At 42.7% G+C, this 133772-nt stretch overlaps 4 protein-coding genes across 7 annotated transcripts; 2 read left to right on the top strand and 2 right to left on the bottom strand.

Moving 5' to 3' along the window:
- Positions 1–12092: 12092 nt before the first annotated feature.
- Positions 12093–68154, bottom strand: LOC139456060 (uncharacterized). Its single transcript, XM_071237567.1, has 5 exons — positions 68062–68154; positions 66375–66446; positions 13337–13549; positions 12533–12796; positions 12093–12410 (listed from the first exon to the last, which is right to left on the bottom strand). The coding sequence occupies exons 1-5, from the start codon at positions 68152–68154 to the stop codon at positions 12093–12095; spliced, it is 960 nt and encodes a 319-aa protein (XP_071093668.1).
- Positions 34021–86828, top strand: LOC139455331 (uncharacterized). Of its 4 annotated transcripts, none has more exons than XM_071236884.1 (3): positions 34021–34055; positions 68105–68167; positions 84651–86828. In XM_071236884.1, the coding sequence occupies exon 3, from the start codon at positions 84686–84688 to the stop codon at positions 86147–86149; it is 1464 nt and encodes a 487-aa protein (XP_071092985.1). In that variant the 5' UTR covers positions 34021–34055; positions 68105–68167; positions 84651–84685; the 3' UTR covers positions 86150–86828. The 4 variants fall into 4 exon arrangements, with proteins under 4 accessions (XP_071092985.1, XP_071092982.1, XP_071092984.1 ...); XM_071236881.1 differs by lacking the exon at positions 34021–34055 and adding an exon at positions 38420–38644; XM_071236883.1 differs by lacking the exon at positions 34021–34055 and adding an exon at positions 49049–49126.
- Positions 86829–103501: 16673 nt separating this feature from the next.
- LOC139456163 (uncharacterized) lies at positions 103502–108505 on the top strand. Its single transcript, XM_071237717.1, has one exon. It carries the CDS (start codon positions 104008–104010, stop codon positions 105850–105852), a length of 1845 nt encoding a protein of 614 aa, XP_071093818.1. The 5' UTR covers positions 103502–104007; the 3' UTR covers positions 105853–108505.
- Positions 107535–117008, bottom strand: LOC139456059 (uncharacterized). The gene is made up of 3 exons (XM_071237566.1): positions 116756–117008; positions 108533–109402; positions 107535–107551 (listed from the first exon to the last, which is right to left on the bottom strand). Exons 1-3 carry the CDS (start codon positions 117006–117008, stop codon positions 107535–107537), a joined length of 1140 nt encoding a protein of 379 aa, XP_071093667.1.
- Between the last annotated feature and the right edge of the window lie 16764 nt (positions 117009–133772).

Raw genomic sequence — 133772 nt, 5'->3', positions numbered from 1 at the left:
AGCAATATCACGGCGGGGGACATCAGAAATGGGCTTCATACATTGTACCCATGTCGGGAATCGAACCCGGGTCTTCGGCGTGACGAGCGAACGCTTTAACCACTAGGCTACCCAAGCGCCCCTCGTCTTGTTTATATATGCAGATAAATTCTGTAGTTTGCTATGAGGTTTTCTATGAATATTTAGAACTGGGTTGAAAAACAGAGAAAAATAAACATGAGGTATGTTGATATAGTCCTACCTGCTGTTGCTTCCCCTCAGCAGTTAGTTTTTTTTCAGCGCCTGATTCAGAGTGTGTGGCCCGAGGTTAAAGCCAGGTGTCTTTTCCAAAGAGAAACCCAGGATATCACGCAGAGGTCATTTTCATCATCATTGTTTGGTGTACGAAATATATTTGTTATCTGATTCATGAATATATCATGTTTGAATAATGCATTGTTTGTCGTTCGAGTGTTGCTGCATTTAAGAACATTTGAAACCACCTTTACACATGAGTGTCTTACTCCATCACGTGTGTGGTTGATCTGTCACGATATCACATCTGTGGCAAATCTTGGGGCATTTGTGATCCATCTTTTCTTTGTTGATTAACGCCACAATGGAGCCTGTCAATAATGGAGCCTTGGTCTTGTAATATTGTACACAATCACAGGAAGTCATTGGTTCTGACTCTTCTTAGCCTCGGTGTTACAGAAACTTATGTTTTGTCAGAACGATGTTTTGCCTTCTGTATTTCCACATCGTTTGGGATGAACTATAACAGAACAATAAGTTTGTTTGTTGTGGCACAAAGGTTTACACCAATGAAATTCAACGCTTGTCATAATGGTTCCTTTTCAAAGAATAAGTGAGGGAATTGAATTTATCACGGCTGACAGTTTGTCGCGTACGTCACGACATCCACGACTGGTGTAGCAGACGAGACGGGTATGGTTGCTTGTTTGTTTGTTGTTTAACGCCGCACTCAGCAATATTTCAGCTATATGGCGGCAGTCTGTAAATAATCGAGTATGGACCAGACAATCCAGATCGACACCATGAGCATCGAGCCACGCAACTGGGATACGATGACATGCATCAACCAAGTCAGCGAGCCTGACCACCCGATCCCGTTTTTCGCCTCTTACGACAAGCATAGTTGCCTTTTACGGGGTTGCTGAAGACCTATTCTATCCCGGATCTTCACGGGTGATGCTATAATGGCGCTGAAGAACCAATGATCATTATCGTGACGAATTCAGATTCAACCCAACGGTCTTCTGATCCTGCGTCTTGCAGTATGTACATTGGAATGGTGAGTGAGTGAGTGAGTTGGGGTTAACGCCGCTTTTAACAGTATTCCAGTCATATCACCGCATTTCAACTTAATGTGGGAGGAAAGCCCGAAGTGATGCAGGTCTCAGACGTTTACCACACACACACACACACACACACACACACACACACACGTTCGATAAATCCCAGTTTACCTCACCTCACCTATTATTCATGTGGACCGCCTACGTGGTCTAGTGGTAGAGCGTCCGCCCGGTGAGACATACCAAAAGCGTTAAAAAATGGTACTTGTTGTTACCCTGCCTGGCGCTCGGCATTAAGGGGCTAAAACAAGGACTGGCGGGCTCGGAGTCAGTATACTGTGTCTGAGTGGGGTATTCATAATAAACTGCAGCATTGAATCTCAGTGGGCTAGCACTATAAAAGTGGCATCAGTCCGGACTAGTACAAGCAGCCACACAAACACGTGCATGCACGCCGTTATATGTGTACACGAATCATGAACGCGACGTTAAATCCTAGCTTACCTAACCTCACCTCTTCTTAAAGTACACATAAACATCACAAAGCAATCCCATGACCAGTGTTCATTCGATATACCGACCATTGTAAACGAAGGTGGTCATAATACACTCCGCTCCAGATTAACGTCTGATCCCATTTACCCGATCGCAAGAAGGTGGTCGTCTTTGACCTTTCGCCAAATCTATTTAATGAAATGTCCCCCAGGCTCCCAGCCGAACGAATCTGTAGTCCCAGGACATAATGCATCGGAGGTCTTAAAGATATGTTTATTAGCACTCTACAATGTGTTTGTGGGTTTATGGCATGCCGTAGATCTAAAGGAGAAAGTGGCCCATTCACACGACACTCACTTGGGGGGACATGGACAATGCCTTCGCGAATGACTGACGGGAATAGATCTTTGGTGCTGAATACATCTCCCTTGCCTACGTCCAATTTACATTAACTTTATACTGTGTTTGTTTATCAGCCGAAATCAAACATCAGTTTCAATTATTCAAGGACTTTGTATGGTGAGATGTCATTGTGTAGTATGAATGCCTGCCAAGTTATGTTATAGACTCTGGCCAATTGCTGTCAGTCAACAGCCCGAGTTCATATCCCTCGCTGGACCGGGGGTACATATCTTTTATAAGACCGTCTAGACGGCGGAACATTTTATGAATTCGAATAATATTAAGTAACCAAGATTCCGTCAGTGATTGCATTTTGAATATTTTAATCTTTATATTGTGTCCGCCTGCTTGCATCTCACTCAATTAGGCATACATGTTATTTGGTGTATTTTTTTAACTGTAGACCTGTGGCTTCCTGTGGCTAAAGATTGTTTATAGACACAGGCACACACACACGGACAGACACCCATAAAAAAACAGTGTGTTTGTTTGTTGTTTAACGCCGCACTCAGCAATATTCCAGTTATATGAAGGCGGTCTGTAAATACTAAATAATCGGGTCTGGACCAGACAATCCAATGATTGACATCATGAGCATCGATCTACGCAATTGGGATACGATGCACCAATCAAGTCAGCGAGCCTGACTACCCGATCCCGTTAGTCGCCTCTTACGGCAAGCATGGGTTGCTGAACACCTATCCTATCCAGATTCTCGCAGACCGACAGACCCAGACAGACAGATAATATATATTATTGATATCATTATCATTATCATAGGAATGTTCTTCTTATACAAGATGTAAATACAGTATTGCATTCCGTGATGCTTGTCACGACCTGTTTGCTCGGGCAATTACACAACAGCTGCAATGGGTGACTTGACGCGGATAAAATATTCCCTACCAGCTCTCCGCGTGTGCGGCTGCAGTATCCGCCTAACTGACTGCAGAATGTGCAGCCTTAAAAAGCTTGCATTTGACTCATGCAGCCAACACACGTCAGGGGTCGATGACACCAGCCAACCACCCACAGAAAAATGCATCGTGGTACACGTTGTACAAACACGTGTGGCTGCACGTGCTAGTGCATCATATTAGTACTGCACGTGCTGCACGTGCCGATGTGTCATCCGAGTTGCACGTGATGGTGTACCACCGAACCTGCATGAGCAAGTGTGTCATGCGAGCTGCACGTGGTGTATCATAAAATTACACGTGTTTGTGTATCTCCAAATCTGCACGAGCTAGTGTGTCAAGCGAGCCGCACATGCTAGTGTGGAATGCACGTTACAGATGTGGCAGTATTGCACGAGATGTGCGTGAAAGAGTATGCGCGAACATGTGGTTGCGTATCACACGAGCTGCGCGTTGTGTGTATTTTTGGAGCTGCACGTGATTGTGTGGCACACAAGATTTACGCGCCTGTGCATAAATTCGATTCAGTCTGTTCAAAATATCATGTCTGCTCGATGCTTCGAGGTGCAAGAAGGTGACACCTGTTGTCTGTATTGTAGGCGGTAGTGATTAGCTGAACTATTTGAAAGATGGCGTGAGAACCCAGACTTGCACTTTGTTGTGTCATGCATTGCAAGAAGACGGAGCCTGTTTTTGTAAGGTACAATGTATTTAGCACCGCGGGATGCACAAGGAGCACACAGATGCGCCAGACAAACGACTGCATCGTCGCCAGTAATAGTTTCACACTTCGTGATCTCCTTGATACATAGAGGGTGGTTTTATACCCCAGTGACTAAAACAGCCGTACCCCTGGCGGTGATTGACAGTGCCTGTTCCGTCACTACATGCGGCTAAACACTGAGGTACAGTAACATCAAGCAACGTCAAGATATTCTATAGCTTGTTCCCACCTGACTAAACTATCTCAAAATCAGCATTTCTTGAAAAAAGAATTAAAGGGTCATAAACAGCAGTAATTGTGCTTCGCATTCTTCAGCATTACTGTTGCATATGCCATTAGTCCGACTATATGCTTGGTAGGATAAGGACATTCATATTTCAAGTCTGAAAGGCATTCAGATGGTATTCACGTGAGGAAGATAATTTATGGATGTCAACTTCTATATGATGAGGAACATATGCATCGTTTCGGAGTATATGTTTCCTCCATCAGGTGATGAAGGAGAAAGCATATATATAAAGAAGTTGACATCCATAAAGTCTTCTCCTTATTCACATTTAAACAGAGGGCGCGAGTGGCCCAGTCGTATAAGGTGCCACAATTCGCTGTGCGGAGTTGCGTCCCTTGGGCACGCCAGAAACCTATGGTTGTGGGTTCGAATCCCGGTTCGCACCGATTATGTTTCTAGGTTTGTCAGCACCATACCCGTGCCCTTGGGTTTCATCAAAGTGGTAAACGTCTGAGACCTGCATCACTCCGGGTTTTCCTCCCACATTAAGCAGACACGCTGTGATATAACTGGAATACTGTAATAAGCGGCGTTAAACCAACCTCACTCACTCACTCACATTTCAACACATGAAAATTAACCTCTTCAAGTCGAACTCCATACAGTTGATATAAAGCTTAAGACGATTTGACCGATAAAATCCTAACTGACAGTATCGACTCTCCGCTTGTCTCGAACAACGAACCACTCGATATAGTCTATACAAGGCTGTACTGTATAATTATTGTTACCCGATTTTGAAAGGGTTTCGTATCGCTTTATCATTATATTCCACCAGAGAGGGTTTTGAAAGCTTGATGGTATTTATCGATACAATACGGGTTATACACATCCCTAATGAAACCAGTAATATATTTACACGGTTCAGTTTTACTTGTCAGAGAGTGAGTGAGTTGTGTTTAACGCCGCCCTTATCAGTATTCCAGTTATGTCGCGGCGTGTCAGCTTAATGTGGGAGGAAAGCCCGAAATCATGCAGGTCTCAGACGTTTACCACTTCAGTGAAACCCACGAGCACGGGTATGGTGCTGACAAACTTAGATACATAATCGGGGCGTCACTTTTCAGACCTAACCCTCAAAGATCCGGGATAGAAAAGGTCTTCAGCAACCAATGCTTGCCGTAAAAGGCGACTATGCTTGTCGTAAGAGGCGACTAGCGGGATCTGGTGGTCAGTCTCGCTGACTTGGTTGATGCATGTCATCGTATCCCAATTGTGTGGATCGATGCTCATGATATCCATCACTGGACTGTCTGGTCCAGACTCGATTATTTACAGACCGTCGTCATATAGCTGGAATAACAGCAACATAACAGCACGTCTTAAGCATGATGCAAGGATTATTTGAAAATAGTTAGCATTGTATAAACATCATGATTTAATCCGGTTAAGTGAAATTTTCAAGAACAATAGGCGGCATTACTGTTTTCCTTCTCTGATAATATAATACCTTCAAACATTATAATATTACTTGTATAACACTTGTTAACTATTTTGTATTTAGTTCCGTTATCCCTTATGTCTTGCATTGACAGAATCCTTTCCCAACTGTTGGGAATAACATCTGCTGAGATAATAAGGGATTATCGAGGACTTCGATTCACGGTGAGTATGGTATGATTTTCAATGAGGATCCGCTAGTCGTGAGTTCGAATCCCAGATCGCTCCGACTATGATCCTTGGTCGGCCAGCTCCACACCCATGCTTGTTAGTTTAACACTGGGTCTCATCACTATTTCATAAACACATGTTTATGATATAGCCGGAATCGTCCAATGGATTCTGCTAACAGCAGAGATTTCTAAAAGATGCGTTTTGGACTATTCCATCAATATCATGGCGGGGGGCACAGCGGGTGGGTTTACTCCTACCGAGTCTTCAACGTGACAAGAGACAGCTTTATTAATCCGGGTATTTTCACCATGTTTGTTGCAGCAGGCTCTAGGATTTCAATTTTAATTTTTAATTTTCACAGTGATTGAGTTAAAACTTAACGTGGCATCGGGATTGTTTTAGTTATATAGCGACGAGTTAATTCTTACAAACAAACGTCGCTTTTAGTAACATTCCTGCAATATCACGGCGGGGGACACCAGAAATGGTCTTCACACATTGTACCCATGTCGGGAATCGAACCCGGGTCTTCTGCGGGACGAGCGAACGCTTTAACCACTAGGCTACCTGACCGCCCCTTATAGACGCGTTGAGATAACAAGTGTACACATTCTTGAAGACACAGGATGATGGACATTCTTGAGGAGATTGCACATTCAGATGATACAGGACTCAGTGACCTGGTCAGTCCTTATTTGCGTTGGAGATAAATGGTATTTACTCTTTGTTGCCATGGTGATGATGAACATCTGTGTCTGGTGTAGATATATCGTAGAATTATATACTCAACAACAAAAGTTCCTGTGACACCAATATTTTAGTGTGTTTTTCAAACAAGTAAAGTTTGGTTTTCAATATTGTAGTACATGTATGGAATCAAGTCACAAAAACGCAACTGCTACAGAAAAGCATGCATTCCATGCAAAAGTTGACTTTTATGCAATCCCCATGCATTTCACGACCCAAGTATGAGCGTCTGCGAGCCATTGGAATGCTTGAAGCAGGATCGAGTCAACGTGATGTTGCAAGACAATTTAAGGTCCACAGAAACACCAATTGGTGTTTATGGCAACGTTGGCAACAGACGAATGCAGTCAGAAACCATCCTCGGAGTGGCAGGCCACGCGTAATCAATAATCGACAAGACCACTGGATTCGAACAACACACCTACGAAATCGATTCCAGCCAGCAGCAGTGACTGCAAGAAGAATCCCTGGCCTTCGACGAATATCTTGGCAACTAACGGGATCGGGTGGTCAGGCTCACTGACTTGGTTGATGCATGTCATCGTATCCCAATTGCGTGGATCGATGCTCATGATATCAATCACTGGATTGTCTGGTGAAGACTCGATTATTTACAAACCGCCGTCATATAGCTGGAATAATTCTGAGTGCGGCGTTAAACACCACAGAAAGAAAGAAACTTTCAGCAACATTAACCTTTCTGTGATACCCGGTGTTCCGCTGCCATGACAACTTAAGGCAGTTGTGAAACTCATTCCTCAACACACAGCTTCACAGCTTGGATTTCTCATTTCAAATACGTGTCTTACTTAAGTATGTAATTAATAGGTTAACCTGAATGTATTATGGAGCTTGTAGGAGCTAATCCCCTCGCTAATACGCCGTCCCCACAGCTCGAGTTACCCATGTGATTGTTGGGTGGTCGGGGAGCTGATGTAAGACAAGGAGAGTGACGTCAAACAGAGGGTCTGGCAAACAACGTGAGCCTGGTGGTGTGTGGGGGACGTGGCTTATGTACGTCGCTATACAAGTGCAGTAGTCTTGAACGTGACGATATACACGTGTGCGTGCGTACGTGCGTGCGTATGTGCGTACGTGCGTACGTGCGTTCGTGCGTCCGTGGACTACTGTCGACTGAATAGTGTTTGTTTGTTTCTTTATTGTTTAACGCCGCACTCAGCAATATTCCAGCTGTTTGACGGCGGTCTAGAAATAATCGAGCCTGGACCAGACAATCCAATGATTGACATCATGAGAATTGATTCAAACACTGAGATACCCTGCTGCAGTTTAACACGTGTATCCCACTCAGTATACTGATTCCGAGCCGACCAGTCCTTGTTTTATACCCTCAATGCCGAGCACCAGGCAGGGTAACGACAAGTAGCGTCTTTTAATGCCTTCCAGAATGACGCGGTCGAGGATCGAACCACCGAGGTCCGCTCCTCGGACGCTTTACCCACTACGTCACTGTCTTCTGTCCCCTTCCCTTAAGTCTCTGAGAGGTCGCAGTCTGTCTTTTCGGAAGCCAGGCCCATTTTTGCAACTCATGTGTGTGAATAGGCTAGGGTCACAAAGATGTATGGTACTTTAGATTTTAGTTTTGGTAAGATTTCTGTTTGCTGAGAGTTCTCTTGTACTGACAGGGGGCGGTCGGGTAGCCTAGTGGTTAAAGCGTTCGCTCGTCACGCCGAAGAACCGGGTTCGATTCCCGACATGGGTACAATGTGTGAAACCCATTTCTGGTGTCCCCCGCCGTGATATTGCTGGAATATTGCTAAAAGGGGCATAAAACCATACTCACTCACTCACTCACTGACAGGTAGGTTGGCTTTCGTTACTGCATTTCTCATTCGAGAACTCTCCATGAACAATGAGTTTTATGTTGTTTATTTGTTGTAATATTTTTGTATATTTTGTTGCATATGGGTGGTGGAGGGAACTATGCGTGGGGTGGGGTTTAGGGAAAAGGGGAGTGTATGTAATTATTCATTTGTTCTGACGGAATATCAATCATTGGATATTTTTTGGTTTTAGATTTTAATCTTTTTAGTATTGTGTTTCAATATCTTCGCAGAAAATTCTTTTTGGTCTCTGTTATTTCTTCTGAGTCTATTTGTCAGCTTTTAGGGGAAGTTAATTTAAAAGCTTAACATGGGAAGTCATCACTTTTTCTTTATTAAAAAAGTGTTGTGTTTTTCCTCACCAAAACACACCTGTTGTTTACCAAACTGCGGTCTTGCAGTCCACATACACTTTACTTTACACAATATAAGGATATGTGTATGAGAGAGGGCGGTCGGGTGGCCTAGTGGTTAAAGCGTTCGCTCGTCACGCCGAAGACCCGGGTTCGATTCCCGACATGGGTACAGTGTGTGATGCCCATTTTGGTGTCCCCCGCCGTGATATTGCTGGAATATTGCTAAAAGCGGCGAAAACCGAACTTACTCACTGTTTGAGAGAAATCTGAGAATAAAACGTAAGTGTATACCCCCCTATATGTACAAAACATATATACTACTCAAAAGAAGTTGAAACACCCGATTCTTTCATAAATAATACGGGTAGCCTAACGGTTAACGCGTTCGCTCGTCACACCGAAGACCCGGGTTCGATTCCCGACATGGGTACAATTGTGAAGCCCATTTTGGTGTCCCCCGCCGTGATATTGCTGGAATATTGCTAAAAGCGGCATAAAACCATACTCACTCTCACTCATTCACATATAGTACATGTTTAGTTAATCTGTCATGGACGCCGCGATATAACTGGAATACTGTTAAAGCGGCGTTAAACCCAACTCACTCACTTAATCTGTCATGGGTACTACTCAAAAGAAGTGAACACCCGCCAGATTTCTATGAAAGAATCGGGTGTTCTTAAACTTCTTTCAGAAGTATATTAGGCCAACAACGTACATTTACTTTGTAATTTCGGTCGAAATGTAAAAATCTTCCTATCACGTAGAACAGACCACAAAACGTCTCTAGTTGAACCACGACGGGTTGTGGAACCTCTCCGCCCTATTTCAGGGTAATACTTGTGACATAGTATCGCCACTTACTGGCGAATTGGAGATCAATAACACGGGCAATTCACCCCGACAGTGGTCGAGTGGGCAGTAAAATCCCTATATCTGTCGTGAACGTGTCTCGAGTCATTGACTTCGAGTAGCAGTGGCCCCTTGAAGTGATGTACAGCGATTACAAAACACAGCGTTGTAAATCACGTAAACCCTTTGTAGTGCCGTGAGTGACGTAGTAGTATGAGCTACTACAGGTCATAGGTCAAGGTGACTTGGGTCAGGGTGACGTGCATGTGCTAATGAAAGATGTAAGGTGATTGCTTGTGACACGGTCCAACTGATAAAACATTAATAATTATTGAAACTTAAAGTGTTTTTACTTGAAAGACGCCTCGAGGGCGTGAAAATTAAGAGATGCCCGACGTGATCACGTGATGGAGGGGTGCGTGTCGACAGGGAAGTTAGGATGGTGTGTGTGTGTGTGTGTGTGTGTGTGTGTGTGTGTGTGTGTTAATGTGTGCGTGTGTTTGTTATGGTGTGTGGGGGGGGGGGGGGGGGGGGTGTTAGTGTGTGTGTGTGTGTGTGTGTGTGTGATGGTGGGTGGGTTTGGGATGGGTGGGTGGGATGGGGTCGGGTGGTGTGTGTTTGGGTGGCGGGTATGTGGTGGGGTATGTGGTGGGGTGTGTGGTGGGGTGTGGGTTGTGTTGGTTCGGTGGGGGTGGGGGTGGGGGTGGGGTGGTGTGTGTGTGTGTGGTGGGTGGGTGGTGGGATGTGTGGTCGGGTGGGGTTTGTGTGTGGGTTGTGTTGGTTCGGTGGGGATGGGGTGGAGTGTGTGGGGGTGGGGGTGGGGGTGTGCGGGGTGGGAGAGTGGTTGTGTCTGGGTGAGTGTCAGATTTGGAAGGAGGAGCGTGGAACTGGTATCATGTCGCCTCCACTCCACTTTGCCAACAGGTTTGTGGAGGGTCCCTTAACAAATAACTATAGATATTAGTGATGTTCGTTATAACAGATTTTCTTGCGATATGATTTAAGAGGACGGTTTTGTCCCAACAGGCAAATGTTCGGGTACCCTGACAGACATCTGTAGGGGAGGATCACGTCTTCTACATTCAAGGATCTTCCATGATCGGATCTTCCCGACTCTGTGCTTCACTCAACATTTACATTACGACCACAACTTCAAGTTGATGTCACGAAACGACTGGACGGAGAGTCTACCCGGAAAATGGAAGGTCGGTGGTTCGATCTCCTGCCGCATCATACTAAAAGACGTAAAATGATGGTACTTGTTGTTACCCTGCCTTAACCTGCATCAAGGGAATAAAACAAGGTCTGATCGGCTCGGCGTCAGGATGCTCTGTCTGAGTGGGCGCGCACACGCATGACGCATACACACGCACGCACGCACGCACGCAAGCACACAAAACATACACACACAACACACATACAGTTTTACGTGGGACTGAAAGTGATTTCTCTTTGTTAAAACGTGATTTTGCTGACTCGATCTCTTTCTGTATCGGGGTTGGTCGGGTAGCCTGGTGGTTAAAGCGTTAGCTCGTCACGCCGAAGAACCGGGTTCGATTCCCGACATGGGTACAATGTGTGAAGCCCATTTCTGGTGTCCCCCGCCGTGATATTGCTGGAATATTGCTACAAGCGGGGTAAAAGCATACTCACTCACTCACTCAGTGAAGATCCGGGGTATTATTCATCCTCAGCAACCCATGCTTGTCGTAAGAGGCGACTGACGGTATCGGGTCGTCAGGCTCGCTGCCGTGTTTGATGCATACAATCGTATCCCAGTTGCGTAGATCACTGCTCATGATGTATATCACTGGATTGTCTGATCCAGACTCGACTATTTCCAGACCGCCGTCTTATAAATGTAGCTGGAATATTGCTATGTGCGGCGTTAAACCAACAAATAAACACATTCCGTCCAATCATCATCATTTCAGTCGACCCAAAGACATGTATGGGGTACTAGGCACATATTCGACCCCGGGATATCCACGAGGTGCACGACCATGCACGCGAAGCTGGACTGACGTCATATTCTCTCTGTTGATACAGCGAAATGTATTTAATCCGTTTCCATTCAAATTTTCCAAGATTGCATGCCAGTCATTCCAGCGACGGTTTTACCAGACTGCCGGTGTACGGATTAAAGGGGTTGTGTTATATATGTTAAAAGTCTTTCAACCTTTATGTAATTCCCCTGAGACATGCTGCTGGTGTGATTTGCATGTTGCAATTCACGTGGACAAGATTAGCTCATGAGGTTACAGTTACCTCCCTTGTATTAACTTGGATCTATGGGGTGACGACCCTGCACCATTAGATAGCGTCTAAGTACAACCTGACCACCACGTGATGTTGATGGTACACACCGTTGCTGTTTAATGTAATGATTAATCAGACGCAGGTTGTCAGTAAGATAGTTGTTGATATAGTGTTGGTGTACTATTGTAGGCACGGGCTCAGATGTCTTTTCTTGCATATTTTAATTGAATTTTATACGTGCATCAGACGGTAACGAAGTGGTGATACTGATAATGTTGAGTTGCTGCCGCAGCTGCTAGTGTTGAGTTGTTGCTGCAGCTGCTGGTGTTGAGTTGTTGCTGCAGCTGATAATGTTGAGTTGTTGCTGCAGCTGCTGGTGTTGAGTTGTTGCTGCAGCTGCTAGTGTTGAGTTGTTGCTGCAGCTGCTAGTGTTGAGCTGCAGCTGCAGCTGATAATGTTGAGTTGTTGCTGCAGCTGCTGGTGTTGAGCCGCTGCTGTAGCTTATAATGTTAAGTTGTTGCTGCAGCTGATAATGTTGAGTTGTTGCTGCAGCTGCTAGTGTTGAGTTGTTGCTGCAGCTGCAGCTGATAGTGTTGAGCTGCTGCTGCAGCTGCTAGTGTTGAGTTGTTGCTGCGGCTGATAATGTTGAGTTGTTGCTGCAGCTGCTAGTGTTGAGTTGTTGCTGTAGCTCCTGGTGTTGAGTTGTTGCTGCAGCTGCTAGTGTTGAGTTGTTGCTGCAGCTGCTGGTGTTGAGTTGTTGCTGCAGCTGCTAGTGTTGAGTTGTTGCTGCAGCTGATAGTGTTGAGTTGTTGCTGCAGCTGCTAGTGTTGAGTTGTTGCTGCAGCTGCTGGTGTTGAGTTGTTGCTGCAGCTGATAGTGTTGAGCTGCTGCTGCAGCTGCTAGTGTTGAGTTGTTGCTGCAGCTGCTAGTGTTGAGTGGTGCTGTAGCTGCTAGTGTTGAGTTGTTGCTGCAGCTGCTGGTGTTGAGTTGTTGCTGCAGCTGCTAGTGTTGAGTTGTTGCTGTAGCTCCTGGTGTTGAGTTGTTGCTGCAGCTGCTAGTGTTGAGTTGTTGCTGCAGCTGCTGGTGTTGAGTTGTTGCTGCAGCTGATAGTGTTGAGTTGTTGCCGCAGCTGCTAGTGTTGAGTTGTTGCTGCAGCTGCTAGTGTTGAGTTGTTGCTGCAGCTGATAGTGTTGAGTTGTTGCTGCAGCTGCTAGTGTTGAGCTGCTGCTGCAGCTGCTAGTGTTGAGTTGTTGCTGCAGCTGCTAGTGTTGAGTGGTGCTGTAGCTGCTAGTGTTGAGTTGTTGCTGCAGCTGCTGGTGTTGAGTTGTTGCTGTAGCTGCTAGTGTTGAGTTGTTGCTGCAGCTGATAATGTTGAGTTGTTGCTGCAGCTGATAATGTTGAGTTGTTGCTGCTGCTGCTGGTGTTGAGTTGTTGCTGCAGCTGATAATGTTGAGTTGTTGCTGCAGCTGCTGGTGTTGAGTTGTTGCTGCAGCTGCTAGTGTTGAGTTGTTGCTGCAGCTGCTAGTGTTGAGTTGTTGCTGCAGCTGCTAGTGTTGAGTTGTTGCTGCAGCTGCTAGTGTTGAGTTGTTGCTGCAGCTGATAGTGTTGAATTGTTGCTGCAGCTGCTAGTGTTGAGTTGTTGCTGCAGCTGCCGGTGTTGAGTTGTTGCTGCAGCTGCCGGTGTTGAGTTGTTGCTGCAGCTGATAATGTTGAGTTGTTGCTGCAGCTGATAATGTTGAGTTGTTGCTGCAGCTGATAGTGTTGAGTTGTTGCTGTAGCTGCTAGTGTTGAGTTGTTGCTGCAGCTGCTAGTGTTGAGTTATTGCTGCAGATGATAGTGTTGAGTTGCTGCTGCAGCTGATAATGCTGAGTCTTATGATGCTGAAGGTCGACTTCAGGTATAAAGTATGGTGTGTGAACTAAGATGATAACATACCCGCTTGCTTGAAAATGTCACGCCACTTCTCTAGATGCATCTGGCGACTATACTTACCACTTAAAGTCCAGATAATGCCCTTGGCTATTTCACCCAGGTGGAGACCACGCGCTGGAACCCTACCCGACAACACGTGAAGGAAATGTACGTAGGAGATGGTATCAGCAACCTCTATCACCACCTTCCTTTTATCTTCTTAGAAGTAGACATCCCGTCTAAAAGCTTCGTCACTGCTTCATGAATACTGAGTGATCCATCGCACGTACAGTCTATCTAGCGGTTATACAACCCCTGTGGTGCTTCACGTGACTGCTTGACTGCCCGGATGGGTGCCAGTGCGCGTGCCTGGGACGTGCCATCGGATGGTGTGTGGTCAAGGTGCCTGTATAATTTTTTGTGTCCATACTCCATATGTGTTCGATATTTCACTTGGGGCACGGGTGGCCCGTTTTCCAAGGTGTCGCCACTCGTCGTGCAGAATAACCGCCTCTTATGCGCGCCATAACCAATGGTCGTGGGTTCGAATCCCGGTTCGTCTAATTATGTTTCTAGGTTTGTCAGCACCATACCCGTGCTCGTGGGTTTCACCACCAAAATGACAAACATCTGAAACCTGCATCAGATCGGGCTTTTCTTCCACATGCAGTGATACAACGGCGGCGTTGAACCAAACTCATTCACTGGTTATTTTGATCCGGGTAGAATAGGTCTTCAGTAACCCATGCTTGTAGTAAAAGGCGACCATGCTTGTCGTAAGAGGCGACTAACGGGATCGGGTGGTCAGGCTCGCTTACTTGGTTGATGTATGTCATCGTATCCCATCTGCGTAGATCGATGCTCATGATGTCAATCACTGGATTGTCTGGTCAAGACTCGATTATTTACAGACCGTCGTCATATAGCTGGAAACAACAAAGGAAGAAAGAAACACTGGTTATTTCGTATTATGTGATTTCACACACATGGATATATGGCAAACATGAGGTCGAAAATACAAAGAGTCTCCAAATGAGCATTCCCTTATATCATCTCCGTACTGAGACCCTCATCAGCTTTGGTCCACTTGATTTGAATACAGAGTTGTCTTTCTTAGGCGTGCTAGGATCCTATGCTGGAGGGTTCGAATCCCAAAAGAACCCTGATTCTCCTTGCTTTATACCACAATACCTGTGCTCGTTGGTTTCAAGACCTGCATCGTATCGGGCCTTTCTCACGTTTTAAGCTCACACGCCGTATTAAACTAAAATATTGTTCCAAACGGCGTTAAACAACCAAGTATTACAAAAAGGAAAATTTAAACCGAAATCACGGTGGACATAGTCGTCACTGCAAAACGGGGTCACGGGTGGCCCAGTCGTCTAAGGTGCCGCGATTCGCTGTGCAGAGTTGCGTCCCTGCGGCACGCCAGAAATCTGTGGTTGTTGGTTCGAATCCCGGTTCACCCCGATTATGTTTCTAGGTTTGTCAGCACCATACCCGTGCTCTTGAGTTTCACCGAAGTGGTAAACGTCTGAGACCTGCATCATTTCGGGCTTTCCTCCCTCATTAAGCTGACACGCCGCGATATAACTGGAATACTTTTAAAAGCGGCGTTAAACCCAACTCACTCACTCGTCACTGCATTATTGTATACTAAAAGAATAATAAATAAATAAGCTCAAAAATGAATAACAACGCGTCTTCCTTGGCCTATTTAAGGTTTCTCTGTATTCGAATACTGAAACATCTCTATCTTTAACTCAGATCGAGAATTCATAGTTGGAGGCAAGATAAAAGAAATATAAAAAATAATTTATACACAGTGACGCAGGTTGTAGCGGGAACCTTTAATCACTGAGTGAACATGCATACTTCTGTTTTTAATGAAATACACTTCCAGATGTCTGCATGAGCAGATATACATGTATAAGAGTACAAAAACAAACCATATTCCCTTTCAGCGCAAAGGAATTTGTCGTTTAGTTTCGTGGGTGTTGGGTAAAAGAATGTTCATGAGAGGCGAGACTCTTCAACCGTGTTGGGGGTCGAGGTGTAGCTACGAACAGCTCAACACCTCACTCGCAGGTCGGGCTATTGTGTCTCCGGGCGTGATGAAGAAGGACACCGTCTGATGGTTGAGTGTAAACACGACTCCATGTGATTCTGTCATCTCGGGAGTGATTTAAAATACAAAGTTACTAAATTATCATATTGCTGATATCCCGGCACATCAACGGAGACATTATATGTCTTATCTACAACCCCCTGGCGGTTTTCCTACGATATCAAATACAGATCACATTCATCACCAAATTCAAACGCATAAAGATCACGAAGGGAGACAACTCTGAATTTTTAATTTATTTACAAAATATTCAAATTTCTAAAACCCAAATGAAACAAGGACCATATGGTAACAAACAAGTGAATAACTGTTGCAAAATAGGAGATGGCGAGTTTGTCGTCGTTTCCAAATTAATGTGCTTCTGAAAGTATTTTTTCTTGTACTTCGAGGATCTTTGACTTATTCTGGGATAAACGGTTCTATGACCTTGACCCTTATCCCTACAGCGCAACCCGCTAAGAAAGAACACCTGATGTCAAAACTGTTACATTACAAAGGGAGAATAGATTCTTGAATTGCCCCTTTTTTCTTTTTTTTTGTCCGTTTTGTTGTGATAGAGGAGGATGAAGTGAAGTGAGTTTCAACGTCCCCTTGAAGATTATTGCACTCAAATAGCGATGTGCATGCACGTGTGTGTGGCTGCTTGTACTAATGCTAGCTCACTGAGAAACCATGCCGCAGTTTAACATGAATACCCAACTCAGACACAGTATACTGACTCCCAGCCGACCAGTCCTTGTTTTAGCCCTTTAATGTCGAGCACCAGACAGGGTAACAACAAGTACCATCTTTTAACGTCTTTTGGTATGACACGGCCGGGGATCGAAACATCGACTTTCCGTCCTCCGGGCACGAGCTCTATCCACTAGACCACGGAGACTGTTTTCAGAAATATGAATTCAAGTAAGACATTAATATTGACGTTGGCTTGTTATGGGAAACTACTATGACGTCATCAGACGTTGTATCCCACACAACCGTGTTACAGAGACCCAAGTAACCTATTTTGGGTCACGTGGTCAGGATCAGGTTATTGCGTGTCATCGCACCCCAACAGCTTGGACGTTGCTCATCACATCAATCCCTGGTTTGTCTGGTCCAGACTTGATGCGTCACAGGAGTGGTGAGGTAGCCTAGTGGATAAAGCGTTCGCTTGTCACGCCGAAGGCCCGGGTTTGATTCCCAAATACAATGTGCAAACTCCATTGCTAGTGTTCCAAACAAACACGTCGACGTCCTGTCCATACGGGGTGGTTAAAGCGTTCGCTCGTCACACCGAAGACCCAGGTTCGATTCTCGACATGGGTACACTGTGTGAAGCCCATTTTCTGGTGTCCCCCGCCGTGATACTGCTGGAATATTGCTAAAAGCGGCGTAAAACCATACTCACTCACTCAATTATTTACAGGCCGCATTGATATAGCTTGACTATTTTTATTTCGGGTTTAACCACAAACAAGTACAACGTGATTGGGTCACTGTGGGTTAAGGCAGCTGGAGAACAACAAATATAAACAATTCACTCGGAACACAACATTCTCAAGCTAGTCTTGTCGTATGTCCTGCTAAGGCGTACATGACATGTAGGATCTTGAAATAGCACAGGATGAGGTGGACCTTTTTTCTTGCATCTATATTTGGATCAGATCCCATGCACGAACCTGTCACCTGAGAGTTTTGTTCTGTTAAGGAAACAGATATTGTTACAGTATCTGTTCTAAATTTAATTGTTCATCAGAGCAGAACCGGTTTTTATCAGTTCGTATTTTATTCATTGAGTGAACGCCACATTCAAGTCTGTATGAAAGGATTCATGAAGCAGATGATAGATTCTGGATGATGCTCGGATGAATCATACGATATGTAGAGATTACTACACGAGCGTCTGTCAGATAAAGATTTGAAACGTTTTGAAACAACGAGTTGTAAGATAAGTGGTATCTCGCAGGCACGAGTGCAGTAATCTGTTTTGTCCACACCCTAAAATCGCACCATTTTAGCATCGAATCGATGCATATGTTATCTATTCTTATAATCTCGGAGCGCATTAATACATAATAACAAAAAGGTCATTTGTGTCGTCATCCGGCTTACCACCGTGTGACCCTCCACAATAAAAGATTCCGCCATACCTGTGGATTATCAAGGCGATTATGAAAATGCAAACTCGACTGAAGCACGAGGTACCTACCAATGAATCACAATCAGGAATGTAGTCCGTTATAATTTGAACTTAGGTCATCACCATGGAGTAGCCAATCACGGGCCTGGAATTCGATCTCACACATGTTTGATACCAGTTATCTCAAATGGGTTCTAACCCATAGGTATTTAAGAAAAGCATACATTTTTTTTATCCATATATGTTAAGTGTATTGAAATGTCCAGGGTTCCATGATCGGATCCTCCTTGTCATGACCTTGCACGTGCTCGTGAGTTTAAAAAAATGGAGTTATTCCGGCATCAACATTTTGTTGAACCCTGATACTGCTGACTTACCCCTTCCTCAGTACCATTCTGTTATCCTCATGACGCGCCGAAACTATACCCATCAGCTGATTTTATCATATTTCGATTTTCAATTGAGTGAGTGAGTATGGTTTTACGCCACTTTTAGCAATATTCGAGCAATATCACGGCGGGGGACACCAGAAATGGGCTTCACACATTGTACCCATGTCGGGAATCGAACCTGGGTCTTCGGCGTGATGAGCGAACGCTTCAACCACTAGGCTACCCGACCGCCCCGCTTTTCAATTGAAAATATGTTATGTTGGCGAAATTATATCAAAACATTGAACTGTACTGGCGCTTTGTCAGCATTCTAAGAATACTTCTACATGGTTTTATTTAAAAAAAATTGTTTGATTTAAAACTTTTAAAAATTAAAAAGACATGTTTTTCGCATTATACTCAACCACAGATCTTATGTCATGTCAGATCTTATCTTTCAAAATCAATACATTTGCTTTTTGGGGAAAAATGTAGAGTATTTCAAACATAATAGTGGTCAAGTGGTTAAAATTCATTTCTTACCCCAGTTGTCAGTGAAACAATTATATTTTTACACAAAATAACCATGCAACACATTACCTTTTACAAACTTATGCGGGAATGAATGATTGTTAAATAATTACATATAATCAGAATAAACAACAGTTCTTTCAATTTTCAATTACATAGAAAAAACAATCTTGGTATACATACTTTTGTCCCTCAGTGTATATAGAACGAGTTTTGAGTAGTGATCTTTTTCTGTTCGACATAAATGGTCAGCATCGAGTATACAGACGAGTAGGTGAACGGTCAGCGATAATTTCAACCATTTGGAGGCGGTAGCGTCATGGTCTGGGGAGGATCTTCGCCGATGTCAAAACGAGCGTTATTATTCACGGAAGCCTGAATGCCCAACAGCCACGTGGTATTGTCTTCAGCAAGACAATGAGAGACCGCATACGACAATGCTCATACAGAACTTTCTGAACCTCGGGAACATTCACGTTTTACCCTTACGGGCATGTGCTCCTGGTATGAACCCCATCGAACAGGCAATGGGATCATCTTGACCGACAGATCAAAAGACGACAAGCGGCACCAGTCAGCCGTCAAGAATTGGAACAATGTCTCCTTGAGGAATGGCCGCGGATTACCCAAAACGTCATCCGGCGTTTGACGTCACCCTTGCGACGTCGTGTTCAGGTTCGCATTAATGCACAAGGTGGACATACTCGGTATTAAGTTGATTTTAAATGTACTTTCGGAGATTTTAATGTCATGTTGAACAAGTGTTGTGACAGTGATATTAATCAAGTGTTGTGACAGTGATATTGAACAAGTGTTGTGACAGTGATATTGAACAAGTGTTGTGACAGTGATATTGAACAAGTGTTGTGACAGCGATATTGAACAAGTGTTGTGACAGTGATATTAAACAAGTGTTGTGACAGTGATATTGAACAAGTGTTGTGACAGCGATATTGAACAAGTGTTGTGACAGTGATATTAAACAAGTGTTGTGACAGTGATATTGAACAAGTGTTGTGACAGCGATATTAAACAAGTGTTGTGACAGTGATATTGAACAAGTGTTGTGACAGTGATATTGAACAAGTGTTGTGACAGCGATATTGGGACACTCATTTTATAACCCCATGTGTTTTTGGGTCTGAGTCAGTCGTTCAATTTTTGTTTGGATAATATGAGCAGTTTTACACATATAGAATACTAAACGAGCTCCCGTGTAATACCAAGTTTATAAAACGAGTGAATAGTTCTGGTATTTGACAAGCGAAAGCAAGTCAGATACCAGAACCATTCACGATTTTCATAAAATTGCTATTACACTGGAGTTCGTTTAGTATTTTATTCATTACTTGCCATTTATAACTATTTTTAGAATTTCACTGTCGTGTATGAATAGGCAGATACCTACACGATCCACAACGTAGTTCAATTGAGTTTAACAGAATAATACTTCAAACACGCAAAACGTTGACGGATTAATTTTAGACTTTACAACCGCCCACCTTAAGAATTCAGACGTCCGTTCCACAAAGTTATCGTAGCGCTGAGGTTATCGTAACAGAAACCTATGATTGTGGGTTGGAATCCCGGTTCGCCCCCATTATGTTTCTATGTTAGTCGGCACCACACCCGTGCTCGTGGGTTTCACCGAAGTGGTAAACGTCTGAGACCTGCATCACTTCGGGCTTTCCTCCCACATTAAGTTGACACGCCGCGATATAACTGGAATACTGTTAAAAGCGGCGTTAAACCCAACACACTCACTCATTGGTATACTTTCTTTTGGACGTTAGTGTATTTCCAAATTAAGCCTGTCAGCAATGACTGATATCTGTAATGGCGTTGTTGATTCATAATGGGAAACACCACAGGACGCGATCAAATCCCACCCCTCAGGTGTGGGGGTCCAAACTGGAGATAGTGTTGGTATGTGTGTAGCGGTAATCCTTGTGTATACCGTCCACAACAGAGGTCATACGGGTAGATAACGGGTGGTCAGCAGTGCTGCTGATCCTTATTTCAGGGTACAGGTATATGCTGCTGGCAGATGAAATGACCGACTTATGAATAATTCTTGAAATGATCTTTTCTTGAAAAAGTACGTGTGAAGTATTTATACGTGGAGTTTCACTTTTATAAATTACCATCATATTGATGGGGAAAAACAAGGAAGCAATAAAATGAATAATTGTTACATGAATGAAAACGACAAAACCACATCATAAAAAATAATCTCTGCTAAAAGCAGAGGCCATTGTACATGTGTTTAAGAATCACTATCAAATAGTGATGAGGGGGCACGGGTGGCCCAGTCGAAAAAGGCGCTGTGCAGAGTTGCGTCCCTTGGGCACGCCAGAAACCTATGATTATGGGTTCGAATCCCGGTTCGCCCCGATTATGTTTCTAGGTTTGTCAGCACCATACCCGTGCTCTTGGGTTTCACCGAAGTGGAAAACGTCTGAGACCTGCATCACTTCGGGCTTTCCACCCACATTAAGCTGACACGCCGCGATATAACTGGAATACTGTTAAAAGCGGCATTAAACCAAACTCACTCACACTCAAATAGTGATGATACCAGATGTTAGCGAAAAGGTGAACCTTAACTACCCTACCGATGGCACCTGCTACAAATACACGCAACGGCAAGTCATCTGCAGCTGTTCACCTGAACAAGCACGGGAACATATGGTACATATCTCAACTCAAAATGCGGAATTGCATCGTACAATATTTATTTTAACTGATGCGTCAAATTTGGAAACGTCCTCCAAATGTCTACCATCTCTTTGAAAGCTTTACTGTTTGTTTGATTGGTTGTTGTTTTACGCCGCACTCAGCAATATTCCAGCTATATGTCGGTGGTCTGTAAATAATCGAGGCGGCCAAATAGATCGGGTGGTCAGGCTCGATGAGTTGGTTGATGACATCTCAACGTATCCCCACGTGGAGGATCGTTGTTCACAATATCGATCATTGGTTTGTGTGGTGCAGACTAGATTATTTACAGACCGCAATCATTGTGCTGGAATATTGCCGATGCGGCGTTAAACAACATTTTGTTAGTTGGGTTTTTGTTTAACGCCACACTCACCAATATTCCAGCTATATGACCGCGGTATGTAAATAATCGAGTCTGGCCCAGACAATCCAGTGATTGACATCATAAGCATCGTTCCACGCAATTGGGAAATGATGACATGCATCAACCAAGTCAGCAAGCCTGACCACTCGATCCCGTGAGTCTTACGACAAGCATAGTCGCCTCTGAAAACAGGATTTCAGATGGGACATAACATTCGTCTTGAGGTAATATAACCCCAGGCTATGAAGAGGGTTCACGACAAGATGTAAGTTCAGCCGAAGCCTGTTAGTGTCCTCAGCAACTTATGGGTCATAATGACCCCCAAGTTGCTCAAGGGTGTTACATTACTGAGTAAAACTACCTCTAAACATATCCCACAGTCAACTCTTACACGGCTCACTGAGATATATTTAAGTTGTTTACGCTATAGTTTTCTTTGGATGTCAGAAGTAAACTGACCCTAAATGCTTTCATCTGCGTTATCTTTTATCGAAGGTCATGTGACACCGGTCAGACAGGTGAGTATTGTGTTGGGCTCTAATGGCCAGCTAATCCCACATACGATCCAGCTCTGTCCCTCACGTCAATGCCAAGTGTAGCCGGTGATATCAATACCCCGCAATCTAAAACCTGTCCCCCCACCCACCTATATTTCATTTTATCTTCTTCTGTACCTGGATACGACTGTGTATCCCTTCAACACACTTCCTCGTCGCTCCCCGTCCTAAAAATCTCCCACTTAATTTATATCAAATCCATCTTACAACTTCACCCATCTTTATCTGCACTCTCCTCATCTTTCAACCTGGCTCCAGTCTCTAATGCCACCTCTTACCTCTGATGTCTTGACCAGCACCGGAACTCTCTCCCCACCCCTATTTCACCCCACCCCGTCTCTCATACCATCCTTCACCTCATGTCTTGACCAGCACTACATCTCTCCCCACCCCTATTTCACCCCACACCGTCTCTCATACCATCCTTCACCTCATGTCTTGACCAGCACCACATCTCTCCCCACCCCTATTTCACCCCACACCGTCTCTCATACCATCCTTCACCTCATGTCTTGACCAGCACCACATCTCTCCCCACCCCTATTTCACCCCACACCGTCTCTCACACCATCCTTCACCTCATGTCTTGACCAGCACCACATCTCTCCCCACCCCTATTTCACCCCACACCGTCTCTCATACCATCCTTCACCTCATGTCTTGACCAGTACCGGAACTCTCTCCCCCAGCCCCATTTCACCCCACCCCGTCTCTCATACCATCCTTCACCTCATGTCTTGACCAGCACCGGAACTCTCTCCCCCAGCCCTATTTCACCCCACCCCGTCTCTCATACCACCCTTCACCTCTTGTTTTGACAAACACCACATCTCTCCCCCAGCCCTATTTCACCTACTTTGTCTCTCACACCACCCTTGACCCGTCATCGTTTGACCCCCATTTCAACTGACCGCGCAATGAATACTGGTCACCAAACACCTGCCGCAGATGCTAGTCACGTGACCTGCCGGCGTCGTTCCTTCTCATGTTGTCATAGTTACGATATGTAGAAGGTTTTCTGAATTTCTCTGTCGTCTGACATCACATATATTGTAAACAAAGCAGTTTATTTCACATACAATTTCTCTAGATGACGTAATCGTTCTCTTCTTCTCTATGACTCTAATCCTGTCACCCATATTCTGGACCCCCTGCACAATCCGGGATAGATTTTGTCTTCAGCAACTCAGGGGCGACTACCGAGATCTGGTGGTATCCCAATTGTGTAGATCGATGCTCATGATGTCAATCAGTGGAATATGTCTGTTCCAATCTCGATTATTTACAGTCCGCCTTCATACAGTAGAATAATGCTGAATGTGGCGTTAACAAACCAACCAACAAACAAACAAACAAACATCTTCTGCACGAATAGGGTGAAATTCCGAAACATAGCAGTATATGAAACGTTACTCTGTCATTTAGCCAGAACACACGCTTTCCCGTATATTGAATCAATCCCTGTTTCTCATAACAATATACAAAATAATACACACATCCGAGATATATGTTCTCTTGCCCAGGTGTATTCCGAATGCATAACAAGCCTCTTTGTAACATTGGTTCACGATGTTATATTTGGTTAGCTTGTTAAACATTATTTACATTTTATTTAACAATAATTGTAGACTGTCCGGTCTAGTTTCTCCTGCGCCATTATAACTATTTAAATAACATAATACGATCTTTGTGTTTCGCGGGTGACTCTATCAAACATCACCGGAACTAACATGATGATTGTGAATGGATATTTGATGATCTTGTACGCCGTTCATCCCGTCGTCTCGCTCCAATGGGCAAACTTAACTCTCAGTTCAACGACCATAGCGGCCTTTGTATGCCATAATTGTATTTGCAAATGTATGTTATTAACATTTTGAGTCTCTGAATCTTGTTGTGGGCACGGGTGGCCCAGTCGTCTAAGGCGCCGCGATTCGCTGTGCAGTGTTGCGTCCCTTGGGCATGCCAGAAACCTATGTTTGTGGGTTCGAATCCTGGTTCGCCCCAATTATGTTTTTAGGTTTGTCAGCACCATACCCGTGCTCTTGGGTTTCACCGAAGTGGTAAGCTTGTAAAATCCGTGTCACTGAGTGAGTGAGTGAGTGAGTTGGGTTTAAAAACATAATTGGGGCGAACCAGGATTCGAACCCACAATCATAGGTTTCTGGCGTGCCCAAGGGACGCAACTCTGCACAGCGAATCGCAGCACCCGTGCGCCCCGCGTGTCTTTGAACCCAAGCGGAGTGAAGCGTTGTCATGATGTCAATCACTGGATAGTCTGGCCAAGACCCCATTATTTACAAATATTGCTGAGACCGTAAAAAATAATAATAAAAAAATGATGTATGTACTCGAAAAGTTTGAGATTTGAGATTAGAAAATGTGTGCTACATGGAGCCGTCAAAACGTTGACAGTAAGTGGAAAATATTTAGCTAGTTCTTTATAATACATTCATTTATTTTGATTAAATAATATGTAAACTGTTAAGTTCATCCGCTGTGAACAATGGCTAATACCAGACAACACTCGGCGGTAACTTATTCGAAAATGGACAATACATTAAAAACAATTAACTGAATTTTTGTCACAACATTTTCAAATTTATTTATCAACCAAGAATTCCATGAAATATGTACCGACAAAACCTCAAACACCCGTCGACAGGAGACCGTCCACATCCAGTGTCTAGACAGGGACACTACGTCCACCCTTGACCCTCAACTACAGGGAGTTCAGACTCTGAGCTGAAACAGAGAACAGAGCCTGCGCTGTGAACAGGTGTCGGGACAGGTGGCTATTAATTCGGTGTTATGTTAATGCATCACTGGTCGTACAGTTCCAAAGACGTGCTGCCCTTGACCTAACAATACAAAAAGTAACCGGATTAGTTTTTTTTAATATCTTTCTCGTCCTCTGGGAAAATTACAAATTGGATACATGAGGAATTTCAATACCCTATAATCCGGATAATGGTTACATTATGTTTGATGTTATCATCGCTCGTGATGTTATCGTATGCTTGGGAAGATCTGGTTTGCGAGTGTGAGTGATGTATTCGAGTTTTGATAAAAACAATTTTGTATTGGAAAAACGCGACTAGAGTACATTAGACACCGATAGAAGATTCTTGCTTTTGCTAAGAAGAGGGTGTGATCCTTGCCTTTTGGCATGAAGCGGTTGCATTAATATAAGTCTAAGTTTCTACACTTTGCAATATGCAATGTCAAGCCTTATGCAGGTAACATCTTTGACATGGGAAGGTTGAAGGTCACAGATGAGGTCACAGATGAGGTCAGTGAGTCGACAAGCATCATTGACCATTCTTCAAATAAGAGCGAAACATGCTTGTGTCACATAAGCCGTACACGACATACGTATACATTTACAATATTGTAATATCCGTCAGCCCATGTGTCGTGCAATATTGAGGCCATAAATCAATCTGTTATATAAGCGTTTAACAAATTGGTTAATTGATTAGAAATCGACCAGCTGATGTAATTTTTCAAGGACGAAGTCATGCGTGTCGTATTAACTGTTTCATTATGTTGCCACTCAATATGACTTTTGACCCCGATGACCAAATGGTGTCGGGAATAGGTCGAGAGAGAGAGAGAGAGAAAGAGAGAGAGAGAGAGGGAGAGAGAGAGAGAGAGAGAGCCAGAAAGAGAGAGAGAGAGGCAGAGAGAGAGAGGCAGAGAGAGAGAGGCAGAGAGAGAGAGAGACCAGAGAGAGAGAGAGAGGCAGAGAGAGAGAGGCAGAGAGAGAGACCCGAGAGAGAGAGACCAGAGAGAGAGAGAGAGGCAGAGAGAGAGGCAGAGAGAGAGAGAGAGAGGCACACAGAGAGAGACCAGAGAGAGAGAGAGAGAGACCAGAGAGAGAGAGAGAGAGAGAGAGACCACAGAGACCAGAGAGAGACATTGCAAATTACGGAGGGTGTATGAGGGAGTGTGGTGGGTGTTAGACGGAGGGTGTGTGGGGGAGTGTGGTGAGTGTTAGACGGAGGGGGTATGGGGGAGTGTGGTGAGTGTTAGACTGAGGATGTATGGGGGAGAGTGTAGGATGTTAGACGGAGGGTGTATGGGGGAGTGTGGTGAGTGTTAGACGGAGGGGGTATGGGGGAGTGTGGTGAGTGTTAGACTGAGGATGTATGGGGGAGAGTGTAGGATGTTAGACGAAGGGTGTATGGGGGAGCGTGGTGAGTGTTAGACGGAGGGGGTATGGGGGAGTGTGGTGGGTGTTAGACGGAGGATGTATGGGGGAGAGTGTAGGATGTTAGACGGAGGATGTATGGGGGAGTGTGGTGAGTGTTAGACGGAGGGGGTATGGGGGAGTGTGGTGGGTGTTAGACTGAGGATGTATGGGGGAGAGTGTAGGATGTTATACGGAGGGTGTATGGGGGAGTGTGGTGAGTGTTAGACGGAGGATGTATGGGGGAGTATGGTGGGTGTTAGACTGAGGGGGTATGGGGGAGTATGGTGGGTGTTAGACGGTGGGTGTAAGGGGGAGAGTGGTGGATGTTAGATGGAGGGTGTATGGGGGAGTGTGGTGGGTGTTAGACGGAGGGGGTATGGGGGAGAGTGGTGGATGTTAGACGGAGGGTGTATGGGGGAGAGTGGTGGATGTTAGACGGAGGATGTATGGGGGAGAGTGGTGGATGTTAGACGGAGGGGGTATGGGGGAGAGTGGTGGATGTTAGACGGAGGGTGTATGGGGGAGAGTGGTGGATGTTAGACGGAGGATGTATGGGGGAGAGTGGTGGATGTTAGACGGAGGGGGTATGGGGGAGAGTGGTGGATGTTAGACGGAGGGTGTATGGGGGAGAGTGGTGGGTGTTAGACGGAGGGGGTATGGGGAAGAGTGGTGGATGTTAGACGGAGGGTGTATGGGGGAGAGTGGTGGATGTTTGATGGAGGGGGTATGGGGGAGTGTGGTGGGTGTGAACGGTGGGTGTATGGGGGAGCGTGGTGGGTGTTAGACGGTGGGTGTATGGGGGAGAGTGGTGGATGTTAGACGGAGGGTGTATGGGGGAGAGTGGTGGGTGTTAGACGGAAGGTGTATGGGGGTGTGGTGTGGATGGCTAGGTGAACGTGTAGGGGATGAATGTTACTGGGGTTTAACTTCTGAGAGTTAGACAGATGTGTCATTGGATTGGGGGTTGGAGGAGGGATGAGGCAGCGGAGGGATGTGGTATGTGGAGAGGGGTTTGAGGGTGCATGAGGGGGGTCAAGGAGGGTTGTGCCGGGGGTAAAGGGGATTTTGTAAGGGGAAGGTTGAGAGAGAACAAAAGCGTAGAGTAAGAGGCCATGGTGAAAGTATTTTAACAGAGGAGTCTGGAGTCTACATGCATCAATCTCTTGTCCCGTTCCGTCGGCTTCTCGCTGGGTGAGCCGTGCTGGACTTCTTTGTATAGCTGTTCATGAAGCATAAACACCTTGCCCACTCAGCAGCCATCAGTCATCTCTCCTCGCATCACTACACTGCAGTTCTAAAGCACACGCTACCATTAACAACAGCTGTGCCAATTTGTCACGAAATGAGGAACACTCTCATCTCTGTGCAAAGATATTTTCTATGTTGTTCTTGTCGTGTAGGTGACCAGTGGAGGACATTTCCAAATTTTGACGCATCAGTGACAAAAAGGATGTCCCATGCAATTCCTTAGTTTGACGTGTGTCATATTTCCCGTACTGTAAAGCACGGGAAAATATGATACAGGTCCAAGTAGGGAATGGGACATAATTTGTGTCACTGATGCGTCAAATTTGGAAATTTCCTCCACTGACATTTTTTTGCCCTTGCATGTGTTTATGACGGTGCAGGATACGCTCACCTTTTCGCGAACTCCTGGTATCATCACTATTTGATAGTGATTCATTAAGAAATGCTCGTCCTATTCGAGATTTCTTTTAGTAAGAAAAGATTTTATAAGAGATTTCTAATGATCACGGAAGGGTTTTGTGGCTTCATATATCTGAACAATGAATACTATAACGTCAGAACACGAGAGGTCAGAGTAGGGTAATTAAAAATATTTTGACTCGAGGATGTAGGTTTTCATGATGACGAATAAACATTTAGTTATCAGAATTATGCATAATCCGTGAAGAAATTTGCGCTTCGTAGTGTTGTTATTTTATGTTTGTGAGTGAGTGACGGCGGTTTAACGCCGCTTTGAACACGGCGTAATGTGGGAGGTATGGTGCTGACAAACCTAGAAAGAAATGGGATTCGAACCCACAGTCATAGGTCTTAGACCTCTGGGCTACCCGTGCACCCGTTTTTATATTGTACACATTATACCACATAAGAAAGTTATTGTGTCGTAATACACTTACGCCTAGTATAGCATATTGAACTTCCAAATTTAAAAATCTTTACTGAACATGCTTCAAAATGACTGTGACTTGATGTGACTATATTATTATTAGTTCTATATTCTATAGTTCGTTGGACCGCCTCCTTGGTGTATTGGATAGAGCGTCAGTGCGGAGAGCGGAAGGTCTGGGGTTCGATCCCCGGGCCGCGTCATAACAAAAGACATTAAAAGATGGTACTTGTTGTTACCCTGACTGGAACTAACCATAAATAGGCTAAAACACGGACTGGTCGGCTCGGAGTCAGTATACTGTGTCTGAGTGGGGTATTCATGTTACACTGCGGCATGGTATCTCAGTGTGCTGGCACTATTAAATCGAAATTGGTCGGACTAGTACAAGCAGTCACGCACACGCACACACACGTGCATGCACGTCGCTATGTAAGTGCAGTAATCTGGAACGGGACGTTAAACCCAATTTCACTTCCCCTCGCCACCAATAAAAGTGGGTTACGTTACCTTGATTATGTTCATTCTAGTCATGAAGCGTGGAGACAACATGAACCTTCATAATTCTATATGACATGAAACCCCCTTTCATTGTGTTGACACTTCATTTTGTCTTCTGAAATCTAGTCTCGTTCTGGTTACCTAGCCTCGCTCTGGTTCAGGGACCACATGCAATACTCTGCCACAGTCTATGAGCACCTTCCGGAGTGATGCAGACAAGCGAAGGGGGTTTGATTCAACAAGTTTGATTAATGTGACTACAAGATATTTGGTGGACATGCAAGAGAACATTAGCTGAATGAACCTAAAACGTATATTTTTTACATTATCAGGCATGTTCAGTGGTATAGCCTACCTTGTGGCTCAATTCGAACAATACGGTAAAACTCCTAAATCCCGACGACACCGTTCCTTGTCACTCTTCCGGATTGACACATTACCGGATAAATTTAAAAAAAATAATACTCGTCATTCGGACATTCCAGATTTATCCATCATTGGCACCTAGCAATATCATTTTATTTACTAATATTACGACGTAAGCGATGTCCATGCCAAACCGGAAGTTCACCAAACAAAGGTTGCACGTTGTGCTATGATACAAATCTTAGTGAGTATGGTTTTACACCGCTTTTAGCTATACTCTAGCAATATCACGGCGGGGGACACCAGAAATGGGCTTCACACATTGTACCCATGTCGGGAATCGAACCCGGGTCTTCGGCGTGAAGAGTGAACGCTTTAATCACTAGGCTACCCGAACGCCCCGATACAAATCTTAAAAATCCTGACGCAAAATTCGCAGTTATGAATTAGAAATGCCGTTTTCACGCTGACAATCGCCTTATTGAATGTAAAGATACAAATATCGAACTTATTATCGAGTGTTGTATACAAATACTATAACAATTATGGTCCGGAACCTCTTTTGTGCATGATATGTTCGATTTAGTTAAAAAAAGCAGAAAAATGCTTGCTGTAAAAGGGGACTATGCTTGTCGTAAGAGGCGACTAACGGGATCGGGTGGTCAGGCTCGCTGATTTGGTTGATGTATGTCATCGTATCCCAGTGGCGTGGATCGATGCTCATTATAAGAATCACCGGATTGTCTGGTCCAGTCTAGATTATTTACAGACCGCCGGAATATTGCTGAGCGCGGGGTTAAACAACAAACAAACAAACAAACAAACAAACAAACAAACAAAAACCAGGTGTCAACGAAAAGGGTAAGCGTACCTTGCCCTATCGGTAGCACCGGTCACTCAAAATTTGCAATTTGCAAAGTACATCGTGTCTGCAATTTAAATTCAGGTACCACTACAGGGGGTATATTTACTGTTACACTTGGCATATTTACTGTTACACTTGGCATATTTACTGTTACACTTGGTATATTTACTGTTACACTAGGTATATTTACTGTTACACTAGGTATATTTACTGTTACACTTGGCATATTTACTGTTACACTTGGTATATTTACTGTTACACTTGGCATATTTACTGTTACACTTGTCATATTTACTGTTACACTTGGCATATTTACTGTTACACTAGGTATATTTACTGTTACACTAGGCATATTTACTGTTACACTAGGTATATTTACTGTTACATTAGGCATATTTACTGTTACACTTGGTATATTTACTGTTACACTTGGTATATTTACTGTTACACTAGGCATATTTACTGTTACACTAGGTATATTTACTGTTACACTAGGCATATTTACTGTTACACTAGGTATATTTACTGTTACACTTGTCATATTTACTGTTACACTTGGCATATTTACTGTTACACTTGGTATATTTACTGTTACACTTGGCATATTTACTGTTACACTTGTCATATTTACTGTTACACTTGGCATATTTACTGTTACACTAGGTATATTTACTGTTACACTAGGCATATTTACTGTTCCACTAGGTATATTTACTGTTACATTAGGCATATTTACTGTTACACTTGGTATATTTACTGTTACACTTGGTATATTTACTGTTACACTAGGCATATTTACTGTTACACTAGGTATATTTACTGTTACACTAGGCATATTTACTGTTACACTAGGTATATTTACTGTTACATTAGGCATATTTACTGTTACACTAGGCATATTTACTGTTACACAAGGTATATTTACTGTTACACTTGGTATATTTACTGGTACACTGGGCATATTTACTGTTACACTAGGTATATTTACTGTTACACTAGGCATATTTACTGGTACACAATGTATATTCACTGTTACACTAGGCATATTTACTGTTACACAAGGTATATTTACTGTTACACTAGGCATATTTACTGGTATACAAGGTATATTTACTGTTACATTTGGTATATTTACTGACACTTGGTATATTTACTGTTACACTTGGTATATTTACTGTTACACTAGGCATATTTACTGTTACACTAGGTATATTAACTGTTACATTAGGCATATTTACTGTTACACTAGGCATATTTACTGTTACACTTGGCATATTTACTGTTACACAAGGTATATTTACTGTTACACTTGGTATATTTACTGGTACACTGGGCATATTTACTGTTACACTAGGTATATTTACTGTTACACTAGGCATATTTACTGGTACACAATGTATATTCACTGTTACACTAGGCATATTTACTGGTACACAAGGTATATTTACTGTTACACTAGGCATATTTACTGGTATACAAGGTATATTTACTGGTACACAAGGTATATTTACTGTTACACTAGGCATATTTACTGGTACACAAGGTATATTTACTGCTACACAAGGTATATTTACTGGTACACAAGGTATATCTACTGTTATCCTAGGTATATTTACTGTTACACTAGGTATATTTGCTGTTACAGTAGTTACATATTTGAATGGAAAATACATTTTTCACTAAAAAACAGTGAGTGAGTGAGTTAATATTTAGCGTCGTATCGACAATATCTCAAAACAATTACCATTATATTCTCTCCATGTGGCTTAGAATGTTTCCGAGACGTTTTTAGACATGAAACATAAAAAAAACGCAGTTGCTATAAATGTAAGGTTTTCTGATATATGATGTACCCCAAAGAACAAAGAAACCCTCCGAGAATATAAAGACAGCTTTACACCTTTCAGGAACAAATACCTTGTGTTAAGCAGGATATTATAGCGTCCTATAAAAGCCGAGGGTTAAGAATATGTGCGGGGAGCCACAGTGTACGCCCCCGTACATTCTTGTGGTTCCAACCTCCCCGGGATTGTTCACAAACCTTGCGCAATGCGACACACCCGTCCCGTCTCAATTCACCCGAAACACCCGGGTATGTAGCCAGCGACATGTTACAGTTCTCACAATACGTCAGCTACTTTATTTTAACGAAAATTTTAATGTCGAAATTATACCCGACCATTTGAAAATTAAACTTTATGTGCTGGTACAACATTCCAATATAGGTTTAGGGTTTGGAGTGAGTGAGTATAGTTTTACGCCGCTTTTAGCCATATCCTAGCAAAATCACGGCAGGTGACGTCAGAAATTGGCTTCACATATTGTACCCACGAAGGGAATCTAACTCGGGTCTTCTGGGTGACGAGTGAAACTTTAACCACTAAGCTACCCCACAGACCCGTTTGGGTTTAGATTAAATGACACGATGAATGAGTGAGAAGTTTGAGTTCTATGCCCCGTTTAGCAATATCCGGGTCATACTGCGGCATTGAACACCATTATTTCTTCGAACCCCGGCATTCAGCGTGATGAGGGACGGTGGGGTAGCCTTGTGGTTAAAGCGTTTGCCCGTTACGCCGAAGGCTCGGGTTTGATTTCCCACAGGGTTAAAATATTTGAAGCCCATGGCATCCCGTTGTGGTATTTCTGTGACATTGCTAAAGCGTCTTAAAACAATACTCACTCACTTTGTATCGTGATGCGCTACGCTTGTAAATACGAGGCTACCCACCCCCTAACTCGCACAACCCATACTCCCAACCACGCCCATATACTTTCAGTGGCTTTGGGGGTAGGGTAGTTAGTTAGGTCAACTTGTAAGACAGCAGTCGGGTTTCGTATCCTAATTTGTATATCCATTCTTGGCCAAACCGTCAGGATAAAGTTGCAAATTTATCGAAAGCACTATTCCCTCCCTGATTCAGGGCGCAGGAGTAGCCAAGTGGTCAAAGTGTTCGCCCGTCACGACGAAAGCACGGGTTCGATTCCCCACATGGGTTATATGTGTGAAGCCCATTTCCGGTGTCCCCCGCTGTGATATTGCTGGAATATTGCTAAAGGCGGCGTAAAACCATACTCACTCAATATCTGATTCATAGCCAGTTCAGACCCGTGAAGGTCCGGGGTAGAATAGATCTTCAGCAACCCATGCTTGCTGTAAAAGGCGACTATGCTTGTGGTAAAAGGCGACTAACGGGATCGGGTGGTCAGGCTCGCTGACTTGGTTGATACATGCCATCGATCCCAATTGCGTGGATCGATGTTCATGATGTCAATTACTGGATTGTCTGGTCCAGACTCGATTATTTACAGACCGCCGTCATATAGCTGGAATATTGCTGAGTGCGGCGTTAAACAATAAGCAAACAAACAAATCATAGCCAGTTCAGGTGTTGATTGTCATACGTGTATTACTACCCTCGCTAAACTTCGGCATCTCTTTGAATTCCAGGACAAGTGTACCCGTCATACACCCGGAATGTCTTTATGAAGGTGATTGCCCTTACATATGTTTCGTATTGAAAGTATATGCTTAGCTCTTGTTGTACATATAGTCGTCGGATGCCGGTCGGTGTTTAAACAAACTGCACGTTGTATGGGTATATTGTGAAGGACGAGAAGATGGAGGACGAGGACAGAGGGTAGAAAAAGGCAGCGGCTGTGTCGTCTGCTGTATGTGGGTGCCCGCTAGACTGACACCCGCACTGGTGGGCGGTAAGAGTACTAACCTGTTAGTAGATACAGACAGACAGGCAGACAGACAGACAGACAGACAGACATAGTTTATTAAAGTGTCACATGGCATGAAACAATGACAATACATCATATTCAATTTATCATAGCATCCAGCCTAGCTAGGCTAATGAGACACTATTTTAAAACAGATATACACTAGTAAGATCATACCTAATAGAAACATAAAATAGATTAAAATGTATTAAAATATACAGATATCAATCGACTAAGACATATATTATGTAAAACGCTGTCTCCTGTTAAACATTTCATTAATAGTTGATACTAAAAGTTTGATTAACGAGGCGTCAGAGCTTGACATGACGTCAGTTAACACAGTAAAAGTCTTATCAGTTAACATAATAAAAGTCTTATCAGATGATTTAAAATCTAAAAGATTAACAAGTTCAAACCTAAGATCATCATAAAAGCTACAATAGAAAAGAAAATGAAGTTCAGATTCTAGATACAGCAGCACCTCATTGTGTCCAACTCGGATGTGTCGAATTCTCGATCTCGAACTCAGGCTGAAAAAAATTCAGGGTAAAAAATAAATAAATCTGGTTCTGTAGCCGTAATCTAATTTCGAGAATTCATTTTGAAAGATGTACATAGAAATATTACAAACATATGGTCAACAATTGTATTTGGGGTCACTTACTGACTCGCATTTAGATTTTTATTTGAAGTTCTAAAAATCTGCCTTTTCACATTTTGAAAGCCATGTCAGAAGGCCACCAAGGAGGGGTAAAGTTAAGCGGTAGGCCAATTCATCATGTGTGGTCATGTTTATAAAGTTTTCAGCAACTTTAAAATTTGACATTTCCAGTAGGTAAAGTGGGCCCTTACTCGCCCCTCCTTTATATCTTGAAATGACAAGTATGTCGTGTTTTTTAAGAATTTGACTGCGAGATTCCAGTGCAAGCGTATATTCCGTAATCTGCCCCCCCTCCCCCCCTCACACAATACACACTTACAGAAGGGAATGACTAGACACAATGACACAATGAGAGGAAACGGATACCTCACCCAACATGTTGAGGAAATGTCAGACAAACACATCACAGGTGCATCTGAAGCTTGCGTGGGATAGTCCAGTAAAAGTGGGCGCATCAAGTTTGCATAGTGTCACTTTAGATCACTTCTTGAACACATACAGATTATGAATACATGACACTTTTTAATGGATAACAACTTCTTTTGTTCTTTGTAACGACGTTTCAGAGCCTCTTCTTGTCCCTTCATGAGATGCATTCATGTTCTTCCTCGTTATCCAGGAGTTGTCCTTAACAAGTGTCAGGTAACGTTCCTCCAGCATCTAAATGTCTGTCAAAGACTTCACACACAGATAACATGCACAGGCCATCAACACAGTTTACATGCACATGTAATACATACAGGTTACATGCACAGGTAATACATACATGTTACATGCACAGGTAATACATACAGATTACATGCACAGGTAATACATACAGATTACATGCACAGGTAATACATACAGATTACATGCACAGGTAATACATACAGATTACATGCACAGGTAATACATACAGGTTACATGCACAGGTAATACATACAGATTACATGCACAGGTAATACATACAGATTACATGCACAGGTAATACATACAGGTTACATGCGCGGGTAATACATACAGATTACATGCACAGGTAATACATACAGGTTACATGCACAGGTAATACATACAGGTTACATGCACAGGTAATACATACAGGTTACATGCACAGGTAATACATACAGATTACATGCACGGGTAATACATACAGATTACATGCACAGGTAATACATACAGATTACATGCACAGGTAATACATACAGGTTACATGCACAGGTAATACATACAGGTTACATGCACAGGTAATACATACAGGTTACATGCACAGGTAATACATACAGATTACATGCACAGGTAATACATTCAGGTTACATGCACAGGTAATACATACAGGTTACATGCACAGGTAATACACACAGGTTACATGCACAGGCCATCAACACAGATTACATGCACAGGTAATACATTCAGGGTACATGCACAGGTAATACATTCAGGTTACATGCACAGGTAATCAACACAGATTACATGCACAGGTAATCCATACAGGTTACATGCACATGTAATACACACAGGTTACATGCACAGGTAACACACAGAGGCTACATGCACAGGTAATACATACAGGTTACATGCAAAGGGAAACAACTACAGGCTATATGCACAGGAAATCAACACATGTTACATGCACAGGTAATACTTACAGGTTACATGCAGAGGTAACACACACACATACCCAGTTTACATTCTCTGGTTACAAACACACGTTACATACACAGGTAAAGCACACATATTGCATGGTCAGGTAACAAACACATGTGACATGCACAGGTAACACACACAGGTTTCATGCTCGGGTAACAAACACAGGTTACATGCACAGGTAACACACATAGGCTACATGCACAGGTAACATACATAGGCTACATGCACAGTTAACACACAGAGGCTACATGCACAGTTAACACACAGAGGCTACATGCACAGGTAACACACAGAGGCTACATGCACAGATAACACACAGAGGCTACATGAACAGGTAACACACAGAGGCTACATGCACAGGTAACATACATAGGCTACATGCACAGTTAACACACAGAGGCTACATGCACAGATAACACACAGAGGCTACATGAACAGGTAACACACAGAGGCTACATGCACAGTTAACACACATAGGCTACATGCACAGTTAACACACAGAGGCTACATGCACAGTTAACACACAGAGACTACATGCACAGGTAGTACACAGAGACTACATGCACAGGTAGTACACAGCGGCTACATGCACAGGTAGTACACAGAGACTACATGCACAGTTAACACACATAGACTACATGCACAGGTAACACACAGAGGCTACATGCACAGTTAACACACAGAGACTACATGCACAGTTAACACACATAGACTACATGCACAGATAACACACAGAGACTACATGCACAGTTAACACACAGAGACTACATGCACAGATAACACACAGAGGCTACATGCACAGTTAACACACAGAGACTACATGCACAGGTAACACACAGAGACTTCATGCACAGTTAACACACAGAGGCTACATGCACAGTTAACACACATAGGCTACATGCACAGGTAATGCACAGAGGTTACAAGCACAGGTAACATACCCAGGTTATAGGTAGCACGTGCAGGAAGAATTAATAACATATTCACAGGTAAAGATGGATCGACAACTTCATCTGGCAGGATAGTGAGTGAGTGAGTATGGTTTTACGCCGCTTATAGCAATATTACAGCAATATCACGGCGGGGGACACGAGAAATGGGCTTCACACATTGTAATCATGTCGGGAATCGAACTCGGGTCTTCGGCGTGACGAACTAACGCTTTAACCACTAGGCTACCCGACCGCACCCCGGGCAGGATAGATGAATGAAACAAACAGTTAAGACTCACATGCAAAGATAGGTATCACAGAGGTTAAGGGGTTAGAGAGGTTAAATGGGTTGAAGGGTTTCCTCGTCATGTGACCCGTTTCGATGCAATGGCTACATGGTGTTAAGTACAATGTTATTGTTTTCAGTCGTGATAGAGCTGTAATAAGCAGCGTTAAACCAGACTCACTCACTCACTCACTCACTCACTCTACACAACAAGCAGGTTAGATCATGTTAAGTCGGTGCAAACTTGACAGTTCGACTCAGACACTTCAGTGTACACACTACGAACTACACCACAATAGCGGGTTTGACGAAACATCAGGACTTTGTTTACTGAATCAAAATAGTTAGGCGACTGGTAGTGCAGGTTTTGCTATGACGGGTTGTGTGCTCTTATGTATAACTCTTAGTCAATTTCTTCCTCATCCATAAACCTCACTGCCATTCATCAAAGTTAAAAATATAGTTTGTGGATTTCCAGCTCAATTATTTTGTCACGAGGGCACGTCCTTAAACAGAAAAAAACTCCTCGTCTGAACAGGTTCTCCGAGCAGTCTGGCCTTGTATTTCAGCGCATAGACACTGAACAATAACGTGTCGGCGAGTGAAAGAGAGAGCGTATTGAAAATGGCCGCTTCTACAAGCAGCGAGCTGTGACGAGGTGAACGTTTCTCTGCCGTGTTCATTGAAGAGCTCTTCGCGCTGGCAGACGCAGTTGGACACTGGGAAACTCGCGTGGAGGTTACACGGCTGTATCTTCTGTGACTGTTCCCGACATCGGCGCCAGTGCCACCCTAGAACTTGATCTACCCGTGCCTTGATCAGCTACCATATTCTTGTCGTACAGGTAAGGAGAAGTGTAGTCTTGCCAGGTGTTGTGTTCAGTGTCCGTGACATTGGGATTATGTTGGCGGCGTACAGCAGTTATGGCTGTGTTATGAACGTGGTCGGTCTCAGCAAAACCGGGGCTTGGTTGAGATTTCTTATGACTTACATGTTTCCGCGGGGTGTGATTCTGTGAATGACGTGATTCTGTGTTATACTGAACCCTCTTTTACTATCATTACAGTAAAGGGACATGACATCAGCTATTTTTTAAATAATAATAATAATAACAACAACAACAACAACGACGACGACAACAACAACGATGATGATAATGATAATGATAATGATAAGTTGTCCGACTCCCCATTGTTCTCGGTGCCTTAGGTTTGGTACCTCCCAATCTGTTGACTGACATCGGGAGAGTACCCGGGTTTGCTACCAGGAATACAGCTATTCTGACAATCTGGGTAATGCAGAAAGGCTGCAGTGTTTGGGAGTCCTCACATTCTCCGAAAAGTTCTCGCTTCGTTTGACTAGGAAGCGCTTCCTGGGAGAAGTCCCATTCGCTGTCTGGGCTGCGTGTAGAGGGGGCAAGGGCCCTGAGCTGATGATGAGCCTAACCAGCCTCACTGTGTCAGGATCACCCAAACCCTCTTTGCTGCATGTTTTATTTTAATTTGTAAATACTACTTCTACTACTACTACGACTACTATTACTACTACTACTACTACTACTACTACTACTACTACTACTTCTACTACTTCTACTGCTACTTCTACTACTACTACTTCTACTACTACTACTACTACTACTACCACTACTTCTACTACTACTACTGCTACTACTACTACTTCTACTTCTACTTCTACTACTACTACTACTACTACTACTGCTACTACTACTACTACTGCTACTACTACTACTACTACTGCTACTACTACTACTGCTACTACTACTACTACTTCTACTACCACTAATTGCAATATACAATATGCAATGTCACGCACTATGCCGGTAGCACCTTTAACTTTCGAAGGTTAAAGGTTACAAATAAGGTCACAGATGAGGTCAGGGAATCGACAAGCATCATATACCATTCTTTTTAATAAATGCTTAACATGCCTGTGTCACATAAGCCTTACACGACACACGTATACATTTGCATACGTAAGGGATTGATGCACATACAAGAACGTATATCCGGAATACAATACTATAATATCCGTCAGCCCATGTGTCGTGCAATATTGAAGCCATAAATCAATATGTTATGTCTGCTTTAAATAAAATTGATTAGAAATCGACCAGCTGGTGTAGTGATTTCATGGACGAAGCCATGCGCGTCTTATTAACTGTTTTCGTTACGCTGTCAGTCAATATGACATTTGACCCCGGTGACCTGAGGGTGTCGGGAATAGGTCAGACAAGTTTTGTCAAAATAGGCTTCGGAGTGAATGAAACTATGGAAGCTTAAAAAATATGGCTGAACGAGAGAGAGAGAGAGAGAGAGAGAGAGAGAGAGAGAGAGAGAGAGAGAGAGAGAGAGAAAGTGTGTGAGAGAGTGTGAGAGAGAATGAGAGATAAAGAGAGAGAGAAGAAGAGAGGGAAAGAGAGTGAAAGAAAGAGAGAGTGAGAGAAAGTGAATGAGAGAGGGGAGAAATAGAGGGAGAAAATGAGAGAAAAAGAGAGAGAAAGAAAGAGAGAAAGAGGAAGAGAGAAAGAAAGAGAGAGTGAGAGAGAGAGGAAGAGAGAGAGAGAAAGAGAGAGTGAGAGAGAGAGGGGAAGAGAGAGAGAAAGAAAGAGAGAGACACACACAGAGAGAGGATTACACGCTTATTTTCACGCAGAAAACAACAAATACCCAGGTCATTTGAGAGAGAGAGAGAGAGAGAGTAAAGTTACCTGACAATCCCTTATTTACCGTATGCACGACTGACCAAAAGATCAGGGTTCTTGGTATTAAAAGTGTTTTGATTTAAAAACATGTGATAATAAAATGCATGTGTCCCCGATAGAACAGTTCATAGTTCCCAGAGGGTTCAGCAACGAGAAGGAGGTTTCCGTGTCGTCTCAGACTGAATGTTTATACATTGACAACTGTAAGGTTGAGCTTGTAATAGCAGTGTTTATGCTTCGTGTGGACTGAACCGTTACCTATGTGTTCAGTGAAGCGAAACAGTCACCCAGGTCGTGAGATTCCCATAGGCTGCCTTGTGTGAACAAATGTATCATATTATAGCAATAGATGTGTCATAAGATCAATGCTTAATCTGTTTCTAATCTGTCAGTATAGAACGTATACACAACCATTGCTGGTTATGTATGTTCAAGTCGACGACCCTCATGTCGACATTGGGTGTTCAACGTCCCCTCAACACAGGATGAACAGGCAATAAATTCTTTTTGCCTGGGTTATATGAAACACATTGGAATATACTTCATATTTTGCTCGTATATTGGCATATAAGTCACAGTGGCACATGTACTTCACACCAAGACATATACAAGTGTGCAGCGTATAGTTGCATATGCTTGTCACAAGTAGTTTTCACAGTGGCATATATTTGACGTATGTTTATTTCACATAGTGGCATATATTTGACGTATGTTTATTTCACATAGTGGCATATATTTGACGTATGCATATTCCACATAGGGGCATATATTTGACGTATGTTTATTTCACATAGTGGCATATATTTGACGTATGTTTATTTCACATAGTGGCATATCTTGGACGTATGCATATTCCACATAGGGGCATATATTTGACGTATGTTTATTTCACATAGTGGCATAGTCGTCCTCTATTGGCGACAGTGCACAGTATGAGTGTGAAACAATATAAGTGGTATTTTGCCCTTAACGCTGAATGTAATCTGGTTTGGCGTTTAACCAAAACTGGCTGTTCTCCTCCATCGACGTTTCATATTTGCATAGACGTTTCAGTCAAGTTATTGTTTTTATCCCTTCTTTATCAAACGAAAATATAATTTTTATATTTATTCCCTTTTCTGTCCTTTGATGTTGAAAGAAATGTTTGATATTGATTGCAATGAACTAGAGAAGGGGGGTCAACTATGACTGTAAACTATAACTGACCAAAATTTTCCTTAATGATAAAAAAATATATTTGCTAAAAGTAGAGTCCATTGTATGATTCTGACTGTTTCATGAGCATGTGTTTATGAAGCACTGTCAAATAATGATACCAGGTGTTCGCGAAAAGGTGAGTGTATCCTGCCCCACCGTTGGCAGCTGTCACAAACACATGCAAAGGCAAGTCAAATGTTCACCTGAAAAACAAGCACGAAAACATATGGTACAAGTCAAAATAGGGAATTATATCAAGCACCATTTGGCCACTGATGCATTACATTAGGATATGTTATTTGGTTTGGTTGACTGCCTGTGTTCGATATCCTGGTGGGCTGATGTGTTTTTATATCTGGATATATATGAATGATGACCTTAAAACTGTCAGCTGGACCCAAGATGGACATAGTTATGGCCGTCAAAATGATAAACACATGTCCAAAGATGACCGTTGTTTTCGCCATGACCCCAGACCTGCTGTGACCCTGATCCAGCCATTTACACCGCCGCCCTATCAGTAGCGATGCAGCCATACAGGACTGTGTTCTGATGTAGATGTAAGCTGTAGTGGTGGATCATGGTTTTGTAAACAACGTAACGAGGCCAACAACGACTACAACAGCCCCCCACATAATTACGTTAATACAGGTGTACAAACCTTTACATATTTACGTTAAATACAAACCTTGACATGTTTAGGTTAAATACAAACCTTGACATGTTTAGGTTAAATACAAACCTTGACATGTTTAGGTTAAATACAAACCTTGACATGTTTAGGTTTATTATACATCTATATATAGAATACTAAACGAGCTCCCGTGTAATACCAATTTTATGAAACGAGTGAATAGTTCTGGTATCTGACGAGCGAAAGCGAGTCAGATACCACAACTATTCACGAGTTTCATAAAATTGTTTTTACACGAGAGCGAGTTTAGTATTTTATTTATTACTTGTCATTTATAATGTTTTTAGAATTATACTGTTGAGAGTAAATAGGCTGACACCTACACGATCCATGGCATAATCCAATTGAGTTTAACAGAATAATACTTCAAACACGTCAAAAGTTGAAACGTATGAATTTAATATCATACAATGGTCCACCTTTAGAATTCAGGCGTTCGTCCCACAAAATTATCGTAGTGCTAAGGCTATCACAACTCACATAATTTAACTTAGACTAAAGACTCTCGTTGCGCTAGAGTATGATCGCCTTGTGGAACGGGGCCTTGCAGCTCAAAGTTTACATTGACGTCACAATAACCGATGACGTAATTTCTGGAATTTTGTTGCAAGATCCATCGGCGAGTCAAAGCAATGTGACGTCAGCCTAGCAACAAGGTTGCTGAGGTCATCGAGTGTGCATAAGCTCCTCCCAGTGATCTATCATCTCCACACACAATGTCGTTGAATACGCCAAGGGATGTTGAGAGCTTTCAATATCTGTTCGTGAAACGTGTTCGGAGAGTACATAAGCACGCGTTTTGGTATTACACAATGTGTAATAAAGCTGTATGTTTATTAAACGGGTGATCTCTTCACGGGCAAGTAATAAACATATTTACGTTATTGCACCTTTACATATTGAGGTTTATTATGCACCTTTACATATTTACGTTATTACATACCTTTACATATTTAGGTTTATTATACACCTTTACATATTTACGTTATTTTATACCTTTACTTATTTACGTTATTAATACCTTTACATATTTAGGTTCATTATACACCTTTACATATTTAGGTTTATTATTCACCTTTACATGTCTACATTATTGCACACCTTTACATATTTACGCTATTACATACCTTTACATATTTAGGTTTATTATATACCTTTACATATTTACGTTATTACATACCTTTACATATTTAGGTTTATTATACACCTTTACATATTTAGGTTAATATACACCTTTACATGTCTACGTTATTGCACACCTTTACATATTTACGTTATTTTATACCTTTACTTATTTACGTTATTAATACCTTTACATATTTAGGTTCATTATACACCTTTACATATTTAGGTTTATTATTCACCTTTACATGTCTACATTATTGCACACCTTTACATATTTACGCTATTACATACCTTTACATATTTAGGTTTATTATATACCTTTACATATTTACGTTATTACATACCTTTACATATTTAGGTTTATTATACACCTTTACATGTCGACGTTATTACATACCTTTACATATTTAGGTTTATTATGCACGTTTACACATTTAGGTTTAGTATACACCTTTACATATTTACGTTTCATACAAACCTTGACATGTTTAGGTTAATTACATACTTTACCTATTTACTTTTATTACATCCCTTTACATGTTTACGTTTGCCAAAGCGAGAACCTGCATGTGAGACACCAGGTGTTCTCATGAAACACGCATTTATGTCGCAATATCTAGTGTCACTGTCATTTAAAATATTTGAAGTGTTGTGAACAATCATACAATGTCCGTGTCAAGCAGCTTTACAATGAACATGAAACTCCACCAGCGGGCAACCATCTTCGCCCCTTGAGCCTTGCAGATGCCACTGGAAGTTTCCACCCGGACAGCGGAAGGTCGGTGGTTCGATAACTGGCCGCGTCATATCAGAGACGTTAGGAAATGGAACTTGTTGTTACCCTGCCTGGCGCTCGGCATAAAGGGGAAAACAAGGACTGGATGCCTCGGAGTGAGTAAACTGTGTCTCAGTCGTAATCCCCGTTAAACTGCAAAATGGTATCTCAGTGGGCAAGCGCTATAAAACCGACACACTAGTACAAGCAGCCACACACACATGCATGCACGTTGCCATAAAAGTGAAATATTCTTGAATGCCTCGTTAAACCTCTTTTCACTTCACCCCAATTCTCTCCTACCTCTCCAGACTTGCAATGTGAACAGCATTATATGATATACCGCCATACGTGTCTTTAATACTTTGATGTTTAATGGATACTGTCAGGCAATATTGCTTCTGGGTGGAACAGCTCTTTCGGTCGGAATTCTTACATAATTGCGTGTCGTGTTCGTTACCTGAACCGTGTTTGATCTTTGGCTATAAAGGCTCCTAAGGTATTTTGTCGTTGTGACGATAACCCTGGCAAAGCATGTAAAATGTTTCCAAGTGATTAAAGAGCTTGGCCTAAATTCCATTGACATATTTATGAGGAAAATGACAAATAAGGAGACCTTATATTTCTGCTGTTGATTTATTCTATTTTTATCACTCAATCAAAGGAAACAAGTATAAACAATACATTTTTCATTACGCTTGGGTTTGGGAAAATGTTACTTAAAAAAATTATCAGTACACAGATAGCTGTCAGATTTGTTTGAACAGTGCCCCTCGGCGGGTTGATCTTTTTTTCGGATTTACTTGAAGTGCATCATAATATTGCACATCGATTGGCTAATTGCTTTTCCAAGTTCACTGTTTGAGGTTAGACAAGACACAGGTGACAGTGAAATAGCTTCCACGTCTTGAGTCAACATTGCAATATGATATGTGTGCACAGCCTGAAACTGACAACCTCGCCATGGCAATACCCCGCCTGACCACACCCACCTGGGGTATTGTGTGGCTGATGTGGGGCAGATAAGGGTACTTAATAACATACCACGCTGTGGAGAGTGAGCATGCTGTCAGCACAGGCTCTCACATGGCTCTCACATGGCTCTCACTGGCACTCACTGGCTCTCACTGGCTGGGCTCTTACAATGGATGTGTTTTTAGCATTGCCTATTTTTTTCCCTTTCAAAACAAGACCATCGCTTGTTGTGCATATATTCATATAGCCCTCAACAAAGACATGTGTGTACACTCTTGTCAAGCATATGTATATACCCCCTTGCCACGTGCATGCATATATCCTTTGAAGAAATATGTATGTGACATCCCTGATCAGTTCTAAGGGGCACAGTGTCCTAGGTAGTTCTGACATGCCTGATCAGTTCCAAGGGGGACTGTGTCCTTGGTAGTTCTGACATCCCTGATCAGTTCCAAGGGGCACAGTGACCTAGGTAGTTCTGACATCCCTGATCAGTTCCAAAGAACACAGTGACCTAGGTAGTTCTGACATCCCTGATCAGTTCCACGGGGGACTGTGTCCTTGGTAGTTCTGACATCCCTGATCAGTTCCGAGTCTCACTGTGTCCTTGGTAGTTCTGACATCCCTGGAACTTTTTCCAAGTGGCACAGTGTCCTCGGTAGTTCTGACATCCCTGATCAGTTCCAAGGGGGACTGTGTCCTTGGTAGTTCTGACATCCCTGATCAGTTCCAAGTGGCACTGTGTCCTCGGTAGTTCTGACATCCCTGATCAGTTCCAAGGGGCACTGTGACCAAGAAAGTTCTGACATCCCTGATCAGTTCCAAGGGGCACTGTGTCCTAGGTAGTTCTGACATCCCTGATCAGTTCCAAGGGGCACAGTGTCCTAGGTAGTTCTGACATCCCTGATCAGTTCCAAGGGGGACTGTGTCCTAGGTAGTTCTGACATCCCCGATGAGTTCCAAGGGGGTCTGTGTTCTTGGTAGTTCTGACATCCCTGATAAGTTCTAGGGATCACAGTGTCCTCGGTAGTTCTGACATCCTTGATCAGTTCCAAGGGGCACTGTGTCCTAGGTAGTTCTGACATCCCTGATCAGTTCCAAGGGGCACTGTGTCCTTGGTAGTTCTGACATCCCTGATCAGTTCCAAGTGGAACATTGTCCTAGAAAGTTCTGACATCCCTGATCAGTTCCATGGGGCACTGTGTCCTAGATAGTTCTGACATCCCTGGTCAGTTCCAAGGGGCACTGTGTCCTAGGTAGGGATAAGTTCTAGGGGGTACAGTGTCCTTGGTAGTTCTGACATCCTTGATCAGTTCCAAGTGGCACAGTGTCCTCGGTAGTTCTGACATCCCTGATCAGTTCCAAGAGGCACTGTGTCCTAGGTAGGGATAAGATCTAATGGGGTACAGTGTCCTTGGTAGTTCTGACATCCCTGATCAGTTCCAAGGGGCACAGTGTCCTAGGTAGTGCTGACATCCCTGATCAGTTCCAAGGGGGACTGTGTCCTAGGTAGTTCTGACATCCCTGATGAGTTCCAAGGGGGTCTGTGTTCTTGGTAGTTCTGACATCCCTGATAAGTTCTAGGGATCACAGTGTCCTCGGTAGTTCTGACATCCCTGATCAGTTCCAAGGGGCACTGTGTCCTAGGTAGTTCTGACATCCCTGATCAGTTCCAAGGGGCACTGTGTCCTTGGTAGTTCTGACATCCCTGATCAGTTCCAAGTGGAACATTGTCCTAGAAAGTTCTGACATCCCTGATCAGTTCCATGGGGCACTGTGTCCTAGATAGTTCTGACATCCCTGGTCAGTTCCAAGGGGCACTGTGTCCTAGGTAGGGATAAGTTCTAGGGGGTACAGTGTCCTTGGTAGTTCTGACATCCTTGATCAGTTCCAAGTGGCACAGTGTCCTCGGTAGTTCTGACATCCCTGATCAGTTCCAAGAGGCACTGTGTCCTAGGTAGGGATAAGTTCTAGGGGGTACAGTGTCCTTGGTAGTTCTGACATCCTTGATCAGTTCCAAGTGGCACAGTGTCCTCGGTAGTTCTGACATCCCTGATCAGTTCCAAGAGGCACTGTGTGCTAGGTAGGGATAAGTTCTAGGGGGTACAGTGTCCTTGGTAGTTCTGACATCCTTGATCAGTTCCAAGTGGCACAGTGTCCTCGGTAGTTCTGACATCCCTGATCAGTTCCAAGAGGCACTGTGTCCTTGGTAATTCTGACATCCCTGATCAGTTCCAAGTGGCACAGTGACCTAGGTAGTTCTGACATCCCTGATCAGTTCCAAGAGGCACTGTGTCCTTGGTAATTCTGACATCCCTGATCAGTTCCAAGTGGCACAGTGACCTAGGTAGTTCTGACATCCCTGATCAGTTCCAAGAGGCACTGTGTCCTTGGTAATTCTGACATTCCTGATCAGTTCCAAGTGGCACAGTGACCTAGGTAGTTCTGACATCCCTGATCAGTTCCAAGAGGCACTGTGTCCTTGGTAATTCTGACATCCCTGATCAGTTCCAAGTGGCACAGTGGCCTAGGTAGTTCTGACATCCCTGATGAGTTCCAAGAGTCACAGTGACCCAGGTGAGTGAGTGAGTGAGTATGGTTTTACGCCGCTTTTAGCAATATTCCAGCAATATCACGGCTGGGGACACCAGAAATGGGCTTCACACATTGTACCCATGTCGGGAATCGAACCCGGGTCTTCGGCGTGCCGAGCGAACGCTTTAACCACTAGGCTACCCGACCGCCCCCAGTGACCTAGGTAGTTCTGACATCCCTGATGAGTTCCTAGAGGCAAAGTGGCCTATAGAGTTCTGATATATCTGATCAGTTCCAAGGATCCACGTTTTTACCATATCCCCTGACCATACTGTCTGACCATACCCTCTGACCATACACCCTGACCATACCCTCTGACCATACCCTCTTACCATACACCTTGACCATACCCTCTGACCATACCCTCTGACCATACACCCTGACCATACACCCTGACCATACCCTCTGACCATACACCCTGACCATACCCTCTGACCATACACCCTGACCATACACCCTGACCATACTCTCTGACCATACACCAATCTACCTAAAGCAATTTTACAGTATAATTCAGGAACAGTCAACTAGTTGCATTGTATATCCACATCGTTATCACATCCAGTCGTTATACACAAGTCATCAAAGTTTAAAATAATTAATGTATTTTCCTTACAAATGTTTCGCAAATTGTTAATATTAATATTTATCTAAAACGGATTTTCACAAAAATACAAACCTTATTCTGCATATATTATTTACCATCCATAACAAACATTAATTCATCATAGACGCAACGTTTATACAATAATAAGCCCCATTATGCATATTTCCATGAGAATGTAACACGACAAAATAAGGTTTAAACTACGACATAATATTCGGAGTATTTTGCCTGAGCAATTCCTACAATATATCATTGTCAGGGCTTCATCAACACAACGGCTTGACATTAGTTTCGTTAACTGTCACAAGGGGGCCACGCTTAATATTGTACCTCTATTTATTTTCCATAAGCACCTATTCTAAATTATAAGGTAAGCCAGCTGTAGATATCCTCTCCTTCGGTCGCCGTTAGTGATCGTGCAATCTGGTCTGACTGGAATATAATATCTCACATTTCACCATATCTGACCAAAACAGTCTCCTCTATCGGACTGGCATAGTTTCCTCGCCTACAAGTTTATTTCCAAACCTGTTTGGCAGCCATACGAGACCGACCACGGGCCTAGACACTGACTCCTCTGTTTGCTAACTATTGTAATATCGAGTGATCAACGGCAAGGCTTGTGGACACGTACATGTAAGTACGTTTCTGTAAATCGGGACATTTTTCTGACAGGCCATGCTAAAGGGCCTGATGTTTATGTTCATAGATTACGTTCTAATTGGAATGGTCATATGTCATATATATATTGCATAACAGTAATATCACAGAAGACTAGAATATGAACATGATTATGGAGTATAGAGCTACCTAGATGGGCCTCGTTCTCAAAGGTATGAAATACTGTGAGGAACGTTCTCGCGATCTCGCATTCTCGCGATCTCGACCTTTGCCAAAAACACGAGAATGTGAGATCGCGAGAATGTCTCTTACAGTATTCCATACAAATGCGATGTTTGCGTTGGGTAAGGTATTTGTCAGCGTATAGCATGGAAGCTACGACTGTCGTAGTGTTACGATTGGTAGGCCCACATGCACAAAGGTGTCTTAGTGTGATACGACAATCACAACTCAAGTACATCACCGTACATCTGACATAATAGATGGTTTAGTGCACATGTCCTTAGAGGTGTTATTATATAATGGGCCACGAGTGACCCAGTTATCTAAGCGCCAGCAACCTTCCATACAGATGTGTATCCTGAAGTGAGTCAGAACAGGATCGGGAGATACATCTGAGATTGGCCTCCATGATGGTTTTTGGTCTGTCGGCTCCACACTTATATATTTGGTTTCACTAATGTGATATAGGCTCAGACCTGCATAACTCCGATCTCTACCAACCCCCACTCCCCACGCCGTCATACTTACTCTTACTACCGCTATTTTTAGTTCGTTATATCCGTAGTTCGTAATAAGCATTTCGACTGTCAGCCATCTTGGATCAAGTCACGTGACCACATAATGGTACTCGATAAATAAGAACGTGCACTCTTTATGTACTATGTTTATTCATCTAATAAATGATATAGATACATAACATAAACAAATACATGTCATAAATATATTTTTGTGAGAGACTAACTAACGAACGAAATTTGCGACAGAGGAATTAATTACCTTGAGACAGTAATGGCGGTATTTGTGTAATCAAGGTGCTGGGAACTACTTTCATCAATGGTAAATGACAAAAAAACATACAGTGATATCTTTGACTCGACATCCTGAAGACTGTCGAGTTATTCGTAGTTCGAGATAGGCGAAGTGACGATGTAAGACCAGTACCCCCTTTTGGTCCTTGTCGCAATACCATAGTTTGAGTTAATACTAGTAAGCTGTAGTTATCCGTGATACTCGACTATTAATTCTGTTTTTGAAGGCAATACTTACCTCATCTTAATGGGCAGTGGGGTGGCCAAGTGGTTAAAGCGTTCACTCGTTACTTTGAAGACCCGGGTTCGATTCCCCACATGGGTACCATGTTTGAAGCCCATTTCTGGTGTCCCCCGCGTGATCTTGTTTGCAACTTGCTAAATGAGGCGTAAGACCTATATTAAACTCTTTAATATTAATATTATTATTATTACATTATTATTTTCTTTCCTTGAATCGATGTTTTTTAAATATTTTTTACAAACTTATTCCTTATTTCATTTCGTCCAGCTAAAAGCTTAACGTATCCACGTATGTGACCACCCATGAGATGAGGGACCTTATGGGTGAAGAACAAACAATTTAATATTTCATTATAATTATTTTAAAACTATCGTCGGAACACAAAAATGCAGTTTACAAGCTTTAATTTATATTTATTACAAAGATACATGACATCACACATGGTGATCTACACTGACGTAAGTTAACGTCAAACGTCTTTATAACGTCATTGCACAATTTAGGTATCCTAGCACCCAAAAAGGTCCCCTTTCTCTTGGTGGGACACATACGTCTTTTTGGCGATGTATGCGGGGGCTGATGGAGGTAAGGCGATACACGTGTCACGACAGATTCGAGACAGAAAACATGGCTAGAATACTACAGCGACAATAACCCACATAAACCCCTCAGCACCCAGTGACCCCCAGTCCCCGCTTTGTCCTGTCAAAACAATATGGTAATGTAATGTGTGGTATTCTGCCTGCAGGTTATGACTCAATACGTGAATATGTCAAAGTCTGTGACAAAAATGTGTGTATGAAAACTCCTTTCGGACAGGGCACTACAAGGTAACTTATAATCAAAATATGAGTCAAAATCATAGTTCATTGTAACGAGTTGCAAAGGTATTAAAAAAGTAGTGTATATTTCATATTGATCCATATTCATCAATAGTTTCTTTTAGAAATCAAAGGCTTATATCGTCGCGAGTTAAATAATTGAATAAAGTAATATGCATGTTTTACTCAATGAAACTGATACAGTAGATGATAAAAGTAAAAGTCCTCTTTATGATTATGCTGTTGCTGCTGCTGCTGCTACTACTACTACTACTACTACTACTACTACTACTACTACTACTACTACTTAAGGCACAAATATTTATGGTATACCCGTCTCTATCGTGTTCTTTTTGTGTTGTTGATTTGAAGAAACAAGAAATTCAGGGTACCGACACCATCACACAAAGAATCATGTCAGACAATAGATCCCACCACCCTCGCTCTTCCCCCAATCGCATATATAATGGGAGGGCGTGGTTTGATTAACGTGGAGGTGCTTTGTGATAGAATTGTATTGGGCACTTTTGCACACATATATTTGTCTGATGATCATCTTGTGAAGCATGTTAAGCGTTATGATGAAAACAAGGCATTCCACAGTTTTCGTAAACAAGCCAAGAATGTGGGACATAATCTCAATGTCAATGTTGATTTTATCGATAGTTCTGTACTGCTGTCAAACAAGCGAAGTGCCATTTCAAATCGGCCCAGACTCAGTTTTTCAGGGAGAGGCTATCTTAACGACCTCTGCATCGAATATATGTGCAGTGTGTTGAGTAAATAAGCAACCCTGCAGAGTCCTCGGTTGGACGAGTTCGGCTGGCCTGAAAAGTGAAACAGAAGGCTTTCTGTTTGCTGCTCAGGACCAGTCACTTCCCCTCGAAATAGTCAATGTGTGATTTTGCATTAAAATGTAAAATATGAAATGTAGATTATGCAATGAATATAATGAGTCTGCCTGACACATTGTCAGTGGACGCCCAGCTTTGGCACAAATACATTATCTTAAGGACATGATGTAGTGGCTCGATCGTTTTATTACCGTTGTTGCCATGTTTGTGTTTTTTTAGGTCCATCCATGGTACAACCAAGAATATGTACAGGGCGTCATGGAAAATGAGAAATATAAAATTCTTTGGAATACGCCCGAATACCGCCTCAGACATATACAGGCCAACAAAATTGCCCTTTTTGATAAATCAAATGAAATCATTTATATCATTTAATTTTCTGTTCCTTTTGACAATAATGTGATTGACAACAATCGTTAAAAACATGGCAAATATGCGGAACTCGCTTCCGAAATGTCACGCTTGCATTCCAAGTACAATGTTGTCTGACTCCCCATTGTTCTCGGTGCCTTAGGCTTGGTACCTCCCAATCTGTTGACTGACATTGGTAGAGTACCCGGGTTTGCTGCCAGGAATACAGCCTTTCTGACAATCTGGGTAATGCAGAAAGGCTGCAATGTTGGAGGGTCTTCATATTCTCCTAACCGTCCTGGGTAGGTTCGACAGGGAGAAGGCAGCGCTTCCTGGGAGAAGTCCCATTCGCTGTCTGGGCTGCGTGTAGAGGGGGCGAGGACCCTGAGCTGATGATGAGATGAGGCTAACCAGTCTGATTGTGCTAGGATCATCCAAACCCTCTTTGCTGCATTTTTTTATTTTAGTCCATAAATCATCTTAATAATATTGTTTAGAAGTAGAGAACTAAAAGTCTACTTTGAATCTGGTGTGGGGTATTCTTAGGAGTGTGACAAGATTTAACACTAACACAGTGACAGTAAGCGCACACATAACTTGTTCAGAGTATAAATCCGCATCGGAAGCCATTTCACTCAAATCTAGCCCCTAACCCTACCTTTAAGGCACCTGATATAAACATGGCGATTTAACTTGCATGAACATGATATGAATGGATCACTGAGAACCTTCACTTAGACCCCTAACCCCACCTTTAAGGCACCTGATATAAACATGGCAAGTTAACTTGCATGAACGTGATTCGAATAAAGCCGAAGATAATTTCTTAAAAAGTTGTTTGAAATGTAAATTTATATTTTGTTCGGATATGTTCCGTGAGCTAAAATATGGGTATATATTCCTCCGTGAATACATACCACTCCTATATTACTATATAGTTAATCCGTCATGCCATAATAGAATCGTGTGTTCATTAACTTCTTTTGAGTAGTATTTATAGCTTGTCAAATGATTTATGCATGTTGAATGAAAATCAAATGAGAGAACAAATATTGTTAGAGATGCATGAATGAAAACAACAATTTGTGCCTCATCATCTGTAACATAGAAACAAGCATCTTGGCGTCGTTTCACCACCTGTGCTTTCACCACGTCATATATTCGCCATGTACTGGATAGTTCTCACGTCTGGCGGAAATGAAAATAAGTATTCAAGGCTACCTGAACATTAAAACTTCGTTGACAAGCGGTTCTGCCTGTGGGTGTGAGAGATTTATATGTCCCTGATAAGAACACGTGTAGTATATTCGTGTGGTACACACACTTGCGATTATTATAACTGATCGGTATAGTTGTGTATTTACCATGTCAATGCTAGACCGGTGCACCAGACTTAACGTGAAAGAGATCATACATCATTATCGGCTAAATAGGTATTGTTGTGTTTATCATGTCAATGCTAAACCGGTGCACCAGACTTAAACTGAAAGAGAAGAGATCTCACATCATTATCAGCCAGATAGGTATAATTGTGTATTTACCATGGCAATGCCAAATCTGTACGCCCGACTTAACGTGAAAGAGATCTCACATCATTATCAGCCAGATAGGTATAGTTGTGTATTTACCATGGCAATGCCAAATCTGTACGCCCGACTTAACGTGAAAGAGATCTCACATCATTATCAGCCAGATAGGTATAGTTGTGTATTTACCATGGCAATGCCAAATCTGTACACCAGACTTAACGTGAATGAGATCTCACATCATTATCAGCCAGATAGGTATAGTTGTGTAATTACCATGTCAATGCCAAATCTGTACGCCCGACATAACGTGAAAGAGATCACACATCATTATCAGCCAGATAGGTATGTGTGTATTTTCCATGTCAATGCCAAATCTGTACGCCCGACATAACGTGAAAGAGATCTCACATCATTATCAGCCAGATAGGTATGTGTGTATTTTCCATGCCAATGCCAAATCAGTGCACCAGGCTTAATGTAAAAGAGATCTCACATCTTTATCAGTTTGATTGGTGTGGTAGTGGTTGTCACGTCAATGTCAGATCTGTACCAGAGGCTTAATGTGAATGAGATCTCACATAGTATCTTCTACAGATGTCCGGGTACATTTACCTTGTCCGTGCCAGATTTGTTCTCCAGGCGTAATGTTCCACTGTGCTTATTTTACTATCAGTTAGGTCGGTTTTGATATATTTACCATGTCCATATCAGATATATGCACCAGGCTTAATGTGAAGCAGATCACATATTGTTATCAGTCTGATGTGTATTGCAGTCTTTAACATGTCCATATCAGATATATGAACCAGACTTAATGTGAAAGAGATCTCACATCGTCATCAGTTTGATAGGTATGGCTGTCTTTACCATGTCAATATCAGATGTGTCCACCAGGCTTAATGTGAAAGAGATCTAGCATCCTTGTCACCAAGATAGGTATTGCTGTCTTTTAACATGCTGTCAATGAGGCTTCTCCACATCGCCCCAGGACAGGCTTACATGCTATATATATATCTTGTACTATGTATTAAATATAGGAATGTTCAAGACACACCGGTTGGATATATACACAGACATAGTAAGTCGTACTCAAGTCAGCAGCAACACGAAGTCAATACGCTTTAAAGACCCAGGAAGATCCGGGGTAGAATAGGTTTTCAACAACCCATGCTTGCCGTGCAAGGCGACTATGCTTGTCGTAACAGGCGACTAAAGGGATCGGTGGTCAGGCTCGCTGACTCGGTTGACGCATGTCATCGTATCCTAATTGCGTGGATCGATGCTCATGATTGCAAGGACTGGATTGTCTGGTCCAGACTGGATTATTTATAGACCGCCGTCATATAGCTGGAATATTGCTTGGTGTGGCGTTAAACAACAAACATGCTTAATGACGCTAAAGAATAAATCATGTCATAAAATTGATATAGCTTCATGCACTGCAGGGGTACAATCGACAGAAAATCCTATTTCTCTAATATTTATACAGATCATCCAGCTATTAGCAGTGTGTACCCACAGCGTAATGGCCCCTCTCAGCTCAGTGAGATATTTGCCTGCTATTATATAACAATACATATCTCCCATATATTAAACGTCTAATGGAGACGCTGTGGGATATGGACGTTTACGTGTAAAACTCTACTTGTGTTTATTCTACGATAAAACAAACACTGAGAAGAATGGGTAAATATTTGAGCCATTACAACCGGTGAGATTTGAGTAGGTATGCGAGGGTAGCCAGTGTTACCTGACACTGTTGACTGTGTACTTGTTTCGGTGCCAGATACTAGTTAGAGCTCCACACAGTATTAATTGAGTACATTTCCTACTTTAATTTGACACAGTGCCAATGTCGTGTAGGTAATTCTCTAATAGTCCCTCAGCTCCACACAGTGCTAACAGAGTACATTACCTACAAAAGTTGACAGCGTGCCAGAGGTAATAGTTCCAGAGCTCCTTACGCCAACAATGGTCTATCTATGCCTTACACTCAATGACACGTTCTGTAACTTGCGTTTGGTGGCAGAATCAAAGACATACTTTCTGAAGAGTTTACCTGGCTCGTTATTTTAGATAATTGCTAAGGGATAAGTTTCCATACAACTTCTAAATTGCAGGTTTGTCAAGGGTCGTTTCGTGAATTTTCTTTATTTTCTGCCACGTGATACTTCATGACTCGAAAACAAAATATTTTTTAAGATATACATTCATGCGGTTGCTGATACTACTGTTGTGTGATAATAACAAAATTGTATCACTCCGTGTATCACATTCTAATCCTGCCAGCATCCATATTCTGAGGGGCGGTCGGGTAGCCTCGTGGTTAAAGCGTTCGCCCGTCACGCCGAAGACCCGGGTTCGATTCCCGACATGGGTACAATGTGTGAAGCCCATTTCTGGTGTCCCCCGCCGTGATATTGCTGGAATATTGCTAAAAGCGGCGTAAAACCATCCTCACTCACTCACTCCATATTCTGATCTGTATCATTAAAATTCAAACCACTTTAAATCTTTGTATGCATAGGTATTGGTGAATTTATGCCAATAAATTCACTTTAGAATGGAAAATATTATAATACCTATGTTCAAAAACATAATATGCGCCAAAGGCCATTTTGTCTATACACTCATATGTTTTATAGTGTCAATCGTTCAATCATATCCAGTATGAATAAGACATTGGACAATGATTAGCGGCCATCGTTTCCTTGAGGTAAATATGAAGCAGTATTATGTCCTAGTATTGAAAACCACAAGCTCGCCTCGTGGGAAGCTAAACAAGCTAGTTATGCGTGGAGCAAATATTAAAACCATTTTGTGTGCTCTCATGCGTGTGGCGGGTGTCACGTGGCTTGCTTAGAGTTCTTCTCAGAGGAAGGGCATGTGAGACGGCCGGGCACATATATACTTATATCTGTACCTATCTCACCTGTGTGGACACCGTGCTTAACAGGTAGGCCTCTTCTGTAATATTACCTGTGAAATAAGGCAGGTTATGCTGGGGTACCTGGGGCGAATACTCACCTGCCTCTACCAATGTTCAATTGTTACGCCTGAGTTTGTGGCACACAGGTATCTTGTGTGTAATCATGTGTGAAAGGTGTCTGTCACCCGTGTACTATTTCACCTTGAGTTATACTCAGCTATAAAAGTCCCGCTGGGTTCCTCGTAGTTGTCTCTTATTAAAATAATAGATGTCATGTTTGAAACTGTCATGGGTGATAGGTATTAATTCATGTCTTGTTTATTATCAACAACGTGTTATATAACTGAGATTCCAAAGCGGCGTTTAGGCACATGCATTTTATTGTCGGTATATCAAAACACTTTCAATAAGTTGCTGTAAGAAACCTGATCTTTTGGTTCATATAAATATCGAAATATAAATACAGATTAACAATGGTCAGTCGTACATACTGTAGATAAGTGATAGGTAACTATAACACGGTCATTCCCGAATGTGTGATACGCAATTTCATCTGCAATGTCTCTCTGTCTCTGTCTGTCTGTCTCTGTCTGTCTGTCTGTCTGTCTTTCTGTCTCTCTCTCTCTCTCTCTCTCTCTCTCTCTCTCTCTCTCTCTCTCTCTCTCACACACACCTATTTTTATTGCAGTTTATTTGATTCCATTCTCTACGAAGCCTATGTTGACAATACTTGTCTGACCTATTCCCAACACCATTTTGTCAGCAGTGTCAAATGTCATATATATTGATTGACCACATAATGAAAACAGTTAATAAGACACGCATGACTTCGTCCTTGAAATCACTACACCAGCTGGTCGATTTCTAATCAATTAATCAATGTTTTTAATGCTTATATAACAGATTGATTTATGGCCTCAATATTGCACGACACATGGGCTGACGGATATTACAATATTGTAAATGTATAGTTACGTATGTCGTGTACGGCTGATGTGACACAAGCATGTTTCGCTCTTATTAGAAGAATGGTCAATGATGCTTGTCGACTCACTGACCTCATCTGTGACCTCATCTGTGACCTTCAACCTTCCCATGTCAAAGATGTTACCTGCATAAGGCTTGACATTGCATATTGCAAAGTGTAGAAACTTAGACTTATATTAATGCAACCGCTTCATGCCAAAAGGCAAGGATCACTCCCTCTTCTTACCAAAAGCAAGAATCTTCCATCGGTGTCTAATGTACTCTAGTCGCGTTTTTCCAATACAAAATTGTTTACAAATTATCAAAACTCGAATACATCACTCATACTCGCAAACCAAGCATACAACATTCGCTCTCTCTCTCTCCCACTCTCTCTTTCTCTCTCTCTCTCTCTCTCTCTGTCTCTCTCTCTCTCCCACTCTCTCTTTCTCTTTCTCTCACTCTCTTTCTCTCACCCTCTTTCTCTCTCTCTCTTTATCTCCCTCTCTTTCTATCTCCCCTCTACCTCACTCTCCCACTCTCACTCTCTTTCTCTCACCCTCTTTCTCTCTTTCTCTCTCTCTTTCTCTCTCCTCTCTCTTTCTCTCTCTCTTTCTCTCTCCCCTCTCTTTCTCTCTCTCTTTCTCTCTCCCCTCTCTCTCTCTAGCTCTCCCTCTCTATATATAGATGTACATACACACATGAAGAGATTATTGTTTCTTACAATGTTAGTATGACTTTATCACCCGAATGATGAGTATGTTACAGGTCTATGTATGTATCTATGAATGTTTCTAATGCAGGCCGGCGGTACTAACCAGCGTTCTTTACATAAACTCCCATGCTGTATTGTATATTAACACGTTATGCAATGACACGCAATCCTAATCATTCACCCGATACTATTATTTGACCATTTGCGTATAGCCCCTGTAATCTAGCCTATTAATCTGTCATCATCAAGTCAACCAGTTCAAATGAACAAACATGCCAAGCGCATGCACCCACTTGCTCCTTGTCTAGAAATGAAACCACCACGCGATGTTCACAATATAAAACCCCAGAATGACGCGTAACCGTTCACCTGTAACATGATGAATACTAAAGTATGACTATGTAGTCAATAATAGTATAGAATAAGTGCCGATTACAAGTCACATCTAGTTGTCCATACGTGTATAGGGGGCACGGGTGGCCCAATCGTCTTAGGCGCCGCAATTCACTGTGCAGAGTTGCGTTCCTTAGCCAAGCCAGAAACCTATCATTGTTGGTTCGAATCCCGGTTCGCCCCGATTATGTTTCTAGGGTTGTCAGTACCATACCCGTGCTCGTGGGTTTCACCGAAGTAGTAAACGTCTAAGACCTGCATCACTTCGGGCTTTCCTCCCACATTAAGCTAACACGCCGTGATATAACTGTAATACTGTTAAAAGCGGCGTTAAACCCAACTCACTCACTCACTCACTATACGTGTATACGGGCCTGGCACGTGTTATTCGTTTCCATGGCTAAATGGTGTACTTATTATCAACATAATTTCTAGGACTTCCCCGTCTGTATTTCTGTTTAACATAATTGATGGTTAAATGTTTGAACCTATCTCATTACACCTTTCTGATATCATATATGACTGTCAGTCTTTAGTTTATTTTCACCCATGCAAAGCAAAGAGCAGCAATTGAGCGCCGAGATTTTCAGTGACCCATTAATATAATTTTTAACTCTAATTTGCTCTATTATTTGGATTTGACGTTTTGACGAAACTCTGAAGGTCTAATTGGGACATTTTAGACCACAGTCATCCGTCCACCCCTTCCTTATTGCGAACACCTGGTGTCATCACCATTGGATAGTGATTCATAAACGTGTGTTTCTGAAAAAGACGAATCGTACATCGGACTTTCATATGTTTATTGAAACACTTTTGTGTTTTAATTTTTTTTTTTTAAAATGAACTCAGGACCGCCTCCGTGGTCTAATGGTAGAGCGTCCACCCGGATAGTGGAAGGTCCGGGGTTCGATCTCCAGCCGCGTCATACCAAAAGACGTTAAAAGATGGTACTTGTTGTTACCCTGTCTGGCGTTCGGCATTAAGGGGCTAAAACAAGGACTGTTCTGCTCGGAGTCAGTATACTGTGTCTGAGTGGGGTATTCATGTTAAACTGCGGCATGGTATCTCTGTGTGCTAGCACTATAAATCGGCAGCAGCCACACACACACACATACACGTCGCTATATAAGTGCAATAATCTTGGACGCGACGTTAAACCCCATTTCACCTCACCTTAAATGAACCCAGTTCAAAACAGGTTGAAATAAAGTATTTCTATGTGTAATGTTAGGATGTTTGAGTGTCAAAACACACTCAATCGAGACTGGAATATCAGAAATACCTGTATCACCTAGATACAACAATGAACCCTGTCTCTACAGGCCTGTCCCCGGTACTGACCGCACACAATCCAACACTTCCACTTCCAGCTTATGCTAAAAGCAGGACTTGGATCTCTGATAAAGGTTAATTAATTCACATTTCACGATAGCCTCTCTGACAGGTACGTTTAGACTGGACGCTGGTGACACAGGTGCAAATCCAGGTAAATTATACAACTTAAACTAAAACGATGTTGGGTTATATTAAAAATATCTTTAATGAGTATATTAAGTGTGGACATTTCAGTCTTCGCAACATTTCTTAGCCAGTGATTACCTTAAAACAGTTCTTAGCCGAGACATTAAAACCGCCCCGTACTGTGTCGCAAAACGAACATATTTTTTAACGTTTTTCTTTACTCTGCACTTGTAGACAGCAGACGTAATTAAAAAATAACATATCGTTTTTATTTGTTTCAACAAAATCAGTAAATGCATTATCGTGTCACTAGATTTTCTGGTTCGTCAAAGGGGGGGGGGGGGGGGGGGGGGGGGGGGGGATGTAGCCTTGTGGTTAAAGCGTTAGCTCGTCACGCCGAAGACCTGGGTTCGATTCCCGACATGGGTATAATGTGTGAAGCCCATTTCTGGTGTCCCCCGCCGTGACATTGCTGGAATATTGCTAAAAGCGGCGTAAAACCATACTCACTCACTCTGGTTCGTCGATCACTTGATTGTCTGGTTTGTTTACAGGCCTCTGATGTCCGGCGTCAGGCAATAAAAACTTACTTTTTTGTGCAAATTGTATGAATGGTGCTACCGGAAGGGCAGGGCATGATGACCTTTTGGTGTCATCACTGATTTTCAGTGGTCCATTCATATAAGGTTCACAGCTACAGTAAACTACGGTTATAACGAACTCAAAGGGACCACTAATTTTAGTTCGTTATAACCGTAGTCCGTTATAAGCATATATACAGCATAACTACAGCAAATAGTCGGGACAAAAAAAGTAAGTTCGTTATATCCGTCAGTTCGTTATAAGCGTGTTCGTTATAAACGTAGTTTACGGTATTTTGCCCTTACGCCAAATGGAATCTGTTTCAGCGGATAATCAAAACTGGTTAATCTTTTGTTTTCACATTTTGTTTTTTGTATACATACTTAATGCTGTACATATATACATAGTACATATAGTTTGTGGATCAGGCAACTCTCGCGGTGTTGGATGATTCTGATGTATTTTTTTTCAACATGCCAGTAACGCTGGCAAAATAATGTCATTTGGCAACACGGTGAAAGTAATGTTCTTTTTGTGTTTGAGGAAGACATACTGCCTTATACAGAATGCCATCGTATCCCAATTGAGTAGATCGATGCTTATGATGTCAGTCATGGGATTATAGGCTCCAAACTCGCTTATTTACAGACTGACGTCATATAACAGGAATAAGACTGAGCGTGGCGTTAAACAAATAATAGACAATGAACGTGTCATGTACTCGGGGATTTCATTGCCGAATAAACACACATACGTACCTGTGCAAATACGGCACCATGTAAGAGGATAGACAAACGATGGACGTTCAAAAAATTCCGTCATAGATCTAGAAGACATATTACGTTGCTCTTGCTTGTAAAATGCGGTATTTCGCTTTTGCATTTCAGTGATAAGAATGCGAAGATACTTGAAGACAATCTTAGAGATATGTGGCAGTATTTTGTGTAGGGCCTTCGTGTTTGACAGGATATATGTCGGTAATTCAAACTAAGAATTGTTTTTTCTCTGAATGGGGAGCCGAACAATTTCATATTTATTCATATTTCATTTTCACCGACATCCAACATGTCCAATGAACGATTTTATTAAGAATAACATGAATGGGACCATGTCTGACCCCGATTCCCCACGAAGACCGTAAAGTGAAGTTTACGGCAATGATGGCTAAATCATGAAGCTCAACAGGAAATTATCAAATTGATTATATTTGTGTTATTTATACTAAAATAGGGGGTGTCATTTGCAGCTCACTGATTTTCAGTGATCCATTTATAAATTTTTCACCGCTATTTTGCCTTTAGCGTCTAAGGAATAATGGCGGATAATCGAGACTGGTTCTTCTATGGCATTGAAATTGTATATTTAAGGGCATACATATATTTTTAGGACTTTAAATGATTGATCATGTTCCTGAACAAATCGTTTTGGGTACTCCCGCAGAGAATGTCTTTACGGCACAATTCCCCGCATCAGTTGCCATAGTTACAAAGTTAAATACCCTCCCGGAACTCAGTGACCTAAATAAATGGTCTTTTCAGCACATTGTACTTTGATAAGAGACTTCAGCTTGGTGGTTTCTATAACACAACCCTAGGCTACCAAATCATGGCGAGACGGTCAGTGTACACAATACACGCTTCGTGTTATAGTTGGTCAAGTGTTGATGTCAGCCGATTATTTGGCCTAATGACCACCATCGAGATGACCAACATTCTCTGTCCCAGTCGGAGTGACCGTTATGGAGCTGTCACGCTCGGACATCAATAGGCCTGCATAACAATAGTGGAGGTCATTGTAACATTGCCGCATCAGCCTTCGTGGCTGCGACTCAGCACGGCACGATAAGAAAGGTAACGCGATTGTCCCTTGTGTTGTAAGAGGAATCGATTTAACGTGTGATAGTTGGACGTGTGCGGACAAAACTGGTTCCTGAAGCGGATCGATCATTCATGAGGGTATCTTTATATTTATATCATTGTTAGAGGTCAAATTATGATATTACCGTGAGGTGTTCATGATGTCAAGAATGTTTTCTCTGAAATCAAATCCGAGTAGGGAATAGAATACGTTCCTAGCACTCTTTTGCTGATCGTGAGGTGACTTAAATGGATCGGGTGGTCAGGCTCGGTGACTTGGTTTATTGTGTGTCATCGTACCCCGACGGCGTGGGTCGTTGCTCATGATGTCATCCACTGGTTTATCTGGTCCAGTTACATTGGCCGGCATTATGAAGCTGGACTGCTGACTGCGGCGTAAAACAACACTACAACGTTGTACGAAAACATCCAGCGTCCAAGATGTGCTGACACTAAGTGTTCTCTGATAACTCCGAATGTTTGCAGATGTATGACACCTCTGTACTGACTATAATATGTGTCAGACAATTTTGACTGACATACATATTAAGTATATGATAAATAAATAATAAATATATATTATTTTGACTGTCATAATAAATAAATAAATGAATAAATAAATAAATAAATAAATATCCATGATTGACTTGTTATCAAAGATTGTAGAACTTATTTGCAAAAAAAATAGCACGGAGGACAAAAAAGTAAAAGAAATCACTATGGTGAAATAGAATATTGTCTAATAACTTATTTTCTTTATCCATCCGTAGAGTCTGCATCAATATTAAAAAACACATTTTGCAATACTAGATCACCAAAAATATGGAATTGAAAAGATACTCTATTTGTTATTTTGTTTGTTGGTTGCCTAAGGTTATTTGTTTGTGTTTACATGTTGCACTTACAAATTCCAAAACCACATCACAGAGCTGAATCCATTCGTGCGCTTCAGTTAACAGGTATTTATCAGTAAGCAAGGAATGTTTGCTAGGTGCTTCCAATAATCGTTTAATGTTCACTGAATACGAAAACATAGACTATACCAATCATTCCACGTGAATGGGCCCTGTAAAGATTAAAATATGTCCTCAGATGAACACAACCTAAGACGGTTAACGACGGAGTTTAAATGGTTGTTATTCCGATTTGATTGTTCGTGCAAAACGCGAAAGCCTTTTCTGTTTGAGATGATCGGTAATTAAAGGTTTCTGTGCCTTCATTCCTGTAGGAGATCACTGAGAAACTGTACAGCAGGTTTAATCAGCCGTTGGCGATAGATCAGTCCGTATTGTTGGAGGATTGCTAACCACAGCGACACTCACAGTAGGGGAGGTTGTCATTGTTGCTACTTCTATAATCCAACAGATACAAGCCTTTGACACGAGACCCGTGAAGATCCGGATAGAATAGGTCTTCAGGAACCCATGCTTGCCGTAAAAGGCGACTATGCTTGTCGTAAGAGGCGACTAACGAGATCGCGTGGTCATGCCCGCTGACTTGGTTGAAGCATGTCATTGATCCCAATTGCATAGATCGATGTTCATGATGTCAATCACTGGATTGTTTAGTACAGAATCGATTATTTACAGACCGCCGTCATATAGCTGGAATATTGGTGAGTGCGGCGTTGAACAACAAACAAACAAGCAAACAAACTTTGACACGAAGTAGGACGATACAGCCTTCATGAACCCTATGTCAAAGCCAGGAACACAAAGCGATCTTAGTGTTAAGTTGGTCGTAACTCCCATTCTTTGTCATAGGCCTATGATCAACCTAGCACTAAGATCGCTTTATGGAACGGGGCCCTGGTCTAGTTGGGGAATATATGATAGGCGCTTGTTGATATTAAAATGAAACCTTTAGTATGATTTCTACGTGGAAACAACCAGCATGTTGTTTATGTATGTTTATCACGAAGTCTCATATTGCGAAATGTCGGTCTTTAAGTGATCAATTCCTAATAATAATGTGATAATAAATGAATTCATTTGCCAGTTTCTTTGGGTGATGCCTTGAACAGTATTTCAGAAAAATCCCTGTCTGTCAACATGATGTTAAGTGAAAGTCACATTTATTATTTTGGTAAATATCACGAGTGTGGGTCGGACCATTTCAAAATATAATCAGTGCGAATATGGGATTCGAACCAACGAGTATGGGTATCTAGCTTGAGTAAGGGACGCAACTCTGCACAGCTAATTGTGGCGCCCTAGTTGAATACATGGATTTTATGAGACAATAGGTTGAATTCTGGTAAATTTCGTCAGGAGGTCATGTAATCGGTTTATCGAAATATTTCTGGTGCTTATCGTTAGAGTCATTATTTGTACCAGGTGACTCTCTTTCCAGTGTGTTTACATGTACAGTTCATCTAAACAAACAAACACTTATCAAATCATAAAGTGTTTATGTCCCTATAAGCCCACGAACAATGCCTTTTATGTTCCAAGCGGTTAATGGATCATAAAGAATCATAAAACTCATGTTGGATATTTTGAAGCTGACCAACGGTTCGTAAGCATCGCTGAACCCCGTATTGTCACCCTGTTTGTAGAACCGTGTGATGTTCCTATCAGACCAGACTGAAATCCACACCAACACACAGACCCCGACACGTTTGAAGTCGGTGTCAGGGGCGGCCTGTCGGACGTCGTGTGTACAATAGCGACAGTGATTGAGCGATGTTAGATGTGTGGTCTGTGCCAAGGCGAAGGTTTTAAACCGGAGTTATTGCATCGAGTGAATAGAAGCGACGATATGGTGTTCGTGGCACGCCAACAGGGTCCAAGATTATTCTTCTAATGCCTTGGAAAACGCATCTCTGTGATTTTAACTGTATTATGTTTGTATTGTCGCGTTCATTTAATTAATTAACTTGTTTGCTTCGCAATGTTGGGATACACCAAGCCACACGTCCAATCTTTATCTAGTGTGAAAGCTATTTAAAACTTGAATTTGTCTGTCTTTGTCTAGGAAGGATGGGCAGAGGTGGTTGATTATACAGGACAAATCTCGACACGCTGACAACGTGTGTTTTGGGGGGCAGGTTCTGTATTCCGGTTTGTTATTTTTCATCGACTTTTGAGGAAAGTTTCATAAATGATCGTCATTAAATCTGTCCTCTGGTCGATTACTCTCCATATGTAATCAAATGATATTACTTGGCACTTAATATTTGTTAATCAGGGTTTGGAAATTATGGTGACATAAACCATTTCCACAATCATATGAAATCTCAAGCATTGAACATAGAATGTTTATTTTGGCCTGTTTTGAACGGGTATCATTTCAAAATGAATATAAAAACAAAAACATGTCATATTCGATAATCATACGAGTATATTGTACGATTCCGACTATATCATAAGCATGTGTTTATGAATCACCTTTCAAATAGTGATGACACCGCATGTCCGAGGAAAGGTGAGCGTGTCCCGCACCATTAGTGGCACCCGTCACAAACACATGCAAAGGCAACTCAATTGTTCACCTGAAAGAAAAGCCCGATGATTTCATTTGGATTACCAGAGTTTCACTGTAGTCAAAGTTAGTAGACAGTGTTGATGTGCACAAGAAGGTGAATCCTTTCACCAAAACCTGAAAAAGAACCATTGTTACATTGTATCCTGTCTGTGACATCTTCGTGAATACATGTACATCATCACTGTTGTCGCTACAGTATGCTATTTATGTTGGAGAATTCAGGCTTGAATACCTTTACGCTTTATTTCAAAACAGGACACAGTAAATGTCATGCGTTACCTCAGTGTAGATGTGGACACGTAGGCGTGAAGTAGACAAACAGGAATATGATAAGCAAGTCTCGAGGTTTGGTGACACTCTGCTCTTCTTCATAAGTAAAACGTCCTTGACGTTCATATGTCGACCTCGGTCATGGCCATGTTATAATATTTTTATGAGAAAATAATTGCAAATCAATATCTGTCAATCTTCAATTATCGCTTATTGCCTCTGTCTCGACCTTATCACACAGCCATCTGACAATATCAATACTGCACTGACTGAAACAGTTCATCAGAAACATCTATCAATAGATTTCATATCTGATTATTTGCAGCTGCCACTGCCTGTCTTCGATCGTTAATTTGTTCATTCATTATTTTTGTTCAAATACAATCGATTTGATTGATTGCGTGGTTGAGTGGTTGAGTGAGTGATTGGTTGAGAGAGTGAGAGGGTGGGTGATTGAGTGAGTGGGTTGGTGGGTGGTTGAGTGAATGGCTGAGTGGGTGGGTGGGTGGGTGGTTGAGTGAGTGGGTGGGTAAGTGGTTGAGTGGCTGAGTAAGTGTTTGAGTGGTTGAGGGAGTGAGAGGGTGGGTGATTGAGTGAGTGGGTTGGTGGGTGGTTGAGTAAATGGTTGAGTGAGTGGGTGGGTAGGTGGGTGAGTGAGTGAGTGAGTGAGTGGGTGGGTAGGTAGGTGGGTGAGTGGTTGAGTGGATGAGTAAGTGGTTGAGTGGTTGAGTGAGTGAGTGATTGAGGGAGTGAAAGGATGGGTGATTGAGTGAGTGGGGAAGTGGTTGAGTGGTTGAGTGGGTGAGTAAGTGGTTGAATGGTTGAGGGAGTGAGAGGGTGGGTGGTTGAGTGAGTGGGTGGGTAGGTAGGTGAGTGGTTGAGTGGTTGAGTGGGTGGGTGGGTAGGTGGTTGAGTGGTTGAGTGGGTGGGTGGGTAGGTGGTTGAGAAAGTGGGTGGGTAGGTGGATGAGTGAGTGAGTGAGTGAGTGGGTGAGTAGGTGAGTGAGTGAGTGAGTATTCCAGCTGGACAAAGAATGATCTTCACACATTGTGCCCACATAGGAAATATAACTTTTGATGTGACAAGGAAACACTTTAATGAAACGGCGTGGATCGTTGCAATCACTGGATTATCTAGTCCAGACTCGATTATTAACAGACCGCCGTCATACACCTGGAATACTGCTGGTCGCGGCTTTAAACAAACAAACAAACTGATGTGTCGTGACCATGACGTTGTGAACATCTACAGCCCCAGTCTACTGAAATACAAGACAACATTGTCAATTAGGATGCATTCATAGAGCACCTCACACAAATTATATCTAGTTAAACCACACAATGTCCAACATTCCTGTCTTCGGTAGAACGACCTGATAGTATGGTTACTCATGCCATAATGTGTTGTTAAAGAATTTGAGCCAGCAATTTGACCAGCAACGTGGAATTTGATGACTCACGCTTTCAAAGTTCCTCGCTACAATGGTTCTCTTCTGTTGACAGATCCAGCCGTCATGCATTCGTGTCGTCACTGCCAGCGCTGATTGCAACATCGTCGACACCCAGGTAAAATACTTATACTAATAGAAATGTACTCAGTCTGTCATATTAGATATATCGATAGTCGGATGATACATACAGTAAACTACGTTTATAACCAACACGCTTATAACGAACTTGTGGATATAACGAACTGTTTTTCTGTCCTGGGCATTTGCTGTGTATATGTTGCATATATGCTTATAACGAACAACGGTTATAACGAACTAAATTTAGTGGTCCCTTTGAGTTCGTTATAGCCGTAGTTTACTGTATATCGTTAACATTCCAAACTTCGAGGTAGGATGTTTTGAGATGGGTAGCTACAGTGACGCGGAACTGTAGCAGGACTGTAGCAATCGTACACTACGTAAGTGTTGCGTACAATGCATGTAGGATATTGAGACGGGAAGAACGTCCATATATCAACAGGGTGTGTCCGACGTCTGTGGTCATGTTTCAAATGTTCTGCAGGTTTTACAGTCTACATTGTATGTCGTTTGAAGTTCGGAAACTTTAGCGCAATAACGCTTGTATTGATTCCGAATGGAAGTTACCCCGGCGGTTCGCGTTACTCAGTTACAGTGATAAAACTTACTTAATACATGCATTGTTACCGTCGATTATGGGATAAAACAAGGACTAAGCGGCGTGGAGTATTAATGTGAAACTGAGGCATGATATGTTAGTGGACTGGCGCTGTAATGCACACACACACGCACGCATCCACGCACACACACACGCACACGCACAATACAAGTGCAATTATCTTGAACGCGACCTTAAACCCCATTTCACCTCACCTAACATACCATGTAAGCACAATCCTCGGACCAAACAGTCGGATTTCTTAAATACCGATTAATAATAAACATTTAAGACATGCCCTCAATATGAGGAGTTCCAAATATCAATAACAAGACTGACATTTGAAGGGACATTTTCGTAATAAACAAGAGCGGACCACACAAACCAGTGGCCGATATTGTGAGCACAGATCGGAAGTGATGCCACACTTGCAGATTACAGTTGCAACCTCGCGTTCATGTACCGTTCCCAATTAGCAGGGGGCACGGGTGGCCCAGTCGTCTAAGGCGCCGCGATTCGCTGTGCAGAGTTGCGTTCCTTAGGCACGCCAGAAACCTATGATTGTGGGTTCGAATCCCGGTTCACCCCGATTATGGTTCTAGGTTTGCCAGCACCATACCCGTGCTCGTTGGTTTCACCGAAGTGGTAAATGTCTGAGACCTACATCACTTCGGGCTTTCCTCCACATTAAGATGACACGCCGTGATATAACTGTAATACTGTTAAAAGCGGCGTTAAATCCAACTCACTCACTCACTCCTAATTAGCAGCCATTGTGACCAGCTGATCCCCATTATAATCTCCCCTTGCACGCGTTACGTACTAAGGGGTTACTCCGATCCTGGACCTCGCGGGGTTCTTCCTTCAAACCTTACCATGACCTTCAAGTTAATCGTTCACCCTCATTATTATTGGACGAGGCGTTCGACGTGAGTGTGATGTAATGCGGCTACCAACTCTGAGTCGGCTACTTATTTACAGTGCCAAGTAAATCAGTCCCGACCCCAATACCTGTGACAAGTGTCAGGAAACAGTGGGAAAACTCAACCAGGCGGAAAATACTCTGATAGTCGTGCCATTGTGAGCGTTAGATGTATGTAGACAGGACAAACCACGTCAATTAAGCCCACCCTCTGTCCTGAGGCGTGCGAATCCACCCACAGCACGAATTATGGTTGACACGACAAAAACTAAACGCGTTGTCATCCAGAGTTCGTGAATCGACCTTGTTGCTCCAATTTTCACACTAAGAAAACTGACAATGGCGGATATTTAGCATGATCTGTACAGAAATAGTCCATGAAAGCTTAGAAAAATCTCAGTGACTGTGTATACATTTGTCAACCAGTCATTACAATTATTATTATTATTATTATTATTATTATTATTATTATTATTGACCCGTGAAGACCCGGGGTAGAATAGGTCTTCATCAACCCATGCTTATCGTAAGAGGCGACTAACAGGATCGGGTGGTCAGACTCGCTGACTTGTTTTGATGCATGTCATCGTATCCCAATTGGGTGGATCGATGCTCATGATGTCAATCACCGGATTGTCTGGTCCAGACTCGATTATTTACAGACTGCTGTCATATTAGCTGGAATATTGCTGAGTGCGTCGTTAAACAACAAACAAACAAATAATATTATTATTATTTCGCAACACACACGCACCTGAAATAGCTCCGCACAGGTCGCTAGGTAGTGTTCCATGTTCATATTGAGAAAACAATATTAATAATTGGCTAAGGTATGAACATTCAATATTTCATAATTGAATTCCTCGCCGAACTACCCGGTTGTGTTCGATGGCTGTCATTGATCTGATAAACAGGTCAGCGCATGGCAAATACGCTGCACCTCTCAGTGTCATAGCGTCGTTCATTTGATGTGACCATATGAACATGATTATATAACTGTGTATCTATGTACAGAGTTAACACTATCTTCTAAGGGATTCTGGGAGGGGAGTATGATACCATTTATATTGCGCCATTAGGTGCCCATGTTTGCACACAGAAAGACTACATGGCGTTAATCTGACAGTGTGGGAGTGCGGGAGGTGGGATTAGGTGAAATAGGGTTCAATCTCGCGTTCAGGAGGGCTGCACCTGCACAGCGACGTACATGCACGTGTGTATGGCTGATTGTACTAGTCCGGACTTGCTAGTCCGAGCCCAAGAGACACCGTGCCGAGTAGTCTCCCCTTAATGCCAAGCGCCAGGTAGGGTACCAAGTTCCATCTTTTAACGTATTTTGGTATGACGCGGCCGGGTTTAACGTCGCTCTTAACAGTATTACAGTTATATCACGGCGTGTCAGCTTAATGTGGGAGGAAAGCCCCAAGTGATGCAGGTTTCAGACGTTTACCACTTCGGTGAAACCTAAGAGCACAGGTATAGTGCTGACAAACCTAGAAACCTAATCGGGGCGAACCGGGATTCGAACCCACAATCATAGGTTTCTGTGGTGCCCAAATTACGCAACTCTGCACAGCGAATCGCGGCGCCTTAGACGACTGGGCCACCCGTGCCCCCCCTTCCGCTCTCGAAACAGACGCTCTATCCACGAGACCACAGAGGTGTTCTCGAAGTGTGAGAGGGCGAATGGTACAAAGAAACGCTCGTAGGTGACTACATTTGTAATTTCGACCTGATTTGTAAAGTGACCTTGACCTGACCTGACCTTGTAATTACGAAATTGTAAAGTGACCTTGACCTTCACCCAGGATCATGCAAACTTCCTTGCGGTACCTTGTGATGAAAATCTGTTTGAGTGAAAGTTTTGTCTTGGTGTGCTCCGTGATTGCCTAGCTCTGTGTCTGATGCTGAAGCAGATGATGCAGATACGACTGTGAATACAGATGGTTAGACAATACAGGGGAAAATACACTCACGGACAAAATCAGCTGTACCCTACTTGACATTAACAGTGGTGTTTGTTTTACTACTCCTATCAACTATAGTCATGTGAATATATCGGGTGTTCCTTAACTTCTTTTGAGTAGTATATGTTGACTATATGGTTTAAAGGATGGATACTTGCGACTAAACGTGTTTCTCTCTCAGACTGCTGGAGTGAGTGAGTTAATGAGTTTGGTTGTACGCCGCTTTCAGCAATATTCCAGCAATATCACGATGGGGGACACCAGAAATGGGCTTCACACATTGTACCCATGTCGGGAATCGAAACCGGGTCTTCGGCTTGACCAGAGAACGCTTTAACCACTAGGCTACCCGACCGACCCTCAAACTGCTTGAAGTAGGAACAATCAGAAATTGAATCAGACACACCAACATTGTTACGCGGCATGTAAAGTTAAAACTTGAAATTTAATTAAATTCAAATTAAATTTCTAAATATGTATGAGGTAAATTTCCAGCCCGCCTTGACACCATAACAGTTGAAATCTTTAATAGAAATTACACAATTTGATGTTTTTTTTATCATTTAATAAACATAATTTATTATGATGACTAAGCACATATGTCAGATACTCTTTTGCTCAAGTTACTGTTCTAAGTCTCTGATCCATTCACAAGTATATAAGGCAAAGAAAAGCCTATTTCACAATGTTTGTGTTTATGGAAGAGGACGCTCCATTATGGGTGAATAGCGTCATTATTTATAGATGCGAGATTCCACGAGACTATACAGAAAACTCCTTGACCCAAGAGAGATAACCGAGTACGCCTTAACAATATCATCTCCTTTTGAAGCTACGCACTGGTAAACACATCTCCTTTAGATCCATACTTTATGATAAATGAGATATTTGTCTATATTGTCCTCCCTTTAAGATTCTTTCACTCAGGCGTGGTGAAAGCGCACTGGACTGTCACATCCAGTCAGAGAGGCCTGTTTGCGTTGAGGTCACACTGATAAGAGTTCACACCCAAAGACTTTCGATTTACTAAAAAAACATGATGGTCATAGGTAGATAAGTGCAGTATGTTATGAGGTCATTTTTCTCTGGAACAAAAGAAGGGGAATGGGTTTTTTGGGAGGTCATGTCATATTGTGATCTTATTGTACAAACGTGATTGGGTTTTTGATGAAGGTTTTTTGTAAGCCAGACTTGGTGTCTCGAAAAAAATATGTTTTCTATTCGTGATTCAAATGTATTGAACCGAAAAAAGCCAAGTAAAGTACATTCAATATCCTCAGGCAATTTAAGCAACATCTAACCTGTCAGTGTGGTAAAATGTTATCATATAATAGGTGAGGTGAGGTGAAATGGTGTTTAACGCCGCGTCTAAAATTATTGCACTTATATAGCGACGTACATGCACTTATGTCTGTGTGTGTGTGTGTGTGTGGCTGCTTGTACTAGACCGGACTGATGCCGATTTATAGTGCTAGCTCACTGAGATACCATGCCGCAGTTTAACATGAATACCCCACTAAGACACAGTATACTGACCCCGAGCCGACCAATCCTTGTTTTAGCCCTTAATGCCGAGCGCCAGACAGGGTAACAACAAGTACCATCTTTTAACGTCTTTTGGTATGACGGGAATCGAACCCCGGACCTTCCGCTCTACCACAAGACCACGGACACGGTAATAATATATGATATACAGTAATATATATATGAATCTCACATGTAGGTTATTAAGAAGGTTATAAATGTTTCCTGGTCTAGATCAAGACCGCCAGGTGGTTGAATAGCCTAGTGGTTAAAGCGTTCGCTTGTTACTCAAAGCCCGAGTTCGATTCCCCTTTACAACATTTGAAGCCAGTTCTTGATGATAAGAGGAATGAAATCAAACTACTCACGCATCAGACCGTAAAATGGACAAGTTGTATAAGCCTAATTGATGCAAAATTTCTTGTCCTGGCTCGATTCCCTTACATGTGTGAAGATAAATAATTATGTCTACCAGCATGGCACATCTTCCCGAAGCAAGGGACTTAAAAGTGAGTGAAATGGATTAAACGCCGCTTTTAACAGTATTCCAGTTATATCGCGGCGTGTCAGCTTAATGTGGGAGGAAAGCCCGAAGTGATGCAGGTCTCAGACATTTACCACTTCGGTGAAACCCACGAGCACGGGTATGGTGCTGACAAACCTAGAAACATAATCGGGGCCACCCTGGATTCGAAACAACACTCATAGGTTTCTGGCGTGCCCAAGGGACAGAACTCTGCACAGCGAATCGCGGCGCCTTAGACGACTGGCTCCAAGTGGTGCTAAGTGGCGAAAGCTCCACACGACTAACTATTGTTTCCCTTCTGTGTGTCGCTCATGCCCTCTGTACATGTCTCGTGCCAAAGCGACCTTGACCTTGACCTTACAAAGGACGCGAGAAAATGGGAAGCATTAAGGGGACATTAGCAAGGGTTTTCAAATTAAAGGATTAAATCAAAGTTTATCTCTCCTTTCCAAATCAAAGTGCTTTAGTACAGAGATGTTATCGACAGCGCAGGGGTGAACCTGACAAGGTATGCTAGCCCGGGGGTGCAGGGCCAGGGTCGGTCTACCTGTGTGACATGTGTCAGCGCTCAGTGCTACCAATGTCATGACCTGTCCCTTTTGTGTGTGATTAACCCGACCAATGTTATACAAAGGCTTTTGTGGGCAGTATTTCAACTTCCGCAGAAATTCTGTAAACTGTTACAATCACGAAAATAGTGTTATGTTTTATGAAACGAAATGCCGAATCAGCGACCTGTTAAAGATTCCTATGATAACATAAAACGTCTCCGATAGCTTAATGATAGAATTACACGTGGAGATATACTTATAAGTGTTTTCGTTTGCAAATTTTGCCTAAATTTATATTTGAAATAACCCGTTGACAATAACGCTGATATATATTCAACTTAAATTCCACTTTCAGTGTGTGTGTTAGTTGAGGTCATCGCCATATGAGGTGTGGTGAGGTGAAATTGGGTTGAACGTCGCGTCCAAGATTATTGCACTTATATAGCGACGTGCATGCATGTGTGTGCGTAGCTACTTGAACTAGTCCGGACTGATGCCGATTTAAAGTGCTAGCCCACTGAGATGCAATGCCGCAGTTTAACATTAATACACGTTTTCGACAAAAAAAGGTTCATCATCGTCTGGAGCGTTACATTCATCTTTATTCTGAACAAAGTTATGTTTTAAATGATTTATCGATACGATTATGACACTACAATCACTCTTGTATATTGAGATCATTACCTTGGTGTGTTTTCATATCGTAAATATCAGTTTAAGAGTGAGTGAGTGAGTTGTGGTTAATGCCGCTTTGAACGGTATTTTCAGTTTAATAATGCAGGAAACTCCGAAGTAATGCAGGTCTTAGACGTTTACGACTTTTGTGAAACCCACGAGCACAGGTATGGTGCTGACACAGATAGAAACGATTATAAGTTTCTGGCGTGCCAAAGGGACACAACTCTTCACAGCGAATTGCAGCGCCTCAGACGACAGGGCCACCCGTGCCTCTATCATGTCAGGAATATATATTTAAATAATTGTATAATGCGAGCCTTTGAAACAAGCACTCCACGATGTCATCGGCTTCATCGAGACTACAAGGGGGAAAAGAGTGCGGCTTCAAAAAGTCATGTTTACTCAAGATATTCCTCTGAAACGTTATACTTAGATAACAAATTACACATACGTTCTATGGAGAGTGATATACTGTATACGCATTTACTGGCCATCTTGGCACTGTGGTACAAAACGCTTGCCACAGATTTCTATCTGGGTCTAATAGATGGCCCGTTGTTCTCGATTGAAATCTCATCTCTCACACGAACGATAGTTTCCGGCGGACAGAGTTGTTACGGTGGAATGACGCGTTCTGATTGGTTGAATCTCTGTACTCTATCGTCCATACCATGGTTGATTGTTGTACATGAGTGTAAGTCTGTAAAACGACCACTACGTTGATCATCTACTGATTGTCCAGGCGACAGACCAACACGCACTTCAATATGCCAGTTAGTGTCTCTTTAAAATTGTTTACAAATAAACCGCATAAAAAGTGAGAGAGTTGGTTAGGTGAAGTGAAATTAAGTTTAACGCCGCGTCCAAGATTATTGCACATATATAGAGACGTGAGTGTGTGTGTGTGTGTGTGTGTGTGTGTGTGTGTGTGTGTGTGTGTGTGTGTGTGAGCTTGTACTAGTCCTCCGGACCGATGCCGAATTATAGTGCTAGCCCACTGAGATACCACATGAATACTCCACTCAGACACAGTATACTGACTCCAAGCCGACCAGTCCGTGTTTTAGCCGCTTTATGCCGAGCGCCAGAGAGGGTAACAACAAGTACCACCTTTGGTATGACGCGGCCGGGGATCGAACGCCGGACTTTCCACTCTCCGGGCGGACGCTCTAACTGGCGTCCTTGATTTAGCCCCTTTAAGCCGAACGCCAGACAGGGTAACAAGTGCCATCTTTAAACGTCTTTTGGTATGACGCGGCCCGGGAGAGAACCACCGACCCTCCGCTCTCCGGGCGGACGTTCTACCACTAGACCACGGAGGCGGTCAGTGAGTGAATGAGTGAGGCTAAGCACAACATTTTGACCAGTATTCCAGTTGTATCACGGCGTGTCAGCTTGATGTAGGAGGAAGCTAAATGCAGGGCGTTAGACTTTGTTGAGACCCGCAAGCACGTCTGAGACCTGCATCACTTCGGGCTTTCTTCCCACATTAAGCTGACACGCCGTGATATGACTGGAATGCTGTTAAAAGCGGCGTTAAAACACAACTCACTCACTCACATCCTGGGAAGGTGGGTACCGTAAGGGGGCGTGGTCAGCATTCATTCAGACTACGATAACAGTACATTTACCGCTATTGTAGCATTGTCGGGCGGTGCATCCTGCTTGTTTGTAAAACGAAACATGAATAAACAGATACACTATTTGTTACTTTATGAAGGCAAAAACGGTCTATTTCATCTAGTCGCGTTCATTCACGCTTGATGTCAAAGCTCGCTCTCTCCCTGCTTTACCTACTAGAATGCTTTCCTTATATATGTCAAGTATGACGGGAAATTTTTACAGGGGTGTATTTATCTTATTTACGTCTAGCTACCTTCTCAACTCAGAGGTTGCATTAGTCCATGAGCCAGACCAGATATTGGTACCACCTGGGGTGGCGAAATCTCAGTATGATTTTTTGAAAGTCATATATCCATAGATGAAAAAAACTTTGAAAGCAATCCGGGAATCACAGCTTAGTGGTAGTAATCACCACATAAAGGGGGACCCCTCAGTCGAATCCACGGTACTAGATTTCGGGGTAGGGGTAACCAGAAAGTGGAATAACTTTACAAGCAATAGTACAAGGTACCTCGCTCTGGCAACAGGTCAGTTATCAGTGAAAACCAATCGGGTGGAAAACACGGTCACGAAGTTGCGTGTCCTACAGGTAGACCGCATCGGCTATGTCCGGTGTATTATTGCCAATGATCAGATTCGTAATTCCGAATGTATAAGGTTGCGTTGAGCCCAGATGACAGGGGCCAATGGATTTATAAAGAGGACGACTGAGGGTGTCTGTCAGTGAAGAGATTAGGGGTCGGAGGTCAGATTAACGAGGAGAGATACCTCTTAATGTAGTGACAGTTAGGTGGAATTTAGCTTATGAGCTTAACCAGGCATTACTGGGTCTTTCCGGCGTAATCCGGTTCGAATTTCCATGGAAATGGAAACATATAGGGTATTTGAATGGAACACCAAGGGGTTGATGTTGTTCAGTGAAACCCCGTTTTCGAGGCAATTAATGGGGTTTAACGTCCCGTTCAAGATTATTGCACTTACAAGCACGTGTGTGTATGGCTGCTTGTACTAGTGCTGACTGATGCTGGTTTTATAGTGCTAGCCCATGAAGATACCATACCGCAGTGTAACATGAATATTATACCCCACACTGACACAGTATACTGACTCCGAGCCGACCAGTCCTTATTGTTTCCCCTTAATGCCGAGCGACAGCACTGTAACAACAAGTACCATCTTTAAACGTCTTTTGGTATGATGCGGTCGGGGATCGAACCCCGGACCTTCCGATCTCCGGGCAGACGCTCTATCCACTAGACCATAGAGGCAGTAATTTCGTTTAGGAGTATCTATACGTATGACAAATACATTCATAAATACATGATTCGTTTTATCCCGATATGTGTTTGCCGTGACGTCACTGACAAGCCCTGTTTTGCGGGGTTCAACTGTATGTTTATTTCAAAACGTTCACTTCAATTATATGGGAATGCAGTTTGTCCCGTTTGTCTAAATCCCATAAGATTAGATCCCGTTTGTCTAAATCCCCATAAGATTAGATCCTGTTAGCCTATATCCCATAAGATTAGATCCCGTTTGTCTAAATCCCCATAAGATTAGATCCCGTTAGCCTATATCCCATAAGATTAGATCCCGTTAGCCTATATCCCATAAGATTAGATCCCGTTTGTCTAAATCCCATAAGATTAGATCCCGTTTGTCTAAATCTCGTAAGGTTAGATCCCGTTAGCCTATATCCCGTTTGTCTAGATTCCGTTCGATGGCCAAATATGTTTGATAAATTGGTTTTTAAATATAACGTTATATTCATGACTAAATTGTGTATTTATCAACTAGTTCTCGTAGCTATATGGCTGAAATATGCCGATGCGACGTTAAATTCTAACTCGATCACTCACTAGATTCCGTTTGCCTAAATCCCGTTAGTCAAGATCCCGTTAGTTTTACTGTTACATTCGATTACTGTTATGTTAAAATAGTTCAGGGCATGGTTAGCAACTGTAAACTACGACTTTCGTCGGCTTGGACCTCTGTCCAAATTCACGCAGACACGTCGTGATCTACCTGAAATACTGTTCAAAGCGGCGTTAAGCCAAACTCACTCACTTACTGAAAAGATCATCACAGTGTGACATTGTTTCGTTTACCCGTGCATCCCCTTAAAGTGCAAGGAATGCGACGTACGTTATAGTGTCTCATCATCAGTTTTGAAAAAAGCGTTCGCTCGTCCCGCCGAAGACCCGGGTTCGATTCCCGACATGGGTACAATGTGTGAAGCCCATTTCTGGTGTACCCCGCCGTGATATTGCTGGAATATTGCTAAATGTGGCGAAAAACCATACTCACTCACTCACTCAGTAAAAAACCCGTTCGCGGGCAGGACTATGACCAACAACCATGACCAGATCAGCTGTCTGACGCTACTCTGCACAACAGCTTTTTTAAATCTATGAATTTAAATTACGCAGTTAAAAAAATACGTATAAAATGTTCCAGCTTTTTAAAGTGAGCTTTACAATTTGAAAAGACTGCTTTGAAAGCATTCAGATTCACTGACTTGATGTAATGACATGAGACAGTTACACTGTTGTGCGTGCATACCTGTCTAGTGAATGCATATATTATTACATGTGAAATAGATGCGAGGGCAATATTCAGTGCGTTACATATGAAGTTTTATGTTAATGCAACTCTTTGTTGGTGCGATGCGTTTGTCTTTTCGATGATCACGCCTTCGATTTTCATGTAAATAGTCTATTTGAACGTGTTGGCAAGTAGACGATTCAGGTCAAAGATGAAGAAGACATTTCGTCTTGTGATGTTCCTATACGATACTGCTTGATGTAGAATGCCAGGTGTGTTTTGACCTAGATCGTTGTTTATTTACAGAAATTCAGTTCCAATGAAAAAACGAATGAGATCAAGTTAAAAAGAGACCATCGTACGATCCCGACTATGTTAGAGCGTCCGCCCGGAGAGCGGAAGGTCCGGGGTTCGATCCCCGGCCGCGTCATACCAAAGGTGGTACTTGTTGTTACCCTGTCTGGCGCTCGGCATTAAGGGGCTAAAACATGGACTGGTCGGCTCGGAGTCAATATACTGTGTCCGAGTGGGGTATACATGTTAAACTGTATCTCAGTGAGTTAGCACTATAAATCGGCATCAGTCCGAACTAGTATAAGCAGCCACACAAACACACACACACGCATGCACGTCGCTATATAAGTGCAATAATCTTGGGCGCGACGTTAAACACCATTTCACCTCACCTCACCTCACCTCACCTCACCTCACCTCACCTATTATATGATAACATTTTACCACACTGACAGGTTAGCTGTTGCTTAAATTGCCTGAGGATATTGTACTTTACTTGGCTTTTTTGGTTCAATACAATTGAATCACGAATAGAAAACATATTTATTTCGAGACACCATGCCTGGCTTACACATACGCACGCACGCACGCACGCACGCACGCAAGCACGCACGCACGCACGCACGCACGCACGCACACAAACAAATCAACAAACAAACAAACGCACACACACACACATACACACGTGCGTGCACGTGTATCTTGGACGCGACGTTAAATCCAATTTCACCTCACCTCACCTCACCATCTCACGATTCCGACAGTATCATAAGCGTGTGTTTATGAATCACTATCAAATAGTCATGATACCAGGTGGCACCCGTCACAAACAAAGTCATAAAAAACATGTTAAGTTATAATCAAAATATAATATTCAAACAAATAAGGTTTCTTAACTGAAATGTATCCACATAGCGACTCACACACACACGCCGTGACAGCTCTTTGGGCTGTTTAGTTTAACTAGAGTTACTTCCCTTACACTGATCCCCCACATTCGGCCACACAGCCAACAGCAAGTCACCGTGATTTGATATGAGCTGTCTCAAACCAGTCTGATTTCCAGACCTCAGAGAATATATTAAAAATAAAATTCCAGCTCAAGTCTAGAATGATTTGGCAAGTCTAGATCTATATATATATATATATATAACATTTATATAAATAGATATACATAAATAAATAAATAAATGAATAAATAAATAAATAAATAAATTTCCGGGACTAACCGTTAGCCTACCTTAAGACATGCTAAGGGCCGGGCCGTATCGTGGGATGGGTATTAGGTCGGGGTGGGATGATTTGTGAATTCGTTCGGAGTTTGGGTGAGGTGTTAGGTTTTGGGAGTTAGATCGGGGGCGGGGTTGGGGGTGGGCGTGGGCAACTTTAAGTCCATCCCATTTGTTAATCAGCAATACAGCCACAGGTACATGTTCCACTCCAAATAATATACACAATTGCAATTATAATGGACAACCTTTACATGGCGGTCGGGGAGTATCTCAAACCTCCCGTCATAATGTCAGGAGTTGTCAAGGCTAGTTGTATTCATGTCTGTGCACTTTCTTTTTCAAGCGTCAGTGTTTATTCTCCCTCCGCCCCTTCACGGACCACGTTTTATCATATTTCGTTAAACCAAAGGCATTAATTAAAACTTCCTGTGCAGGGGTCCGTTCCACAAAGTGATCTTAGCGCATCGGGAATCGCAACTCAACGTTAACATTGGCTTTCGATCGTTGTAGCTCTAAGATCACTTTGTGGAACGGGCCGCAGGTGGTACGTGGCATGATTTGGACGTCATAGCACTTCTACAGTGTCGTAAGAACATGCTTTAAAGGGAAAAGATTCAATGGTTAACACCGCTGATCGCATTCCTACAACGTTAGCCTTGTTTATAGGCTATAAACCATTGGTTTGCTTGTCACAGCTTGCCACAATGCTGACAGTCGTAAAACAACATTTCAGGGCCCCGTTCCACAAAGCGATCTTAGCGCTAAGATGATCGTAACTCCCATACTTTAAAATAGGCTTACGACAATCATAGTACTAAGATCGCTTTGTGGAACGGGCCCCTGTTTCCATGATCGGACATAATCCACAACCATTAGCACACAACGACGAACGCTTGCATCACAATTCAATTCCTGAACAATGGATTTGGAAACGATCGTGAAAGGTCACTACTGCATCAAAGCTCCTCCCATCAGAGGAACCTTTAGATCGCGATGCAGCCACACAACACGGGCGTAACTACGTCTTTCGACAAAGAATTGCATCGTAATAGTTTTCCACATGGCATCAACCATCAGAGGCAAACTCATTACTCTCGCGTCATACATGTGAGGTCACACAATCAGCTGTGATTGGACACGCATCTCTGACTCAACAGGCCGTTAAACGAACTGTTATATAACATCTGCAATCGGTTCACGTGCCCGAGGCAGGTGATAAAAGACTTGGTGTGATGGGAAACCACACTTTAGAGGTCACAAGGTCACGTCACAAGGTCACGTCACAAGGAAAGGGCAATGACCGAAGTATAATCTGACAAAGCCAACAATTTCTTTATGTCAATATATGCTTATGATTAACAGTTTTAATGATATAGAACTCCCTGTGCATTAACAAGGGCATTTGGTGCCCATCTCCTATATGTAAACTCTATGTAATAATATATTAGTAATTAAAAAAAATGTTTTTGTTATTCAAGAGATTGAATTGTATTAATAAGGAATTCTGATAAAAACACTATGCATGTGTGATAATCACCAGTGCATAAACTAGTGTCACATTTGGGATACAAAGCAAAGCAGAACATATCGTCGCATCTCTTACCACCATGACACGCTATATTTCAAGGTGTGTTGACATCTGATGTACCCACTGTGTGACGTACATGCACCTGACGTGACATCACTGTCACACGATCCCCCGGGGAAGTTGTGTCATGTCTCTAGTCGTAGACGCCGTGCCGTAACTGGAATACTGTTAAAAGCGGCGTGAAACCCAACTCACTCACTCACTCACTCACTCACTCACTCACTCACTCACTCACTCACTCACTCACTCACCCACCAACCCAAATCTCCAACTCACTCACCCACCCACTCACTCACTAACTCACGTAGCCATCTCCAGAAGAAACGCCTCACATTATTTACTTTTCACAACTACAGTAAACTACGTTTATAACGAACACGCTTAAAAAGAACTGACGGATATAACGAACATATTTTTGGTCCCGGCCATGTGCTGTATATATGCTGTATATATGCCTATAACGAACTACCGTTATATCGAACTAAAATCAGTGGTCGCTTTCACTTCGTTATAACCGTAGTTTACTGTATTTACTGTTACGTGTCGATTTACACGTAGGACACAATTAACTAGGTTTACAATTCAATACAAATTACTGCATAGCAATTACAATGGCATTTCACAATAGAGTCGTGAAATATTCAATGGCTGTATCAAATACAAATTATGATGGCACTGGTGATATAAATAAATAGTGATATTCACCTATCCGTAACAGTGGTCATGCTTCCTAGATAGACCAAGGCCAGGCATCCGGGATGATAAGTGATCATCACGCAAGAGCTGGTCTTGATGTAATGTGAGATGAAATGTGAGATGAAACAGGCACTCGCCCGCCCCCCTTATATAATCTTACTAGCTTCCAGCACTTTTCATACAGTGCCAGACCAGTGCAGTGTCACTTGAACACCACAGAATATTCCACATGTTTCGATAACGATTGACACCCATCCACAATATTCCGGAAGTTTACAGATAATTGGAGCATCTAAATATAATAACTTCTTCACCACTGCTTATATTAAATAGTACTACATTCCGGACAACTAATCCTTGTCCAAGTACAATGCAATGAACTTCTACTGAATCTCAACAGAAACAATGTAATACAGTTAAATCATTGTTTAACAATAAATTACACTGCCATAAAACAACACCTTGTCCTTCCTAGCAGTTCCCACTCCGTCCGCTAGGGACACAGCGGTTGTGAAGAGTGAGGGATGCACTTAAAATACAAATGTATGTATGCACTTAATTCATTCGGGAAACAATTTGCGTTTGAAAGTCTCAAATTAACACTGGTTGATATTTTGTTGTTAAAATGATTCAGTTATATATTTTGTATAAGTAAACATGATTAGAATCCTTTACAAAAGAGATGGAGTGGGGTGCGGTGGGGGTATTTGGGGTGGGTGGGTGCGATCTGCACCCTTACCCCCTTTGGAACGACGCTTGACCCTCTGCCATCCAGGTAAACCTACACCTAACCTTGAGACACAAAATACCTCATGAGGGACTTGAACTCCTGTCTCCTTCCTTCACCTTCACCCCCCCCCCCCCAACCCCCCCCCGCCCCCCTCCCGGGGGAGCCACGTCTGTGCACCCGTACCTCAAGCCAACTCACAGCTTCATCTACTTCAGCATAGTGTGGTGTATTGATGCTCGTACCTCTCCATCACAGGGGTCGCGTGTTGTTCGTTCACCCCCTTCCTTACAATGTCAGTTGCACCAACACCCCCTCCCGACCCTCACCCCGTGACACTCGACACAGGGGCAGTTGTTCTGTTAGTCTCGGGCTGACAAAGGGGGGTGTTTGTCAAGGCGTGTTGAGCTTGTATGCTGAGCACTCGCCTCACCCTTCACTGTGGAATTCCGCTTATGTTAATTCCCCAATTACTTCCAGACGGGTACTGTGGGGTACGTGTGGGGTACGTTTCTATTTGCTCGGTAACCTACTTTAAAGTTCGAAAAACAAGGCGGTCTCTTTCATTTACTCAATATTATTACACTGAAAATATGTTAGATGATGTATTTATTCAGGGTATGTACATCATGTCAATAAGATGCGTTTGTTTTGTTTGTCTTTTGTTTAAAGCAGCACTCAGCAATATTCCAGCTACATGTATATATGACTGCGGTCTGTAAATAATCGAGTCTGGAATCCCATGAGTCGTCTCTTACGACAAGCAGGAAGACCAATTTTAACCAGGATCGTCACGGGTCTGATCAAGCTTGGTTGATTGCGTGTCATCGTATCCCAGTTGCGTAGATCGATACTCATGATGTCAATCACTGTCTATTCCTGACTCTATATTTTACAGGCCGCCATCATACAGCTTGAATATTGCTGAGTGCGGCGTAAAACAAAAAACAAACACCACACACTCTAACACTAAAGAGATCGTATAGTCGTTTGCTAAAAAAATGAGGTAATGTACAATACCCTTACTTTGTTCCATTTCCCTCTTTTCAGATATATAACAGAACGTACTGCAAGCAATAAACAATATGTCTGCTGACGTGTTAGAACGGAAGGCCTACTTTGTGGGAGTATGGAGGGGAGACGTGGTCTCGGACAACATCATCCGCCAACTCAGAGTCAAATCAGAGGCCGATAAAGGCAAGAAAGTGAAGATCCGATTGTCCAAAGATGGTGTCCAGATCAGGAAACCCGCGATGTTCCAGTCATCGTCCTTGTTTGATACTTACCGAATGGCCGACATATTCTTCATGACAGTCAATCAACAGAACAGATCGTGTCTTTTGTGCATTGTCCGTGATGTAAAGCATAAATATGCAATCTTAGCGTTCAGGTGCTCATCCGACCTTGATGCGGGACTATTCGTGCAACATTTCAAGTCTTGGAAAAGCCGAAGTAGGGGAGGTAACTATGAAATGAAGCGCAAGCAGGATGGGAACTGGACTCTCCGCAACCGTAGTGCCCCTCCTACGCGACAGCTTCTTCAGATTCCTAACGGTAAACCCGCACACCTGCCCGTCAATGGCGACGTGAGACACGTCAATCACGCCCCGATGAATGATATTACCTTGCTTCCTGACCCTGAAGGGGTGACCAAGGAGGAGGTGTTCCTCAGAGGTCGTCCGCAGCATAACATCGGCATCCAGACCAAGTCCAATGACATTGACATGGACCAGATGTCCGAAGTCTCAGATGTGTCCGCTTTCAAGGATGAACTAGAGTCTCTCTCCCAGGAGCTCAGAGAGATCAAGTTCCTTCTGGAAAAGTCCACCGGTATCAGCGTGGAAGAACACTTCCGTAGGGCCAGAGAAGCAGAGGAAAATAATAACAACGATACAAAAGTCTCGACTGAAAGCAGTTGCCCAGAAGGTATGGCAAGGGTGTATGTGTCCAACAGAGAACCACCCAAAATGGTTCCAAAGCTTTCTCTCCCTACAGACAACGAAGACGAAGTGTTCAGTGATGAGCCCGATTATAGGAGCTTTGGCGTCCAGACGGTTCCAGGGCAGGCATCCCGTCACCCTTACATCAAGACATCTGAGGTTGCTAGTGTGTTAAAGAGAGAGTTCAGTAGTAGCCATCTTGAGGACAAGACGCCTCGCGTCATGGCAGTCCCGTCACCTGCTGGTGACAAATCACATCAGTCGGTCAAACAGAATGGCATCAGCGTACCGACCAATGGGGTTGCCGATGGACATGCTTCTGCGAAAAACAGTGTGCGGGTGAAGTTTGATTCCAGGTCTATGAGAATAGCTCATGATCAGAAGTCGAGGTCAATGAGACTCAGTTCTGACTTCATGGTGCCATCAACGGTTCCGAAACCAATTGAGAAGACTTACGCCAGGCCCACGATTCTTCGACCTGGGCATGTGTATGACTCCCACCGCCATCACCACCCCCGGAGAAACAGGCCACAAAGCCTGTACATTATGTCGGGGGCACAGCCTCTCAAGGTTCAGAACCCCAAGCAAACATATGAGGCTCAGTTTTGAACCTGAGTGGTATTAAGGTCCGTGTGGTTGGCCTACATTAAGCATTCATTTATTAGGTATCAAATTGAGTATTTGTTATTCGGAGATTTTTTCCAACATATATGATGAGAAAGATTTGTGGTTTGGAACTTTTCAATGTGTCTGAGCGGATGGGTGAAGCGAAAGAAAGGGGTTTAAGAACGCCGTGTTCTGAACTGATGGAACGCAAAGAATTAGATATAACGTGTTACTGTTATATGAACATTCGGAGTGAGTATATCATGGTTCTTAAGATGTTCGCCAAACAGTATAGGGACTTGAAAGCCCCAGCTGTTCCGGATTAGAAGCTCACCCTACCTCCAGATTACGCCCCAACAAACCAAGAAATCAAAACAAAAAAGCACATAAAAAGTGATGAGCAGGGTCCCATGCATGGATCTTGAGTTGTGACAAATCTGTCTGAACAGCACAGTGTCTGTGTGTGAGTATTGATGCCACACTGCGACCGACCAGTATCGCGGTGTTTGTGACATACACGTGTGCTATGTTAAGGTGTGTCGTGAATAATACAGAGTGTCGTGAATATGCGATGTTCCGTGACATCAAAGGTCAATATGATTTCTGTGACATTGAAAAGTTATCTGACATGTTCTTCGACAAGTTCTTTGACAAGTTCTTTAACTAGTTTTTTGACACGTTCTTCGACAAGTTATCTGACACGATCTTTAACAAGCTCTTTAACAAGTTCTTTGACAGGTTCTTTGACAAGCTCTTTGACAAGTTCTTTAACATATTCTTCGACAAGTTCTTTGACATGTTCTTCGACAAGTTACCTGACACGATCTTTGACAAGCTCTTTGACAAGTTCTTTGACAGGTTCTTTGACAAGCTCTTTGACAAGTTCTTTAACATATTCTTCGACAAGTTCTTTGACATGTTCTTCGACAAGTTACCTGACACGATCTTTAACAAGCTCTTTGACAAGTTCTTTGACAGGTTCTTTGACAAGCTCTTTGACAAGTTCTTTAACATATTCTTCGACAAGTTCTTTGACATGTTCTTCGACAAGTTACCTGACACGATCTTTGACAAGCTCTTTGACAAGTTCTTTGACTAGTTATCCGACATGTTCTTCGACGAGCTCTTTGACTAGTTCTCTTCGCTGTGGAACACATGTTTGAAATGTTTATATTCACTTAACATTTACTTACGAGTCTATTTACAAGTGTACAGGGAACCCACCCATATATACTCGGAGGGTTAAAAGATGTTAGTTCTGACGTGGCGAGCGAGCTGTAGTGACGGGATGAATGTAGCTTCATCGTGACCATACACATGTTTGACATAAAGTGTACTTGTACATAAACATGTACAGTGGAATTTCCTTAGTCTAGAACCCGAGGGCTCAATGTTCTTGACACTTGCTAACCTGGATATGGTACGTCTCGGTGTGATGGAGTTTCACTGTAAGTAAGCAGTAATAGTAATATTGATGTTAACAGCATTATAAAGCCAAGTCAGGAGTATTGGACTATTGTACTAACCCACACGTTGACACTTGATGAATTATAGACATACCACAAATAGAAACTAATTCTACATTGTATCTCTATTATGATATAAAGAATGAATAATTAAAAGCATTGGTGTTGTTTTATAGTGTGTGTGTGTGTGTGTGTGTGTGTGTGTGTGTATGTGTGTGTGTGTGTGTGTGTGTGTGTATGTATGTATGTATGTATGTATGTATGTGTGTGTGTATGTGTATGTATGTGTGTGTGTGTGAATATGTATGTATGTATGTATGTATGTATGTATGTGTGTATGTCTCTGTGTGTGTGTGTGTGTGTATGTGTATATATGTGTATATGTGTGTGTATGTGTGAGTATGTATGTCTGTGTATATTTGTACATGTGTGTGTATGTGTGAATATGTATGTGTGAATATATATGTGTGTGTATATTTGTGTGTATGTGTGTGTGTGAGAGTGAGTGAGTGAGTGTGTGAGTGAGTGAGTGAGTGAGTGGGTGAGTAACCTAGATTATTTATAAAATTTTAAAAACATGAGCCTGAATCAGTTTTAAGAAAAACGCCCTTCAACAATGTCATTTTGTGGACCTAATTTCTTTTTTTCAACAATCCGAAGCATAATTATTTTCGGGGACAATTTATTTTGTTTCGATAAAATCTCGCTTGTAAAAATACCCAGGTCATGATAACCTCACGTACCATGATGTAACTGATCAAGACGCCAAGTAGGAGTCCCCAGAAGGCTATCTTCACCTACAAGGCATATACATATCTACGTAATACTATCAGGTTTATCTACACTCCACCAGCTGGGGGCGATATACTACCACCTGGTCCGATCATAAAGCAATAATGGCCATGACATGGAAACAGGTGGCAATTGTGCTCAGTCAGATTTTACTGAGTGGGTAGTCTTGGTGTGGCGTTTTCGGTCGTCATGGTTACGGTCAAGGCGAATACAAAGGTATAAAATAGATACTAGTATGTGAGTGAGTGAGTTGGGTTTAACGCCACTTTTAACAGTATTCCAGTTATATCACGGCTTGTCAGCTTAATGTGGGAGGAGCCCGAAGTGATGCAGGTCTCAGACGTTTACCACTTCGGTGAAACCCACGAGAACGGGTATGGTGCTAACAAACCTAGAAACATAATCTGGGCGAACCGGGATTCGAACCCACAATCATAGGTTTCTGGCGCGACCAAGGGAGGCAACTCTGCACAGCGAATCGCGGCGCCTTAGACGACTGGGCCACCCGTGCCCCCAATACTAATATGTCATTGTTAGATTGGAGGGTTTTTCATACTGTAAGTAAACGTACATGTTTGATCAGTTCTTGACGATGATCCACATGCGTGTATAAATATATATGTAGACACGTTTGAGTTTGTTGATTTTTATTGACTTTTAATACGAGCATGTATTAACCTACATGAAAAAAGACATAAAATATACTCACAGCCAGAAAAACGCGATCCATGAAACATATAGAAAAATATGTACGTTAAGAATTGATGTTTCCAATGTGTACCCCTTAATGACAAAACTAGCCGGGAAACCATTTCGGGAATCGAACCCGGGTCTTCGGCGTGACGAGCGAACGCTTTAGCCACTGGGTTACCCAACCGCCCCCGATGCGTTCATGAGCGGGTCACACAATATACCAGTATTTTCGTTTGTGCGTCGAACCAATCTATTATGTCTTGAATATGAGTTTTTCCTCATATACATACCAACATGTGTGATATTCGTGTTTGTTTTGTCGGTGAGGATGCAAGAAACATACGCCACATGAACCAGTTGAGTGGGCATGCGGGCACGGGATGCTGGCCACATGGGTGAGGTTGGCTTTATCTGAACCAGATCATGTTGCATCTGGGTGGTTCTGTCGGCATCAGGTAACTTCTGGTAATCCAGGATAAGTTGAACCAACTCCCAAAACTATGGAATAGTAGAAGGGACATTTTGGCAATTTGTCGCAATTGTCGCGTTTTGAATAATCTTTTTTTAATTTACCAAAGCGCGACAATGCGACATATTTGACCTTGAAAAATGTCGCATTGTCGCGATTTAGTTAGAAAAAAGATTATTCAAAGCGCGACAATGCTTCAATGCGACAAATGGTCAAAATGTTGCGTTGCGCATTGTCGCGCTTTGGTTAATTTTGACACTTTTTACTTGTTTTTGGAAGGGCGACAATGCGACAACGCGACAATGTCCCTTCTAGTATTCCATACAAAACGCGTTTGAGATCTAGACAAGTTGGCTTTGCATGGACTTGGGACAAACATATTTGGTTTGTTACAGGTAGAGAGGGTGCATGTTATGCACGTGCAGGCCATGACGATGAAACTGGCTACGCCCCCGTGGACATCGGTGTTTCTCATAAGACTATTAAGAGGTCCATGTGACAAGTCGATACCAGAATTCTCTTCAAGTCTTTTGACAGAAGTTTATTACATACAAATAGACATTCCAAAGATAGGTAAACATGGTCAAATCATACATTCTCGGGCTCGAATGTACAAATTAATCACAAGCATTGTAAAAAGCTAGCAATATTACGTTTACAGTGTCCTGAAACCCCCCAAACGAAAACATGGGATTAATTAAGGAGTATGTCATTGAGTCAACTATGACTACGTTAAGGTCTCAAGCTTCACAATATTTTGATGAATGACATGACACTATTCATTATTCCTCGCCTGGGTCAGGGGGCACGGGTGGCCCAGTCGTCTAAGGCGCCGTGATTCGCTGTGCAGAGTTGTGTCCCGTGGACACGCCAGAAAGCTATGATTGTTGGTTCGAATCCTGGGTGGCCCCAGTTATGTTGCTCGTGGGTTTCACCGAAGTGATAAACGTCTGAGACCTGCATGATTTCGGGCTTTCCTCCCACATTAAGCTGACACGCCGTGATATAATTGGAATACTGTTAAAAGCGGCGTTAAACACAACTCACTCACTCACTCGCTGGGGTTAAAAAAAATCAGTTTTTACAGCAAACAAATTCCTTACAGAGTCACCATACTTCTCAATTGCTGTCACTTTTTCCAATTAGCTGTCACCATTTTCACAGTCATCGGGCACCTCACATCAGTGCGAACTGTTATGTGCTTTTGAACGAAAACTTGTTAGCCGAGACAGGAAACCCACACGTCCATCGTACTACTTGTCGCGGGCCACCCGCTACCTCTTTCCTCGCAATGGTGGGCAGTGGGCGGGCCTTATACATGCTCATATTGAGTTAATGAGTGAGTATGGTTTTACGCCGCTTTTAGCAATATTCCAGCAATATCACGGCGGGGAACACCAGAAATGGGCTTCACACATTGTACCCATGTCTGCAATCGAACCCGGGCCTTCGGGGTGACGAGCGAACGCTTTAACCACTAGGCTGCCGACCGCCCCTATTGAGTTGATTGTCGGGTCACCACTCAACTTATCCTGGCTTACCAGGACTGCACGAGACCATGGCTAATGATGACAAGGTGGTATACCGAGGCTGATGATGACAAAGTGGTAAACCGAGGCTAATGATGACAACGTGGTATAGCGAGGCTAATGATGACAACGTGGTATATCGAGGCTAATGGTGACAACGTGGTATATCGAGGTTAATGGTGATGGCGTGGTATACCGAGGCTCATGGTGATGTGCACCTGTGCAGCAGCGATCGAAGAGAGGGTTAGAGAAATGCACAAACAGTGCAACACTTTGTTCGCCGGATCTGAAGCGGAACAAAAACAATAGATCATGCTTTCAGACTGTATCAAGCTCGCCTGGAGGTTGACATCGTGTTACAGAATGAGATTACTACACGAGTGTCTGTCAGATGCCATCTATCATACAAGGAGTTGTTTCAAAAACGTATCTGAGTTGTACGACAAATGGTATCTGACAGACTCTTATGCTGTCAACTGTTTCCTACACACCATCAAACGCATCATTTTAGCAAGGAATCGATGCATATTTTGTCTATTCTCATGATCGCAGTGGCGCATTTATAAATAACACAACGTTCATTACTGCATCACTTCGGGATTTCCTCCCACGTTATGTTGACACGTCGTGTTAGAACAGAAAAATGCATCACTTCGGGATTTCCTCCCACAAGTTGACATGTCGTGATAGAACTGAAATACAGCATCACTTGGGGATTACCTCCCACGTCATGTTGACACGTCGTGCTAGAACTGAAATACTGCATCACTTGGGGATTTCCTCCCAGGTCATATTGACAAGTCGTGCTAGAACTGAAATACTGTATCACTTCGGGATTTCCTCCCCGTCATGTAGACACGTCGTGCTAGAACTGAAATACTGCATCACTTGGGGATTTCCTTCATTTCATGTCGTTTAACGTCCTACTCAGTAATGTTCCAGCTATATGACGGTGGTCTGTAAATAATCGAGTCTGGACCAGATAATCAACTGATTGACATCATGATCATCGATCAACGTAATTGGGTTACGATGACGTGCATCAAACCAAGTCAGCGAGCCTGACCATCCGATCCCGTTAGTCGCCTCTGACGGCAAGTGAGTGAGTGAGTGAGTGAGTTGGGTTTAACGCCGCTTTTAACAATATTCCAGTTATATCGCGGCGTGTCAGCTTAATGTGGGAGGAAAGCCCGAAGTGATGCAGGTCTCAGACGTTTACCACTTCGGTGAAACCCACGAGCACGGGTATGGTGCTGACAAACCTAGAAACATAATCGGGGCGAACCGGGATTCGAACCCACAATCATAGGTTTCTGGCGTGCCCAAGGGACGCAACTCTGCACAGCGAATCGCGGCGCCTTAGACGACTGGGCCACCCGTGCCCCCCTCTGACGGCAAGAATAGTCGCCTTTGACGGTAAGCATTGGTAGCTGAAGACCTGTTCGACCCCTGATTTTCACGGATCTGGGCCATTCTTCTCCCATCAGGTTGAAAAGTCGTGTTGGCCGGCGGGGAATTGTTTACTTTTTAATTTTACTGTTTGGTTGGCCAAATACTGCATCACTTCAGACTTTCTTCAGAATTACGTTCTATAGCCGACGGCACAACCATAACCTGTCAACATACCATCAATACCAGACACACTTCGAAAATGCTCTGTTTCCTTGATCTATTGTCTCAGACTTCTATTTTGACCTTGACCTACACTCCGGACGGGATATGACGTCACATGTTCACCCGTGATTCGTGAGTACGGGGTCATGATTGACGTCAGTATAATCCTTGTGACCGGAATACGAATATGAAGATCCGTTTGATTTCACAGATTTTTAAATTTTATCTTCAGACTAACGGGGTAATAGTTGACTCCAGTCTGTCTACAACGACAAGAGGTCATGCGGTTTCGGCTGTAGTCATTAAGCAAGAATTTCAGGTTCCGTACAATGAGTAAATGCTAACTGTGCCTTGGGAGATTTGTTGAGTCAGCAAGTTCGCTTTAATCTGCAGGGAGAAATATTCAAGTTATATAAAGATGGGCTGCTAGTCTGGACAAGATAAAATTGACAGCATAAGCAACCATTCATGTCGCCGAGGTGAGGTGAGGTGAGGTGAGGTGAGGTGAGGTAAGTCGAGGTGAGGTGAGGTGTGGCGTGATGAGGTGAGGTGAGGTGAGGTGAGGTGAGGTGAGGGGAGGTGAAATTGTTCAACGTCGCGCTCGCATGCGTGTGTATATGTGTATGGTGTTTGTGTATGGTGTATATGTGTGTGTAGTGTGTGTGGTGTGTATGGTGAGTGTGTGTATGTGTTTATGATGTGTGTCTGTATGGTGTGTGTGTGGTGTGCGTATGGTGTGTGTGTATGGCGTGTGTGTGTGGTGTGTGTGTGGTGTGTCTGTATGGTGTGTGTATGTGGTGTGTCTGTATGGTGTGTGTGTGGTGTGCGTATGGTGTGTGTGTGTGGTGTGTCTGTATGGTGTGTGTGTGGTGTGTGTATGGTGTTTATGTGTTGGGGGGAGGCTTCTAGTATTTGCCAGGTCTAATTCCGGTTCTATAGGGCTAGCCCAGTGAGATAAATGTTGGCCAGTCCTGCTTTTATCCAGCGTCAGGCAGGAAAAAAACAAGTACCATATTTTATCATCCTTTGGTCTCGAGGCAGATGGTCTATCCACTTGACCACGGAGGTGGTTTCCGGACAGACGCTCTATCCATTTGACCACGGAGGTGGTTTCCGGACAGACGCTCTATCCATTTGACCACGGAGGTGGTTTCCGGACAGACGCTCTATCCACTTGACCACGGATCCGTCTCCGGGCAGACGCTCTATCCACTTGACCACGGAGGTGGTTTCCGGACAGACGCTCTATCCATTTGACCACGGAGGTGGTTTCCGGACAGACGCTCTATCCATTTGACCACAAAACCGTCTCCGGGCAGACGCTCTATCCACTTGACCACGGATCCGTCTCCGGGCAGACGCTCTATCCACTTGACCACGGAGGTGGTTTCCAGACAGACGCTCTATCCACTTGACCACAAAGCCGTCTCCGGGCAGACGCTCTATCCACTTGACCACGGAGGTGGTTTCCGGACAGACGCTCTATCCATTTGACCACGGAGGTGGTTTCCGGACAGACGCTCTATCCACTTGACCACAAAGCCGTCTCCGGGCAGACGCTCTATCCACTTGACCACGGAGGTGGTTTCCGGACAGACGCTCTATCCACTTGACCACAAAGCCGTCTCCGGGCAGACGCTCTATCCACTTGACCACGGATCCGTCTCCGGGCAGACGCTCTATCCACTTGACCACGGAGGTGGTTTCCGGGCAGACGCTCTATCCACTTGACCACGGAGGTGGTTTCCGGGCAGACGCTCTATCCACTTGACCACGGATTAGGTCTCCGGGCAGACGCTCTATCCACTTGACCACGGAGGTGAGTGTGAGTGTGAGTGAGTGTGTGAGTGAGTGAGTGAGTGAGTGAGTGAGTGAGTGAATGAAAATGAATGAATGAATGAATGAGTGAGTGAGTGAGTGAGTGAGTGAGTGAGTGAGTGAGTGAGTGATCGAGTGCGTGAGTGAGTGAGTTAATCGTGTATCATGAGTGAGTAAGTGAGTGAGTGAGTTAATCGTGTATCATGAGTGAGTGAGTGAGTGCATCTCGTTGTATTTCCTTATTCCAAAGATGTATATGTGTGTGTAGTGTGTGTGGTGTGTATGGTGAGTGTGTGTATGTGTTTATGATGTGTGTCTGTATGGTGTGTGTGTGGTGTGCGTATGGTGTGTGTGTATGGTGTGTGTGTGTGGTGTGTGTGTGGTGTGTCTGTATGGTGTGTGTATGTGGTGTGTCTGTATGGTGTGTGTGTGGTGTGCGTATGGTGTGTGTGTGTGGTGTGTCTGTATGGTGTGTGTGTGGTGTGTGTATGGTGTTTATGTGTTGGGGGGAGGCTTCTAGTATTTGCCAGGTCTAATTCCGGTTCTATAGGGCTAGCCCAGTGAGATAAATGCTGGCCAGTCCTGCTTTTATCCAGCGTCAGGCAGGAAAAAAACAAGTACCATATTTTATCATCCTTTGGTCTCGAGGCAGATGGTCTATCCACTTGACCACGGAGGTGGTTTCCGGACAGACGCTCTATCCATTTGACCACGGAGGTGGTTTCCGGACAGACGCTCTATCCATTTGACCACAAAGCCGTCTCCGGGCAGACGCTCTATCCACTTGACCACGGATCCGTCTCCGGGCAGACGCTCCATCCACTTGACCACGGAGGTGGTTTCCAGACAGACGCTCTATCCACTTGACCACAAAGCCGTCTCCGGGCAGACGCTCTATCCACTTGACCACGGAGGTGGTTTCCGGACAGACGCTCTATCCATTTGACCACGGAGGTGGTTTCCAGACAGACGCTCTATCCACTTGACCACAAAGCCGTCTCCGGGCAGACGCTCTATCCACTTGACCACGGAGGTGGTTTCCGGACAGACGCTCTATCCACTTGACCACAAAGCCGTCTCCGGGCAGACGCTCTATCCACTTGACCACGGATCCGTCTCCGGGCAGACGCTCTATCCACTTGACCACGGAGGTGGTTTCCGGGCAGACGCTCTATCCACTTGACCACGGAGGTGGTTTCCGGGCAGACGCTCTATCCACTTGACCACGGATTAGGTCTCCGGGCAGACGCTCTATCCACTTGACCACGGAGGTGAGTGTGAGTGTGAGTGAGTGTGTGAGTGAGTGAGTGAGTGAGTGAGTGAGTGAGTGAGTGAATGAAAATGAATGAATGAGTGAGTGAGTGAGTGAGTGAGTGAGTGAGTGAGTGAGTGAGTGAGTGAGTGAGTGAGTGAGTGAGTGAGTGAGTGAGTGAATGAGTGAGTGAGTGAGTGAGTGAGTGATCGAGTGAGTGATCGAGTGCGTGAGTAAAGTGAGTGAATCGTGTATCATGAGTGAGTAAGTGAGTGAGTGAGTTAATCGTGTATCATGAGTGAGTGAGTGAGTGCATCTCGTTGTATTTCCTTATTCCAAAGATGTCCTTGGCATTACCCTGACCTCCAAGTAACAATTGCAAGACAAACATAGATTTATTTATTTGCCATTACATGCATGGAGCTGACATGCTATCCGATACACTCAGCAGCTGACGACATCGTTCTACATGGGTGTAACTCTGTACAGCCACGTGCTGAATGATAGGAACGGGGGTATAATATTTCAACAGTGTGTTAGAGACGGGGGATATCAGTTGGTTGACACAGGCCAACATTGACCAGTAACTGTATGTCTTATACTACACCAGTGCAGGTGGTATTTTTGTTCCGTGACCACATTCAGTTTCAGCATCATGTTATGCAACTCGTAATTGATATTTTATTGCCTAAAGGAGAACTCTGTCCTTGTAACTGCAGCGGTCAGTCAACTATATCAACCATGTACCTGCATCGATCCAGTACCTAATCTATCATATATCTGTATAAACCGTGTACCTGTATCTATAATACACTTGCATATACCCTGTACCTGTATCTATCATACACCTGCATATACCGTGTACCTGTATCTGTAATACCCCTAAATTTACCGTGTACCTGCATATATTATACACCTGCATATACCATGTACAGCATCTATCACACACCTGCATATACCGTGTATCTGCTTATACCATACACCTGCATATACCGTGTACCTGTATCTGTAATACCCCTACACGTACCGTGTACCTGCATATATCATACACCTGCATATACCATGTACTGCATCTATCACACACCTCTATATACCGTGTATCTGCTTATACCATACACCTGCATATACCGCATACAGCTGCATCTATCACAAAGAGCACCACATGATCACATTTGAACTGACACACTGACAAAAAAACAGGCCAGTTTACACCAAACTGTTTTTGTTTTGTTTTTAATAAAAAGACTCCTTCGCTAACCTCTCCCAGAAAATCGAAGTAAGCCTGTCCCTCGCCATTCGCGGGTCGTGTGGTAAGCCTGGCCAGTAAGTCTTGTGTATATTTGTGTTGAATGCGGCGTGTAGTCATTGAGAAGACAAGTCAATATGACGTCCCTGACATCTGACTGTCAAAGGCTATACACGCTGTGGGCATATTAGGACGCCGCTTACGAGCAACACTTTGATATGGTAAGGAATCCCACTGGATGGGGGAGTTTGAGGTGGTATTGAGATAGCTGGCAGTGAATCAGTAGCCAGGTGTGGCTAGTTGGATGAAAACTCTCGGATCAATACACCTGGCTGTTGCAAAGATTATTTTGGTATCTAAAAACGTGAAATCAAAATAATGAAAAACTTGTCACTTGAAACACAGCCAAGGGCGGATGAAGAAACTGACAGTATGATGGCTTGTCTTATTGACAGTTGGGAAACAAGAACAAAGGGCTTATACACCGTGAAAGAACATGAACCTGTTTTTGTGATGAACGCTCCTGGTTTCTGTACTGTCGCGATAACGACGTACCTACATAGAGCGCTTGGAAAAAATACTGCATGTAACTTCATGGATAACACATTCCGGTTTATTGCATTTAGCCACGTTTCGATCTAGATTCTTACACCCTTATCATTCCAGCATATGTACACACCAACTTCCAGGATGCCTATCAAACAGTTTGGAAAAATACTGCCGGCAAAAGACACTATACACTTGATATTTGGATTTGACCAAAATATTGCAAACGTTACTAGACTGAAAACAGTCGCAGAAATTCTGCAAACGTAAGGTCCAAAGTAGGTGTGATCTGGTTTCATATACTTCACAGTCGAATAACCATTTTTTGTTTCTTTCATTTTAGCCACCATCAAACATGGATGTAAACTTTCTTTTGCTTGGCAGTTTAGTAATTATTAATCGGCATGTCAGGACTTAATCTCCCTTTCTTCGAGGTACTTGAAACCAAACTTATCAATCGCGATATTATTTCGGTTCACATCAGTTCAAGTCCATAAAGCTTGTTAATCGCGCTTTTAGATTTCGAGACAATCGTAGTGCCACACTTATCAATCGCGATATTATTTCGGTTCACATCAGTATAAGTCTTTATAGCTTGTTAATTGCGCTTTCCGATTTCGAGACAGTTGTAGTTCAAAACATGTTATATCTGAGTTAAGTGTGTCATGTGCACCATAAACCTCAGTAACACTATTTATAACCAAAGTGTGTAAGAAAAAGCGAAAACACTCTTTCTGTAACCATAAGAAACATCTGCTAAGAGCAGAGTCCACTTCCGATACCAAGGTAAGCGGATCCTTCCTCACAGGTAGCAACCGTCACAATCACGTGACACGTGTGTCAATTGTCCACCTGAAATACATACAGGCACCGTATACAAGAATCTATTATGCACGTGCATATACCCTGTACATGTATCTAACATACACCTGCATATACCGTGTACCTGTATCTATCATACACCTGCATATACCGTGTACCTGTATCTAACATACACCTGCATATACCGTGTACCTGTATCTATCATACACCTGCATATACCGTGTACCTGTATCTATCATACACCTGCATATACCGTGTACCTGTATCTATCATACACCTGCATATACCGTGTACCTGTATCTACCATACACCTGCATATACCGTGTACCTGTATCTACCATACACCTGCATATACCGTGTACCTGTATCTAACATACACCTGCATATACCGTGTACATGTATCTAACATACACCTGCATATACCGTGTACCTGTATCTATCATACACCTGCATATACCGTGTACCTGTATCTACCATACACCTGCATATACCGTGTACCTGTATCTACCATACACCTGCATATACCGTGTACCTGTATCTAACATACACCTGCACATACCGTGTACATGTATCTATCATACACCTGCATATACCGTGTACCTGTATCTATCATACACCTGCATATACCGTGTACCTGTATCTAACATACACCTGCATATACCGTGTACCTGTATCTAACATACACCTGCATATACCGTGTACCTGTATCTAACATACACCTGCATATACCGTGTACCTGTATCTAACATACACCTGCATATACCGTGTACCTGTATCTACCATACACCTGCATATACCGTGTACCTGTATCTATCATACACCTGCATATACCCTGTACATGTATCTATCATACACCTGCATATACCGTGTACCTGTATCTATCATACACGTGCACATACCGTGTACCTGTATCTATCATACACCTGCACATACCGTGTACATGTATCTAACATACACCTGCATATATCGTCTACATGAATCTATCATACACCTGCATATATCGTCTACATGAATCTATCATACACCTGCATATACCCTGTACATGTATATAACATACACCTGCATATACCGTGTACCTGTATCTATCATACACCTGCATATATCGTCTACATAAATCTATCATACACCTGCATATACCGTGTACCTGTATCTATCATACACCTGCATATACCGTGTACATGTCTCTTTCATACACCTGCATATACCGTGTACATGTATTTATCATACACCTGCATATACTTGTACGTGTATCTATCATACACCTGCATATCCGTGTACGTGTATCTATCATACACCTGCATATATCGTGTACCTGTATCTATCATACACCTGCATATATCGTCTACATGAATATATCATACACATGCATATATCCTGTACCTGTATCTATCATACACCTGCATATACTTGTACCTGTATCTATCATACACCTGCATATACCGTGTGCCTTTATCTATCATACACCTATGTATACCGTCTACAAGAAGCTATCATACACATGCATATACCTTGTTTGATAGGCATTACTTAGAAGTTGACGGATGACAAGGTAGACACAATTTTATGGATAACAACTGCTTTAATACTGTGAAAAGCGACGTTTCTGTATAGATCCTTATACCGTTGTCAAGCAAGACTGAATGAGGGACATAGTACAGAATATATATAGTAGGTGGAGGACAGAACAAACAGAATCCAAACCAGTGTCTACCGGAAGCCCACCCATACCGACCAGTATATCCACTTCAACTCTAACCACCCTCTTAGAACCAAGACTGGCATCATCTCCACCCTCACCAAACGAGCCATCAACCTTTCTTCTGCTGACCCCAAACCTGAGATCGAACACCTCCGCCAAGTCTTCACCCACCTCAACAATTATCCACCCAATCTCGTCGACAAAGTCATCGCATCTGTACTCTATCCCACACCCAGACCTGTAACCCTTAAACCCGAATCAGCGCCCTTCCGCATCGCCCTCCCTTTGATAGGAAAAGCCCCCCACATCATCATCCGCCACCTCAAACAGCAAGCCAACATCGACACCCAGCTCCAACTCCCTCAACACCCTGCTAAGAGCCAACGGCAGGAACACAACCAAACCACAAGAGCCTAAAGGTGTAGTTTATAAAATTGACTGCAACTGTGGATAATCTTATAGGTGAAACATCCCGCCCCATCAACACCAGAATGAAAGAGCGCAAAACCTCCGGCATTTAATCCGACAGCAAATCAGCCATCTCGGACCATAACAGCAACTGTCCCAATCATAACATGAACTGGGACAACGTCCAAATCCTCGCCAACAACCTCCATGATTTCACTAAAAGAAAACTAACAGAAGCAGCCACAAGCCATCAATCAACAGAGAGCAAGGCTATTTCCTCCCATCCGCCTACTATGAACTCATCAAACAATAATCACTTATCCTGTTTATTGGCTTCATGTCCCTATTGGCTTCTAGCTATGTGTTCTGTCCTGCGTGTTGTGACAGCATCATCCCTTTGTTGTCAACACCTACCAATGTTATCCCACTCATGTATGCAATTGTTGTTACTGTTGATCCTCTACGGTTAATCCTCCACCTACTACATATATTCTGTACTATATCCCTCATTCAGTCTTGCTTGACAACGGTATAAAGATCAATACCGAAACGTCGCTTTTCATGGTATTAAAGAAGTTGTTATCCATAAAATTGTGTCTACCTTGTCCACATGCATATACCGTCTACACGAATCTACCATACACATGCATATACCGTGTACCTGTGTCTATCATACACCTACCACCGTCATATAGCTGGAATATTACATATACCGTATGCATGAATCTATCATACACCTGCATGTACCATCTACCTGAATCTACCATACACATGCATATATCGTGTACCTGTGTCTATCACACACCTGCATATACCGTGTACATGTATCTATCATACACCTACCACCGTCATATAGCTGGAATATTGCATTTACCCTATACATGAATTTATCATACACCTGCATATACCTTGTACCTTCATCTATCATACACCTGCATATACCGTATACATGAATCTATCATACACCTGCATATACCGTGTACATTTATCTATCACACACTCTCATATATCGTGTAGCTGTATATATCACACACCTGCATATACCTTGTACCCTTATCTATCATACACTCTCATATACCGTCTACATGAATCTATGATAAACCTGCATATACCGTGTACATAAATTCATCATACACCTGCATATATCGTGTTCCTGTATTTACCAGTTAACTGATGGAAAGTTGAAGTCATCCCTCATGTCAAACAGTATTATACAAACCATGCTTGCCGTAAAAGGTGACTATGCTTGTCGTTAAGAGTGAGTGAGTGAGTGAGTGAGTGAGTTTGGTTTAACGCCGCTTTTAACAGTATTCCAGTTATATCACGGCGTGTCAGCTTAATGAGGGAGGAAAGCCCGAAGTGATGCAGGTCTCAGACGTTTACCACTTCGGTGAAACCCACGAGCACGGGTATGGTGCTGACAAACCTAGAAACATAATCGGGCGAACCGGGATTCGAACCCACAATCATAGGTTTCTGGCGTACCCAAGGGACGCAACTCTGCACAGCGAATCGCGGCGCCTTAGATGACTGGGCGACCCGTGCCCCCTTGTCGTTAAGAGGATCGGGTGGTCAGGGTCGCTGACTTGGTTGATGCATGTCATCGTATCCCAATTGCGTTGATCGATGCTCATGATGTCAATCACTGGACTGTGCGGTTCAGACTCGATTATTTACAGCCCGCGTCATATCGCTGGAATATTGCTGAGTGCTGCGTTAAACAACAAACCAAACAAACAAACAAAACAAAACCAGTGTTATACGTCTTCCCATACATGATGAAATTCCTATCAGCCAACCTGGATCATTCATCAAAGTTTCAATGTAGATCGATATAACGGCATTGTCCGCGTCACATGATCTAGTGTTGTCTGTTTCTCAATACCCAGGTGTATAGCTCCAACGTTGCATTGTACTACGTAACAGTGTGTGCCCGTTAGAATCGGTCTGCAGTAACCCATGCTTATCGTTGGAGGCTACCAACGGGATTGGGTGGTCAGGCTCGCTGACTTGGTTATGCATGTCAATTGCTGTATCGTAAGCATATGAATCACAATCAAATAATAATAACACGAGGTGATCGTAAAAAGTGAGCGTATTCTGTATCCCGCCGGTACTTGTCACCAATACATTCAAAGGCAAGTCAATTGTTCCCCTCCCTACAAAAACACATGTTCAAAACGGCGTCATATCCAACTCACTGTCCAAGAAACATGATCATTTACTGTGAACCCACAATCACAACCCGTCCCTCGAGAGGTATAAACGATGATTTTACGACCCTTGGCTAAGTTACGAACATGTAATGAACGAATACACTGTTATCATAATATTTACACTGCTATCCACTAATACTAATTGCAAACAGCTGACATTAAGCTGTATTGTAGTATTGTCAATAGGATCGTATCAGTAATGACATTCCATGCCACGTTACATGCGTGCTGGCGTTGAATACAGCGATTGTTGTCTTTTCCATAATGGCTTATCGATCCCGACACCTAAGCCCAATACACTACAAGACGTGGTTATAAATGCTCCGTGCGATTGTATTCGCTTCATCGGGCTCACGTGACAGTTTCCATTAATCGTCGATATAATCAATTCACCTCTTACAACTTTTACGTACGTAAACTAGGTCATATGCAACGTAAACTTTATTCCTTTATTCAAGCGCACGGAATCCAGCGTAATATAGAGGTATTCACAATAAGATGTCATGCGTGAGCGGTTATGGAATGTGTGTGTCTTCTCAGGAAAGGGCGAACGACGGTTGTGAGAGTAGAGATTGGGTACCCATCTAATTCACCTAGGTTTATTTCAGCTGTCATTTAACAAGCAACTTTTACAGAGATTCTCCTTCACACGTGTGTATGGTATTTAGCAGGAAAACGAGGTTTCAGAGATACCGTCTCTCCACGGTGCCCGCTGACGAAAATAGTCACCAGCCAAACCGGTTCTCATTGGTAGATCCCGTAATAAGTCATGCATTCTGAACACTAGATTAGCATACGAGCGGGTCCGCGCTGTTAAGCTCCCGTGCCGGAATTTCTCCGCTGCTCAGTGCGACACAGTTGACCAAGTGAACGCTGTCGTCGATTGATGTTTTCAGATTGAGGTGGAGAGCGAGAGACATACAGTGTACTGCCGACCGTCGAGAAAACAGGACGTATTCCTTCGCCAGTGGAGGGCGTATTGTCCGAATGAGTCAGGAAGTGTAGAATGTGCTTAACCGGGACATCACGCCAGCTCCCGTAACTAGATCCTCCCCTTACACAAATGCTACGAGAGTTCAGAGGGACTCCCTTCAACAGCCTCGCTCCCCGCTTCATTGGGAAGCCAACGAAACACACGCCACAAAACTGACAGCGTCGCTGTAGCTTTTCTGCTGTGACACTTCGTGTGGAAAACAAGGGACATTGATTGGAGGATTGAACTGGTGACGTTTAAACCTTACTGTGTTGTGGTTTATTTTATTTCGTAACTGTTGGATCATAAACGGTCAAAATGCCGGTCGAGGATACAGTGATGTGTAGGAAGAGTGTCTTGTATATCGGCAGCTCCGTCCCTCTGGAGACATCGGAGGGCCTTGAGGCTATACAACAGCCCCTTAAGGAGCACTACCCCGTAGAAGAGGGGTCTACGATTGATGGGATGAAATCCACCCTGACGGTCTTGCCCACGGGGTTGCAGTTGTTGCTGAATGACGACGACTCGGGGACGATAATCTGGTTCCCGATCACTTCTTTGACATTATGTGCCGCTGTCCGATGTATCAACACCGTCAACACAGCCACAGGGGAAAAAGTGGCTAAGTTTGTCTCTTTAAGCTCCCCCGCAGCAGGTGGTGCCAATTCTAGGAGGCCGGCGATTTTCACAGCGATCACGCGCCGCACTAAAGGCAAGAAGGTTCTGGAGTGTCATGGTTTTGTTTGTGAAAGTGCACGGGACTCTTTGGAATTGGTGCAGAAAACTTCCACGGCTGATAAAATGAGCAAAGCGAGGATAAATGGTACTGTCCTCTCCCCAACGCCTTCCTTTGGAGTTGAGAACGTTCCCAACCCAGTGGCGCGGTCGCATGGGTTGGAGAACATTGTTACCCCAACGGTTCGCCCTGAAAGCAACACTATTCTCCGATCATCATCAGGGATGCAGGACTACCCAGTCAGGCTGATTTCGGGGGAGAGACGACCGGTGTCCACCAACGGAGTTGCCCCCGAATTTATGGATAACCCCCCAGAGCATGGCTACTTCTACAGCACCAAAACATCAAAGGTAAAGAAATATACCGTAGATCCTGTATCAGATGTTGAAGGGGATTATCTAAACGCATCTTCTCATGCACCCTTCGCAGGCAGACCTGCTGGAGATCGGAGGTCAGTTTACAGTCAGCCCGTCACAGTGGCTGCCATGCCCCCCGGGGCATCTATGACCCTGCCCCACCCACGCCCCGCACCGGTCATACCTATAAGAGCAGTCCCACCTCCTCCACCTACAGTGATTGCTGCACCCCCACACATTGTTCGAAGAGGGAGGTTCTTCTCCCCACCTCCTACCCTGATGCGCCCGAGGATGATCCCTGGGTACCCCCGTCAGGATCCACATGTGTTCATGCCACCACCGCCGGTTTTCATTGACGCACCCTACGTCATCAAACGACGACCCCAAAGAAGGGGGTCACATTCGTCAGGGTCAGGATCGGGCTCATCCCGATCTTCATCCCCAAGAAACATCCACGATGAAACATTCCCTAAAAGAACCATGAACGGCGATAATGGCGACCTTTCAAGCGAACTCAGTTCTAGACCAAGAACCCCACCCACAGATTACGAGTCTAGACCCAGGGGCCCCAGGATTAGCCGCAGGGAGGACTACGACCTTCGTCACCGCCCTCCCCTGGGTGCATTCCCATCCAACGGCTTTGCCCCTCCCCCACAACATGGGTACTACATGTACGGCCCGCAGCGTTACCCCTACATGCCAATGTACGTAGAAGGCAGAGCAAGATCTGTTCCTCCTCCAGAGGGCAAGGGGAAGAAGGGGAAGAAGAATAAGAAGAATAAGAAGGAGAAGAAGAGTAAGAAGAGAGTGTATGGCATTCCCAGTGACTCAACTGACAGTTATAGTGGTTACATGTCAGAGAATCCCAATATGTTTGACAGGAGCTACCCAAGGCTGCCACGAGACTTCAGAAAGAAGGAAAATATGAATATGAGCGAACGAGCCTTCTCCAAGAACCTGGAAGCACAAAGCAGGAATCCTCATCTCAATGAAGGGGGTATGTCTGCTTATGCACTCAACGAACATATGGCTTCAAGGGTTCGTGGTGAGGACGAATTTCATATGTACTAGGGGATGATTTCAAAATACGTCATTTGGAATATGTGTGTGTCCACTCGAACCCGTCTTCGTCGGCTTAAGCAGACTGGAGTGACCTGCCTGCGGATTTTGCAAGATGGCGACACGCGCATGACGTGTAGGAATTCTGGGAAGGGTGCAGGATGGTACAGTGTGTATGTTTGTGAGGATCGACTTGACCTCCAGCGCAAAGTGACCTTTACCTGAGTTGGTGAGAAACAGCAAGCTGACATTTAGGCTTGCTTTCGGAGAGGTCAAAGGTAAAGGGTGAAGGTCAACTAGAGAGGTGACGCATCAGGTGAAAGGTCAACAAATATAAACAATAGAATAACTACCACGAGCATTATTTTAAACGTGAGATATATACCCCTATGTGCAAATGTTATACACAATGTCATACTCATTCATGTACAAAGTATCAGTTTTACAGTTACGCAAACGAAATGCTCTTGTACATACATGTTAATGCTCGTCATCTATTGCTGCAGGTTATCGTTTAAACAGGTACGATATATCGGCAATATTGTGAGGTAAAGCATAATCTATCGTAGTTATAGAAACGATAAAGACACTTACAAGATAGACAATTAACAGCAGGGAATGTTCAGTCAGTTTTGTAAGATTTCACAAACGGGCTACCAAACACTGATTACTTCGTCGCAATAGCTATCTCGTACGTGTTTACTAACAGTGTCACAATGTTACGTTATGTAAATAAACTTGTAAATGAGTCATATAGTATATTAGTGGGCACTCTTTCTGTATAGAAACAAAATAATTCTGAAAATTCTATTAGCAGTGAATTAGCACCGAACTACAGCAATTGGGTATGGTCTGTGTTTACTGAACACTGCTCAACTTACACCCCAGGGCGGGTTTTGTGAATCTCCATCAAACACGTTTACAGTGCAAACTTGACAGCCAAGTCAAACATTCTTCGGATTTTCTCCTAACTCGCCAAACATTGAATGCGAGAAAATACAATATTCATTTACATTTTTCGAAACTTATATTTATATAAAATGTGGAATATATATATCTGTATAATATTTGTCTAACGATAAAAGGCCATTCGGGTTGACTACCTCTTTGAAGCTAATACTTTTACTCAGTGTTCACATTATGCACAAAGCAGTTTAGGATTTGCCAGGCTTATAACATATTTAAACTACTTTCTGGTATCATTCCCGATCCGGTTTAATCTTTTCGCATGGAAACCGATTCAGGAATCAGTGCATACACACTAATTACGGTTGCTAATTGACTGGGAGCTGTCTACAATAGGGAGCTGTTGTGTAAACTGGTTTTGTGTTTGTGTTATTGCGTAATACTTTAACACCCCGGGGCTAATTCTTGAGCTGTAACAAACATCATTACTGATCACACACATTAGCATGCTATTTATGACCTTGTAACGTCACGATCCATTAGAATGTATGCCAAAGGCTTCTGAATAATTTATTCCACGCTAAACAAAACGAAATGAACATGCTATCACATGTCCTGTTTATTTACAACTCATTACTATTTTATCAAGTTTTGGAAACATTTATTATTAATGTATGTTTTTTTATTACAATTCAGGTCAAATAACGGTTTCGTTTTCGTATGTAGTAAGGGATTCTGTTGTATTAGCGACCACGTGAATTTGAGCTACTGTTTTGATATTATATAGGTTAAAACCAGATGTAAACTGCAGAACAAAAAAAACATACACTTAAAAAATGATTTTGACCAAAACATAACAAACGTTATCAAAACCAAAACACTATAACAGTATCCAATACATCACCATCGAATAACCATTTTTTGTTTGTTTCATTTTTTTAAACCACAATCAACTATATTCTCATTTCCCCGGCAGTTTATATTGAAACTTCCCAGTTTCGTTATTAGATGAAAGTTATACAATGTGCAACACACTGTAGAATACGGTCGATAAAATTCATAATGCAACATCGACTCGGAATTATTACCTGTTATCAATCATTGTGATGCTCTGTTGTACGCACAGGAACTCCCTATAGAACCAAATCGACGTCTCATGTTAAGTTGAAAGATCGGAAGCTGATATTAACACTTGGGATCAATGTGTGAATATCCTTGGTACTGACACCAAGTGGGTTAATGACAAAAGCCCACGTGTGCTAAATGCGTTCCTGAACTTGCCTATGCGTTCCTCTGCTTTGTAACAGTTCCATTTCTCATGGAAGCATGTTTAGGCCTTTCAAATACGAAAAGCAAAATGATAAAATTGATGACCTTCCATCCGACTCAATTATTATTAATTTAAAAAAAACAACAAAAAAACCTCCGGAAATATATTTATATTGCTTTTAATTTGGAAACATTCTTCTGTGGTTGCAAGTTTCGTTTTGATAAAATTGACATTTGGTTTTGTGAATCACTTACGCAACGAAATATATTATTATTTAAGGTTCTGAATGGTTTGTTTTGCTGTCAAATGGTTTTGTTTGGAATACAAGAGTTTAAGCAGGCACATAGGCACACAGAATGTCTCTTCGACTTGTTCAGGCATACAGGTAGATCTGCTACACCTGACAGGTACACAGGTAGATTTTACACCTGACAGGTACACAGGTAGATCTGCTACACCTGACAGGTACACAGGTAGATTTTACACCTGACAGGTACACAGGTAGATCTGCTTTACCTGACAGGTACACAGGTAGATCTGCTACACCTGACAGGCATACAGGTAGATCTGCTTCACCTGACAGGTACACAGGTAGATCTGCTACACCTGACAGGTACACAGGTAGATCTGCTACACCTGACAGGTACACAGATAGATCTGCTACACCGGACAGGTACACAGGTAGATCTGCTACACCGGGCAGGTACAGAGGTAGATCTGCTTTACCTGACAGGTACACAGGTAGATCTGCTACACCTGACAGGTACACAGGTAGATCTTCTACACCTGACAGGTACACAGGTAGATCTGCTACACCTGACAGGTACACAGGTAGATCTGCTACACCTGACAGGTACACAGGTAGATCTGCTACACCTGACAGGTACAGAGGTAGATCTGCTTCACCTGACAGGTACACAGGTAGATCTGCTACACCTGACAGGTACACAGGTAGATCTTCTACACCTGACAGGTACACAGGTAGATCTGCTACACCTGACAGGTACACAGGTAGATCTGCTACACCTGACAGGTACACAGGTAGATCTTCTACACCTGACAGGTACACAGGTAGATCTGCTTTACCTGACAGGTACACAGGTAGATCTGCTACACCTGACAGGTACACAGGTAGATCTGCTACACCTGACAGGTACACAGGTAGATCTGCTACACCTGACAGGTACACAGGTAGATCTGCTACACCTGACAGGTACACAGATAGATCTGCTACACCTGACAGGTACTCAGGTATATCTGCTACACCTGACAGGTACACAGGTAGATCTGCTACACCTGACAGGTACACAGGTAGATCTGCTACACCTGACAGGTACACAGATAGATCTGCTACACCTGACAGGTACACAGGTAGATCTGCTACACCTGACAGGTACACAAGTAAATTTTACACCTGACAGGTACACAGATAGATCTGCTACACCGGACAGGTACACAGGTACATAATTACCATACTGCACACATTAGAAATCTAGAAATACATTCTTTCTTCAAATAGGATAATCCCAACAACTATCATATAAAACAAAGGTCAGTTTCAAATAAAAACCTTAGTTTTGTTCCATATAGTTTTATTTATTCAACAAACTCGGGCACAAGACAGAACAACGTTCCATATTTAGCATGGTGTTTGTTTACGAGAAATCACAGTTCACAGCACACACTTAATGACCCTAAGCAGGCACGGCAATTATCCCTAATAGGGATGTTGTCGCGCCCTTTGGTATATGCCATGATACTCCTTTTGTCTACGGTAACCTACACGTATGAACTACTCAAAATTTGTTAAGGTTAAAAGTAAAGTACCACCGATTCTTTCATATTACTATGAATAAACAACTGTTATATAAATAACTATATTAATAAGATGGTAAAAATAACTATAATAATATGAAAGAATCGGGCGGTCCTTAAGTTTTAACTTTAATAACTTTTTTGAGTAGTATCTAAGGTCTAGCTGAAGACAAGACTTGCTTGCTACTTTAAGCTCCATCTATGTATTAGATCAAATTAATATTGCTTTTTTTTTCAGGACATTGTTCTTATTGTTATTATATTGTATGACATTTCCCAGTATGTGGTTCAGTTCGTACTTCTTTTAGGCAATTTGTTGATAAAGTAATATTCTCAAATAGTCACATAATTAGTATTATATTGAATATTTTATTGAACACATTGTTAACAGTAATATGATTATGTAATACCCAAATAACCAATGGTCTTCCCGCCTGTTTTGCATTATGACGTCATGATGACGTCATTTCTTTCAGCCCACCTGTAATCAAAGAGTTCTATTCAGAATTACGTATATTTTATTAATAAATGTATATTGTTACAGCAAATATGACTTTTCTTTTCTATCGCTATTTATGACGTATTATGAAGCACTATGAAAACGCAATGTTTATTTTCCCAATATATTTACGTTGAATTCATGAAATAATTGTTTCAGTAAGAGACAAACGTATAACTGAAATGTGTATGTAATGTTTTCATATTTCTATCGAATCCTCAAAAAGGAGGATTTTTTAAAATTTTCTTTAGACTCACGACCAACACCACCCATTTCGATACCCTAGCCTGAAAAAATAACATTGTTCTTTTAATTCGATGTAATCAACATTGCGTTTTGACAGTTTTTCTTCAGGTGAACACTTGCCTTGCCTTTGCATGTGTTTGTGACAGATGCCACCGGCTGGACATGATACGCTCACCTTTTCGCGAACCCCTGGCATCATGGCTATTTCATAGTGATTCATTAACACATGCTCCTGATATAGTCGGAATCGTATAAACGACTCTGCTTTTGGCAAAGATTTCTTATGAATATGGGAAGGGTTTTGTTGCTTTTTAATTAAATATAGAAAGCGGACGTTCGCTATCCTTATCCGTGTAGTTTCAACTTCTCTTTTGACCAAAAAACGACACTGGTGTCTTGTATTTTAAAAATGTGTCCTTTTTGCTTGACACGCATGTTGTACTTGGGTCTGATCATGTATTTGATGTCAACTGGCTTTTAAAGAGGTGTCATGATGATCGATGTCAATGTTTCTACACCAGCATGACCCATAAACACAATCTGTGGTAGCGTCCTTGTCTCCATCTGCTCCCTCATCAGTGCACGTCTTCAACACATGGGACACCGGACGTTATTCCGGAAGGTACCGTTTCCACTTAAATGGCCCGGATACATAATTATACTTCCGGATTAACGAATAAATATCCAGGGTAATGTCTTTTTTTTTATATGTGTTGATGTTTCTGACATTTTCGCCCGGAATTGAGTGTTTAAGGATTAAATGCACTTTGGGCGTTTCGTACAGGCGACAGGTAAAGTGCATCGCGTTGAGACGCCTTGGTGATCGTGCCCCGAGAGAGATTCTATGGAATGAGGATAAGAAAACTAAGGAATGCATGGACAGTAATCCAGGGACTTAATTTAAGTCTAGGTTTGTGCATACGGTGCTGTATACTTAGTAAGGTTTAAACTGGAATTTTACTTCTTGTCGACATTAATCTAAAATGGAATATATCAAATAATTTAATTGTACTATGAATAAACATCAAGAAGAATAGCCTTGATTATCAACCGAAACAGATTCCAAAATAGCGGTGAAAATTATGTGAATGGATCACTGAAAATCAGTGATGGCATCGGATGCTGACACCAGGTGTTCGCGAAAAGGGAAAACACCCTCCACTCACTCAAGCATGTCTGGTTGTTGTCTGACGCCGCACAGTGAGTTATCATGATATGAAGGAAACTATACCAGCAGGTGGGGAGGCTTTTGTTGTAAATATTGTATCATATAGTGTAGCAGTGTTAGTCATGGCAGGGTGTGGTCGGGTCGCGAGGTATTCAGTGTCTGCGAGGCTTACAACATCAGGGTTAATCACAAAGGGGGTGGTCGGGTAGCCTAGTGGTTAAAGCGTTCGCTTGTCGCGCCGAAGTACCGGGTTCGATTCCCGACATGGGTACAATGTGTGAAGTCGATTTCTAGTGTCATTGCTGGAATATTGCTAAAAGGGGCGTAAAATCATACTCACTCACTTATCACAAAAACTAGACGTATACACCAACGACAGCCCTCTAAGCTCAGAGAGCTACAATAAGTCACTCGACACAAGACGTTGATACTCACCAGTGACTGATATTCGTCTCACGTTGTTATGGAGGTGGTTGGTAGCCTAGTGGTTAAAGCGTTCACTCATCACGCCCAAGACCCAGGTTCGAATCCCCACCCGGGTACAAGGTAGTTGGATTATTGCTAAAGGCGGCGAAAAATCATAATTAATCCATAGTTCGATAGAACTGATATTAGACAGATATTAGACCGATGTGTCGAATGCTTTCAAGCCAATAGTACGCCTTATCGAAGAAAATGTAAAATACTGATTTGTGTATTATGCCATAACCTTTACAGAAGGATGAACATTGCATTGCACGTTTTACAACTGCATGTATACTGACGGAAAAAACTAATGGAACGGTTATCAAGTTTAGTGTTTTGGCCATTTGCCGACGGGGTGGGTAATGTTTGACGCCACCTTCAGCAACATTCCATCCACATTACGGCGGGGGACACCAAGATGGACATCAGACTGTGTCCATATCGGCGAACGCTTGAACCACTGAGTTACTTGCCGCCCCTGTTTTCGGCGGCTGTTTGGCATGGACGTGACGCACATACTAACATTCCATTATGTCATAAGAAATCTTACCGGTAAGGCAGGACATGCTAAACCCTTTCGCGAACACCTGGTGTCATCACTAATTTTCAGTGATCCATTCATATAATTTTCACCGCTCTTTTGCTTTTTACGCCTAATGGAATCTCTTTCGTCACACAATCGAGACTGGTTATTTTCTGGTGTTGACCGAAATTTAGGAGGCAATGCCAAGTTTCGGTTACATAGATGTGGTCCATACGTTTTTCCCATCAGCATATTTAGTAAACGCCATGAAAGTAACAGCTAAATTTATCTTAACTCAGTCTTCGCATTTAGACTAATCCAGACTGATTCTGCTCAGGCGATGACGTTATATATTTTGATAAGTTCCAACTAGGTAGTCAGGCATGACGTTTATGATTGTCTTCGTGTGTGTTCCTGAAGGCCAAGGACAATTTGTTTGGTAAATGATGACGTCTTGATTCACTTGACCCAGTGTAGGGCAATGAATAGCCCTGAATAGCCCCCAGGGTAACTATAAAAAGAGCTCATTCATAAAGTTCCATATTTTATATTCCAACTCATATACAAATGCATCTATATGCGTGAGTTGCATTGAGTGTCCCAGCAGGATTTTGGTTGACGTTGTATTGACATCATAAAGGTTTATTTCGCAAGTACCACGCAGTATTTAACGCACAGGCATTATACTAGTAAATATCAAAGCAGTACCCCTTGGGCTATACTCGCACATAAATTATCCAAGGCGTTTCCACCTCGATAAATGTCTTTACGAATGCGTCTTTTAATAAAACAGTTCATTTATGTCAAGCAGCGTTCGGAGGTTGTGGACCGGGGTGTGGTGGGCGATTCCTTGACAATGGGTGTGTGTTCGACTTAAAGTCACACCTTATAGGGCGTGGCCCACTTCGTGTCAACTCAAAACCACACCTACCTGTACAACATAGTCGATTCTACTGTACCGTGAAAAGAGTTTTACTCAAACGATTCATGAGCCATGTCAGCTTTTGAAATTGCTTATATCTTGCTCTGTTCAGAATATTTATGAAAAACACACAACTATTTTTGAACTGTACGTAAAGCATCTGTCTATTTTAACACACCTATAATGAGTAGGAGTGGTGTGTGAAATTAATTCCAGGTAATCAGATGTCTATATGACGGTCTCCACACTGCTACTATTGTAGTCCTTCTAGAAATATGACAATGCGAACATACGTTCACATATAAACTTGAATTTTTAAAAAAAAATACAGCCTGTCAAGAATACACTCAACTCGGAATATGACACTTAAAAAGCATGACAAATACCCATTGTTCATATTTGTAAAAGATAGTTTCAAACAAAGGGTACGACGAAATTCAACCATGGAACAGACAGTTTGGTGCAGATAGTATTCTCATAAATCTTCACTATCTCATTGGCTGTTTGTTCCCCATATTGAATTAAGTCGGTTATGAAGTCAATCTATTTCCTCATCATATGGGTTTATATTTCGTGACCACAGTATAAAAGACATTTCAAATCGTTACCTGGACGTTAATAAGAAATTAAATATGTTGCAACATAATGAATACGTTGTTATTGCCCTGCTGCAACATGCACCTGCATATACAATTAACGTCAACGCGGGCATGTGTCTCATCATAATGCAATATCTCATCTTATTCACAATGGAGCATTCAGTTCGCGTTATCTGGTCGTATTGCATATCTAGTGTTTGTGCAGTTACCAGTAAACTCCAAGTAATCAGGCCATGAAGACCCTTACACGTTTCACAAGCATGTGTTCAGTGAATAAGGGTGAATCTTGCTATTATGTCTATTGGGTATGAGGGCTCAGTTTTGTGAATGGCGTGAAACGTCGCCTTCAGCGTCCATAGTGTTTATTGTGTCAACGGTGTAAACGTCGCCAAGTTGTTGAGTATGTTTGATGATTGTTTTCACCTACCAAACCCCTTCTTGTCCATATTACATGCAGAGTGTGGTCCCTTGTATACAAATATAAACGTAGGAATATGTGTCAAGTCATAAATGGGACGTGAGAAGGACATGTGTTCATAAGCTGTGTAGACTTTGCGGTTATCGCTGCGCCTCCATAAAGGCCTATCTGTTGTGTGATGGTCTCGAAGGTTGACCCTCCTTTCTTTGTAACGACCATGTACCATATAGGTGATTGTACTGAATGACTGGTAGGAAACGTCCAACGAGGACTTGCGAAAAATGGGTGTTCCGCTTGACTGACCATGGCGCAGAGATCAAAGGGGTTTCAGTTTGCTGTGAAGAGTTGCCTCCCTTAACTCTAGGATCCCTGGTTGGTGGTTCGAATCCATGATCTGCATCGATTATTATTCTTGGTAAGTCAGTTGAAAGAGGTGCAGTGGTCAAAGGGGTCTCAGCTTGCTGTGAAGAGTTGCCCGCCTTAACTGTGCTAGGATCCGCTGGTTGGTAATTCGAATCCAAGATCTGCATCGAATATGATTCTTGGTATGTCAGTGTAAAGAGATGCAGTGATCACATCTGTCTCAGTTTACTGTGAAGGGTTGTCTGCCTTAGTGTGCAAGGATCCCAGATCTGCGACGATTATGACTCTTGGTCTACCAGCTCCATTCAGCCATCGTGAGTGAGTGAGTGAGTTGGGTTAACGCCACTTTTAACAGTATTCCAGTTATATCACGGCGTGTCAGCTTAATGTGGGAGGAAAGCCCGAAGTGATGCAGGTCTCAGACATTTACCACTTCGGTGAAACCCACGAGCACGGGTATGGTGCTGACAAATCTAAAAACATAATCGGGGTGAACCGGGATTCGAGCCCACAATCATAGGTTTCTGGTGTGCCAAAGGGACGCAACTCTGCACAGCGACTCGCGGCGCCTTAGACGACTGGGCCACCCGTGCCCCCTCAGCCATCGTGAGTTTCACCAAAGTGGTCCACAGCATTACTTCCCCCCCTCATTATTTTGACACGCTGAACAATAACACATTGCTTCAGTGATGAAGTGATGCAAATGTCAGATGTTCACCTGTTTGGTGAAACCCAAGAGCAAGAGTATGATACTGACAAACCTAGAAACATAATCAGGGCGAGCCAGGATTCGAACCAATTATGTCATTGAATTATCACGATGTCATCTAGCAACCAATGTGTCATGCGAATAGGTTCTCCATATAAATTCAAACGTCGTATCTGCCGAAACAGATTCCATGGGGAAAAAAGGCAAAATAGTGATATAAATTATATGAATGGATCATTGAAATTCAGTGTTTCCACCAGGTTCGCACGTCCTGCTCTTCCACTACCCTACCACCTTAACAGTCAACCAATCACATCCCAAATTGAAGATCTAAACAGACACTTTGGGCCATGTTCCATCTTATCATGGCAGAAACTGGTTAAAATTCTACTTAACTTGTCTCATAACTCACATTGTATTGTGCCAGCCATTCCACTTATAAATGGTCACCATAGTTACACAGGAATAATGTCTCATTTTCACCCCAGGTAGTAAATACAACTTCTAGATCTCGGCTGGAAATTGACCACAGACGATGGAATCTATAATCTTTAATAATATCATGTATTGAAAGAGAAACTAAATGTTTTCTTTTCGATTTGGCACTCATTTCTTTGTCTTGACGCTGTTATTAACGTCAAATATGAAACGAGACATTGTATATGTATGTACAATGATGGAAACAATGCAGAACAGGCCGACCAAGGGTAACTACGCCCATTGAAGACCGGTACTTGCGTAGTGTGCATCTTCTGAATCGGTATCTGACAGTGACACCATGGGAGACGAATTTCTTAAGGCGTGAGGTTAGTCGACAAACAGTGGCAGCCAACTCAGCGCTCAAGGAATTGGGGCTTACAGGCTTTAAAAAGAACAGTTAATGACAGTGCACTATTGTCAGAGATTGAGATGGGCCTGTACTGTACGTCGTGGGCAGCGACGTGACTTGAAGAGGGTCGCCGTTTTATAAGTTTGCATAACAACGCCAGACCCCATACAGCCCGAATCGTACAGAACTTCCTTGCAGTCAAGAACGTCAACGTGTTGCCGTGGCCTGCACGCACCTCTTCCATGTCCTCATAGTACACCTCTGGGATGTCATCGACCGTCGTGTTCAACAACCACCACATCCTCCAGACAACCGACGAGAACTGATTCAGCCCCTCAAAGAAGAATGTCTGCGTATCCCACGTGACGTCATTAGACGACTGACTTTTTCTGTGCGCCGGAGAGTTTTTGCGCGTCTCATAGCAGGGGGTGGTCATACACGCTGTTAATGTGACGTGCCATTGAACTTGAGCGAATGTGTGTGCGCTTAGTCCATCGCGTTGAAAGCTTGCCAATATCGGATGCTATATGACTGCTTTTTTAAATGTTGATTTGGTTGAGATTTTGATCTTTTCAATACATGTTTTGTGGTTACGGTTTGTGCTTTTTTAACTAGAGTGTTTTAAAGGTTTTTTTCTGGCCGTTGGTTTATATTTGGTATCGTACAATGGACTCTCGGTTGAGCACAGATGTCTTATGATTATGGAAAATGCCGCTTTTTCATTGAAACGACAGGAGACAATTCGTGAGCTTAGGTTATTGTTTTATGCCGCGTTGAACAACACTGCTGAGTCTACCAGCTGTGAAGGTACGATTCTAGTGACAAACCCCGTTTAATAATCTGAAGACATCTCTGCTAAAAGCAGTGTCCTTTGTACGTTGCCGACTTGATCATGGGCGGTGAGCATATGCCGCCCCATCAGTGACGCCCGTCACAAACACATGTAAAGGCAAGTCAATTTTCATCTGCTAACAATAGGTAATTCCCCCTATACGGATTAAATTACTATATAAAATGACAAACCAAAAGTCCACTTATCAGGAGTGAAACAGTGATAATTACTGAATATATAACGTCAATTATCACTCTCGATTATCATCCGAAACAGATTATATTGGGCGTAAAAGGTGTGAAAATTATTTGAAAGAATCACTAAAACTTAGTGATGACACCATGTGTTCGCGAAAACGGTAACTATGACCTGCACCCGTCACTGACACAATATTTTATAAAAAAGGAAGTATTTGTTGCCTGACACCGAATAGCAGTACCCTGGTACAGCAATCGGACACATTTCATATGGCTATCTATGTGGAGTACCCCATATAACGAAGTTCGGATAAACCGAACTATTGTTTCAAGTTCTGTGGCGCTCGCTATAGCCGATGTTAACTTTATACATATCATACTGAGTTGACAGGTGCATTAGCACAATGGGTGGTGCGCCCACTTACGTCGTCACGCAACTCTGAGTTCGACTCCATTCTCATTCCTAAAGCGTCCCAGTTTTCTTCAGCTACAGCAGTTTTAGAAAACGATAGGACATAATTCAGACACTCACATGTGAATGGGACAGGCAATACCACATCATGCATGCAGACATCTCTGTAACCTGATAGACAAGCATTAAAGGAGGAATGTTGAAATGCTTTTCTTAGAAGTCATGGTTGAGCGGCTCGAGGAGGTTCAAACAAGCCGCTCGCCACAAACGTCCTAATTGGCTTTTCACAACAGCCATGAACCTGTACACTACCTTCCTAACTATCACTCTAAAGCTGGCAATACAATTAAACGTCCATTTAAACTCTGCTTGCCAGGGTCACATTGCACGGATCAGTGGCCCAGGACACCCCATACTATAGGTCCATCCTATAGGTCCTGAAGACATTGAATAGATCCGAGTTCAAACACTGTACACGTACTGCTTCAGGATTGCCAGCCATTACGAAACGTTTACACACCATTGTAAACATGTGAATACATCTCTGAATCATGCAAAATAAAATAAAAACAAAAATTACTATAATCATAATGTAATTTATCATAATTATTAGAAACATATAACTCCAGATTCCTCTTGTTTTCTTTGAACAAATATGAGCTGGTGTGTTTAATTGAGCGGAACATGGGTCATGAGAGTTTCTGAAAGGTTTCGTGCTTTTTTTGTTAAAATATAATTTTAAATAATGCACAGCGCATTTGTATGCTTTATACATAAGTTATGGTGAAATATCTGGTTATTTTCACCTCCCAAAGAATTGTACAGCTGTCTGAAAGGGCAAGAAATACTTAGGTGTGGCGTTCTCTAAGACGACTACATGTCGTTTAAAACAGAGTCAACAACCCTGGTCTCCCCCGACAAGTGATTTGTTTGTAGACATTTAAATCACTGATCAGGTGGTGAGGCTTATATTTCTTAAACATAATTAACTCTATGTTTGTACATTTATACTCAAAACACTTAATTTTGGTAATGAGTAAATTTGTTGAATTATTACATAAATGTTTTGCTTACAGATTTTCAAAAAATATATTTTGAGATGGTAATGTGACTGTAAACGTTCTAGCGCCTCACAGGTAACTTGGGTTGTATGCTCCCTGTGGAGCTGAAAATGAAAATCGAGGATACACTGATCCATTGACCTATTAAGGCAGCGCTTTGAGCATGCTTTAGGATATGGATTCCGTGCATTATTTTACAGATTAAAATAAATAAACGCAGCAAAGAGGGTTTGGGTGATCCTGGCAAAGCCAGGCAGGTTAGGCGCATCATTAGCTCAGGACCCTTGTCCCAACTACACGCAGCCCAGACTGCGAATGGGACCGAGAACGTCATCCTTCTGCATTACCCAGATTGTCAGAAGGGCTGTATTCCTGGCAGCAAACCTGGGTACTCTCCGATGTCAGTCAACAGATTGGGAGATACCAAACCTAAGTCACCAAGAAAAATGGGGAGTCGGACAACTTGGTATTTGTATTATTATTTATTTATAATTTTTAGCTTACATGTTTTGAAGCATGGTATGTTGATTCTTTGATACTTGCACTTTTGAGGGCAGGAATATAATAGCATAAGAAATTATTTTTTTAATTCATTCACATGTCATTATCAACCGCAGCTGTTTAATCGATACATTGGGAAATAGGGTTCTACTGACGTGCTTATGATGCAGGTGGACACAGATAGGCCTGCATTAAGGCAGACACACCCTGCAGGGCGGCAGGCGATTCATGTGGACACATATAGGGCCTGTATTGAGGAAGAGACACACCCTGCAGGGCGGCAAGCGATTTATTGGGACACAGACAGGCCTGTATTGAGGAAGACACACCCTGCAGGGCGGCAAGCGATTTATTGGGACACAGACAGGCCTGCATTAAGGCAGACACACCCTGCAGGGCGGCAGGCGATTAATTGGGACACGAGACACTCGTGGGGAGACAGGGCTATTGTGTAGTGAGGGGCATCAAGCCCAGGGAGGGGTCGGGTTTCATCTGTGCGGGACTCTCGCACAGATCATTTTTCATTGCAGGGTTTATATCCACGTTTCTATTGCCGTGTACGGGGCAGGCATAAACCTGGAGGAATTGCACCATGACGTTCTCTATTGTGTGGTGAAGTACGGTGATATGCCACTTGCTGTGTGACGTTCTTCGTGTTGAGCTGACTGAACACCGATAGTCTGAGACATTGTAGCTTACATATGCTGGAGACATGACTGTGTTAACTGACTGTACGCTGAGTGTGTATGTATGTATGTATGCATGCATGCGTGCGTGCGTGCGTGCGTGCGTGCGTGCGTGCGTCCGTGCGTATGTATGTATGTGCGTGCGTGCATGTATGTATGTATGTATGTATGTATGTATGTATGTATGTATGTATGTATGTATGTATGTATGCATGTATTTTTGTATGTATGTATGTATGTATGTATGTATGTATGTATGTATGATTGTGTGTATGTATGTGTGTGTGTGTGTATGTATGTATGTGTGTATGTATGTATGTACGTATGTATGTGTGTATGTACGTATGTATGTGTGCGTGCGTGCGTGCGTACGTATGTATGCGTGCGTGCGTGCGTGCGTGCGTGCGTGCGTATGTATGTATGTATGTATGTTTGTGTGTATGTATGCATGTATGTATGTATGTATGTATGTATGTATGTATGTATGTATGTATGTATGTATGTATGTATGTATGATTATGTGTATGTATGTGTGTGTGTGTGTATGTATGTATGTATGTATGTGTGTATGTACGTATGTATGTGTGCGTGCGTGCGTGCGTGCGTGCGTGCGTATGTATATATGTATGTATGTATGTATGTATGTATGTTTGTGCGTACGTAACGTAGCGTCATGTAGACACAGTCATCGAAACAATTTACAAGGCTTTGAAATGTTGTCATCACCAGAACAGTAAAAGCTCGTTGAATCAGATACCCTAGGTTCACTGAACAAGAGCGTACTATGGTATTCTATACCGAAGTATCGCGGCTATAAAACCATAGCGCACTTCAAGTTTCTGCCCGTTAATGGCTTAAAGTTACAACGGTTAAAAAGGAAATATCGATTTATTGAGTTAACTAGACCAGGATTCGCTCACCTGTTTCGTAAACATCTGGTGTCAGTGGTATGGTGAATGTAATATCTATAATTGTTTGCTTCCATTCACTTTGAACGTTTTGTTCTCAATGCCCCCAATACATCGACATCTGCAGTATACATACTTAACGGGGTATAGAGGAGGGTTTATGTGTCAAATATCACCAACCGACGGAGTATATTAACATGAAAGAATCTCTCATAAGATCACACATGCAGCCACGAAGGCTTGTCCCAGTCCAATTGCTGGGGCCATCGTGTCACTGGGTTGTCTGGTCAAGATTCCATAGTTTACAGCCCGCCGTCATTTGGGAGTACAGCTGTGTAGCGTCAGGCAACGTTAACAAACAAACACTGGTTTCTGCAAATTGTGAGTGGCTTGTGTTACCGGTAGGGCAGGACATGCTTACAGTTTGACGGAACATTTTCAGTGATTCATCCACATAATTTTCAACTATTTGCTTTGTACACCAAATGGAATGATCACTTTGACAGATAGTCGAAACTGATTATTCCAAGCGTTGACGTTTTATATTAACTAATGTCATACTGACGGTGTACTATTAAAAATCAATATTATTGCTCGAATTTAACTTAATTCTATTAGCAGTACAAGACCTAACACAATCAGCATCTACTGAGATATTTGACTTGACTGGGCTCCTGTCTACCTTGACAGGCGATGGCCGATTTATCGTAGACTATGATTGGACAACACGAGCCATAGCATGTATTGATTTATTGATCAGATTAAAATAAGTAGCGATCTAAGTAAAGTTTGTTTCTGAACCGGATCATTTTATTATTTTTACCGCCATTTTTATTTATATTACACTCGTAACTAAGTACGCATGCGTACAGATCTGTACCACGTGTTGGGTCGTCGTTTTAAAAGCGCTGAGCCTACGGTTTGGACCAGCAGTGAAACCAGTTTCAAATTTGACCCGAATTGACCGTGCAGCATCCTCATGACTCCGCCTTCCTGGGACAATGTGGGGATGCTGAAAGAAAGGATGGTGGACTGCTCCACGAGACTAGCTTGTGTAAAGCAGGAAAATGAACGCCAGACAATCAGTTCAGCTTCAGGAGTCTTTTTTATCAAAAATATTTTTTTTAATACGCCTTCACGCGATTTAACACGTGTCACGAGATTTAAACATTGCACACGTTCACGCTGAAAGCGTATTCATACTTTGTTCGAGGTGTACCTCTGTTCACCCAGCAGTGGGTGGGTACCCGGAAGGTTGAGATGGTAAACTGTTAACCGTCTAGCGTCTGAGCTTGTTGGGCTGTATACTCCCCAGGGAGCTGGGAATGATTATACATTATACAATCATCCTCTGAATCTTGCCTTTACGAATGTCTCTCGTATAACTGTCAATGTTGAACTGTCTGTGGCGACAATAGAGTGAATTTGACCTTGGCTTCCTTGTGCTCGAGGCAAAGATCGGGCATGTCAGCATTCCTCAAAGACTGAAGTATGATAGATCTGTTCATGTGCTGGTATACAAAACAAGTCGGTCTTATCTGTAAAAGAAATAGCCATTTGATATTGGAATAAATAGATCAATGGATTTTATAACTTTGTGTATGTGACGCTTGACCTCCGTTTAACATCTGCGTTGCCTTGCCGGGAAAATCTCATCTTTTTTTTTTACATGCTATCATAGGTTTGTTTGTTTGTTTGTTGTTTGACGCCGCACGCAAAAATATTCCAGCTACATGACGGCGGTCTGTTAATAATAGCCTGGATTAGACAACCCAGTGATTGACATCATGAGCATCGATCGAGCATCGATTGGGATACGATGGGATGCATCAACCAAGTGAGGGAGCCTGACCACCCGATCCCGTCAGTCGCCTCTTACGACAAGCATAGTCGCCTTTTACGGCAAGCATGAGTTGCTTGCGACCCATTCCACCCCGAATCTTCACGGGTAACAAACAATGTATCGACATATTATATGGGAGGTGATTGTGTCAAATACACCATAAACTTCAGCCACAATATTAATAACCAACGTATGTATGTGAAAGCGAGAGCACTCTTCCAGTAATCATAATAAACATCTGCTACGTGCAGGATACATTCTATCACGATGCAAGATTTGTTCGTATTGCAAGTATCTGATTTAGATAATGGCCGGCGAAACTTACATTTTAACAGAGACTACCGACAGATGACAAAAAAGTGAAAACCTCAAACACAAGCACAAGCTCAAGCATAAGCACAAGCACAAATAAGTTTGTTTAAAAAAGTGTAATCTGAACACATTTGTTACTGTATGTCCATAGCCTTCCCCCCGTGCCGTCTCTTAGGTTGAAATAGTGCTCTCTGGGTCTTAAAGTACATTAAAGGGAGGCGTGAGATTTCAAGAAGGAGTGAGTTTAGTTTTACGCCTCTTTTAGCAATATTCCAGTAATATCACGGCGGGGGACACCAGAAATGAGCTTCACACATTGTACCCATGTCGGGAATCGAACCCGCGTTTTCGGCTTGACGAGCCAACGCTTAAACCACTTGGCTACCCGACCGCCCCACTCCAAGCAGGGGGCGGGAGTGTGGGGTAAGGGGATTGGGGGATGGGGAAGAGGGGCAGTGTGTCTAATGTCACAACCACAGCAGAGGAATGTTGAACGCTATCGATATATGCCTCCCAATTAACTCAACCGCCTCGGCTTCTGTATGGGATCAGTTAACACAAGACACTCATGTTTTCTAAACTGGCCATAAGAAATAAGAACAAGTTCAACTTTATTTGACAGCGTCTTCCCAATTCTCTTAACATCGGACATAATTAAAAAAATTTTTTACGTAAAGTGGCACATGGGTGTATTAGACATTACCCATCATGCAAATAGAGACTGGCCAGTATTCAATTCCTTTTTATAATATTTTATTAAGATAATTTAACAAAAATTGTTTATATCTGTAATTTATGTTCCGTTCTGACACTAGATGTTAGTTTAATCGATCTACGCAACTGGGATACAATGATATGCACGAACCAAGTCAGCGAACCTGGCCACCCGATCCCGTTAGCCTCTTCCGACAAGCATTGGTTGCTGAAGACCTATTCTAACCCGGAATCTGGTAGCGGTGATGATGATGGAAGGGGTATTGGTAGAAGTGATGAGGGTTCAAGCGGTATTAATGACAGTGATGAAAACTTTTAAACACGTTTAAGCCATATTACAGATTTCGTCAGTAATCTTCAGCATGGCAACAGTTGATGTTAATGTACACATATGCATGCATTCAGTTTAGAAATATGTATTCTTATGTTCGTGTGCGTTTGTTGCTGATTACGCCGTTCAAAAGAATATTCCATCTTTTTTACGTCGGTGTGTAAATAATCGAATCTGGACCACACAATCCAGTGACTGATATCATGTAGATGGATCCACGCAATTAAGATACGATGATATGCATTAACCAAGTCAGCGAGCCTGACCACCCTCCCGTTAGTCGCTTCTTACGACAAGCATGGGTAGCAGTGATGACGATAGTAGGGGTATTGAGGTGAGGTGGAATGGGGTTTAACGTCGCGTCCAAGATTACTGCACTTATATAGCGACGTGCATGCACGTGTTTGTGGGTGTGGCTGCTTCTACTAGTCCGGACTGATGCCGATTTATAGTGCTAGCTCACTGAGATACCATGCCGCAGTTTAACATGAATACCCCACTCAGACACAGTATACTGACTCCGAGCCGACCAGTCCTTGTTTAAGCCCCTTAATGCCTAGCGTCAGACAGGGTACCATCTTTTAACAAGTACCATCTTTGAACGGTTGACGCGGCCGGGGATCGAACCCCGGACCTTCCGCTCTCAGGGCGGACGTTCTACGACATACTTTAATCAGTATTGGCTGGTGATTCTCAGTGTCTCTATGTTGGCAGTTATTTTACATTTAGATGTTTAACATGTTTGGAATCAGATTAACTATGATGCTAAACCCACGATAGCGCAACACCGTATTGTGTAGATTGTGTGCACGATCTGTGAGCCAACATGCATTGGCAACACACAGAAAACACAACCGCCTAACCTGCAGGTACACAAATAGGGCGACACAATCCACCTGTAGCCGGTTCAACACCGCATCTTCTGACCTTTCTAGGAAGCAAGCGTCACCTCTAATTTCAAAGGTATCATCGGCAAACACGAGTCATTTTTTTCAACGGAACTATTTATAGATCCGAAAGCGTGAAACTTGAACAGCTTTGAGAAATATTTACAAGGAACTATTTCAAACCGAGGAGACATGGTTTCGAGAGGATGTAGCACACGACGAATGCTTTGGATAAAACACAGTTCAGATGAACGAAGAGTCTATGCAAAACCTACAGCAACTATCAACCGGTCATCACCACACAAGGTCGGCTTAGACTGGACCTGGCGAGACCTCACACGAGAGGTGAGATTTTACTCAGGCATGCGCACATCATCGCCTTCATAAAGACTTGAAAGGCTTGGTATAGTGATCTATTGCGCATGCGTGTGTTTTTCACGTAAAAGGTATTAGGAAAATAAATGGAAGTGCGTGAGTTCTACGGCCCGCGTGTGAGATTTGATGACCCTTGCGGTATCACCCAGATGCCAAGTCTTTACCCACACATCAGACGTAGACCCGTCCCCCCACCTCATCCCGCCACGTCAGCCTCTTCTGGCTTTTACAATGCACTTTAACTTGACAATAATATTTATTTAAGCGTTAGTCAAGTTTTGTGTTGGTAGCGTACTTCCTCGAACGCCTACATAGCATTCAGTGCAATGCAAAGAACGGGTTGGCTTTGAGAAAGCGTATACGTATTGCCACACAAACAGAAAAAAGTAATTACTGACAAAAACAACTATTTCGTCATTTCAAGGCATAACAACTGGCGCACCCACCCACCACTTCACAGTAGTATTTAACTTTAAAGGAAGCTATTATTACTTGGCAACAAAGACAAGGCTACATGAGCTGTTACGCACGGGGCTTTAAGTCCTATAACAGCAAGGCGTTAAGAACTGAAATGTCAACTGTAGTATGTGTTCAATCCGACAAGGTGGCTCCCACTTACGCCCTACGCCACAGAGGTAGATCAGTGTTATCCACTGCGCGATCTCATTGTCGTCTCTCCTGGGGAGAACGTTATTCTCTTCTAAATATAGGAACCATAAAATATAGCTTGACAAATATAATAACACCCTTTTTTAAATCCTCATAGAACTTTCGAGAAAAGTTTTACAAAAGGACACCTCAAACTGTCATAGAGAAACAGGATATATTTCATGTACTTTGAAATACTTTTTTTTTATTATATTCGTAATGTGTATGTTTGATATGATTATTGTTTAACTCGTGATAAAGCATTTGTATGTCTAGTCACTCCGGAAGTGTTGAAATAACATATTTCGTTTATGACAAACATTTATTTATAGATTCCAACTTTATATTCTTTCGTTGCAATGTTTCGGAATGGATGTTGGTACTTTTATCAGAAACGTGGAGCTAAAAGATAACGAAGATGAAAAGTATAAATATTAGAGACAAAAACCATGAATAATTTCCAGAAATGATAAGAACTATCTGCTAAATATCTGCTACGGTACTATAAATCCAAGCATCATACTCAGATTGCATCTGTACCCAAAGCAGCAGATCCTGTCCAGAATTAGAGACGCCGAATGTGGATAAATTACACTAATACAATGGGATAATCAGGAACTACGTGAAGAGCAGTTTGTTGTTCTGCGTGTCAAATATCTCTGAAGAACCCAAAATGCATCATGCATGAACAGATACTCATCCTAAGTTGCTTTGTTTGTTTATTTGTTGTTTACCGCCGCACTCAAAAATATTCCTGCTTTATGAGAGCGGTCTGAAAATAATCGAGTCTGGATCAGACAATCCAGTGATTGATATCATGAGCATCGATCCACGCAATTGTGTACTGATGAAATGCATCGACGAAGTCACCACCGATCCCATTAGTCGCCTTTTACGGCAAGCATGGGTTGCTGAAGGCCTATTCTACCCCGGATCTTCGCGGGACAATATACCACGTGGGTACGCACATGTAATATTACCATTTGAGTTGAACAGTAATGTTGATATCTTTCCAATAGTCACACATATACATGTTATATATTCTTATCGCTGATTGGTCAGTTTATGCAATATGGCACCACACTCCGCTGACGTCACAAATTAATAACGATACGATATTAGAACAATGTGCTCACAGTGAAGTTGTTTGTAGGGTTGTAATCTTATACAAGTTTTCAATTCTTAATTTCATGGGGCACGGGTGGCCCAGTCGTCTAAGGCGCCGCGATTCGCTGTGCAGAGTTGCGTCAATTGGTCGCGCCAGAAACCTATGATTGTGGGTTCGAGTCCCGGTTCGCCCAGATTATGTTTCTAGGTTTGTCAGCACCATACCCGTGCTCGTGGGTTTCACCGAAGTGGTAAACGTCTGAGACCTGCATCACTTCGGGCTTTCCTCCCACATTAAGCTGACACGCCGCGATATGACTGTAATACTGTTAAAGCGGCGTTAAACCCAACTCACTCACTCACTCACTCACTCACTCGAATATTATTATTTTCTATAATGGTTGGGATTAACGTAGTTAACACAGGGGTTACATAATCCGTGGTTCCCCTTTCTTGTTTATCTTTAAATATTCATCTTTCTCTGAAGCCGTCCCAGTTCATGGAAAGCTACACTCTGCGTTCATTGTGGGCGGTGCAACTTCTCCAGCACTTCAACGACCTATACGGTGATAAATGTTGATGATGCGGCGTGTCTGCTGTTGTCTTCCAAGGCTCTCCCTGTGAGACAATGGCGGTTGTTACTGGACTCCCTCCACTGCTCATCCCATCCCTGAGAGACTACATGGACTAAGCCAAGGAGAGCCTCTGACGGTGCATGTATTCATCCACAATACCATCGGTTAGACTACAAACACTGTGACATACATGCATTACTTAGTGCTCCATTGTATGCATACACACGGTTTCTCATTTGAACGTAAAACATAAAAAGTATCACGTCACTTTCAGTAATATGTTTTAAGTGCTATTTGTATCCTCGTTGTATGCGTAAGGTTTGCATTACGTCTGACCATTAAATCCATTTTTAAGCGTACATAAAGGAACAAAACCCTTTCCATATTCAATAGAAATCTCTGCATAAAGCAGAGTCGAGTGTACGATTCCGACTATATCATGATCATGTGTTTATGAATCACTATTAAAAAGTAATGATACCAGGTGTTCGCGTCAAGGTGAGCGTATCCTACCCCGCCGGTGGCAGTCGTCACAAACACATGCAAAGGGTAGTCAACTGTTCACTTAAAAAACCACGGTGGTTCAAGTTTCAACATATGGTAGTTTCTAAGTGAGAGAGTGAGTTGGGTTCGACGCCGCTTTTAACAGTATTACAGTTATATCACGACATGTCAGCTTAATGTGGGAGGAAAGCCCGAAGTGGTGCAGGTCTTAGACGTTTACCACTTTGTTGAAACCCACGAGCACGGGTGTGGTGCTGACAAACCTAGAAACATAATCTGGGCGAACCGGGATTCGAACCCACAATCATAGGTTTCTGGCGTGCACAAGGGACGCAACTCTGCACAGCGAATCGCGGCGCCTTAGACGACTGGGCCACCCGTGCCCCCGGTAGTTTCTAAAGTGTCACTTAAAGACATGAACACACAACGCCATTTGGGGTTACATTTTCTCAGCAAAGTACAGATTCTGATACTCAACCTCAAAAACGAACAAGAATCTGTACTTTACTGAGAAAGTTTTATCCCAAATATAACATTTGTTACATTTGACCACTTTCTAAATGGCGTTGTGTGTTCATATATTTAATTGGCACTTCAGAAACTATAATATCAACGAAGACAGAGTTGAGTAGCTAGACAAGTAAAGAACACTTCCAACTTAGCTCATCATGGACCAAAATCATGTCCATAACTTCGTCTAAAAAAAGGGCGGTCGGGTAGCCTAGTGGTTAAAGCGTTTGCTCGTCACACCGAAGACCCAGGTTCGATTCCCGACATGGCTACAACGTGTGAAGCCCATTTCTGGTGTCCCCTGTCGTGATAATGCTTGAATATTGCTTTTAGCTGCGTAAAACCACACTCACTCACCCATGCGTCTAAAAATAGCCGTCCAATCAACTTCTCCCAAGAGCGAGGGAAATGCTGTGCTAAGTTTGTGATAGGAGTGATTTAGGTGGTGACGTCACTTGCGAAGCTCCAGTAGCGATGGTCCAGGGTATATATTTATAAAATTGAGACAGAATACACTGGATAATCGCGGGTGGAGACAGATTAACGATGACGTTACTTGTTAGACCAGATAGACGAGAATTCAGCTATTGACGAGGCGTAATCAGGACTATATTGATCGCTTTACGATGCGTGACGACTGTGTTACTTCTCACCATTGTCGAACGGATCAGAAACAGGCACGTTTTACACGTGTTTCAACAAGTAAGTTAAGTTCATCCAACCAAATGGCCTGTCCCACTATAATATTCTCATTCATCATTGTTTACATGCTCGGACTACTAACGCCAATTACAGGTAGACATCAAAGAGAATCGCCGACAGGTATATGGTTTTATCATCCTGGTCATCGTTTGTCAACCTCGCCTGACGGGTGACCATTTAGTGGTCAGTGTGAGGGCAAGACTGACCATCGGGGACTATTACGTTGTCTGTTATCGTTGTGGATGAGTTAGTTTTATTATCGAAATATCCGTTCAAGGACGTGCCACATGCCTCTACGTGATAAAACATTTATACGATATATTTCATATAAATGTCAGATAAACACGATGGTATTTTTTTAAGGGTTTAACTGTTTATCTTCTTGACAAAAATAGGGAAACGGTTATTAAGGAAATGTCTGAAATATTAATACGTCACGCAAAGAAACCCGGACATTGTGTGAGGTGAGTGAGTGATCGCTGTTTAACGCTACAGTTGGCAAGAGTCAAGTACCATATGGTTTTTTTCAGGTGAACAATTGGCTTGCCTTTTCGTGTGTTTGTGACGTGTGACACCAGTGGGGCAGAATACTCTCACCTTTTTGCGAACACCTTGTATAATCACTATTTGATAGTGATTCATAAACACATGCACATGATATAAATTTAGACGAATTCAAACAACGGACTCCCATAAGATTTCTTATGAATATTGAAAAGATTTTGTCGCTTTTGTTATCATAAACGAGTTGTTGATTTGGCGAACAAGTGGTTTGAAAACATGAAAAACCACCGACGACACTTGAAAATTGGATTTACCATTTTAACAAACGCTACCTAAATCTAAACGTTTCTTGGCAAAACAATCACCGAAACAAAGCAAACTTAAGGTCCCAAACACAACTATGATAGCCGTATAAAAATACATCACCTTCGAATAACCATTTCTTGTTTTTTTGTGTGTACCCACCATCAAGTTGATGTGTAAATAATCATCTGTCTGAAAGATGTAGGCCGCTTCCGTGGTCTAGTGGTAGAGCGCCCGCCAGGAGATCAGAAGGTTTGATCCCCGGCCGCGTCATACCAATAGACGTTAAAATCTGGTACTTGTTGTTACCCTGTCGGTAATTAAAGGGCTTAAACAAGAACTGGTCTGCTCGGAGTCAGTATACTGTGTCTGAGTGGGGTATTCATGTTAAACTGCGGCATTGTGTCTCAGTGAGCTAGCACTATAAATCAGCAGCAGTCCGGATTAGTACAAGCAGCCACACACACACGTGCATGCACGTCGCTATAAGTGCAATAATCTTTGACACGTCGTTAAACCCTATTTCACCTCACCCGTAAGTTGTATCTCAAGGGCGGTCTGGTAGGCTAGTGGTTAAAGCGTTCGCTCGTCACGCCGAAGACCCGGCTTCGATTCCCGACATGGGTACAATGTGTGAAGCCCATTTCTGGTGTCCCCCGCCGTGATATTGCTGGAATATTGCTAAAAGCGGCGTAAAACCATACTCAGTCAGTCACTCACTCACTCACTGTATCTCAACTATATTGTTGTGTCATAACTAGGTGAGGTGATGGTGAAATGGGGTTTAACGCCGCGTCCAAGATTATTGCACTTATACGCTCTACCACTAGACCACGTAGGCGGTCCTTGTCGTAACTAAATGTCTATTTGTTCAATACACTTAATTAACTTCCAAAATATTCACCCACCAAATAACATAATAAATACGATTATATAAATCTGTGTATTGAAACTCCACCTGTTTTTCATTTTGTAAAAAACGTGCAGCAACGACGGAAAAAGTAAATATGAAGGCATCATCTAGGTATAGCCACGCCTCCGCCAGATAACCTTGACCTTGGTATTGTGCATGGGCTGGGAATCACATGCGTGTATTGTGCACGGGCACATCCTCTATTACATGAATCACATCGTCTACACATCAGCCGTGGGAACCCACCCGCCTGCACCCACTCTTAACTAACTCACTTCGTCACAGATGATTAATTTTATATCAGATATCTTGTTTGTTTGTGTATTTGTTTGATCCCGATAGTCGCCTTTTACGACAAGTATGGGTTCCTGAAGACCTGTTCTACCCGGATCTTCACGGGTCGCGACCATCAATGAAAGTACCAGTGAGTTAAAGACACCCACCTTTTCAAGCCATCCACCCACCCACCCACTCATTTAAGGCCCACCCAGCCAAGGCCAACATACACAAGTCCCAAAGCCCAACCATTCACTCACTCACTCACAATTTTTCATTTATTTATTCGTATTAAAAGTCAACAAAAATAATCCAGAACTAGACAAATCAAACATGTCCATATAAACACATATTTATCGCACACGACCAAAGTCAAGAACTGAACATATTTTAACTGCATTATGTTAAACCTTTCCAATGAACAATACATATTTATTTTATACATGTACACCTTTGTAATCGCCTTCAAAATAATTATTACCGTAACCATGACGACCGGAAACAGCCACACTCAGACCATCCACTTATTACAATCGAACAGAAGCATAATCCCCACCTATTACATGGCCATTATTGCTTTACGACCGGACCAGGTGGTAGCATATCGCCCCCAGCTGGTGGAGCGTAGATAAACCTGATAGTATTACGTAGATATGTATATGCCTTGTAGGTGACGATAGCCTTCTGGGGACTCCTACTTGGCGTCTTGATCAGTTACATCACGGTACGTGAGGTTATCGTGACTTGGGTATTTGTTGTTTTCTGCGTGAAAATACGCGTGTAATCCTCTCTCTGTGTGTGTCTCTCTCTTTCTTTCTCTCTTTCTCTCTCTCTTCCTCTCTCTCTCTCACTCTCTTTCTTTCTCTCTTCCTCTTTCTCTCTTTCTTTCTCTCTCTCTTTCTCTCTCATTCTTTCCCTCTCTTCCTCTCTCTCTCTCACTCTCTCTTTCTTTCCCCCTTCCTCTTTCTCTCTTTCTTTCTCTCTCTCTTTCTCTCTCTTTCTTTCTCTCATTCTCGCTCTCTTCCTCTCTCTCTCACTCTCTCTTTCTTTCCCCCTTCCTCTTTCTCTCTTTCTTTCTCTCTCTCTTTCTCTCTCATTCTTTCCCTCTATTTCTCCCCTCTCTCTCATTCACTTTCTCACTCTCTCTTTCTCTCACTCTCTCTCTCTCTTTATCTCTCATTCTCTCTCACACTCTCTCTTTCTCTCTCATTCTCTCTCTCTCACTCTCTTTCTCTCTGTCCCTCTCTTTCGCTCTCTCTTTCTTTCTCTCTTTCTCTCTCTCTTTTTCTTTCTTTCTCTCTCTCTCTCTCTCTCTCTCTATATATATATATATATATATATATATTCAGGGTTACAGTTCAGCTATTTGACGCAGCTGAATGGGGTTGGATTTATGTGACTAGTTTTTATCGAAGTATAAACGATCTATCATTATTTGATTACTAAAAATATGCCCAAAGTACACATTTGTTCAATAATCAAAATGGGAGGATCAAGTGTGGTAAACAAATGTTATATTCTAAAAATGTTAGACTGAACCAACTCAAAAGTTGAATAAAAACCCTTTGTAATTAACAAGAAATATCTGACTATATCATCAGGATATGTTTATGAATCACTATCAAATAGTGATGATACAAGGTGTTCGCGAAAAATGAGGGTCTCCTACGACAACACATTCTGTTTTCTCCTGGTGGTTGTGGGTTTACGTGGGGTGGGGTGGGTAGGGAGGGTGTGTCTGAGTGGGAGTGGTTGGGTGAGTGGTTTAGAAATCAGCGCTCACAGGCGCCGGTGGATAACAGTATCTCACCACAAAAGGGAACTAAAGAAATTAAATTAATGTAATCTAAATTCCATAAACGCTAGCCTAGGGTTGGGGAGGTTTCTCTGCCTAGACATCTATGAACGGGACATTACTCACAGGAGCCACCAACGTCAAAAGATTTCAACCATCAGTAATACCACTTCTACATCTCCACAGCTTACAAGGAACTGCTTCGGCCATTCAAACTGCCACAGGCTTTTATCACCAGAGCTTTATCACTTTATCACTTTATCACTCTCAGACCGCCATAAGCGGTACATGGATATATTGATGT

This window comes from Haliotis cracherodii, unplaced genomic scaffold, assembly GCF_022045235.1.
Source record: "Haliotis cracherodii isolate W230 unplaced genomic scaffold, xgHalCrac1.p SCAF_11, whole genome shotgun sequence".
NCBI lineage: Eukaryota > Metazoa > Mollusca > Gastropoda > Lepetellida > Haliotidae > Haliotis > Haliotis cracherodii.
The sequence above is the reverse complement of the archived record's forward strand: the minus strand, read 5'-3'. Positions and strand labels throughout refer to the sequence as shown.

Excerpts from the sequence above, each read along its gene's own strand:
- LOC139456060 (XM_071237567.1), bottom strand. The coding sequence starts at position 68,154 with ATGTTGCAATCAGCGCTGGCAGTGACGACACGAATGCATGACGGCTGG. Across the intron at positions 66,447-68,061 it reads TAGCGAGGAACTTTGAAAGC|GTTTTGGTGAAAGGATTCAC; the intron begins GTGAGTCATCAA and ends GTTCTTTTTCAG. Across the intron at positions 13,550-66,374 it reads TTGACTACAGTGAAACTCTG|CTGCAGCAACAACTCAACAT; the intron begins GTAATCCAAATG and ends CAACACTATCAG.
- LOC139455331 (XM_071236884.1), top strand. The coding sequence starts at position 84,686 with ATGTCTGCTGACGTGTTAGAACGGAAGGCCTACTTTGTGGGAGTATGG.
- LOC139456163 (XM_071237717.1), top strand. The coding sequence starts at position 104,008 with ATGCCGGTCGAGGATACAGTGATGTGTAGGAAGAGTGTCTTGTATATC.
- LOC139456059 (XM_071237566.1), bottom strand. The coding sequence starts at position 117,008 with ATGACCACCCCCTGCTATGAGACGCGCAAAAACTCTCCGGCGCACAGA. Across the intron at positions 109,403-116,755 it reads CTTGACTGCAAGGAAGTTCT|GTGTAGCAGATCTACCTGTG; the intron begins GTACGATTCGGG and ends TGTACCTGTCAG.